Below are 144,179 nucleotides of genomic sequence, written 5' to 3'. Positions count from 1 at the left end.
AAAGTATTGCGTGATACAGACTGACAATCTTTGTTAGGGAAAAATCCACAGCTAAAGTAAATTATTTTAAATCCCTCCACTGAAGTGTGACAGAAATTGGCACCACATGTGATGTTTCTACTGCAGGGTGCTTTAGCCAAAGAATGGGCCCTGATGTGTTTCCATGTGGTGGAACAATAATAATACCTATGATCCAGCCATGTGGAATGAGTATGTCATGGGTAAATTGCACAAAAATGTCCTTCCCCAATCAAAAAATGTTATTCCATAAAATATATTTAAAATATAGTGACTTATTCATTTATATTAACAGGAGTGAACTGTACTTCTGGTGTTTGTAATAATGAAAAGAATTACGTTTTTAATCTTTTCACTTAAGTGTATTTCACTAATTGTCATTATGTTATAGTTTGTAATGTATTTGTGCTACAAGACAATTTGTCTTTCAGTATCAACTGCTATGAATTATGCAAAAGTCTCTAAGTATTTTTGTCTTCATTTTGATGTTAACCTTTCAGATTGTGATAGCATTAAAGACTGCTGAACCTGAAAGAAGAAAAACAATTTTGGCAATAATTTCTACAGCTGTACAAAGTATATTTTATACCCTCATTAGAGAGATAGTTTTTTGTAATTCAGATGGCACAGGCTAAACAGATAAGCTGTTCATTGTAATTGTTCAGCCCTTTTAATGGATTTGATGTCTAAAGACCTTAATTGCCAAGTATCTACTTAAAGTGGAGAGAGTCAGTCACATGATGTTATAAAAAGCAATTGAGAAAAAATTTTAATTAGGGCAGACAGCCTCAAAAATACATATTTTTGAGATCTCCTGAAAGATCAGGTGATCTGGGACCAGATGTCTATGCGCACAACATCTTGGATTGAAGTCACTGCTGCCTGTCCCCTTTTAGGCACTTGTATCTCTACTCCCTTACACACACATTTCCTCTCTTTTATATTATCTCCTTGGCCCTCTTGGCATTGATTTCTTGATATCTCGATGAAGAATTCCTATCTATATAAACAATGATAGTTTTGTCAACCAATCAAGTAGATCCAAACAAATTTTACTTTCAAAATTAATAGTGTTATTGAGTTAAAGTTTTTTTAAAGTGTTGGGGAGTTTAAAAAAAAATAGGATGACATCATGATAGGATTAAGTGAATTTTTGGCCAATATTATTTTGTATATGACAGTTTAGTTCAGTAAGAATTTATTGAGCATCTGTGTAGTCCTGAGGATACAGCCATCTTCCTTCAAGAAACTTATAGACCTTCTCTGCCCGTATCAATCACCTCTTAACAAACCAATAAGAGGACTGTGACTTTGGGGTAAAATATACTGTCACATTTTACATAAAACAGAATTAGAAGAATTCAAAAATTTTAAAGCTTTATATTTAGAACTGTGTTTCGTTTATGAATAGTGTTGACTTTTCATCAAAATTAAAAGAAATATAAATCCTTAAATGATATTCTTCATTAAAAACTCTGTTTTATAAGTAAGCATATTTTTTTTCTTGGAAAAAAAGAGCCCTTGAAAAGTAGGATTCACTTGTTCTCTCTCTGAGCTTGGTTATAGAAAGTAGGTCATTGCTTTCCTCACCAAATTAGCTAAATATGTTAGCCCTTGAACTTTACAAAAGGTTTTTTGTTTTTTTTTTTTACTTTGTTAATGCTAGAATGGACATGGTGTTCTTCAGCTACTTCATAGTTGAGAAAGAGCTGTTTACATGTTCTTTGTCCTGCTTTATTGCCTTCAGAATGCTTCAGTGTTTCTTCTGCTTTCAAGACAGAGGAGCACAGAGATTTCCCTATTCTTGGCACTGACTCTTGGTTATGGTCATTATGTGGCATTTGACTTTGGAACATCTCATTCAGTTCAGTTCAGTTCAGTCACTCAGTCGTGCCCGACTCTTTGCAACCCCATGAATTGCAGAACACCAGACCTCCCTGTTCATCACAAACTCCCAGAGTTTACTCAAACTCATGCCCATCGAGTCGGTGATGCCATCCAGCCATCTCATCCTCTATCATCCCCTTCTCTCCTGCCCCCAGTCCCTCCCAGCATCAGGGTCTTTTCCAACGAGTCAACTCTTCACATGAGGTGGCCAAAGTATTGGAGTTTCAGCCTCAGCATCAGTCCTTCCAATGAACACCCAGGACTGATCTCCTTTAGGATGGACTGGTTGGATCTCCTTGCTGTCCAAGGGACTCTCAAGAGACTTCTCCAACACCACAGTTCAAAAGCATCAATTTTTCAGCACTCAGCTTTCTTTACAGTCCAACTCTCACATCCATACATGACCATTGGAAAAACCATAGCCTTGACTAGAAGGATCTTTGTTGGCAAAGTAATGTCTCTGCTTTTTAATATGCTAGCTAGGTTGGTCATAACTTTCCTTCCAAGGAGTAAACATCTTTTAATTTCATGGCTGCACTCACCATCTGCAGTGACTTTGGAGCCCAAAAAAATAAAGTCTGACACTGTTTCCACTGTCTCCCCATCTATTTCCCATGAGGTGATGGGACCAGATGCCATGATCTTAGTTTTCTGCTGCTGCTGCTAAGTCATGTCAGTCATGTCCAACTCTCTGTGACCCCATAGACGGCAGCCCACCAGGCTCCCATCCCTGGGATTCTCCAGGCAAGAATACTGGAGTGGGCTGCCATTTCCTTCTCCAGTGCATGAAAGTGAAAAGTGAAAGTGAAGTCATTCAGTCGTGTCCGACTCTTTGCGACCCCATGGACTGTAGCCTACCAGGCTCCTCTGTCCATGGGATTTTCCAGGCAAGAGTACTGGAGTGGGGTGCCATTGCCTTCTCCATTAGTTTTCTGAATGTTAAGCTTTAAGCCAACTTTTCCACTCTCATCTTTCACTTTCAAGAGACTTTTTATTACTTTTATCTAATTTTTTACAATAATGACAATAATGGTAACAAAATACAGAATAAATAGGCAAAATTATAAATCATTTATCAAAGATGAAGCCTATCAATTTTTTTTTTTTTACTGCAAAATGTCTTCTTAATCTCCTTTGAATATCAGTTCTTACAACCAATACCTATTCTCTATAAGACAGTACTGGTCTCATAAGTAGCAATTTTATACTTACTATTATTTCTCTACAACCATGTTGACTTTCTTGATGCCTCTAACAAACTCTGCACACAGAAATTAGATTTTTACTCATGAAATAATTAACCCTAGCATAGAACCCAGTACTTTCTTTCGATTCAGTGAATCCTTAACTTTCTGAACAGTAGCACAACTTCTGCTTTCACCATACTACCAGTAGATCTGCTTTAGTTTTTAAGGAGATGCACGTTGACAAATTCAGTAGATTCTCCTCAGTCCTTTGGTTTTTTTTTTTTCTGCTTGATCTTGATCTTGCTTGTTGACCCTCTCTTTGAAACTTGTTACCTTGATTGACACTATAATCTCCTAGTTTCTCCTTCCCTTAGTAGTTGGTTTCACAGAATTTTCTTCCTCTATATATCCTTTAAATAAAATAAATCACATTTTATTTTTGGACCTTTCATGTATTCACCTCTTCCCTGAGTGATTTACTACATGCTTATAGCAAAAGACATATTTTTATGCCACTATTTCGCAAAGCTATGTCTTCAGTGTGGATTTTTGTTTCTTGCCCCACACTTTTCTGCCCAACCCTTGAATATACATACTCATTTATGGAGACTACAGTGCTTCAAATTTAACTTATAGTTTTGCACTTATGCCTGATCATCCTCTTTTATTTCTTATCCTGATAGAAAATACCATTATATATACAAAATCCCAAACTAAAATTTAAGACTAATCCTGATCTTCTTCTCAATCTTGAGTTCAGTCTTTACTCCAGGGATATGAAAAATAGTTTTAGAGACCACTAACATTCTGTTCCAGTGTCCTGCGTTCTATCACACCTGCTGCCATCTTGGAATAGGCTTTCCAGATCTTTCGCTTTGGCAATGTAATTATTCTTAGGATTTGACCCCAGACTTCTTTCACCTCCACTGAAGACCCTGTCATTGACTTTCTTAAAATGCAACACTGTCTCATTGCTCTCAAAACAAAACCAGGAAATACCTTTCACAGACTCATTGCCTGTAACAGAGGTTTTGAAACTTTTTTTTCATAAATGAAACTTAAGTGGAAGACTAAACAGATAAATAAGCTAGGAAACTTTTATTTCCCTGTAAAAATTCTATAATTTGAAAACCACTGGCCTACAATATAAAATCGAAATTCTTCCATATGGTAAACAAGGCCCTCCTTATTTTACTTCCCTCCTTAACCCACCATCTCTCATCCCATTTCAACCTGCTCTCCACCACATTAATCTACCTGCCTTTCCCTAAACTGGCCACTTTTGTTTTGGGCCTCTATACGGTTCCACATCATCCACTGACTGCCTGAATGTTCTTCCTTACATTGTATGACTTACAACATCTGGCTCATCTTTGAGACCCAGTTAAACTGTCCTCTCAGAGGACTATCTCAGTGCTCCCCTTTCCTGACTACACAGTGTTCTCCAAACAACATTTCTTATTCCTGCTTTTGAACACCATAGTATTTTTTTTTTCTCTTTTTTTTTTAAATTTTATTTTATTTATTTATTTTTTTTCCAGTGGGTTTTGTCATACATTGATATGAATCAGCCATGGATTTACATGTATTCCCAATCCCGATCCCCCCTCCCACCTCCCTCTCCACCCGATTCCTCTGGGTCTTCCCAGTGCACCAGGCCCAAGCACTTGTCTCATGCATCCCACCTGGGCTGGTGATCTGTTTCACCATAGATAGTATACATGCTGTTCTTTTGAAATATCCCACCCTCACATTCTCCCACAAAGTTCAAAAGTCTGTTCTGTATTTCTGTGTCTCTTTTTCTGTTTTGCATATAGGGTTATCGTTACCATCTTTCTAAATTCCATATATATGTGTTAGTATGCTGTAATGTTCTTTATCTTTCTGGCTTACTTCACTCTGTATAATGGGCTCTAGCTTCATCCATCTCATTAGGACTGGTTCAAATGAATTCTTTTTAATGGCTGAGTAATATTCCATGTGAACACCATAGTATTTTTATATGCATATATTTGTGTATGTTATAAATATACTTTTACTTTATACATACATTTATTCAGTTTGTTTATGAATTAATTTCTTCTATTATGTTGTGAACTTCTTAAAAGTCATTGCCATACTCATCTTTGTATTCCCAGCCTCTAGGAGAATGCTTTGATAAAGTTTAACATCTGGTACCTTTGACAATAATTTTAGGTAGTATTCCTTTATCTAAATATATTATTTATAATATCTACTTTTCTTCCTCAAAAACACAAATGCAACTATCTACTTTTGCATGTTTCTTCAGTATTCTACTATAGTTTCTTTAGTTATTATTACCAATAAGTACAAATCCACCTTCATAGATTCTTATCTTAAAATTTGGAAGTGTTCTTTTTTTTGATCATCTATTCATTTGTTAATTCATCCAACAAACATTTATTGAGAACATATACTGCACTAGGCATGGAGAAGTAGAAGTGAGGAGAGAGAGAGAAGCAGGGAGATTCATCAGTGTTTTGCTGTCCATGGTTATAACTCTGAAACTTATCACATTATGGGTCCTTTAGAAAGAAATTAAATTTGGTGTTTAATGCATTAATCCTTAGACTGGATCGTGAGATTCAAGAAAGGGAGAATAAAGGTCTGACAATTCTTCTTTTACTTCATTTAAATTGAAGTATAGTTTATTTACAATAGTATATTATTTTCAGGGGTACAGCATAGTGATTTAATATTTTTATAGATTATAAATTATTATAAAATAATGGCTACAATTCCCTGTAGTGTACAATATATCTTTGTTGCTTATCTATTTTATGCATAATAATTTGTATCTCTTAATACTAAGCCCCGAATTTGTCCCTCCCTCCCTTCCCTCTCCCCATTGGTAACATCTAGTTTATTTTCTATGTCTATAAATCTGTTTCTCTTTTGCATATTACATTCATTTGTATTTATTTTTACATTCATCATATAACTGATATCATAGTATTTGTCTTTCTCTATTTGACTTAACTCACTAAGCATAATATTCTCTAGTTCCATCCACATGTTTCATTTCTTTTTCTTGTCTGATTTCTGTGACTAAAACTTCTAGTACTATGTTAAATAGAAGTGGTGAGAGTGGACATCCTTTTCTTTGTTCTAGAATTTAGAAAGGTGTCAGCTTTTCACTCTCGAGAATGATGCTAGCTGTAGGTTTGTCATTTGTTCCTTCTACACCTAATTTGATCAGAATTTTTATCATGAAAGGAAACTGAATTTTATCAGTTGCTTTTTCTATATCTATTGAGGTGATCATGTAACTTTTATCCTTCTCTTTGTTAATATGGTGTATCATATTGATTTATTTGTGAATATTAAACCAATCTTGTGTCCCTGGAATAAATCCAACTTGATCATGGTTTATGATTCTTTTTATATATTGTTGAGTTTGATTTAATAATATTTTTGTTGAAGATTTTTGCATCTATTATTCATCGTAGATATTGATGTATAATTTTCTTTCTTTGTAGTATCTTTGTTTGGTTTTGTTTCTTAGGGTAATGATGGCCTTATAGAACGAAGGGAGTGTTCTGGGAGTGTTCCCTCCTCTTCAGTTTTTTTAAGAATAGTTTGAGAAAGACAGGTTTTAGGTTTTCCTTAATTGTTTGGTAGAATTCCCCTGCGAAATCTTAAAGTCCTGGACTTGTTTGATGGGAGTTTTTTTTTTTTTAATTACAAATTCAATTTCACTACTAGTGATTGTCCTCTTCAAATTTTTTCTGTTTCTTCTTGATTCAGTTTTAGTAAGTTATATTTTTCTAGAAACTTGTCTATTTCTTCTAGGTTGTCTAATTCATTTTCATATAACTATTCATAGTATTCTCTTAGAATTTTTTTGTATTTCTTTGGTGTTGATTGTTTTTTCTCCTCTTTCATTTCTTATTTTGTTTATTTGAGTCCTCTCTCTTTTTTCTTCATGAGCCTGGCTAAGGTTTATTAATATTTTTGTCTTTTCAAAAAAACAGCTCTTGGTAGCATTGATCTTTTTTGTTGATTTTTCTTTGTGTCTGTATTTTATTTATTTTCCCTCTGATTTTTACTATTTCCTCTCTTCTGCCAACTTTGTGTTTTTTTTGTTCTTCTGCTTTAAATCCTTTAAGTGGTAGGTTAGGTTGCTTATTTGAAATTTTTCTTGTTTCTTGAGGAAGGCCCATATCTCTATAAACTTCCCTCTTAAAACTGCTTTTGGTACATCCTATAGATTTTGGAGTATTCCAATTTTTACTTGCCTCGAGATATTTGCTGACTTCCTCTTTGATTTCTTCATTGACCATTGGTGTTTCAGTAGCATGTTTTGTACTTTTTGTTTTTGTATTTTTCTTTCTATAGTTGATTTCCTGTACATATCAATTAAGCTTAAGTGGCCTGTTGTGTCATTTAAGACCACGTTGCCTTATTGATTTTCTGTCTTTCTTAACTGAATTTCTGGGTTCAAACTTGTGGCAAGGTGGTTGCAGGGGACCCATCAGCTTCTAGGACAGATCGCTCTCCATCCTGCTGCATGCACTCTCCAGGACCAGAATCCAGGCTTTTCCAGCCTTTCTACCTTACTCAGCAGTCCTCCAGCCAGACAATGGGAATTCCGTCTACCAATTCCAGGACTGGGACATCCAGTATGTGGCTTGACCCCCTCCCTCCTCAGGGTGGGTGTTCAATTGTATAATCTCGATTTCCTCTGAGTCCCCTCCCAGGGGCCCAAGTCCCGACCCTACTGCTTCCCTTCCCTTCCTACTCAACTCTGTGTGTATCTCTCTTACCACTTCACTTTGGTTGTATAGGAGTCCTTCTGCCAGTTTCCAGTTAATTTTCAGTGAGAACTGTTCCACATGTAGATGCATTTTTGATGTGTTAGCAGAGAGAGATGAGCTCTGCATCCTCTTACTCTGCCACACTGATACTTGTCCTGCTTTTACTTTTTAATGTGTCTACTATGTTGAAGTCCATAACACTTCAGAAGACTATACTCACATGATGCAAAACTAAAGCCAGAATTCATCTTATGTTTAAAAATTCTATTGTGTCTTCCTTATATTAAGGTAACTGTGAGGGTTCCTTGAGATTTCAGTATGTTGTATATGTTAGTTATGTATATGAACAAAATCATTATTTTTTTGGTGGGGTCATTGATGTGGCTGAATGTCGTTAAACTAGGAATTAAAAAGTAATTACTGTTGTTATGTCCATAAAAATTGCTGAGTTAATTATTTTTTAAACCCTCTGATTAAAATCATTCATGGGTGCCAAACTCAAGCTATTTATTGCTTGTAAAGTTCAACATTTTATTCAGTAATCATGGAAAACACTTGACTTCCCTTGGACAGCTCTTTATTTTTAGAAAAGGAAAAAGGGAAACTAATATTTGTTGAATGTCAATTATGTACTAGGATGGTGCCAGATATTTTGCCTTTAATCCTCCTACCAAACCTTGAAGCAAGAGGTATTACTTCTACTTTTGCTAATGTGTAAAATAGATCTCAAGGGAAGTGAAATACTCTGTCCCAGATTCCTTACTAGAAATTAGCAGAGTCTAATTTAGGAGTCAACACTCCAGTGTTCATCCATATTCTTGCTTTTTGGAATGCTGCCTCAGTCAACTACTCAAGGCCAGCAATGAATATATATTAACCAAGAAAATGGACTGAAATATATCATTTCAAGATGATATCACTTCAGGACTAACCTTCCTGTTGTGATTTGTCTCATTGGCACACACTATCTGTATATAACTGTGATTCACTTTCCACTATCTCTAGTTCCTTTTGAATTCTTTCCTAAGGCTATAAAGCTTGTTAGAATTGTTTTCATAATGTAAAGTACAGGAACTATAGGTCTAAAAATTAGAAGTCACAATTTAAAAATTAATAGCCATAAAAAGGAACATTTGAGTCAGTTCTAATGAGGTGGAGCCAGTCTGTTGTTCCATGTCCAGATCTAACGATTGCTTCCTGACCTGCAAACAGATTTCTCAGGAGGCAGGTCAGGTGGTCTGGTGTTCCCATCTCTTTCAGAATTTTCCAAAATTTGTTGTGATCCACACAGTCAAAGGCTTTGGCATAGTCAAAAAAGCAGAAGCAGATGTTTTTCTGGAACTCTCTTGCTTTTTTGATGATCCAACGGATATTGGCAATTTGATCTCTGGCTCCTCTGCCTTTTCTAAATCCAGCTTGAATATCTGGAAGTTCACGGTTGATGTATTGCTGAAGCCTGCCTTGGAGAATTTTGAGCATTACTTTGCTAGCGTGTGAGATGAGTACAATTGTGTGGTAGTTTGAGCTTTCTTTTGCATTGCCTTTCTTTGGGATTGAAATGAAAACTGACCTTTTCCAGCCCTGTGGCCACTGCTGAGTTTTCCAAATTTGCTGGCATGTTGAGTGCAGCATTTTCACAGCATCATCTTTCAGGATTTGAAATAGCTTAACTGGAATTCCATCACCTCCACTAGCTTTGTTCATAGTGATGCTTCCTAAGGCCTACTTGACTTCACATTCCAGGACGTCTGGCTCTAGGTGAGTGATCATACCATCTTGGTTATCTGGGTCGTGAAGTTTTTTTGTATAGTTCTGCGTATTCTTGCCACCTCTTCTTAGTATCTTCTGCTTCTGTTAGGTCCATACCATTTCTGTCCTTTATTGAGCCCATCTTTGCATGAAATGTTCCCTTGATGTCTCTAATTTTCTTGAGGAGATCTCTAGTCTTTCCCATTCTATTGTTTTCCTCCATTTCTTTGCATTGATCACTGAGGAAGGCTTTCTTATTTCTGCTTGCTCTTCTTTGAAACTCTGCATTCAAATGGGTATATCTTTACTTTTCTCCTTTGCCTTTTGCTTCTCTTCTTTTCACAGCTATTTGTAAGGCCTCCTCAGACAACCATTTTGTCTTTTTGCATTTCGTTTTCTTAGGGATGGTCTTGATCCTTGCCTCTTGTACAATGTCATGAATCTCTGTCCATAGTTCTTCAGGCACTCTATCAGATCTAATCCCTTGAATCTATTTCTCACTGCCACTGTATAATAATAAGGTATTTTATTTAGATCCTACCTGAATGGTCTAGTGATTTTACCTACTTTCTTCAATTTAAGTCTGAATTTGGCAATAAGGAGTTCATGATAGAGCTTCTCCATCTTTGGTTGCAAAGAATATAATCAATCTGATTTTGGTATTGACCATCTATGTTGTCCATGTGTAAAGTCTTCCCTTGTGTTGTTGGAAGAGGGTGTTTGCCATGACCAGCTGCAGTCAAGATTGCTGGGAGAAGTATCAATAACCTCAGATATGCAGATGACACCACCTTTATGGCAGAAAATGAAGAACTAAAGAGCCTCTTGATGAAGTGAAAGAGGAGACTGAAAGAGTTGGTTTAACATTCAACATTCAGAAAACTAAGATCATGGCATCCATTCCCATCACTTCATGGAAAATAGATGGGGAAGCAATGGAAACAGTGACAGACTTTATTTTTGGGGGCTCCCACATCACTGCAGATGGTGACTGCAGCCAAGAATTTTAAAGATGCTAGCTCCTTGGAAGGAAAGTTATGACCAACCTAGACAGCATATTAAAAGGCAGAGACATTAATTTACCAACAAAGGTCCATCTAGTGAAAGCTATGGTTTTTCCAGTGGTCATGTATGGATGTGATACTTGGACTATAAAGAAAGCTGAGCGCCAAAGAATTTATGCTTTTGACCTGTGGTATTGGAGAAGACCCTTGAGTCCCTTGAACTGCAAGGAGATCCAACCTGTCCATCCTAAAGGAAATCAGTCCTGAATGTTCATTGGTAGGACTGAGGCTGAAGCTGAAACTCCAGTACTTTGGCCACCTGATGTGAAGAACTGACTCATTGGAAAAGACCCTGATGCTGGGAAAGATTGAAGGCAGGAGGAGAAGGGGACAACAGAGGATGAGATGGTTGTATGGCATCACTGACTCAATGGACATGAGTTTGAGTAGACTCTGGGAGTTGGCGATGGACAAGGAGGCCTGGCATGCTGCAGTCCATTGGGTTGCAAAGAGTCAGACACAACTGAACAACTGAACTGAACTGAACTCAATGAGGTGGGTGAACCTAGAGCCTATTATACAGAGTGAAGTAAGTCAGAAAGAGAAAGATAAATATTGTATCCTAACATATATTATATGGAATCTAGAAAGATGGTACTGATGAATTTATTTGCAGGGCTGCAATGGAGAAACAGACATAGAGAACAGACTTATGGGCATGGGGAGAGTGGAGGAGAGGGTGAGATGTATGGAGAGAGTAACATGGGGCCTTACATTACCACATTTAAAATAGATAGCCAGTGGGAATTTTCTCTATGTCTCAGGGAACTCATACAGGGGCTCTGTATCAACCTAGAGGGGTGGGATGGGGAGGGAGATGGGAGAGAGGTTCAGAAGGGAGGGGACATATTGTACATCTATGGCTGATTCATGTTGATGTTTGACAGAAAACAACAAAATTCTATAAAGCAATTACCCTTCAATTAAAAAGTAAATAAATTTAAAAAATTAGTTTGGACGTAATTACAACAAACATGTGCTCTTGTTATTGTATAGAAGGGAGTGTAGAATGAATGATCCCTTTTTCTGCTTTAATTGACCCTGATACAAATTTATTCTTCTGATTTTTTGTTCTTTTAAATTATTGTAAGTTTTGTGGTTACTGCAGCTTTCAGAAGTCTCACATTTTTTGGTGCTGATAAAGTACACTGCAATCCAGTTTATATATATTGGAAAGAGATTTACTGTCCAAGTAAGAGACTGCTATAAGGGAAGGCAGTCCTAGAGCAGAATATAGAATGTGTTAAGGTTTGAACTAATGTCAGCTTTAGTACTTTTTCATTGAATTGGGAACTTTATATTATAATTTTATTTTAAAGAATTAAAATACATTGTATTTGGCATTTCAGTAGTGGAATACTGGATAAAAATTGTAAAAACTGTGTCTCTTACTCTGACTCCCTTTGTATCTCTCTGGATCATATAAAATTACCTCAGTACACATCCTGTTCTCTCTGCTACTCACCAGTAACTTGCTTAATGTAAAGACTTGTCTAAAACACTGACTGTCTCCCCTACTATCCATTGCCTTCCCATGCTGCTGTAATCCAAGCCCCCAGTATAAACTATCTGTTTATAAACTATGAACTGTCTGTTCATAGGCATTAATAAAATATACTTGTTGGTGAACTGAACCAAGCACAGCAGAGAAGAGGTTTCCCTTCTCATCTGTGTCATTCAGCAAATATGAAAACCTGAATTCTCACATTTGGTGGCAGAACCAAGTCTAAAAATCTAGATTTCCAGGCTAATATTTATACCACACACCACTGTTGCTTATACTGAGTTCAACCAGTGATTTGTCTAGAGTCTGTGGTATACATACATAAATATATTGCCTCAATATTTTACAGATTTTAAGAGATACTAATTCTGTCCACAGATATAAATTGAGCAATTATTACGTGCTAGAGATATAGCTATGAATGAAATAGACAAACCCCATGCCTTCCTCAGGGCTTAAATTCTAGTGAGGGAGATAGGCAATAAATAAACTGATAGATCTATTATATAATAATAGATATTCAAATCAGGGTACGAAGATGGAGTACCAAAATACTTCATATATGTATAACTTCATGAATGCATTATGAGGCTGTATTATTTTTTCAAGTGGAGATGGAGTTGAGACATTTGCAGGGGGGGATATTAACAGAAAGTATGCTTTTATCCATCTTGGCTTTGGACTTTATTATATCACATATTCATGAAAATATACATATATGCCCAAACTGTGCATTAGTAAGATTCACACAACAATGACTTCTCTGACAAATTGTTTAAATGCTACTTTATATTCAGATTTATTTCTTTTTATTGTGTTGTCATTGTCTTTTACTCCCCTTTATTTCAATGAAATTGTCATCTAACAGTGTTAACACATTTATAAATGTGGTGTAATATTTGCAAGAACAAAAGAGAGAGTAAAAATACAATAGAATGACTCACAAAACAGAAAACACACTGGGTTGTCCTCAGTACTTCTATGAAAAAGCTTTTCCCATTCCTGGAAAATTCCAGTATATTGTTGCAAAGAAAGGTCTTAGACTCTATGTTATCCTATTTTATCAGGCAAGAGTAATTATGGTATTTATAGCTCTTGAATGGTCATGAGGCAAGTGGCAAATTTGTTTCCCCTCTCTACTTTTTGCAAACACTTTTCCTCTATAGTTGAAGAACAGATATCAGGTTGATAAAGAGAATAGCTAATATCCAGCTCAAATCTAACCCTTACTATTTTCCAGGCACTAGAAAGTATTAGTCACTAATAACTTCCTGGTACAGTATATATACAAAGCTCCTCCATCCATGGAATTTTCTAGGCAAGACTACTAGAGTGGGTTGCCATTTCCTTCTCCAGGGATCTTCCCAACCCGGAGATCAAACCCAGGTCTCCTGCATTGCGGACAGACGCTTAACCCTCTGAGCCACCAGGGAATCCCTATATATACACAAAGCACTTTACATGAGCTATTTCATTATTGAAAAGAAACACCCATTGAATTAAACATTATTAAGTTCATGTTTTGGGTAGGAGTCCACAGAGGTCGAACATCTTCCTCAAGGTCACACATGTTATTAAGGGAGTCAGACAGGGACCCCAGCAATTGGACTTATGACCTCAACTCTTAAACACAAGGCATCTCTGTGAGTCTTTTTATCTGATAAATAAACACATGGATCAGGTTCTAAGTGAAAAGTGGGAAAAAAATGAACTACGTGACCTGAGGCACAACATGTCTGAGGTGGCCATTGGTCACAATCAGAAAGAAAGTAATCCAGTGTGGTGAAAGATCATGGTTTTTCTAAGTATCTGTCTCCTCTTCCTGAGGGTGATCCCCATAAGCACAACAGGGAAGTTGTTGAACATAATAGTGCATGTTGATACAAACAGAAACCTTGGAGAAAATTAGATAATTTTTTCACTGTAGGAGTTTTTTAGCCAAGTACTCTTGGTGAGGCATTTGTAAGGTGTGTTTGGAAAGACCAGGGAAAAGCCTTGCAAATATCAACCAAAATCAAAAGGGTACTTGTGGTTGGTGGCTACACAGGCTGAATAGCATGACTCTCTGGTCCCTGCTTCTTCTTCTGTCTCCTATGGTTGCTAAGAGTGAAATTATTCACATTTGCAGACACTTCTCTGAGCATCAGTGTTCACTTAACTAGTATTTGTGGAACACCTATTCTATGTCAAGTATGGAGTTATGAGGTTGAGATTTGTGGAAACTAAAGAGAGACTCCCTGCTTTAAAAGAACTTATGGAATGTTCCTTCTTTTTTCCTATAGTCATTTAATACATATTATGAGAGTAAACTGTATGCAATATAATGCTTGGTCCTGACTTATAACCCAAAACAAGGAAGAATATACACCTGAGCTTAAGCATTAGGCATTCTAAAAAAAGAGACAGAAGATAATCAAGTAAACAAATACAGACAAATTATGTTTACTGCTATGAAGGGATTAAACAGGGTGTTGTGAGAGAGAATAACAGAATGTCCCACTTTATGGAAGGGAGATTAAGAAAACCTCTGCAAAGAGGTGACATAAATTGGGAGGGAAATTTGAGGTGGAGACAATCATGGAAAAAGTCAGTCAGAAAGAAGTCCAGACAAAGGAAATGAAAGACTTAATATGGGAAGTGGGAGAAATTGGAGGAGGGGGATTTAGTGACTTAATATAGATTTTTAAAAAAACTTGTTACTTGCAGAGCCAAGGAAACCAGTTTTTCAGAGACTGATTCTTCTGATTTCTGTTATACTTTCCTATTTCCAAGACAGTGAGATGAGCATTAAATGGACTAAAGAGCCATGAGAAGGCCAGAGGAAAAATTCTACTCAAATTTTAGCAGGTCTTCAAGATACTAAGGGACAAATTATATTTCCAGAGAATTAATAACTCTCCATGGAATGATATTTCAAGGTAAAATCTTAGGATATAAATTCTATATTTGCAAAAATATGTTATTTTTTCTAATAGTAAATTGAGACAATGAGGATGGTAGATTTATTATAAAAAAGCATTTTAAAACATTAATTAAAAGGCTTTATTGAAACTATTTGTCATGACAGTACCCCACTTGATGTTTAGTCATTGCTGAGGTCAGTAGCTATGGAAAAAATAACAATTTTTGTTTGAGGTCAAAAGCTGAAGACATACAATTTCACTAATGATTACTTCCTTATTTTAATGAGGTACTTTTTAGCATTGTCACCCCAAAGTACTGACACCTCATTACTTGGCAAGTTTATATGTTTCTCAGATGTCTGAGTTACAGAAAGAATACATTATGAAGCCCTAATTCACTCAGTTTCATTATGTATATGACTGATTAAAATTTAAGTCAGGAAGGAACCACTAACAGTGTGACTGAAACTCTGTGGTCAGCGGCTAGTTTGTCAAAAGAATCCAGCGCACACACACTGTACACACACATGCCCACATGCGCATGCAGACTCACACACTCACAAAAGCCATGTTTTATAGAACACAGGCATAGGAAGAACAAGAAGGTAGCAGACTTGACTTTCCTGCTTCATTCTTAACACTAGAGGAGCTTCTGGTCAGAATATTCTTCAAGTATTCTTCAAAGATCATTGGATTGTCCCAGATTACTCCACAATACTGCCTAGAGCCTCTCTGCTGAGAAATGGCTTAATATAGGGGGCCCAAGAGGAGCACTGTCTGGGACTCTCTAGTTTTCATCTTTGCTTTTTTCCCACACCTTTTACCTCATTCTTTTCCTCATGCCTAACTCTCTGTATTTTTGCTTCTCAAGGTGAAGTCCACAAACCTGCAGCATCACCTGGGAGCTTGTTTGAAATGCAGAATTTCAAACCTCACCCCCAGACCTGTTGAATCAGATTCTGCATTCTTAACAGCAAGCCTTATATATACATTAAAGTTTGAAGCTCTCTTCTGCATTCAAATATGCATAGGTTTTCCCTATCTGGAAAAACTATCAGCAGATCTCTGTTATAGTTACATTTTTCATCTCTGTCATGGCCAGACTTCCAGTGCTGCTTCATGTATTCCAGTTCCTTCTTGCTTTCCGCTCCATAACTGCCTGGAACCTGGCTTCGTGTCGATCTGTAGTATACATCCTCTCACCTTATCTCACCAAGTGTCCTCCACTTCTCCCTCCTCAGACTGTGGGGCTCACACCCCTCCCGCAGGGTGCAGCATATAACCAGATTAAGTTAAATAGTCAACCACATTCCTCCTGGCTAAGGTGATTTTTGTCCACAATGAGTGGATGGGGAGGAAAACTTCTTAATTTTATTTCTGTAGGGTTTCAAGATGACAAGATAAAAATTCTGGAGTTCCTCCTGCAACCCATCCTGCCTTTAGACTCAGGTAGAAGTGTCCTCTGCTCTCAACACCTTGTTCTGGTCCTCTTCAAGCCAGGCTTCATCCTACTGTCCATAGAATCTCCAAGGCCATAGGGATGGACCAGGTAAAACCCATGACACCCCCTTATCCAGAAACTGAGGACTCTGGAATTCATTGTCCAGTTGACCCCTGATCCTGCTTCTAAGTCTTGTGCAAAAAGGAAAGTTTCATGCATTCTTGAACTGTCTCATGAATTGCATTTTGCTGCTGCTGGTATGTGTACTTGGTGTGAAGGATGAATAGGGGAATATTTATTTGAAGGGTGTGGACAAAGCTTTCTCCTATGGGCTGTGTGTTCACACAAGTGCGAGAGAATCCCCTGGTGGTGCTATGTGGAGCTGGAGGTGAAAAGAGAAGCAACCACCAACAGTCTGCTACCTGCCTCCTTTGTTGAGGCTGCTTTGACTGCTATCTCCTTGCCAAGCAGATGGAGGTGCTCTCTCCTCATACTCTCCTTTTCTTGCTTGAATTTCTACTGTGATAACGCTGTTACGGTATTGAGATTCACTTAACAGCAGAGACATGTTTTATCACCTTCTTTTTCCTGCATCTGTTAACACACTAAATAAATATCTAAATGGATGAAGGAAACTTTCTTTTGAAAATCTCTCATCTCTTCAAATCCCCATGCCACTCACTTCTAATTGTTTTCAAATTGTTTCTGTGAGTTCCTTTTCTTCTTGGTGGGCTTTTCTTTCTCTTTTTACTTCCCATCAAATCTTTAGGCTTTTTTAGGGCTGAAGACTCACAGCTTTCTAGTCCAGAGATCCCTTAAATTTTCTGAAATTCAACAACCATTGCTTTGATTTAAAAATTTTTATTTTCAATAAGATGCTAATGTTTTCTTTAAAAATTATTTATTCATATTCATTCAGTTGACATTCAGTTCCATGTCATTAAGATTTTAAATATTATTGAGAGAGGAAAAATACTGAGATAGCATACGTAAAAATCAGTGTATTTTCAAGGAATCCCTGATATTTATATGTATGACCAATTGTCAGATAGCTTTGAGTCAGACATGCTAAGTGCTTTACAGTTATTAGTCATTTAACCTTCACAAAGGTCTTATAAAGTAGGGAATTTTATTACCTCCATTTTACAGATGGGTCATACAAGACTTAGAGAGGTTGTACATTTGCTCTCAGCTACCATCAGAGCTGAAGTCTGGATTCCAAATCATATATATCTGATTCAACATTCAAACAGTAGGCTGGAAGGACACACAGGACATATAAACCACACATGTGGCTTAAACATTAAGAATTTTATGAAAATTCTGTGCCTCTTCAATAGATCATTCTGTGGCTGTCTTTCAAGGAAAGCCAGGAATGCAATAGGCTTTTAATTTATGCAGTCATTTAGTGACTGGGATTTGTTTCTAGCCTTTTACTATCTTGTTTTGTTTCATAAACAAGCAACTATACATATATATTCGAATATATGAATATATTCGAATATATATGAATATATTCACAACACTTGTGCTTCTTGCATACACTAAAACATTTGTACTACTGGAAAGGGCAAGATTAGGACTCAGTCACTTGGCATATTTTTTACTATATAATTTAAGGGGAGAAATTGGAATTAACTTAGTCTCCTCAGAGAGGTACATTCTATAAATCAAACAAAGCTGTAATCAGGTTTCAGATACACCACATGGCTTCTTCTCGACAATGTTTTGAGATTAAAGATGCTTCCCCTAAAATGTGACAGCAATCAGATTCCTTGGCTGAGTAAATACTTAGAGAGAAGCATAATACTTTCCTCCCCTGAAGATAGGTCAGGGGCTTAGGTGAGAGCATCACAGAGGCTGCCCTGTGAGGAGAAAGGCAGCTAGGCAATACTTGATCACTCTAGGAATTATGAGACAAACCAACCCACAAGTAGAGTACGTTCTACCCTCTATCTGAGGAAGAGGTAAACAGCCAATTTTGACCTCAACAGCAAATCACCCCACAGATACTGCAACAGTTTAGATTTCTGAAGAAGTAGTTTTCACCAGTTGTTTGTCCCCTCTGAATCTGAGAGTGAAGAATAGTTGAACCCTGTAGTGGTGAACTCTTATGACTATAAATGTCACAGCACGTAGGCACCACATGGATCTGAGGGTGATTGTGAAGCTCTGCATTGTTGCAGGTATTTTGGAGGAGGTTGCTGGGGGTAATTGTGCATTTTTTAAATAAATAATAATGCAAGCTATGCTCTTCTTCCACTTTAGTTCTGCCTTTCTTATTCAGAACAGACTTGCACACTGATTAGGGGATATTTGAGGAAGCCATGTAGCACATTTAGGAAAGCTGAGACTCTGGAGTTAGGCTACCTACGATAGAATCTTGAGTCTATAACTTACTAGTTGCATGACCTTGGGTGAGAAATTCACTGGCTCAGTTTCTTCACCTATAAAATAAATGTAAGAAATACCTGTCTTATAGGATATTGGGAGGATCAAAATAATAGATTTATATGAAGAAGGTGAAGGGCTTCGTGTTGTCTTCAGCACTTAGTGGTACCCAATACGGGTAACTGCCTTGCAGCTGTACTCTCGTGTGAGATGTAAGACAGCTGGCTTTGCCTCAGGTTACATTTGATAATGATGAAGCTGATGACCAAGCTATGCCCCATATAGGAAACACATTACACATTAACCGTGCTATGCACCAAGGAGAATTACACTAGACCCAGTTTTTATGTCCCCACCACTTGACTTTGCTTGGCATCATCTGTCTTTTTATGGCTTACATCTTTACTAGAGTCATCAAAGCCATTATAGGCATCACCTCATTTCTGACCAACATGAGTTATTGCTGCCCTCTTGAGATGACACAAGACCTGGACTGAAGGGAACTATTATAGCTCATCTCCAGTACCTACATCCAGGGTTACTGGTCCTACAGAGGCACAGGCTTGTCTAGTGGCTGCCCAAAGGGCTGGGCAACACATTTTGGAGATATGGGAATTAATTCCCTGTGGGGTGACACTTGGCTAGTCAAAGAGAGAAGGGAAGAATAAATGGGATAAGTTACTTGCCTTTCTTTTCTAGATAGCCTGATCTGAGATACTGTGGTTCCAAGTGGTCGGGTCAGCAGCAATCATCTAACATTTGCTTCACTCTTTTCTTACATCACTTCACTTTCTTTTCCACTCTTACTTTCCTGGGATTATATTCTCCAATAAAATGTTAGTAGGTAAGCACTGCCTTAGGTAGTGTTTTATAGGGATCTAGGGACTAGAAACAAGAAAACCATTTTTCCATAGTAAGCTGATAACTTAGCTTAATAAACATAAATATTTTAACAGCAACTTTAAAACAATGTAGTAATGCTTTTTATTGCCATGGAAACACAGAAGATCCAGGAACGTATTCCTTAAAAAAAAAAAAAAAAAAAAAGGGAAGGAAATGTCAGGCAGGCTTCCCTGAGGAGATTTTTTTGAAGGATGAATAGAGTTTTTGAAGGATATTTAAAGATGGGTAAGATGGGGATATATGTATACCTATGGTTGATTCATGTTGAGGTTTGACAGAAAACAACAAAATTCTGTAAAGCAATTATCCTTCGATTAAAAAATAAATTAATTAAAAAAATAAAGATGGGTAAGGAAGGCAGAAAGAACAAATTAAGAGAAAGCAAAGTTATATGGACAAATGGAAACTTGAATGCAAAGAACAAAGGGTCCCGTGTGACTGGAGTGGAGAGTGCATGGAGGGGTGGTATAGATGAGATGGAAGTATGTGCTGATTCAGACTGTGAAGGGCCCTGGATGCTATGCTAAGAAGGAACTTTGGCATTATACCCTAGGATGAAGGGAGTTTCCAAAGGTTTTGAATAGGGAGGTGGTATAATCAGATGGTAGGATGATGGAGGCAGGTAGCTGGCTAGGCGAGTAATTGCAACAATCCACATGTGGCCATAAGAACCTAATATGAGAAAGAGAGGGGCTGGAAAACAAAGGTTTCCCTGGTGGCTCAGACGGTAAAGAATCCACCTGCAATGTGGGAGACCAGGGTTTGATCCCTAGGTTGGGAAGATCCCCTAGAGGAGGGCATGGCAACTCTCTCCAGTATTCTTGCTTGGATAATTCCATGGACAGAGGAGCCTGGCAGGCTATAGTCCATGAGGTTGCAAAGAGCTGGACACAATTGAGCAACTAAGCACAGGAAAGCAAAGGATAAATGCTAGATTTATTTTGGGGACAAAATCAAGAGGATTTGAAAAACTTTGCATGTAGAGTGAGAAAAAAGGTGTCAGTGTTGATGCTTGGGTGGTAGCCACACAGCAGAATGAGTAATGATAGCATTTACCAAGACAGAAGACAGAAAGGAGGGTACGTTTTTGAGGAAAAAGTTAATTTTACAATAATGTTTCTACATTTCCCAATAAACATCTAGGTAAAGTTCCTAGGAGTATTTAGGAATACAAATCCAGACCTAAAATATATTGTTACTCTACAGATAAAGTTGAATGCTGACATTCTCAATGATATTGGAAAAGTTGGCCAGGAGAGAGACCAATAGGTAAATCAATATTAGGAGCATGAATATGAAAGGAAGTTGTGTGGTGTCACCACAAATTATTCTCCTAAGGCTATTAAACTGGCCAAAAACATTCTTTTGTGTTATGTGGTTTACCTTTTGGAAATACAGGCAAATGTACCCAAATGAGTCCCAGAGCTTTTCTCATATTTTAGAACTTTTACTTTCAGCTACTCATCAGTGAATACGAAAGGGACTTTTCTCTGTTTAATTTCTTCTTTGGAATCCTAAAGCATTTCCCTAAAATGTTTCAATCCTCAAATACTTTTTTTCCCTTTCATGAAATGGTTACTTTCAACCACTTACACAAAATATTATTTTAAAATATGCAATATGATGGTTTCCAGAGTGTTGAAACATTGATGATTCCAGAAAAAAGATTTTCTGAAATGTCATCTTGGTAAAGTGAAAGCAACACTGAATAAGAGCTCAGGCACCCAGGGTCCATTCTGGTTTATCCACTAAGAAGATTTGTTTAAACCCGTTGATTCTCACTTCGTTGCAGTGCCTGATACATTGTTATGTGTTGTATGAATAAATAATGTTGTATGAATTTTCAAAATAAAACTAGTCTTGAACTTGAGAAATTCTAAATAACTCTTCAATGGTAAGAATGTCTTTTTAGCCTTTACCCTCATGTCTTTCTAATAACCTTCACTAAAATCTTGTTCAGCAGGCCTTTCCTGAATAATTAGTAAACTGTTATTCTCTGCAAAGATAAATAGAATAGAAACAAATCTATCTTATAAATTTAGATAGCATCTATTTTATAGGTATACAAAATAGAAGCAGATAATTTTCTTACAGCAGCACCAAAATTCACTAATTAGGTATCTCTAAGAAACTAATGCTCTACATGCTAACGTAAGTTCCGAATACTTTCAACGTGCCCAGTAACTAATGTAAATAATAGCCCTCTGATCTTAGTCTCAAACATATTTGGTATTTGTCTTTCTTACATATACTGACTGATATTCTTTAAATCATGTCCATTTTAAATGTCTCTTGATTACACATGGACTTTAGACATATATTTCAATCTTAAAAATGTAAAATTTCTGGTGCCTAGTCCATTACTGAGAAATTCATTACTGTATTTCAAATGCAAATTATAACCTTTAGGTGAGAAGAAACCTATTTATTGGACAGCATTTAAAATTGCACCAGAGGAACCTTTGTAGCTTAAGAGCAATAGTATTTGTCCAAATTGAGACAAAGTTTTTCCTGCTTATTGACAGCATTAGTACTTAAGATAGCTATCTAAAATTATCAGTGTGGAATTTAAGGTGACATGTTGCCTTAATCACTTGATGGGGCTAATTTCATTTCCCGGAAATGTAGTGAAATCTGTAGACCTGTATTTGTTTAATATGGCATCCAGAATTTTAAACTCTAGCTTTGGAAATTCATAAATTTCTTATGCAATGAAAGTAGGGGAAATCACTGTAACAATGTTACAGTTAATTGTTCTTTTTTATCAATGCCATCTGGATATGTAGGTAGTCTCTACCCTAAGTATCATATTAGGAGTATGTCCTAAGATTTAACTGGGAAAAGATGAGCAACTGTGCTTCTTCTGTAATAAGGTTATCACTAATAATCTCATAAACAAGTACATAATAGCAAAATCCTCATCACACTTAAAAAAGTATTTCTTTGTAAGTTTCCCTAGTGATAAGGACCTAACTCACTCTTTTTTTTTTGGAGCAACTTTAAACAAACATACAAATTTTGTTTCCTCTAAAATCAAAAAGGAATATGAAATACATACTTTCAAACTATGTTTAGCAAGCATCTTCTATACCCCAGACAACATGCTAGCAGCTGGGAAATAAAAGTGAAGAAACAAAAATATAGGCCTTGACCTCATGGAGCTTATCTGAACAATGAACATGAATTATTTACAAAAATTATCATGGAATTTAAATTTTTCTATAGATACTCAAATGAAGGTTTTCCTTTGAATAGCCCAGATCTAAACGGAAAGAAAGAGGAGAGTATTCCAGGTGGAAGAACTGTGGAAGACTCTTTGATGGAAGAAAACTTGGTAAATCTAGAAATTAGAAGAAATCTCCTCCAGAACAGAACTAATCATTAAGAGTAATATATTATTAAAGTAGGCAGATAAGAAAGGACACAGAGACCATGGAGGACCTTACTGGCCAAATGGGGATTTCAGCTTTACCCTGAGAGGAAGGGAAAGCTATTTAATTTGAAGGCTGGAGCATTGTATTCACATTCTGGAAAAACCATTCTGTTTTCTTTCATTTTTAATAAAAAAGAATTGACTGAAGAACATCAAACATGGATAAAAGAAGAGGCCACTTAAGCTGCTGTTGTATTCGAGGCAAGGGCAGTGGGTTGTTCAAGGAGAGTCATGACAGTGACCCTGGAAAGAGGGATATGGGATGAATTATATTTAGGAGCTATGCCTGGCAAGGGCTAGTGATGAATTAGGTATGGAATGAATGAAGTAGGTGATTTGGGGATGTTGGCCTTCAAAATTGGACTGCTCGTGGTGCCACTTCCTGAGGTGGGAAATACAGGCAGGAAACCATTTGGGGACAAGTTGATGATTTTGTTTTGGATTGAATTGCATGGGCAGAAGGATTTCCCTGGTGGATCAGCCGTAAAGAATCTGCCAGCAATGCAGGAGACCTGGGTTTGATCCTTGGCTTGGGAAGATACCCTGGAGGAGGGCTTGGCAACCCACTCCAGCTTTCTTGCGTGGAGAATCCCCATGGACAGAGGAGCCTGGCCGGGTGGAGTCCATAGGGTCGTACAGGGTCAGACACGACTGAAGTGAGAAAGCAGCAGCAGCAGTAGCAGCATGAGTCGAAATGAAGAAGAGGGAAGAGCTTGAGAGCTAGTTATCTGGGTTTAGTGCTCAGAGGAGAGTTCTGATATAAACTTAAAACCATTAATGAATAGCAGATAATATGAAGAGTGGCAAAGATGAGGTTGCCTGGGGAAAGAGATGAACTGCTAGGACAAACAGTAGAGGAGAATGAGTCAGCAAAGACAGAAGAAGAGCAGCTGGAGACAGAGGAAAAGCATCAAAAGAGTCTCATAGGTGCCAAGGGAGGGTAAGTACCAAGAAGGGATCAGAGAACCTCACGGTAGGAATTGCGTCCCACTCCTCAGAATTTTCCAGCTCTCTGTCTACAGGCACATCATAGATGGCTCTCCTCCCTGGCTTGTGGTGGATGGGTGTGGCCGTGCATTTAGTTCTGGCTAAAGAGTTATACGCAAACAGATTGTGTGTTGATTCTGGGCATAGTCTATAATTGCCTGTATGAAGTTCACCAGAGGTCTCCCTCTACCAGAATAACAAGCAATGTTCAGTTTAGAGGCTGTTCTGAAGGTCCAAGTTCCTGAGTGATTGAGTTAAACAAAGGCCTCCAGCTAACCCTCAATGGACCTACAGAGTGAGCAAGAAGGAGACCTTTGTTATGGTGAGCCTAAGGGATTGGAGTTGTTTTTTACTTCAGTATCATATAGACCCTTCTGAAAGACATGAGTGTTGAAATCTGCTGAAAGATCAAGAAAATTAAAGTTAAAAAATTTCCATTGGATTTAGAAAAGTGGTCATAAGGGAAGTTTAATGGAAGTAGAAGTCAGAAAGAGTTGAGGCCTGAGAAGATAAGCAAACTGACTTCAAGTTTTATAGAGAGATTGTTAAAAACATCAGTGATGAGGAGGAAAGGTTATCATGGGTGCTTAAGAGAGGTATAAAAGTTTGTTGTTTTTATAAAATGGGGGAGATTTGAGAAACATGTGCATAGAAAGAATTCTGATGGGAAATGAGGTAGAATATGAAAGAAAATATAAAAGAAAATAAGAGATGATTGATATTGACAGTTTCTTGAAAAGGTAGGAGGGAAATGTCCTGAGAACTGCTAACAGAGGCAAATTTTGACTAAGTAATTCTTGGCTCTTTACAAAAGGAATCATTTATTGGAACAAAAATGAATGAATGAATGACTAGATAAATAAATAATTCTGTAATGAGTAAAGAATAAACAAAGATAAAACCTTTATCTTTAATTTTCCTCTCTCTCTTTTTTTTTTGTCCCAATGTTATATGTCAGAAGAGACAGTTCTTACCTCACCCCTTTAGAATGAGACCTGTGTATGTTTAGAACCAGTTCTGAGCAAAACTCTTAAGTAATTAACTTTTAATTTAGGCCACTCTTTCATGTTGCAAGAAATTCAATGAAGAAGGTGTGTTGAAAGGAGAGAGAATAAAATTAAGAAGCACAGGAAGTCACTATGACATTTAAACAATCAGGAAGAACTCAAATATAGTTTAAGATGTAACTCAGTACACATCCACTAGAATGTAGGGGTTGTGAAAGCATGGATTTATTTTTATTTTCTTCTCTCAGTAGACCTTATCAGTATCACCAGGTCTTAGACTAGTCCATGGTGCATAGTAAGCACTCAGGAAGTATTTGTTGAATGTGAGAATGACTAATAGCTTGCCTTGCCCTTATAAATGTCTAATACTTCCAAACTCTGATTCTGCCACTCCTGCCTTTATCTTACTCTGCTTCTTTCTCTGTTTCTACTGTCACTGCCAATCACCAACACTCCACCCTGCTCCTCTCTCACTCCCACGGTTTCTGTATATTACTCAAGCTTTTGACTACTTTGTGGTTTCTATTTTCCGTCTTGTCAAGGTATTTATCTTAGTTTTGCAATACTCCTGAGACTAACACTATTTGAAGTTTTTCATTTTCATGCCATAATAGAGATGATATGATTGTTTAGTTAGTTATTTACTACTCTCTCTCTCATATATATGTGCATATATCTTATCTTATATATAAGATATGTAAGATATATATATATATGATATATGACATATATATGATATATAGATATAGATATGTAAGATATATATATAAGATATATAAGATAGGGCATAGCTCTCATTTCAGAATACCTCATAAAACCACTATATAAGTCTGTAGCTTTCAGATTTGTCCACATCAAGGAAAACATTTTCCATTTGACCCAACACTCGCACATACACATTGTTAACATAGTTAACAAACACACATACCCACTGAAATAATACTTCATGAAACAGAACTGATCCTTTTTCGCTCAGTATACTCTGTTTACATTGTAGTCTAGTCTAGTATATTTTCTTTTATTCATTCCATTTATTCTGTTCTGTTCCATCTCCATTTATTCTGTTTCACTTAAAAATGTTATGAATTGATTCATGGCCCACAAACAGGTCAAATATACAGTATGAAAAATCTTGGTCTAAGTTGCATATGGCCAACTTTGGTTTATACATCAATTTTTAACCTGGTCATCTGGGATCAACCATTTGTGGTCAGTCAGGGTAGTGGAGTCATATGTTACAAGCTATGAAAGATTATATCTTTGGCTAGGTTCTTTCATGAGAAGGAAGAGGTTCAGTTCAGTTCAGTTCAGTTGCTCAGTCATGTCAGACTCTTTGCAACCCCATGAATTGCAGCACGCCAGGCCTCCCTGTCCATCACCAACTCCCAGAGTTTACCCAAACCCATGTCCATCAAGTCAGTGACGCCATCCAACTATCTCATCCTCCGTGGTCCCCTTTTCCTTCTCCCTCAGTCTTTCCCAGCATCAGGGTCTTTTCAAACAAGTCAGCTCTTCTCATCAGGTGGCCAAAGTACTGGAGTTTCAGCTTCAACATAAGTCCTTCCAATGAACACCCAGGACTGATCTCCTTTAGGATGGACTGGTTGGATCTCCTTGCAGTCCAAGGGAGGATTCCATCTATTATTGCTGACCTTGAAGATAAGGAAGGGGCCTGAGCTAAGGAAGGGGATGGCCTCTAAAGTTGAAAAGTGCAAGAAAATGGACTCTCCCCAGAGTACCCCAAAAGGCATGTGCTTCTGCTAACTCCTTGATTTTAGCCCAGTGAGACCCATGTCAGCCTCCTGACTTTCAGAACTGTATGATAATAAACTTTTGTGGTTTAAACCACTATATTTGTGGGTACATTGTTACAGCAGCAATGGAAAACAAATGCGTTCAGAATGAATTTGCCAGCACCAGGAGAATGTGTGGAAATAAAAGCAGAACCCCATGTAGATTCTGACATCTCAAACAGGTTGTTTAAGGTAGTGGATAGGTGACTTAAGGCATTCCTTTTCTTCTATGCAAGAGAGCACTGAGAGTTCAGATTTTGTAAGAAACCTATCTCTATGAAGTTTATTCTCTTAACCCCCAAGGTAGAGATAGAACTTGCTGTGCTTGAAAATTTGTCAGGAATATGCACACTAAGAGACAGAATATGAAATATACTGCTACTTTCTTTAGAGATTCAAATTGACAGAAAAATTACTTCTGAAAAATCCCAGTAACGGTGCCCACAGCACATGGCAGTATGTGAATGGAAGTGAAAGAAGAAAGAAAGTGAAATTGCTCAGTCGTGTCTGACTCTTTGAGACGCCATGGACTATAGCCTATCAGGGTTCTCTGTCCTTGCGATTTTCCAGGCAAGAGTACTGCAGTAGGTTGCCATTTCCTTCTCCAATGTTAACATTAAAAAATGTTCTGTGTCTTCTTGTGCAGAATGTTTAAATATTCTAGAAACATAAACACACACACACACACACACACACACATGCAGACATGTGTGCATGCTCAGTTGCATCAACTCTTTGTCACCCCGTGGACTATAGCCTGCCAGGCTCCTCTGTCCATGGAGTTCTCCAGGGAGGAATACTGGAGTGGGTTGCCATTTCCTTCTCCAGGGAATCTTTCTGACTCAGGGATTGAACTTACGTCTCCTGCATTGGCAGATGGATTCTTTACCACTGTGCCACCTGGGAACCCCATGTATAGATATAGGTATATAGATAAATATAGATAGCAAAACATGTATGTAAACTATATTGGCAGATGAATTAGGAATATTTGCCATTCCCCTTTTTCTTGACTTACAGATTGTGGACTTTATGGAGTACAATTAAAAGTTGATATTTTATTCTCAAATAATTTGCAATATGGTATATCAGGGACTCAGAATAAACTCTTATTTCCCCTGAAAGTGAGTGAGGTAATCTGTATGTTTGTACACACACACACACACACACACACACACACACACAAAGACATAAGGATATAAAGACATCTGTCAATGGAGTGCAAAAAATAAATCACCATTTTAATCAAGGGACACAAAATTCAACACTCTTCTAGGACTTAATGACAAATATATACTTTGGAAGATTTCTGGAAAATCATAAAAGTTCCAGGAAAATTGATTTAAAGACAGCTGAAGATTTTTCCAGAGTGATCTTGGTATGACGATGGCAGTTATACCAATAAAAATACAGAGGAGTCAACAAATGGACTATTATTTAGGTTACTGTTATGAGGCAAGTAATCCATAGACATTCCAGCAAAAACTGCACAGGGGATTCTCTGTTGTTGATTAGTAGCAAAAGAGCAGCATGGAAACATCTTATGACCATGTGAACAGTTGGCATATATTCCATTATGTGCTATCCTGAAAGCAACAAGTGAAAGAAAACAGCAGTGAATTTCTAAACTACAGCTTGGCAGGGGTCAATTTATGGATGATTCATCTTATGCTTGAGTAAAGAGCCAGAAAGATGTAATGAAGGAAACTATGAAATTGTAAGAACAACTTGGCTCACTTTCTTAATCTAGAGAAATTAGGATCAATGTGACCTAAATTAACTTTGGCCCTAACATTTAAGGGCTTCCCTGGTGTGGCTCAATCGGTAGAGTCTGCCTGCAATGCGGGAGAACCGTGTTTGATCCCTGAGTTGGGAAGATACCCTGGAGAAGGAAATGGCAACCCACTCCAGTATTCTTGCCTGAAGAATTCCAGGGACAGAGGAGTCTGGTGGTCTACAGTCAATGGGGTCACAAAGAGTCAGACATGAGTGACTGACTGACTAACTTAACATTTTTCTATGATTTGAGATACTCACTGAAATTAACTGGTAAATGGCACAGTGTTAGCTGTTTTGGGAAAGTTGCAGTATGATCATGACTCAGGGACAAAGTGATCCAGAAAACAGATGTCATAGGCAGCCCAGGGATATAAGAGTCAATGGCATACCGAAACAGGACAGAGAAAAACTCCAGGGGGATCTTTCTTATAAATTTGCAAAAGTGGCCTTTCCCTTTCCAAGACAGCCTCATATGGGGAAGAATCTGATCATGGGGGGTTGGGGAGGGATATGGCTTTGGCCTATCACTCTTTTTAGTATATTTGTTCCAAACATAGGGATGAAACATGAGTGATATTTAATATGGGTCATTAAAGGACACCAAGAAAATCCCCTTTTGATTATTAAGTAACACCGTGGACATATTCAAACCACTTTTTGTGTTTGATTTCCCCCTATGGGTGCCAGGAGTCCCTAGCTCTGCTCCCTACCAGATACAGAGAGGGACTAAAGTCTAAATTCTCTATCAGATGTGGTATTACGAGAAAAAAGTTACCTCTGCATTAATGAGCAATTGACAGCTTCCATGTGGTCAGAAAATTTTTAAGTTAGAAAAACTTTAAGCAAGCCTTCCTCATTTTACAGGTCGGTTCATTTAGCTCAATGAATATCTACCATTTCCAGATACTGTGGAGCTCTTGGATATTTAGGGATTAAATAAGACCCAGTCCTTGATCAGATGGAGTCTTAATAAAGTTGGGTAAGCAGAGGTAATACCTGTTATGGTGAGGTAAGAACTACATTAAATGTATGTATCGGTCAATGTTCTTAGTTCCAAGCAATAGAAATTTAATTTGGCTGATGTAAATTGAAGGAGGATGCATCAAATTCTCGTCCCACAATTGCTGAAGGCTAGAGAATCAGGCACATGGCTTGTGAAGACAAAGCAACAGCCAAGGTTATGTTATTGAATAAGTTAGTTTTTTTCTGCTAAGCCCTAGAAACCACAGTTTGGAGAACCATTACTGAGAGTTCTGGGTTCTACACTCCATGGCTCTGACAGACACATCCAGACAGAACATTGTTTTCTCAGCTGCCTCTGTTCACCTCAGGAGTGGATTCTCCTCTGTCTACTTCTTTGTGTCTCCAGTTCCTAATTCCAGGTGCCGGAGAACTGTGTCTGATTAGCCACCCTCAGTGCTTTCTCTAATCCCTAACCTCCCAGGCTAGCTGGGGCAGTGAGTCACTGGCATTTTGGCTTCCATGTTGTTGTCACCATTAAAGTATGGATGGAGTGTAGCAGATTTTAAACTCACAGTTTAATACTTCACTGTCTCTTTTAGCTTAAATAATCTTTTGGATAATTCCTTTTTTGCTGTCAGCTTTTTAGTTTCTCCTCCTCCATCTTCAGTTTTAAGATGGTCCCTAAGTGTATATAGGAAGACAGACATAACGTTATGGTATGGGGAAAGAAGGGGATCTGAAGCCATGTCATATTGTCTGGGTCCTGGCTAGTCACCTGCTAGAGAGGAGTTTGCTTTGACTCTAGTGCTTGACCAACAGGCCTTTTTGAAGTGTTGTGCAAGCATAACACCCATTATATGATCCTTACCATTTTTCTTGGGTCACAAAGCATAATATAGCCTCTTTGTCCTAACCCCCTAGTATCTGCATGTCCACTTGCCCACTTGGCACCTTCATGTTCCCATAATGAAGAATATGGTGTCAGGTCCTGGATAGCTCTCCTAGCCTGGCAAAGAATACAATGGTGTCAGCTGTGTGATTGAACACGGAGGCCCTGCACCTGATATATTTCACTTCTCAGTACCTAGGGTGCATGTGTGTGCATGCTCAGTCGCTTCAGTTGTGTCCAACTCTCTGGAACGCCATGGGCTGTAGCATGCCCAGGCTCCTGTGTTCATGGGATTCTCCAGGCAAGAATATTGGAGTGGGTTGCCATGCCCTTCTCCGGGGGATTGTCCCAACCCAAGGGTCGAAACTGTCTCCTGCATCTCCTGCACTGCAGGCGATTCTTTATCTACTGAGCCACTGTTTCAACTGAAGCCCTCTTAGAGTTCCTCTCACCCTCTGGCTTTCTTCTTTCCACACACTGGGGTGGAAAGGGCTGGCTTTCTATACTTTTATACTATCTGTCAGGAAATAACAGCTATCCATATTCTACTTAATTTTTAGGTGCAAAAAATCTTGTGGCTGCAAGTGATCATGATTTCAGGGTAGAAATGAAAACAACTTGGTTTAGCATTAACAAAATATCAACTCAGCCAGACATTTGTATAAATTAGTACAAGAAACATGTAAGGGGTTAAGACTGGGGTAAATGGGTCAGAAAAGACATGCTTAAGGAAGCAACTCTGAACTGTGTTGAGGATGAATTCCCTGCCCAATTTTGGATAGCTTGTATGCACACAGGCAGGATGAGGGGCTAGAAGTCCTTAACATATATTAGAGGACAGTTGGGAAGACTCAGTGACCAACAGTCACCTTCACTAGCGTGCCTTTGTGTCTGATGATCCATAGATATCTCACTCTGTGTCAGCAGAATCCAGAAGGTTCACTTCCTCCACAGTGGCTGACAGCTAGACTACATAGCAGAGTGCGTGAAGACTGGGAGAATTCTGTAGAAGTAGACATGTAAGGAACTAACAACTACTGAAAGAATTCCCTTCCTGGGTGGGAGAGATCAGTGATTAAGAATTATTTAAAGTCTAAAGGGCAGAGTTTTCACTTCAGAGCCATGAGATTAGATTGTAGGGGAAGGGAACCAGAAACACTGGAGCTGATCAAAAACTGTAGATGGTGGCAGGTCCATGTCTCCAACCAAGATGCAGTTATGGGACTGAGGGCCAGTCTTTGGGAAGCTGTTAGCAAGCCAAGTGCCCAGCACAGAGCAGAACTGGTAAAACAATTAGTTCTGATCCAGTAAAGTGTTCATTTCAGGTACTGACAGGGGTTAAATTGATAGACTTAGTACCATACCATTCTGCAAATAGAGAGTGTGAAAGCTGCACCAGACTAGACCACAGGAGCATTCTGAGATCAGTATTCCTCCTAGGTATTTAAAGGGTTCTTTAAATGCAAATATTTCCTGGGAGAGATAAAGATGGTATTATCCAGCTTGGAGTAAATACCTCAGTTATTTCATTCATTGGTTGTTTTATCAGAAACGTTTACATGTAAATCACTGAGTTAGTGAGTGGGAATAAAATAAGATCTTATCTTCAAATTGGAAGATAAGACCACATATATATATATATATATATATATCATATATACACACACACACACGCCAATGAAATAAGGTATAAAATCTGTTATGAGAGGGCTAGATAATATGTGAAATTTGTTAGGATAGAGAAAATAATTCAGATTAGGACAGACTGGCAAGGGCTTCTTAGAAAAGAATGTTTTTTTTTTTCACTGAGCTTTGAAAGAAAGGAAGGGTCTGAACATTTAAATTTGGGAAAATAACATTTCAGAGAGAAGAAACAGCATGGAGAAAAAAATCTGTAGGGTTTAGGGAAACAGAAAACTGTTTGTTTTGGAAATAATATAAATGACATAAGGGCAAGTTAGGTTCTGGTCAGGAGATTGGGAGATCTGTGGCAAAGGAAAGAGAATGACTCAGTTTGAATTGTGGAATGACCCAAGGGGAAGCTTCAAAAGAGCTCTGGGTGGATCAAGTAGGTTTGGCCACATGAAACCCATTTCCTTAGTGGGGAGGCAGGGAGAGAGAAAGTGCAGAAAATGGAAAAAAAAAATTATTTTGTCACCATTCTGCCATCTGCTTACTTTAGCTGAATCCTTCCATTAGGTTTTTGGGTTGAGACCAGGACTTGTCTATAACCATTTTATGGTTTATTTCTTTTTTTTTTTTTTTAATTTTTTTATTAGTTGGAGGCTAATTGCTTCACAACATTTCAGTGGGTTTTGTCATACATTGATATGAATCAGCCATAGATTTACACTTATTCCCCATCCCGATCCCCCCTCCCACCTCCCTCTCCACCCGATTCCTCTGGGTCTTCCCAGTGCACCAGGCCGGAGCACTTGTCTCATGCATCCCACGAAAATGCTAGAGTCAGATGCTGTATGAATAAATGGTGAAAATACATTTTTTAGGTTTTGTTTGTTTGTTTCTAACACCTTCCCAGTGTTGCAAAGAAGTGAAACAATTATTGCACCTTTAATTTTACCCAAGTTTTAAAATTTCTTTTTTTCTATTTTTCCTTCCAATTTTCTTATTTTTGAGTTTTGAGCAATCAGAGGTAATGCTGGAATGCACAGAAGGAAAACACAAAATCAAGGAATGGAAAGGAAAATGATAGACAATATCAACAAGTTTCATCTTGTTCACATTTTAAAATCACATTTAAAGTAATCTAGGGCATTTGGAAATTGAAGGGTAAAATGTTTCTATTATATCCTTTAGCACCTGTGAATGACAATCACAATACCGATGCAGGACTAACTAGAGGCTTTCAGGATTTACCTGGGAAGTTCTCATTCACCTGTTGCACAAGGTAATGAGGCCTCCTCTGCCCTGAATCACTGAAAGAGAATCTGGTGTGGCAGGTTGCACAGCTGAGAGAGGATTTGTTTGCATAAAGTCTTTTTAGCTCGTTCCAACAGTGAGGGCACCTTCTTACTTGTTGGCAAGCATCAAACCTTTTTTTTGTTTCCTTTTATAGAAATAATTTCATATTTACAAGTTGTTCTTAGATATACCCACCCAGTACATACATGTTTACTTTTTGCTTTGCTTTTCCACCTTCCCAGAGCAAGCTGCACCCTCTTCTCCCGGTTTCAGGTGAGAAATTTGAATTGTGGGTATTGTAGTTCTTCTCCCTTTTAGGGTTTCCGGTTGAGCAGCCTGGAGCCATACCAGGACTCCTAGTCCCAGGTGGCTCAGTAAGTAAGAGTTCAGGCGCCACATACAGAGCAAGGCACGTTTGTAAGGAGTCCTTGGTTTTGGGTAGAAAGACTTCCATTCGCTCTACCAAATAATGTTCCTGAACTGAAGAGACTGGGGTTCATTTCTGCAATTGTAAGTGCTGCTTTTAAAAATTAATTCTTTTCACTATTGATATATGGTGCAAATAGGAAATTGTGTCATTTCCAGAGCAATTGAATAAAGTAAATGTTTCTTCCTTCCCAAGGCCTTCTTGGGAAAGAAAAAGAGAAGGTAATTGATGCTCTGTGGGTTTGTGGGACATGGTTTAGAATAAATTTTAACACATAAAATAAACTAATACCTGAGACATGGCATAGGATGAAATAATTTATGAAAAGAACAATAAGACATGCTACATTCAAAGTCAGGTATAAACAACAACAACAATAGAACCCCACTTTGACTTACTTCAAATATGTGGATGGTTGAAATCCTTTGAAACTTTTAAATATTTCAAAAGGCAACAGCTGTGTTGAAAAGACTGTGGATGTTAAAGTCAGATAAAGTTAGATTCAGTGGCCCCACTTCTTATTAGATGTGTGAACTTTGGCACAATATGGAGGTAGGTATAAAACCTACCTCACTGGATTAATAGTATAAATGAGTTTTGTGCATTATACTGAATAGATGCATAGACAATAGCTACTGGAGGGTGGACTTTCTTCATAATGAAGTTTCAATTCAGCTTCAAAAACAGATTAAAGGGATAATTTATTGTAGGATTCCACTTATATGAGGTATTAAGAGTAGTCATATTCATAGAAACAGAAAGTAGAATAGTGGTTGCCAGGGACTAGGGAAAGGGGGAAATAGGAAATATTTAGTAGGTAACGAGTTTCAGTTTTGCAATTTGAAAATGTTCTAAAGATTGATTGCACAATAATGTAAATATACTTAACAGTACTCTACACTTGCTCTACACTTACAAATGATTAAGATGGTAAATTTTACATTATGTGTTTTTAGCACAATTAAAAAAAACCAGATCAAGGAGTGTGTAGTGAGAATTCTGGTGCCTCTTATTTATGAAAGTATCTCTGATTCCTTAAAACATGTCTAAATCCATTTTCAGTGGGTCTAATTTTAGGGTTGATATTGGATCACCTGTGTTAATCTCTGGTTTTTACATAATAATAATTAGCAGAGAGGATAATGCAATTTTGCTGTATTCTTAAAGTCATCACTACTTTTATGGAGATCCTTTTACATCCTCCATAACTTAATTATGTGATTAATTCATAATAGTGAGATTTCATCATTACTGTACAGAATGTAGGAATTGTGAAGTCATAGTTTGATTACAACTTAGTTGAAAACTTTAGAAACAGCTTATATGTTTTATTTATTTTTGTGTTCTTACCTTCCCTGGAGCTAATTTATAAACAGATAATTTTATGTGTCTGTCTTAGAGATAATAAAGACTATTAAGACAGGATCTGTTAAACACCATCCTGTCTTAAAATGTATTAGCTAATTTGGAGGACAAAAGACAATTTGAAATTAAACTAATTTTAAATTTAATGGCATACAATGAAAGTATGTCCTGGTTGAATTTTTGGAAAATCTTCTCTTGAAAGACTACACCAATGCCTAGCTGTCTGTTAAAACTATGTGTCTTCTTTGGTATTTGGTGATAATTGAAGGTGATGGTAACTGCTATTTGTGACAAGTGTGTGAAGTTTTGCATAGGATATATCATTTAAATGTAAACTCTCTCAGGAACTATGTCAGGAAGTCCAGAGTGAAAACAAAGGAGAAGGAAAGCTGCAGAATCAGTTGATAAATATAATATACTATCTAAAAGGGCATTACTTTTGCTGTTGAATGTCATCTGTAGTCTCCTGTCTCTAGGACATGTCATTTATTCACTTAACAGTTACTTCTAGCAGTCCTACAATGTGCTCCCACTGGGCTGGGCTTTGGGGTTAGACTGACTGAGGCGTAGCCCTTGAGGGGATCCTATTCCACTAGAGGAGGTATGTACTCATAAATAGCCAAAGGCAGAAAGTGCTAATTCATCAGTCACTCAAGTCATTCCTGGCCTCACTGTTGGTTCATTCCCACTGATTAGACACTCAGGATCATGAGATTAAAGAAGTTTCCGTAAATCTTTGCTTGAACTGTAATAATTAGAGGACAGAAAAAAATAAATTTGAAAACTTGAATGTGAGTCAAAAACAAAGTGGAATGACTTCCCTGAACATAGAAGAAATACATACCCAGAATCTCGGAGGAAGGGGAGTTCATAGCGGCTGGAATAAATAACAGGTGCTGGGAATGAAAATGGAAGAGGGGGATGGGAATTCAGTAACAAAACAACAACAATAATAATTTAATAATAATAAATGATAACAGTCAAATGCTTTTGAGTTTTTAAGCTTGGGCCTGAGAGAATAACAGTAATACTGAAGCAAAAGAGAGGGAGCTAGTTCTTGTGGGGGAAATGTGTCTCAGGCAACTTGAAATTGGAGCTAAGCTGACCTTTCAGTGGAAAGGTAAACTATGTTGTTAATCATGTGGAATTGGAATTCTAGAGAGTCATCAGAATTGGCCAGAGAAATAGAGACAGCAGGCAAGCACCTCCTTCAGTAAAATGAAACTTAGTTCTGTTCTTCCTCCTGCCTCACTCATAGAGGCATGCTGAAGAAAGAGAATCTCCAGGTATCTAGGGATGGAAAGGGGAAAGAAGATTAGATTGACTGCTTCAACAGCTTTATTTTGTCTTAGGGTTTCTCTGTTGATTACTATAGTCACCACCTTGCTCAGCGATCACGCTTCTTTGTAGGAGCCTTCCTGGGAAAAAACAGAAACATCATATGTAGCCAGGAGAACGACCACTAGGTTTACTTTCCAGGAATGGTAGAAGGGAGTTTTTGTGTCTTCTGTTTCCATTTGGAAGAGCACTTAATTTGGAACTTTTCTGAAAAAATACAATACATAGTAGATTTCCATTTAAAGATAGACAGATACCATAAACCCTTGCACACTCACCTCCCAGCCTAGAAAAAAAAAATTTTTTTAGAAATTAAAAAAAAAATCAACTGCTCTACCTGGTTCTGTTTCTCACTTTCCTACCTCAGCAGTCACTGCTTTTCGGACTTTGTAGATTCTCTCTCTATTGTATGTTTTATTCTTTTATCTGCCCTTATTTTTATATTTTACTATTTCTACTGCCATGTGAACATATCCATAAATATTATATAAACTTGTTTTAAAGTTGAAAGATTTTATATGAACCCTAGAGTATACAGTGTTCATCTGCAACTTGCTCGGTTCCTTTAACCTCGTGCTTTTAAGGATAATCCATATTGATTTTTGTAGCACAACTTATTAGTTTTCATAGCAGCATGGTATTTTGCTATCATAAATAGAATTATAAATAATATTCTTATACATGCCAGTTGTATACAAATGTAAGATTTATCCTAGTGAATATTTTGTAGATTTGCTGAACCATAGTCATGTATATCTTCAAATTTATGAGATGCTGATGAGTTGCCTTATAAAATATTTACCCCATATTTTTTTCATAGACAATGAAGGAGAATTCCTGTTTCTCCCTAAGCTCAAGACACTTGTTTATCTTAAATGCTCTAAATAAATAATCTCCAGATGTAACTGAAAGCCAGATACTTGTGGCATCGTGGAGACTCAGATATGTTTGTAGCATTGTAATCTCTAAAATATAGTGCAAAATTTGATCTTAAATCAACTTCTTTGTTTCTCAACCTATGGTGTGAAAGAGCAACTGAATTTTCTATTTATTAGACATTGTTGTTGTTCAGTCACTAAGTTGTGCCCGACTCTTTGTGACTCCATGCACAGCGGGCTTCCCTGGCCTTCACTATTTCCCGCAATTTGCTCTAATTCATGTCCTTTGAATCACTGATGCTATCTAACCATCTCTTCCTCTGCTACCCACTTCTCTTTGTGCCTTCAATCTTTATCAGCATCGGGGTCTTTTCCAGTGAGTCAGTTCTTTGAAACAGGTGGCCGAAGTATTGAAGTTTCAGCTTCAGCATCAGTCCTTCCAATGAATATTCAGGGTTGATTTCCTTTAGGATTGACTGGTTTGATATCCTTGCTGTCCAAGGGACTCTCCAAGAGTCTTCTCCAGCACCACAATTTGAAAGCATCAATTCTTTGGTGCTCAGCCTTCTTCTTTCTTTTTTTTTAATCAGCCTTCTTTATGGTCCAACTCTCACATCTGTACATGACTGTTAGACCTTTGTTGGCCAAGTGATGTATCTACTTTTTAATACTCTGTCTAGGTTTGTCATAACTTTCCTTCCAAGGAGCAAGTCTTAATTTCATGGCTGTAGTCACTGTTCACAGTGATTTTCAAGCCCAAGAAAATAAAGTCTGCCACTGTTTCCACTTTTTCCCCATCTATTTGCAATGAAGATGGGACTGGATGCCATCATCTTCGTTTTTTGAATGTTGAATTTTAAGCCAGCCTTTTCACTTTTGTATTAATATTAATAATGATACCATGTACCAAATACTGTCTTAAGCCCCTTAACTAAAATATATTACTTAATTAATTTGAGGGTTAAGATAATGATGTTCTGCCAGTTTTAGAGATAAAGAAACTGATTCACAGAAATACCATGTCGATAGTAAGAGGTGGCGGAATTTGTATCTACTCAGACTGTTCCAGCTAAGAAAAGTGATAAAAGGTAGGTGGGAACAGACTGGAAAAAGAGGCATGAGAGTATCATAGTCTTAAACTTCCAAAACTTTAAAATCTAGCCACTATTTAATAAGATCAAAAGAGCATAAAGAAGTGTTGAGAAGTGTCAAATAAGTCTATATTTGTATGGAGAGAATTTAATTTTGCCTAGGAAACCTGGAAATGTTTCTCATAAGTGATCAAACTTTACTGAGCCTTGGAAATTAGAGAAAGGAAGTTAAAGAGGCAAAAATAAAGGGAGTAGCTACTTATAAAATGTAAGGAAATGGAAAATACAAAATATATTTGGTAAAGTTAATTCATTCGGCCATTAACTCAACAAATAATTTCTGAACATCTGTTGTGTGTGAGGCACTGACCTAAACTGTGGGACACAGCAGTGAACAAAAAAGACCCCATCTCTCCCCTTAGGTAAGTGTGCTTGGTGATGTAGTATTTGGGGCACTGGGGGCAAAAGATGAAGGGAATAAGATTGGAAAGATAGATTGCTTGTAATTATGAAGCATTTTCAAATATCAGCCTAAGAATCGTGCACTTTATTCTGAAGGCGGTGAGGGATCAGTGTGAGTCACTGTGGGGCGAGTGGCATCATTCACTTATTTATTCAGTAAACATTATTTCAGTGGGCTTCCCAGGTGGCTCTAGCGGTAAAACCCTGTCTGCCAATGCAGGAAACATAAGGACAGGGTTCAGTCCCTGGGTCGGAAGATCCCCTGGAGGAGGGCATGGCAACCCACTGCAGTATTCTTGCCTGGAGAATCCCATGGACAGAGGAGCCTGGCAGGTGACGGCCTGTAGGGTCATACAGAGTTGGACATGACTGAAGCGACTGAGCACGCAAATACTAATTCAACCTGAGCTTTACTCAGTCCTGGGGATACAGAGATTGAGGGAGTGATAAGCATGTGTATACAGTTGATAATGCTATGTGAGAAGTAAGGTGGGGGTTGCAAAGGATAGGAAAGCCTAACAGAGGCTGGAGTGTGTGGTGAGAAGAGGGGGGACCTTGGTAGGAGATATGAGAAAGTAGCCAGTTTTGACCTTATGAAAATTTATCAGAGTAAAACTTTAGGTAGGTCTCCTTTCCAGTTTTTTAATGTTCAAAAGAAAATAAATTTTATTAGTTGACATATCATTTCATATATCAAACTCTTTGATTTTCTGAAAATTTCTCCTCAATACCTATACATAAATATAATTCTCAATCCTCAAACTAGAGTGCCAGGAGAAGCCTCTTTATCCTTTGCTACTTGAAAAATAGCAAGTCTCAAGCAAAGTGAACAATCTCTGCTTACTAAACCATTCTCTTTTTGGGTGGTTTTAATAAACTGAAAATTCAATAAAAACATTGTTTTTGAATATCAATAATTGAACATTGTTTTCTAGTTATAAAGGTTAATTCCTCAGTGTTTACATGTAGATTGCAAGCATACAGTATGGATATATTTTTATGTTCTGCCTGTAATCCAGCCTGTTTTTCTGTATTATCATGTGTTAAAAAAAAAAAGTATGTTATAGCTCACCTATTTATGGAAAAATATAGACTCATTTATTCAGTCCATGGTGTTTCATTCAAGTTTCCAAATCTTATTTAGAAATGACTTGGTCAGTTATTTGGGAAGGGCATTTCACTTGGATGTAGACACAGTTGTGTCAGAATATGTCAGGGCTGAAAAAGTCTCCAGACTTTGTGCCAAATAGAAAAACTTTAAAAAATTAAGCAATGAATAGAGGCCTTACTATGTATGTAAATATATTTACAAAGATATTAAAGAAAAAATGTAAAGTAATTCTTGCCACAATAAAAAAAATGCAAATAAAATGTTAGCATATAGAACGTGAAGTAAGCTGAAACTCCAGGTTTCAGATTTTTCATTTGCGAATTCTCTCCTCATAAGTATGGCATGGCAGCTGTCAGTTTTTTCCAACTCTTTCCAGTAAGAAATATTGTAAACTTATGGAATGTCTAGTGCCTTTCCTTTTTTTACTTAATATATTTCAGTGATTGACCCATATCATTGCATATGAAAAGACTGCATTATTTTTTCCCACAATGGCTATGGATATGCCAAAGATGTTTATTGGTCTCATATTAATGATTTTTATGTAATTTCTAGTCTTTGGCTACAGTTAACAGAGCAACAGTGGCCAAGGAGGTTAAATTGGAAAAGTTGGCCAAGATTCTAAGATAACTGTTTTCTGACTAAAATCCCAAGTTGGGGATATTTTCACAATTGTTGACTCCTCACCCACCTCCAGGTTATAAAGAAAAATAAAGGAAGAATAGAACACTGAGAGGATTTTATGAGAATGATTTTTGAAGAGCTAACCCAGTGTGGAGAGGTAGAAGTGAGGGATGGCCTTTTTTATCTCAAACTTAGAGGAAGTGGCTTTGCTATATACTCCTGGAAAGCTTAATGTGTTTTCCTCTAGAAAACCAGAGCTGAGGGGGACATCTCTAACAGAAGAATTAGATGTGTTGCTCAGTTCACAGGTGGTGCAGTCACAAGCTTCTGAGGATTCCCCAAAGCTCACGCCTATACGTGTGCACACACTCACCCCCATACACAGTGTCAGTAATAAACGCTGCAGAGGTGAAGCCAACTTTCAATCACACTAATAGAGTAAAAATGTTCTGTTTTATTTCTCCTTTTTCTTCCCTGTTCCCCAATTTTGGAGGCTTCAGTAACAAGAGCTTGCAAGCTGGGTGATGGAGGAAGTGAGGTAGAAAAAGAGAAGGTGCGCACAGCACTCTGTCCCCAGAAGCCTGTAGACTTGTAGGGCGCGAGAGCAGGGAGATCGGTCATACACCAAAATGTTAGTATGCTGATGGAAATATTGGATGGGGCATTCTAATTCATGAATCAAAACTGTATTTTGCAACTTTAAATAACCACAGAATTTTCTTTAAATCTCAGAGTAACCAAAAGATACATGGGGCCAACTGGGGAATTTTCGTCAGTGGTATTGGGAAAAACTCCCCCCAGTGAATACATTTTTAAAAGGAAAGCAGTGGACAAAAATACAACTGCATTCTGATTCATCTCACAAATTGTTTAAAATGGTTACATATATATCTTTGCCTATATGTAAGGGAAACTCTCATTCTTAAACAAAGACAATATATCTATGAATTTCCAGAACAGAGTAATTAACTTGAAGTAAGAATAACTGAAACTAAAACTACTATAGACAGAGTATAGAGAGTATTTCTAGTATGGTAATTCAGTATGGTAATGTGTCTTTTAAAATTAATTAAACTAGTTAAAATTTAGGTTAATTAAAATTAGCTAAAATGAAAAATTTAGTTTCTCATTTGCATTATCCGTATTTCAAATGTTCAGTAGCTACAAGTAACTATTGATTATGTGATTTGATAAAGCAGATATAGAATATTCCCCAAATCACAGAATTTTTGGTCCCTATCACAGATATTAAACCATTTAATTCTCACAAAACATAGGGGGAAAGTTATAGTTATTGTTCCCACTTAATAAATATGAAAATCTAGAATCAAAGAGGTTTAGATTGGCTCCTTGGATTCCAGGTCCCCTGTTGTTTCCTCTAAATCACACTGGTTGACCCTCAAGGCAAGAAGATAGAAAAATCAGCTTCACTCTACTTTCAAAATACAATGGGGGATATCCTAAAATCTAGAAATCCCTAAGAGAAGGGAGATTTGCTCATCTCATGTTACTGGATTGGTGGGGATGAGTCTTATTTCTAGTTTCTCAGTCAGTTCAGTTGCTCAATCGTCAGACTCTTTGTGACCCCAATGGACTGCAGCACACCAGGCTTCCCTGTCCATCACCAACTCCTGGAGTTACTCAAACTTGTGTCCATTGAGTCAGTGATATCATCCAACCACCTCATCATCTGTCATCCCCTTCTCCTCGTGCCTTCAATCTTTCCCAGCATCAGGGTCTTTTCCAGTGAGTCAGTTCTTTGCATGAGGTGGCCAAAGTATTGGAGTTTTAGCTTCAGCATCAGTCCTTCCAATGAATATTCAGGACTGATTTCCTTTAGCATGGACTGGTTGGATCTCCTTGCAATCCAAGGGACTCTCAAGAGTCTTTTCCACCACCACAGGTCAAAAGCATAAATTCTTTGGCACTCAGCTTTCTTTATAGTCCCACTCTCATGTCCATACATGACTACTGGAAAAACCATAGCTTTGACTAGACAGACCTTTGTTGGTAAAGTAATGTCTCTGCTTTTTAATATGCTGTTTAGCTTTCCTTTAAAGGAGCAAGCGTCCTTTAATTTCATGACTTCAGTCACCATCTGCAGTGATTTTGGAGCCCCCAAAGTAAAGTCACTCACTATTTCCATTGTTTCCCCATCTCTTTGCCATGAAGTGAAAGGACTGGATACCATGATCTTCATTTTCTAAATGTTGAGTTTTAAGCCAACTTTTTCACTCTCCTCTTTCACTTTCATCAAGAGGCTCTTTAGTTCTTCACTTTCTGCCATAAGGGTGGTGTCATCTGCATATCTGAGGTTATTGATATTTCTCCCAGCAATCTTGATTCCAGCTGTGCTTCATCCAGCCCAGAGTTTCTCATGATGTCCTTTGCATATAAGTTAAATAAGCAGGGTGACAATATACAGCCTTGACATACTCCTTTCTTGATTTGGAACCAGTCTGTTGTTCCATGTCTAGTTCTAACTGTTGCTTCCTGACCTGCATACAGATTTCTCAGGAGGCAGGTCAGGTGGTCTGGTATTCCCATCTCTTTCAGAATTTTCCACAGTTCATTGTGATCCACACAAAGACTTTGGCATAGTCAATAAAGCAGATAGTAGGTGTTTTTCTGGAACTCTCTTGCTTTTCCGATGATCCACCAGATGTTGGCAATTTGATCTCTGGTTCTTCTGCCTTTTATAAATCTAGCTTGAACATCTGGAAGTTCATGGTTCATGTACTGTTGAAGCCTGGCTTGGAGAATCTTGAGCATTACTTTGCTAGCGTGTGAGATGAGTGCAATTGTGCAGTAGTTTTAGCATTCTTTGGCATTGCCTTTCTTAGGGATTGGAATGAAAACTGACCTTTTCCAGTCTTGTGGCCACTGCTGAGTTTTCCAAATTTGCTGGCATTTGTAGTTTCTAATACAGCCTATTTTACAATCTATAATATTTATTCATATATATGTAGTTTCAACTAAAAGACTGTTTTAATGAATGGGGAATATTTTAGTAGCAATGTTGTTGTGTTGTGTTAGCTGCTCAGTCGTGTCTGACTCCTTGCAACCCCACCCCATGGACTGTAGTCCACCAGGCTCCTCTGTCCGTGGGATTCTCCAGGCAAGAATACTGTAGTGGGTTGCCATTTACTTCCCCATTAGTAGCAATAGTGAAGTACTAAATAACTACTCTTAACTAATATTTCCCCTTCACTTTTATATGGTTCTCTAAGAAACTACTCAGTGACTTGGTTATGTATAGATTGTTTTAAGATGAGGTTTACTTTCTATTGTTTTTACAAAATAAATATACACAATTCACATTGTGAACCGTTGCTTCACATTAAACATATAATGGTGTGAGCACATAACTGTTTTATTGGAGAAAATATGAACCCAGATGGCTCAGCCTTGAGTCCATTTCATAAACACTTCATGACACAATGGGGCTCACATTGTATCACACTGTTTCTCACGTATCTCCTACTCTTGTATCTCCTGACCCCAGCTATTCCTTTCATTCCTGTCTGTTGTTACTGCTACAGACTGTGTCCCCCTTCCTCTGGGTCTAACCTGTCGTGTCCAGCTCTTTGCAATCCCATGGACTATACAGTCCATGGAATTCTCCAGGCCAGAATACTGGAGTGGGTAGTCTTTTCCTTCTCCAGGGGATCTTCCCAACCCAGGGATCGAACCCAGGTCTCCCGTATTGCAGGTGGATTCTTTACTAGCTGAGTCACAAGGGAAATCCTACCAGCACCAGTTCAAGTCATCTTTATATTTGATCCTTAAATTCAGATGATATAGTGTCACTTCTTTCCCTTTACAATATATGCCTTTAAATAAAGAAACATGAAAACAGAAATTTATCCTGACAAATAATAACCAGTTATTTGAAGACTTGAAAAAAGAAGGATGAACATCTATCTGGGTTGGTTTAGGTTGACACTTTCCTGGGTACTGAGTAATATGAAAAACACTCAGCAATGGCTATGCCACGGACGCTGACTTATCAGAATGGATGCTGGTCAGCATATAGTTCCCGGTGTTCTCACTGAGTATCCACTCTGCCTAGAAGCCATGAAAAGATTTCCTGGCTTTTATAAACTTCCAGTATTAGATAACACTCATGTTTCCAGTCTTGGGTGGCACGGGATGTCTTGGGAGCCTAACTATGAGGATATTTCTCTTGATTCAAGCAAAGAATAAATGAGGTACTGATGGTTGAGAGGATTGCCTTGGCTTCCCTTTTATCTGATTACATTGCTTGATCTCTCATGTCTTGAGTTGAGTTTGGCTGTTTACTGAAGTTGAAATTCCCTGTTCTTAAACTATGCTCTCTTGCTTGTTGAGGTTTGACAGCAATTTACTTTCTCTTTTAGGATTTGTTGTTATGATCAATAAGTTGGTTGAAAATGTTGATACCAGAAGTCTCTCAGTGACCTGTTTTTTTTTCATGGGTGTCGTGATTTTCTTCAGTTTTTATTCTTATTATTTTGAAATATAACTTAGTAGAGGTTGTTTCTGAGAGAGACAATTTTATGTTCATCTGTAGCTCTCTGTTTCTAGTAATCTTTTAAGTGAGTGTGTGTGTGTGTGTGTGAGAGAGAGAGAGAGAGAGAGAGTATGCATATAAAATGCTATAGCCACTTGTTTTTCTTTATTCTCTTTCTAATAATTGTAGAATAATAAGGGTTTCCAAGGTGGTGCAAGTGGTAAAGAATCTCCCTGCCAATGCAGGAGGTGCAAGAGATGCAGGTTTGATTGCGGGTCCCGGATGATCCCCTGGAGTAGGAAACGGCAACCCACTCCAGTATTATTGTCTGGAAAATTCCATGAAGCGATGAGCCTGGTGGGCTACAGTTCATGTGATCCCAAAGAATCAGACATGACTGAGCAAACGTACACATAATTTACTTGGGCTTCCCTGGTGGCACAGTGGTGAAGAATTCACCTGCAATGCTGGAGATACGGGTTCGATCCCTGAGTCAGGAAGATCCCCTGAAGAAGAAAATGGCAACCCACTCCAGTATTCTTTCCTGGGAAATTCCAAGGACAGAGGAACTTGCCATGAGTTGCAAAGGAGTTGGACATGACTTAGGGACTAAACAACAACAGCAGTAGTTAACTCACCATTGCTTTAAAACTGTTCAAAAGACCTTTTTCTTTTATGAAAATATGTTTAATTCATAAATTTCTTATTGATTAACTTTATAGAACATTAATTTTATTCATTTTAAAATCTAAGCCTTTCAGTATAAACAAAATTATTTTGAAATACAATCTATTTTTTATTAAAAGCAAGTGATAAGAATTGCAAGCGGATTCTTATCCCCTCGTTCTAATCCTATTTTAGAGCATGGTTCTAAGTGATTATTTCTTCATGTTTGTGCAGTGATCTTCACGTTGTTGGAGGGTGTGGTGGGGAGGATAGTACTAGAGCATAGGTCAGGAGGGTGCCAGGGTGTCCACTGTGCCGGGCAAGGCAGGCCAAGGCAGGCCACGCCTTTACCTGTAACTTCAGTGCTATGTCCTGGGTTGAGCTGCTGCCACATTCTCTGCCATATACTCTCAAGTCCCTTATGTGTATAAATCCCCTTTGCCCTGATAGCTTTGGCTGGGATGGTGCCTTTTTTTTTTTTTTTAATGTGCCTAAGCAGGAGAAGGTCAAATCTACCAACTCTTTATCTGTGGACCACATTCCCACCTTTGTAGCTAACGATTTTCTCATCTACTTCCAGCTTCTTTGTGCGAGTATTGTATAAACCACATAATCTGTCTGTGTCTCAATTTCTTATCTGCAAAAGGAGCTAGTACTCTGGCTACTTTTTCTGCTAAGATAGTCCTGAGGATTAATGAACTGACTTTCAAAAGCACAAGTGTCTGAGATGATAGGCCCTCCATAAATTCCAATTACAATTATTACTATCCTCCATTTTACTGCCAGGAGAATAGTAACTCAAATGGGATCTAGTATTTATAAACAAGTTTGCATTTTTAAAAGTATTTTGTTATCTTTAATAACTTAGAAAAGCCTCTCCCAGCACAGTCTCAGCATCATGCTTCTATTGATAAAGGATTCATATAGATCTTTTTCATGAACTCTTCATTGTTTTGCTGATTCAGATTATTATTTTTCAATCCTGTTTTGTCTCATCCTTGAAGGATTTGTTCTCTATCAAGGCTGCTTGGGGGGTATGGGGTTTATTCTTCTAATTGAATTATTGGGATAATATAAATATAATTTGACTTATAAATTGTTAACACTTATAAAGATATTGCTTCGTTAGAATGGAAATGAAGAGATTAAAATTGAGGCTGAGATCTGTATTGAGAACTCCAGAGGGAGGCTTGGACCAGGGGCAGACTTCAGGAGCTTATCAAATCATGATTGAATTATCAAAAGGTAGAGCCTGGGCAGAATGTTCACTTGTCCAAATAAGCTTTCAGCATTTACCTTGGGCAGGTGATTTCTTTTCATCCCCTCCGCCCACTAGGAGACCAGCATACATTAAACTGATTCCTTGGCTGTACTGCTTTGTTCATTGTTTACAACCTGAAACTGTTTGGATACACTTGGCTCTTTATCCCTCTTGATCTCCCATGTTGCGTTTGGATCCAATGCTTAATTCTGGTTCAGAAAAGTCCCTGGGACTTTACCCAGGCACTAGTTTAATTAGTGCCAGGTTTTTCCCATCACTCATGAAAGGGGATCAGGCATTGCTTTGATCTAATATCTTTTTGGCAACAGTTTGCTTCTCTTCCCACCAGTTTCCTTCATGCCCTGGGTATCCCGTGTTCTCTGGGACATCCAGATGTATGTAGTCTTCGTGAGGTTTCTTTGCGAATACCCAGATTTCAGAACTTCCTCTTCTTTCTTTCTCTACCTGGATGAGTCAGTCTAGTAACTGGAAGGCAGTCTGCCTCATGACTTTGGTGTCTCAGGATTTCATCACTAGAGAGTGCTATGTTCTTATGATCCATGAAATCATTTATGTTGAAATGGTTTTTACTAAATAAATATTTCTATAAATGAAATCACATATATATTCTAGTGGACAAAGGAAGCCTATATATTATAAGGATGAAAGTAAACAATAAATGATAGCTTTGGAAGAATTTCTCCTAAAAACAAAAATGTTAAGTCTACTATTAGTTGATCAAAATTTGTTTTAAATTTTTCTGTTTCATCTGAAGTTGAATGTGAAGAATAATGACTTTAAACTTCATTTTTCACACATGGATTTTTAAAACTTTACAGGATAAAGTTTGTCTGAAATCTTTGTACATCATATAATTACATTCTACTTTCTTAGTTTTTGTCTAGAGGCATTTGTGAAATAAACCATGCTCTCAAGTTTTCTCAGTCCTCAGAATTTATTGATAGTGGGAACACAAGGACATGTACAGATTTACTAGCAGACAAAAGAATTTGATATATATTATGTGAAAAATCAGTCAGCTCAACATTTTAAAATGTCCAAGAAAGAAAAATAAGTTGTCATTAAGATTCCACAGAATCTTTATCTTAGCTCTGCTTATTTAATACACAAAAAATGCAGAGTCACATGATTTTTACTCAAGAGGGTCAAAAAGTTTACATCTGTTAGTTTCACATAGGAAACAGGCAAGGCGCAGAACCAATTGAAAGGAAACCTGAAAAGAAGATATTGCCTGTCTTCCCCCTGGGAGGGCCTGGGAGGAGCAAAAAGAAAATAATGATTGCTGTCTTGTTAAGAAAACCTTAGATTCTCTTTAATTTTTAACAAAATTAAAAATTATTCAGTCCTTTTCAAATACCACAATTTTAATGTAAAGCTCATATTGGGATTAACCTTTCTGTTGTAACAAACATAAACATCTGGCATTCACGGAACCTGAGAACTGATGTGGACCTTATCACCACCTCTGTAAGTGTTTTTAGATAAACCACAGCAGTTTCCGTATTTATAGAAGATGACAACTGAATTTGATTGGTACTTATCAGATATGTATCATGGGAACTAGAGGTTCTGTGGAGTGATTTCAGAGCTCCCACTGCAGTGAAAGTGGTGGCTAGCAAGGTGACAGTTGTGGGCTATTCTCCCCTTACCTGTCGACCAGATGAGTTTTTCTTTTATTACTTTCCAAAATTTATTTCTTTAAGTTTTGCACAATATTTCATTTTCAGGAATTGTTCTTCTACGCATGAGAGAATTATGTTTGAAAACATTCACTTATTGCTAAGGTCCTTTCATTTCTAAAGATAAGTTTTCTGTATATGTATACCAACATACATTGTTATATATTTATACACTACCTTTCCCCAATGTGACTTAAAGTACCAAATCTCGAAATATACATACATAATAAAATTGAAAACCATTAACAATAAAAGTTAAGCCTCATAAAATAATGGCAAGGTATAGTAGGTTGGGTGAAGAGATTAATTATATTAAACAAAAAAATCAGGGATATGAGAAGCTATTTTAGTGTACAAAATCTCAGTCTAATCTTCCCTAGCTAAGGTAAAACCCAAAGCATGAGGCAATACTAATCTTTTTTAAAATTTTTAATTGGAGGATAATTACTTTACAATGTTGTGTTGGTTTCTGCCATATATCAACATAAATCAGCCCTAGGTATACATATATCCCCTCCCTCCCACCTTCCACCCCATCTCACCCCTCTAGGTTGTCGCAGATCACCAGGTTGAGCTCTCTGTGTTACACAAAACTTCCCATTAGCTAGCTATTTTGCATATGGTGATGTATATATTTCACTGCTGCTCTCTCAATTCATCCCACCCTCTCTTTCCCCCACTGGGTCCATAAGTCTGTTCTCTATGTTTAAATCTCTATTTCTGCCCTGCAAATAGGTTGATCAGTACTGTTTTTCTAGATTCCATATATATATGCATTAATATACGATATTTGTTTTTCTCTTTCTGACTTCACTCTGTATAACAGGCTCTAGATTCACAAGGTAGATGAAACTAGTCTTTTAATAAGAGAAAAGATTAAAATTCGGAGGAAGAAACATTTTCTCTCCCCCAAATTGGAGAATAATTTGTCATACATGGCTTTATATGAAACATAATGGGCAAGTTTCCTGATTACAGATTTACAGAAATATAGGGAAATTACATGTATGGTCATATCTTATCTTTACCAGGAGTAAAAACCAAGGAAGTAGTGCTAAGCCTTCACTCTGTAAAGACCATTTTGATAACAGGCTAGAACAACATGCTTTACTTTTAAAGCTGCCCACTTATTGGAATTGATTTAGAGATAAGGCTAGAATTGGATGCTGTGAATGGTTCATATACCCTCTTCTAGGATTGGCATGGCTTTTAATGGAAACGACGTGATGGGCAATTTTAAATTGACATTGTGAGAACATATCTAAAAGGCAGATTTTCTTTGTTGTTTGTGAACATAGCAAAATGATATTTTGTGTGGAAATAAAATTCCTGACATGGTCTTGTTTTCATAGTTTTCTGCTGGACCTCAGCCAGCAGAGCCCAGACGTTGAGCTGGCTTTCAGCCAGCACCTGAGTGACTCAGGTGTAGTTTTTAAGGATACAGTAAAAGGAATGAGGCCTACTAAGAGGCTCTTTATTCCTTTGCCATGGGACCAGATTAAAATGCTTCCCCTTGTGTTTATATCCAAGGAAAACTAAAAAGAAAGAACATAGAAGGGAGCATCACTTGGTTGTACTATTTTCTAAGTTTGGAGAAGAGAAAAAAAGTTGGGTTTCTTGCCTCTGCCACCATTGTCAAAACTTGGCTTCCTTTTCAGTTCTATCACCTAAAATTTTATTATCTAAAATTCTATGATCTAAGGTTATTATATAAAAGAAAGATAAACCCCTTAGAGCACCATGAATTCCTAAGTTCCCTGGTTTTAAAATGGATTCCATGTCATTTGTGAACAGTCAGATGATGGTGACAGGAGATGAGATCTTGATGGTCACATCATGAAGATCCTCTCATTTTACAGATGGAGACATGAGACTCTCAGCAAGCAATGAGTCACTGTGGGTCATATAACCAGCTGGTCACAAACCCAGAACTAGCCTCCAGGTCTCATTCTCATTCATTCACCACTCCACAGTGTCTAAAGAAATGATTACATTACAATAGTCAATGTTCTATTTAAATATATCTACTTGAAACTGTGTGTGTGTGAGTGTGTATTTGTGTGTGCAGACACATCCCTATTGTATAAAGATGGTAGATACAGGGATGGAGAATAGTGTTGGCCTTTTGGTCTCTGGCTCCTGATGGTTTTACTTTGCTGTTCATGAGACAAAAAGGGAATAGAAAGAAGTCAAACTTCCCCAAGAGTCTGAGTTTACCTTCTTAATGACACGTTTATTTTTCCACGTCATATTTTGCAAAGAAGTGAGAAGTAGGCCTCCACAACCTGGCCTGCTTTCCCTAGTTTTTGACATTATAGTAACTTCCTTAGTTTAGCTGCATCTTTTACAAGATAGCTCATAAAACCTCAGAAGCTGATTTCTTAGAGAACTTGCATCAATGACTGTAATGGGATGCAACTTAGAGAAGAAATGGCAATAAAAAAAATTGAAGACAAAGTTGCACCTTATAACTATCACCTTGATGTATCTTTTTTTCCCTTCTCCAAATTTATTTTCAGTTTTTATCTGTAATATGTACATTTTTATGCTTTCAATCATAGTTTATATAAACTTTCAAGATTAGCCTTTTCACTTAGACATACTATTTCTTATGTTAGAGGTTCTGCAACTATTTTGCTAAAAGAGGACATTATGCTCTAAGTTCATAGCTTATAATATACTTAATTATTCATCTATTAAAGAACATTTGGGTCATTTTCAGTTTATTTTTCTATTACATATAATGCTATGATAGAGAATTTTATAAACATAGCTATCCCTCTTACTTTTGAATTACTTTCTTAGGGAAAATAAAAATTATTTAGAAGGATTAAAGTAATTATTTTAATCACTGATGTGTATTCCTCAAGGTGGGCTTCCCCGGTAGTGCTAGTGGTAAAGGATCCTCCTGCCAATGCAGGAGGCATAAGAGATGTGGGTTCACATCCCTGGGTCGGGAAGATCCCCTGGAGGAAGGCATGGCAACCCGCTCCGGTATTCTTGCCTGGAGCATTCCATGGACGGAGGAGCCTGACGGACTACAGTCCATAGGGTCGCAAAGAGTAGGATATAACTGAAGCAGCTCACCATGCACACTCATGTACACTCCCCAAGGACAGGCTCTATTCTGTGAGGCATGAAATTTATATAACTTGGGGAAAGGGGATCTTTGAGAAAAAGAATATAAAACTACAAATATAAATTGTTAGGATTCCTCTCAGTGCCATGAAGGCTCATCACAGTGAGGGGCCATAAGCTCAACTTGTAACAGGCTCAAATTGTCAAAGTGGTAAATGCTCAAATACTGTAATAATTGCAATTTCATCAGTAAGATATGAAATACTTCATCTCTGAAACCTCATGAGTACTGTGACTTAATTACTTTAGTACTATAATAACCTGACTACATTTAACATGGATAATTTGCTTTAGTGTACTTGTTCTACTTATTAGAAAGACCTTGTTTCATCTTCTCTTGCTATATAGCAAACTACCCCAAACCTTGGCCTATATAGTACAGATTGTGGCTCTAAGGTTGCAGGTGGACTGGTCTAGAGGGCTCACGATGGCTTCATATTCTCACCTGGTATTTTGCAAATGTGACTAGAAGTTGGGACTCAGCTGGGCTTGTTGACCAGAGTACCTGTATGTAGGCTATCCAGCACGATGGCCTCGGAGCAGTCAGACTCATGACATGGCAGCTGACTACACTCAGAGCAAGTTTTCAAAGAGAATTGGACAGAGCCTCCAAGACTTTCTATGATGGAGACTTGTAAATCTCAAAACATTGCTTTTCCCACACTCTATTAGTCAAGCAAATCACTAAGGCCCATTTGGATTCAAGTGGAATTTCAGTGAGAGGACAACACAGTTGAATTGGAAATCATTTTTAATCTACCACAGGGTAATACATTTTTCTTGCTTGTGTACTTCTTGTATAAATTACCTGTTAAATAACATCATATATTGTCAACATAATTATGAAGGTTTAAATAGAATATTAAATGATTTTATGATAGTAAGGAAAGAGACATTTTGTAACCTGCATAAATCTATTAAATGTGCCTTTAATAGAGTTGAAAAGTCAGAAGTACTTCAATAGCCAACTTAAATAAGGTCACTAGTTTACAGTTATATGTTACATATTATATATATTATATCCTTGTCTTTCATTTCTTTCTTTCATATTTATTTATTTTATTCCTTTAGTAAGATGATAAAGATGAGATGCCAAATTGTCATTAGCAAACTTAGGTATAGTCATGTCAAATAAATGGGGCTTCCCAAGTGGCTCAGTGCTAAAGAATCTGCCTGATAAGCAGGGGATTTGATCCCTGGGTCAGGAAGATCCTCTAGAGAAAGAAATGGAAACCCACTCAGGTATTCTTGGCTGGGAAGTTCCATGGACAGCGAGCCTGGCAGACTAGAGTCCATGGGGTCACAAAGAGTCAGATACAGTTTAGCAAGTAAACAGCAGCAGCAGCATGTTAAATAAACACTAAGGAAAATCAGCATAGAAGAAAGGACATGTGAGCCCTTTGCCTGTTTGCCCTTAGCCTCCATTTCTGTCCTTCTCTTCTCCTCTGTATATTGTAGGTTTGTGATACCCCACAGATTGCCTTTCTAGGTTTTTATTGCCAGCAAGATTCTAGTTAGGTCTTGCCAATGGGAAGTCCTGCCAAGAGACTGAGAAATGAAGGAGGGGGAAAGTGACTCACTTCCTGCTTTCAGCTTCTGGGCCTCCATCTGCAGCAGCAAAAAGTTATGAACTCCAAGCATCCTCTGACCATTTCAATAACACAGTACAGAATTCCTCCCTAATTCGCACACCCGCCTTTTGGTGTACTCTGGCTATACCAACACTAGAACCTGCAGTAGAGATCTTCAGTAACCTCAGCTCCAGCTGAGTGGTACCTCCCCAGCAGTTGAGCACCAGTTATACAAGGCCCAGTTATATTTCCAGCCACCAAGCTCTCTCCAGCACCTTATTTGTAGTCCAAGTACTGACACAGGACCCCTACTTGGTGTTTCCAGGGTCTCTTGAAGGACCACACGAATCCACTAACAAGTGGGCAACTGGGTTCTACAACCGTATCCTCCCTTTTGTTTCCTTGGTCTGGGAATAATAGCTCCTTCCTGCAGGTGTCAACATCTAGGTTAGTTCACTCTCTGAATTTTTACTCTTTCAGACTTCTATGCTTGAAAGACCTCATTTATTTATTTTTTTTTAAACTGGACCCTGAGTGATACACTAGGAGCTGTGTTACTGCTAGTCATTTGCAGATGTGGATAAAATGTCTACTAAGGGAGAATATTCAGATCAGAGCAGCTGGTGCAAGAGAAAGGTGAGCAAGCCATTCATAAAATATTGGTGCTTTGTTATCTGAGTTTTTAATACCACCCTTGTTTATGGGTTTTCTGTCACAGTACCAGTTGTGTTTTGCGGGAAAATACTGTCTTTCACAAAACAGAAAGCAAACATTATTGGGGGTAGTACTCATTTTTCTTGTCATTGTCAAATTGAATTTTGTAACAGCATAAGTCACAGGAATAGGTGCAGTGATTATTCTGTCATTGACAGTTCATAGGAACCTCTCAAAAATGAAAGAGTGGGTTATTATAGGGGAAAAAAAGCTTGCATTGAAAATCTTTCAATTTTTATTGGTTTGACAAAAACTAACAGATTTTGGCTTTGTTGCTGTTTTGAAGCCATGAACTGTTCCAGATTTTTCATGTTTAGAATTATCTGTGCAGGCTGTGGGAATGGATAAAGGCACTGCCGTTTCCTTTTTGAAAAAAAGAGGGATGTTTGTTTATTATGCCTTGACTCTTAAATTCATTTGTCAGTTCTGAAAAATTTGTATTGAGAAAAAAAATTTTCTTTAATATCAAGATCCAGTAACAATTTATTAGTTAATGTATGGCCTTAATTATTATACAAATATTAAATAATAAAGTAGTACAATCAAAATGTTTCAAATAAAGAAAGCCAAGCAGAAAACTGCTCACAATTAAGCATTTAATTTAGCAGGAATGTAATTATCTTTAATATTCAGAAGACAAAATGATATTGTATACATATATTTGGACAAACATATAAAATAGTCCCAATTTATTTTTTAACACCTTAAGCTTGGTACTGTGGTTATTATACAGTGGACGTGACAAATAGATTCAAGGGATTAGATTTGATAGACAGAGTACCTGAAGAACTATGGATGGAGATTCATGACATTGTACAGGAGGCAGTGATCAAGACAGTTCCCAAGAAAAAGACATGCAAAAAGCAAAATGGTTGTCTGATGAGGCCTCACAAATAGCTGTGAAAAGAAGGGAAGCTAAAGGCAAAGAAGAAAATGAAAGATACACCCATTTGTATGCCAAGTTCCAAAGAATAGCAAGAAGAGATAAGAAAGCCTTCCTCAGCGATCAGAGCAAAGGAATAGAGGAAAACGATAGAATGGGAAAGACTAGAGATGTCTTCAAGAAAATCAGAGATACCAAGGGTACATTTCATGCAAAGATGAGCACAATAAACAACAGAAATGGTACGGACCTAACAGAACCAGAAGATATTAAGATGAGGTGGCAAGAATACTCAGAACTATACGAAAAAGATCTTCATGACCCAGATAACTATAATGGTGTAATCACTCACTTAGAGCCAGACATCCTGGAATGCAAAGTCAAGTGGGCCTTAGGAAGCATCACTATGAACAAAGTTAGTGGAGGTGATGGAATTCTAGTTGAGCTATTTCAAATCCTAAAAGAGGAAGCTGTTAAAGTGCTGCACTTACTATGCCAGCAAATCTGGAAAACTCAGCAGTGGCCACAAGACAAAGGTCAGTTTTCATTCCAATCCCAAAGAAAGGCAATACCAAAGAGTGCTCAAACTACCGCACAATTGTACTCATCTCTAGCAAACTGTATGCTAGCAAACTAATGCTCAAAATTCTCTAACCAGACTTCAACAGTATGTGAACCATGAACTTCCAGATGTCCAAACTGGACTTATAAAAGGCAGAGGAACCAGAGATCAAATTGCCAACATCTGTTGGATCATCAAAAAAGCAAGAGGATTCCATAAAAACATCTACTTTTGCTTTATTGACTATGCCAAAGCCTTAGACTGTGTGGTTCAAACAAACTGGAAAATTCTTAAAGACATGGGAATACCAGACCACCTGACCTGCCTCCTGAGAAATCTGAATGCAGGTCAGGAAGCAACCGTTAGAACTGGACATGGAACAACAGACTGGTTCCAAATCAAGAAAGGAGTACGCCAAGGCTGCATTTTGTCACCCTGCTTATTTAACTTATATGCAGAATACATCATGAGAAATGCTGGGCTGGATGAAGCACAGGCTGGAATCAAGATTGCTGGGAAAAATATCAATAACTTCAGATATGCAGATGACACCACCATTATGGCAGAAAGTGAAGAAGAACTAAAGAGCCTCTTGATGAAAGTGAAAGAGGAGAGTGAAAAAGTTGCCTTAAAACTCAACATTAGAAAATGAAGATTATGGCATCTGGTCCCTTCACTTCATGGCAATGAGATGGGGAAACAATGGAAACAGTGAGCAACTTTATTTTTTGGGGCTCCAAAATCACTGCAGATGGTGACCAAAGTCATGAAATGAAAGGACGCTTGCTCATTGGAAGGAAAGCTATGACCAACCTAGACAGCATATTAAAAAGCAGAGACATTACTTTACCAACAAAGGTCCATCTAGTCAAAGCTATGCCACATTTGCAAACCACCTAGAAAATCTTCACAATTCCATTGATTTGTTACATTTAATTTTTGGTCTGTTAATCCAGCTCTTTACTTTCTCAGCTCTCAAGTGGAAGTTCATTCTTTCATTTTGCTGCATATTTTGCTGAGTACCTCCTCTACACTAGAAACTTACCTAGATCCTAGGGATATAGCAGTGAACAAAATAGACAAATAAATGTCTTTAGTCTATGGTGCTTATATTCTAGTGTAGGAAATATAGGACATAAAATAAATCAGTCATTTATATTGCGTGTTAGAAGTTATTGGTGGCATGGAGAAAAAGAAGATAGACAAATGCAATGAAGGATGTGTATTAATAATTTTAGTCAAGGGACCAAGGAAGGTGTCATTTATGAGGTGATATTTTGGTAAGTATATAAAGATGCTGATGAATCTTTATTGGGAGAATAAAGATTTCCCCAGATATCCCCAGATATCTGGGGAAAGAGATTTTTAGGCAGAGAAAGCAACAAGCATAAAGCCCATGAGGCAGGAATGTGCCTATTGTATTTGAAGAACAGTAAGGCCTGATGCTGGGAGGGATTGGGGGCACGAGGAGAAGGGGATGACAGGGGATGAGATGGCTGGATGGCATCACCGACTTGATGGGCATGAGTTTGAGTAAACTCCGGGAGTTGGTGATGGACAGGGAGGCCTGGCGTGCTGCAATTCATGGGGTCGCAAAGAGTTGGACATGACTGAGCGACTGAACTGAACTGAACTGAAGGCCAGTGTGATGAGAGTCACTTGATGAAGGAGAGGGTATAGAAGATGACCTCAGACAGGTTATGGGGTCAGGTGTTTTGGACTAAGTTCATATAGATCATATGACTTTGGCTTTTACTTGGTTGAGAAAGGAAGCCATTGCAAGCTTTTGAATAAATGAATGATATGATCTGAGTGATCTGACTGTTCAAGGAGGAGAGAGTAATAAGCTACATTGCATGATGTTGGTGGATTAAAGACACTGAATGATAAATTACCATTGAAACTGGCAACGGGAGATCATAGGTGACCTTGACAAGAGCATTTCTGATGGAGTGGAGAGTAGGTAAAAATGATGGGAGGGCTCTGAGAGTAAGGAAAAAATAATTATGCATGAGCAGAGAAGGTATGTTTGTGTGTCTGTTTTTGCTATAAAAGGAAGATGGGAAATGGGTGGAACCTAGAAGATATACTAGGGTCAAGATGGTTTGGTTGACCTTTTAAAAAGATGTCCAAAGTATCAGTGTGTTTTTGTGTATATGGGAAAGATGCAGCAGAAGAGAATACACTTGTGATGAAAGAGAGTTTTTGATGCATTTCTTTGAATAGGTTACTAGGAATGGAACCTGCCTATCTGTGGAGCCAGGGATGCTTGACTGGCAGTACCAACAGTTCATCCTCAGTAACAGAGGATGAGATGGCTGGATGACATCACCGACTTGATGGACATGAGTTTGAGTAAACTTCGGGATTTGGTGATGGACAGGGAGGCCTGGCGTGCTGCAATTCATGGTGTCGCAAAGAGTCAGACACGACTGAGTGACTGAACTGAACAGGAAAGAAACCCAAATGCATGATCCATATAGGTAGTTCAAAAGATGTGTTGGTAAGAACAGGTGGAAGTTCTCTCTGAATGCTTTTTTTTCCCTCAGTAAAATACGAAGCAAAATTATCAGCTCAAAATGAAAACGAAGGAGGGTGTTAGAGATTCAATGAGAAAGAAGGGGCACATGTATGTGCCTGGGACTTTTAAGTAAGATTGCCTGGCAACACTAAGAACTCACCACCTGGGGTTAGTCTGTGTGCTTTTCTCCATCTATGAGCACTTTCTGGATTATGGTTAATAGGTTCAGTGTGGGGTTTCACCAAGGTATGGTTGCACTGGTTAGTATTGATAGAACTTGTAGGAACATTTGGAGAGTTAAGGAGGAAGGCAGGAAGGTGGTTGTAGTGACCATTCTTGTCATTGAAACTGAATGGAGGAAGAACTATTTGAAGAGGAAACAGGTGAGAGGCAGTGAAACAGTGATAGAATCAGTAGGCTGCTGATCCTATAGGGTAAGGGAATCAAGGAATTGCCATGAAATATTAATTCATACTAGAGTTCATATCAATTTTAAGAATTTTTCTTTGTTCTCATTGTGGTTTCCCCTTCATCCTGTTTTTCCTTTAAACACATCCATCTTTAGACATTAGGTATGATTTAATCACTACTGTCCTCTCTATGTGAAATAATATTTTCATAATCAAATAATATACACTCATTGAAATTTAAAAAATATAGAAAAGGAAAATGAAAATCACTAAGAGTCTTACCACTTAAACAAATGTACTGGTAGTATTATTGTGTATGTCAGTCTTTGAATATTCCTGTCCTGTTTCTCTTCATGACTTTTCATGATTTTCTACCATGTTTAAGTTTTTTCATTTCAAAATAGTCTTATAAAAATAATAACTGTTATTCCTATATACTAACAATGAAAAATAAGAAAGAGAAATTAAGGAATAAATCCCATTCACCATTGCAACAAAAAGAATAAAATATCCAGGAGTAAATCTACATAAGGAGACAAAAGAACTGAACACAGAAAATTATAAGACACTGATGAAAGAAATCAAAGATGACATAAACAGATGGAGAGATAGTCCATGATCCTGGGTAGGAAGAATCAATATTGTGAAAAGGACTATACTACCAAATGCAATCTACAGATTCAATGCCATCTCTATCAAATTACCAATGGCATTTTTCACATAACTAGAACAAGAATTTCACAATTCATATGGAAACACAAAAGACCCTGAATAGCTAAAGCAGTCTTGAGAAAGAATGGAACTGGAGGAATCAACCTTCCTGACTTGAGAGTATACCACAAAACTACAGTCATCAAGGCAGCATGGCACTGACACAAAAACAAAAATACAGACCAATGGAACAAGATAGAGAGCCCAGAGAACACACATGCAACTATGGGCACCTTATTTTTGACAAAGGAGGCAAGAATATACAATGGGGCAAAGATAGCCTCTTCAATAAATGGTGCTGGAAAAACTGGACAGCTACATGGAAAAGAATGGAATTAGAACTCTTCCTAATGCCATACAAAAAGATAAAGTCAAAATGGATTAAATACGTAAATGTAAGACCAGAAACTATAAAACTCTTAGAGGAAAACATAGGCAGAACACTCTGATGTAAATCAAAGCAAGGTCTTCCATGACCCACCTCCTAGAGTAAAGGAAATAAAAACAAAAATAAACAAGTGGGACCTATTTAAGCTTAAAATCTTTTGCACAGCAAAGAAAACTACAAACAAAGTGAAAGGACAACCCTCAGAATGGGAGAAAAAAATAGCAAAAGAAACAAACAACTGACAAAGAATTAATTTCCAAAATATGCAAGCAGCTCATACAACTCAATTCCAGAAAAACAAACAACCCAATCAAAAAGTGGGAGAAGACCTAAAAAGTCATTTCTCCAGAGAAGACATACAGATGGCTAACAAACACATGAAAAGATGCTCAACATCTCCATTGTTAAAGAAATCCAAATCAAAACTACAATGAGATACCACCTCACACCAGTCAGAATAGCCATCTACTGTAGGATTTTCAGGGACATTGCCTACAGATTACTCTGGCTGTACTCTTGGACAATGTGGACCGCAGAGTAATATTTTTGCACTTTGGCTCTTGACTCTTTTACTTCTTTGCTGTATGACATTAGGTAAGTAAACTAATCTCTACATACCTCAGTTTCCCTCACTGCAAAATGGAGATAATAATATCACTTACCTACTATGCAGGTTAGAGGAGATAACAGATGTAAAGTACTTAGAACACTACCTAGCACATGGTATACCTAGTAATCTTTAGCTGTTATTAGTTACTGCAAGTTTAAGTTAACCTATATTAGACAAACTCTTTCTTACTTCTGTCAAATTTCCCTTATTTTCAGTCTATTTTGTATTATTTTATTCTCAATGATTTTTAAATATTAATAGTAATATTTACTGTATTCTCCGTGTTTACCCTTTTCCCTTTGTAACTAAGCGGATTAGGTATTCTTTTAAAAATTATCTTCATAGATTAAAATCTACTTAAATGTTCCATATGTTTTCTAAGTGCCATCTCATTTTTAGCTTGGACATCCAACCTTATCCAAAGAAACCTCCTTATATTCTTGTCTTTCTTCCATGATTACATGTCATTTTCAGTCAATTTGTCTCTTTGGTTAAGTTGGAATGTTCATTTTGGTTATTGTTTGACTATCAGAATATATATTTTAGAATAATACATGTTTTTATATAGTCTTATAAAAGCTTGTAATAGATATTGTAGGATATATATTGTAATAATGATAATATAATAAGGTAAAATAGATATTACAGTCTTATAAGAACTTACAACAGATATTGTAGATAGATAGTGGTGTAATTTTAAAGAACAATTTTTCAGTCTCTTATTAATTCTTAAAACAGCAAATTGTAAACCTCTGTACAAATAACACTTTCTTAGTAACTCGGGTTCAGCATTTTACTTCTTAAGAGATGACTGAGACTCCTTCTCCATAGTGTCACCAGGAGGCTAAAGAGACACATGATATATGTTTAGAAACTTGGAGTAGGGAATGAAAGGAATATTGAAAATTTTATCAAACCAATAAAAGAAAGAAAAATAAGTAAAAATACGATATGAGGTGGTAGAAATAAGTAAAAATCATGACATTTAATGACTTTTAAATGATTATAAAATGATAGAATTCAACTATTTAAAGACAGAGATTAACAATCAATGTGAATTCTTAAAAATCCAGCTGTTAGCTGTTTATGGTAGCATATCTAATAACCAACCAGAAGTGCTGAAATAAAGAGAAAAAGATGTCACACAAATACTGAATTTCCCTGAGTTTCAGGCACCATTCCATTTTAAAACACAACCTGAAATACCAGAAAACAGAAAGTCACCTCAACTCTGACACTAATTGTTTATGCATTTTGATTTCTAAGATTTTAAACTGTGTAAAAAATGTGCCTTAAAATTGTGAAATACAATAATGAAAAGTATGTTGGTATGGAAGTATTAATACCACATAAAATAAGATTTAGGTCAAAAAAACATAGTGATAAAGAGAAATGCTAGAGAAAAATAAAGAGAAAATCCGTTAAAGAAACATAACTACTGCTTCCCTGGTGACTCAGTGGTAAACAATCTGCCTGCGATAAAAGAGTCACGGCTTCAGTTCCTGGGTTGGGAAGATCCCCTGGAGAAGGAAATGGCAACCCACTCCAGTATTCTTGCCTGGGAAATCACATGGACAGAGGAGCGTGGCGGGCTACAGTCCATGGGGTCGCAGAGTCGGACATGACTTAGCAAGTAAACAGCAGCAGCAGAAATGTGTGTAGTCTTTTTTTTTTTTTTTATTAGTTGGAGGCTAATTACTTCACAACATTTCAGTGGGTTTTGTCATACATTGATATGAGTCAGCCATAGAGTTACACGTATTCCCCATCCCGATCCCCCCTCCCACCTCCCTCTCTACCAGATCCCTCTGGGTCTTCCCAGTGCACCAGGCCCGAGCACTTGTCTCATGCATCCCACCTGGGCTGGTGATCTGTTTCACCATAGATACTATACATGCTGTTCTTTCGAAACATCCCACCCTCACCTTCTCCCACAGAGTTCAAAAGTCTGTTCTGTACTTCTGTGTCTCTTTTTCTGTTTTGCATATAGGGTTATCATTACCATCTTTCTAAATTCCATATATATGTGTTAGTATGCTGTAATGTTCTTTATCTTTCCGGCTTACTTCACTCTGTATAGTAAAGCCTTTAGCCTTATGAAGAAAAAAACTGACAAAATTACAAGAAAATTTGACAATTTAAAAATGTGGTTGGCAATTTTATGACATCTCCAGCAGAAATTTATAAATCAAACAGGTGTAAAATTAACTGTAAGGACAGAGTAAGCTTGAACAATGTAGCTTAAAATTTTCATCTAGTAAGTACAACTGGATAGAACAATTTCATACATAATGTTAGTAATTTGTCCTTTAATTTCAAATATTCTGTTTGTGTTTTTCCAAATTTTAAAATGAGAAAAATGAAAATGTATTGTATATCACACAAAACCCTGAACTTCTTTCCTACAAATGTAACAGAAAACTACTAAAACACATGTGCATGAAATACTATATAGTTAATATAGATGTATAAAAAATATTGCTTAGTTCCAGTAGCTTAGAAATTCATAACCCCTTTATTTATACTATCTTTATTTTGCAGTGGCTGCTTATGATTCTGATGTTCTATTGGTTGAATTTGAAATGGAACTTTGCTGTTGTTGTTCAGTCACTAACTCATGTCCGATTCTTTCCAACCCCATGGACTGCAGCACACCAAGCTTTCCTGTCCTTCATTACCTCCCGGAATTTGCTCAACTTCATGTCCATTGAATCAATGATGCTATAATGATCTCATGCTCTGCTGCTCCCTTCTCCTCCTGCCCTCAATCTTTCCCAGCATCAGGGTCTTTTCCAATGAGTTGACTCTTCGCATTAGGTGGCCAAAGTGTTGGAGCTTCAGCGTCAGCACCAGTCCTTCCAATGAATATTCAGGGTTTATTTCCTTCAGGATCCACCAGTTTGATCTCCTTGCTGTCCAGGAGGCTCTCAAGAGTATTCTCCAGCTCCAGAGTTTGAAAACATCAATTCTTCAGCACTCAGCCTTCTTTATGGTCCAACTCTCACATCTGTACATGACTACTTGAAAAACCATAGCTTGACTATGGATTTTTGTTGGCAGAGTGATGTCTCTGCTTTTTATTATGTTGTCTAGGTTGGGCATGGCTTTCCTTCCAAGGAGCAAGATCTTTAATTTCATAGCTGCAGTCACTGTCTGCAGTGGCTTTGGAGCCCGAGACAATAAAGTCCGTCACTGCTTCCACTTTTTCTCCTTCTATTTGCCATGAAGTGATGGGACCAGATTCCATGATTTTAGTTTCTTTAATGTTGAGTTTTAAGCCAACTTTATTACTCTACTCTTTCATCTTCATCAAGAGACTCTATAATTCCTCTTCACTTTCTGCCATTAGAGTGGTATCATCTCCATATCTGAGGTTGTTGATATTTCTCCCAGCAATCTTGATTCCAGTTGTGATTCATCCAGCCCGCATTTCACATACTGTACTCTGCATAGAAGTTAAAGAAACAGGATGACAATAGCCTTGCTGTACTCCTTTTCCAATTTTGAATCTGTCTGTTGTTCCCCGTCTGGTTCTAACTATTGCTTCTTGACCCATATACAGGTTTCTCAGGAGACAGGGAAGGTCGTCTGGTACTCCCATCCCTTTAAGAATTTTCCACAGTTTGATGTAATCCACACAGTCAAAGGCTTTGGCATAGGCAATGAAGCAGAAGTAGGTGCTTTTCTGGAATTCTCTTGATTTTTCTACGATCTGAGGAATGTTGGCAATTTGATCTCTGGTTTCTCTTGCTTTTCTAAATCCAACTTGTATATCTGGAAGTTCTAGTTCATGTGCTACCAAAGCCTTACTTGAAGAATTTTGAGCATAAATTTAATAGCATGTAAAATGAGCACAATTGTATGGTAATTTGAGGATTCTTTGTCATTGCCCTTCTTTGAAATTGGAATGAAAATCGACCTTTTCCAGTCCTGTGGCCACTTCTTAGTTTTCCAAATTTGCTGGCATATTCAGTGCAGCACTTTCACAGCATCATCTTTTTAGGATTTCAAATAGCTCACCTGGAATTCCATCACCTCCACTAGATTTGTTTGTAATAATGCTTCCTAAGGCCCACTTGAATTTACACTCTAGGATGTCTGGCTCTAGGTGAGTAATCACACCATCATGGTTATCCTGGTAATCAAGGACTTTTTTGTATAGTTCTTCTATGTATTCTTGCTACCGCTTCTTAATCTTTTCTGCTTCTGTTAGATCCTTACCATTTCTGTCCTTTATCAAGCCCATCCTTGTAGGAAATACTCCCTTGATCTCTCCAATTTTCTTGAAGAGATCTCTAGTCTTTCCCATGCTATTGTTTTTCTCTATTTCTTTGTATTGCTCATTTAAGAAGCCCTTCTTATCTATCTCTCCTTCCTATTCCCTGGAACTCTGTGTTCAGTTGGGTATATCTTTCCCTTTGTCCCTTGCCTTTCACTTCTCTTCTTCCCTCAGCTATTTGTAAAGCCTCCTCAGACAACGATGTTGCCTTCTTGCATTTCTTTTTCTTGGGTATGGTTCTGGTCACTGCCTCCTGTAAGCAATTTGACTTAGGTCATACCTTAATGGCTTAGTGGTTTTCCCTAGTTTCTTCAGTTTGAGCGTGAATTTGCAATAAAGAGCTGATGATCTGAGCCACAATCAGCTCCAGGTCTTGTTTTTGCTGACTTTATAGAGTTTCTTCATATTTGGCTGCAAAGAATATAATCAGTCTTATTTTGGTATTGACTATTCAGTGATATCCCTGTGTAGAGTTGTCTCTTATGTTGTTGGAAATGGGTGTTTGCTGTGACCAGTGCGTTCTCTTGACAAACTTTGTTAACCTTTGCTCTGTTCATTTTGTACTCCAAGGGCAAACTTGCCTATTACTCCAGGTATCTCTTGACTTCTTACTTTTCTATTCCATTCCCCTGTGATGAAAAAGGACACTTTTTCGGTTTTAGTTCTTGAAGGTCTTGTGATAGAACTGGTAAACTTCAGCTTCTTCAGCATTAGTGGTTGGGGCGTAGACTTGGATTACTGGGATGCTGAATGGTTTGCATTGGAAACAAACTAAAATTATTCTGTCATTTTTGAGATTGTACCCAAGTACTGCATTTCAGACTCTTTTACTGACTTTGGGGCCTACTCCATTTCTTCTAAGGGATTCTTGCCCACAGCTGTTGATATAGTGGTCATCTAATTAAATTCACCCATTTCTGTCCATTTTAGTTCACTGATTCCTAAGATGTCAGTGTTCACTCTTGCCATCTCCTTGACCACATCCAATTTACCTTGATTCATGGACCTAACATTCCAGATTCCTATTCGATATCGTTCTTTCCAGCGTCAAACTTTACTTTCACCACCAGACACATCCACAATTGGCCGTCATTTTCATTTTGGCCCAGCTTATTCATTCTTTCTGGGGCTGTTTCTCCACTCTTCCCTAGTAGCATATTGGGCACCTTCCAACTAATGGGGGCTCATCTTCTGGTGTCATATCTTTTTGCCTTTTCATATTTTTCATGGGGTTCTTGTGGCATGAATGCTGGAGTGGTTTACCATTCTCTCCTCTAGTAGACCATGTTTTTGAGAACTCTTCATGATGACCTGTCCATCTTGGTTTTCCCCACATGGCATGGCTCATAGCTTTCTTGAGTTATGCAAACCGCTTTGCCACAATAAGTCTGTGGTCAATGAAGGGGACCATGTTTTGTCAGAACTCTTCACTATGACCCATGTGTCTTGGATAGCTCTGCAGGGCATGTCTTATAGCTTTATTGAGTTATGCAAACCCCTTTGCCACAACAAGTCTGTGGTCAATGAAGGGGACCATGTTTTGTCAGAACTCTTCACTATGACCCATGTGTCTTGGATAGCTCTGCAGGGCATGTCTTATAGCTTTATTGAGTTATGCAAACCCCTTTGCCACAACAAGTCTGTGGTCAATGAAGGGGACCATGTTTTGTCAGAACTCTTCACTATGACCCATCTGTCTTGGATAGCTCTGTAGGGCATGTCTTATAGCTTCACGGAGTTATGCAAGCCCCTTTGCCACGACATGGCTTTGATCCATGAAACTTTAGGTTTTTAGCTAAAAATATTCCTTTGAATTTAGGGAAAATAAACGTATTGTTTTCCCAGAGAGACTGCCAATAGGTCCTAATGAGAGGTTCACATGTTATGTAAAATTTGTGTATTAAAAGCTGGAAAGCTTTTACTGGGAAATGTTAACTAGGGGGGTGTTCTTTGGGGATATATCTATATGTATGTTTGTTTGTAAGTGATAAGCTAGAAAATGCTACCCTGAACATAAGGAAACTCTTTTGGCCTAACATAACCAAGGTTTATGCTAAAAACAGGCTTTTGTATTACTTTAGTATCCAAAAGTGTCTGCATCTTGATCTTATAATACTAAGAGAAAGAAAAGAGGAATACATAAACCCCAACAAAGTATGCTAAGGGAGAGAGTATTTGCCCTTAAAGCCTAAAGTAGCACTGGTCTTCGAAATGATCCCTGGGCTATACCAGGAAGGGCCATGCCACTTACAGGAAAGAGAGAATCCTACATGTTTCCTTTATCACCTTGAAATCCCATGCCTCTTACAATGTCCCAATAATTGTTTTTGCCCCAGAAGGTTTGCCTTGTAAAGATGGACATCTTGAACTGCTTATATTTTATGATGTACATTTTATGCTTGTCTAAAACCAAGCAAAATGAAACAAATATATTCAACATATATATTCTCATACATATGAGAATATTCTAATATTCAGCAATATATTCTTATCACCTTTAAGTATGACTCAGTGGCTCTCAATGTTTGTTGTGCATCAGAATCTTCTGGGACATTTTTATGAAAAATAATGATACTTGGTTCTACTCCAGGCTCTTGTGACAGGTTCTGGACATCAGTGTTTTTTTTTTGTTTTTAAGTTCCATGGTTGATGATGCAGAAGAATGGCTGCAAATCTCTATTTTACATTAAACTAGTTAAGGCAATTGGAGAAGGCAATGGTAACCCATTCCAGTACTCTTGCCTGGAAAATCCCATGGACGGAGGAGCTTGGTAAGCTGCAGTCCATGGGGTCGCTAAGAGTCGGACTCAACTGAGCAACTTCACTTTCCCTTTTCACTTTCATGCATTGGAGAAGGAAATGGCAACCCACTCCAGTGTTCATGCCTGGAGAACCCCAGGGATGGGGGAGCCTGGTGGGCTGCCGTCTATGGGGTCGCACAGAGTCGGACGCGACTGAAGTGACTTAGCAGCAGCAGCAGCAGTTAGGGCGATCAGTCAGGGGGCTGGAAGCAAGACCATCACAAAGCTCCAAAGCAGCAGTACAGGAGGACCCCGACTTGGCACCAGATGGTGCTGTGGGCACAACTCTGAGCCTCCTCCTGGTTTCCTCAGCTGAACACATGGAGTTCACCAACTCTCACAGAGCAGTGAGGGTCTCAGCAGAACGAGGCGCAGCCCTCTACCTTGAGTGTTTCACCTGCTTTGAATGAAAGGCGAGAGGTGGAGGAAGGGGAAGGAAGAGTTCCTTCTGGAAATGTTCAAATTTCTTTTGGGGGAAGTGAAAGAGTTCAATTTTTCAGTCTGATTTAATGAAATAAAAAGGACAGTGATGGACAAGTCTATTCATCCCATTCTGGATGGTTTCCTTTGTATTTAATTTGCTATTTCTATTAGAATTTAACACATGAAAATAGAACCAACAAAGTCTAATTTAAACATTAAAATTTGCCATTCCTGATGGCTCAGTTATGGGTATGTTTACTTTTTTCCTCATGATGATTTTAAGTATTTAAAAATATTTACAGATAGAAGGAATGTATATTGACTATTTCACATCCTCTATGTGGGACCATAGAAGTTTGTACTATGTTTGTACTCTAATATAGTGCAATTACTGGAGAAGGAAATGGCAACTCACTCCAACATTCTTGCCTGGAGAATCCCATGAACAGAGGAGCCTGTCAGGCTACGGTCCATGGGGTCACAAAAGTTGGACACAACTTAGCGACTAAACAGCATAGTGTAATTACAGTGACAACCATCCTGGTTTCCCTGGACTGAGAGGTTTTAGTTTCAAAACAGGACAGTCCTGGGCAAACCCTCATAAATAGTGTGTCTCCCTACTTGTAACCCATATATTCATTTGGGCAGCTGTGTTTTCCTGTTCTTCATGCCTTTGAGTAGGACTCAGCATCTCTTATTAGTGATCCACTATAAGCCTTTTTTACATCAGTGTTCATGCTGTTATCATTTAATAGTAGCTGAACATTTGTACTGTCTCTCTGTCAAGAAGGTAGACTTTATATATGTAAATGATTTACACCAGCATTTTAAGTTCAAACCTAGGAAGACTGAGTATACACAAAATATTTGTCAGAGGGTGTTCTTTCCTGGCAAAGAATTTGGGGAATCTTATAATTAATTCAATTCAGTAACAATGGGGCAAGTATTGGCTAAAAAGCATTAGATTTTGTTGCAAAATGACTGAGAAAAACTAGTTAGGAAAAAATACAGTAATTTTTCAATTACCCTTCTTAGAGAGGTAAAAAGATCATAGTTGAATAATCAATCATATTAAAAGAGCAATTAAACTTCCAAAGTACTTTTTCTGGTTCCTCTTTTCCAATATTTCTTAAGTATCTTTGTCAGTAGCTACTTGTTACTTATGCTAAAACCAACCTTGATGTGATTTTTTCACAGATATGAGAAAAATAAAACAAATAAGAGCTATCATTTTCAGCAGTGATTGGTATTAATTTGGGATTTATGGTATTCAGTTTAATCTTTACAACAACTTTTTAACCAAAAAATCTGCAGCTTTATTGATATATAATTCACATACCACTAAAACAACTTTTAAAATATCTTTATACTTTGTTGTCAAGAAAGTGATCCTCAGACCAGTGAATTCAGTTGTCAGCTTTGTTTTGAAGTTGTATCTATCTAATTTCAAAGTCTGCATTCTTTCTCTTGCACCCCAGTCCCTCTGTTGTCATGAGCCCACCACTGTTTTTGACAGGAGTAACGCAGATACCTGTTAAAATGTTCTATGAAGAATGCCATCATTCTTCAGAGATAGGAGATAGGGTCCCAAAAGACAACTGACTAGCAATTATTTATTTTCCCGTAGGGGCTGAGGTCAGGGTCTCAAATCATCTGAATAACAGGAGAAGCTTCTGGAATAGGCCTAGTTGGAGAAATTATTTCTATATGCACAGGAATAATAGGAAGGAGGGAGAATCAACTGGTCCTACCACTTTTTATATAGTACTTTGACTATTAAAGCAGCACGATCAATGTGGGCTCATTAATAGCAATAACAACAACAATACTTATTATTAGTCTTCATTTTTTACAGATGATAAACAGTCACAGGATGTTTAGTAACTTTCCTTAGTTTATACCCAGGGGTCCAAAACAAGAGAATTCTAACTTTAAAGCCTCAATTCTTTGTACTTTGCAGAAATGCATTTACACATAAAAACAGAAACAAACACTGCTAATTGGGGAAAATTACTGAGATCTCATAATGTTAAGTATTCTATAAAGTGGTGGAGTTTTGCAGGGTGTAAAACTTATAAGAAAACAAATACAGCATTAGTCTCAGGGTCCTGAAAAGGGCTATGCAAGTCAGAGACCTACAGGTTCAGCCCTCTTAATCACAATAAATTCGACTCTAGCTCACCCTTTCAGAATCAGCACTTCACCTCTGTACCTTTTGAAAAAATACAAGCTGAGAGACTTCTCTTGCACTGAACAATGCAAAAAAATTTTGCTTAAGTTCACTATTTAGACAGTCAAAGTCATACCTAGGAACTCATGCAACAGTTAAACTTGTTCAGTTATCTACCAGCTCTCTGAAAGTGTCACCTTAATTTATTCACTTGTTTTGTTTTCATTTTATTTTAACTGAACAACAATATATACTTACTTGTTTAAGTGCATTGTATTGTTTGAGTATTTGTAAACAGTCTCCAATTTTTTTTTAATCAAGAAAAATTGTGTGTGTGTGCATATGCACATTAAAAAAAGTTTTGTAGATAATTCATCTTCCAAGATTTGCTAGGAATATATATTTCTTAAATTTAAACTTAAGAGACATATTACTAGGGATATTACATGGCAGCAACAGACATTTGATAACACCTTCATTAAATGTTTTCCACAGTAAAAGTACTAACTTTGTTCTATGACTCAGAAGGTTAGTACCCATATGTTTCTATGTGGGAGCATTAACACAGCTGTGATCTCAGGAAGATTTCAGCCCATGTCATAACTGTAATATGCAGAGGTAGAGTGATCTGTTCAGGTCTGCGATTTAGCTACTCCTCTTAATTGCACAAGTGGGAGTGAATCCCATCTTTAGCTTAGCTGATTGTTTGGATCAAAAGATAATGCTTCTCTGGATCCTCATCAAGAACTGGAGCATATAAATCTGTGTGGGTTGAAATGTGTAAACAGAAACTCAGTTGAGAGAAACTAAGTAGAGTGGGCTTTACTGGACCCGAAGATCTGTGCTGCCCTTTTGTAACCTAACATTCTTCTATTAGGACGAGGAAGTAAATAGCTGCTTAGTTGGACCCCCTGCTCTCTATCCAATTTGACAGAATTGCCCTGGGAGAGATGCCATCAGCAGAGAGTAAGAGAGAATTCCCTGAGGGAGACTCACAGTGTTCAACATACAATAAAGGGTGGGCCAGAGATGTCCTTCCTAGCAATTACAAGCTCTCCCACACTCCCAGTGATGTTGATGCTTCCGGTAAGTGGTTTGTTTGTATCAAATGCTCACTGTGTAGCTGTAACCAGGAATGTTTTCCTTATTGTGGTCTCTATGAGAAAGTGGAGAGACAAATTTTTGGTCTATTGCTAATAATATACTGGAACTTACAGCATGATGTTGGTAAAATTATTTATTTTTATTTTCCTACCAACTCTCTGCAAGTATCACCCTAATTTATTTGCTATATGTTTTATTTTTTAGTGAAGAATAACACACACTTACTTGTTGGGTAACTGCATTGTGCTATTTGAGTATTTGTAAGCATTTTCAAATTCTTTTTTAAACCAAAATGTGTGCATGCATACACGCACACACACACACCTCCATCCGTAAATGAACATACTGAAAGGACTTCAAATTAATAAAACAAAATGTTTACTGATTATCAATTTTGTGCTTAGGTCAATGTTAAATATTGATGATTTATAATGAATATTTATAAGAAGTAAGAAGTATATAATACTCTCTGAAACACTTCTCTCTCCATGGATTAACCTCTGAACTTTTGAAAGGTTTCTTACCATTTTTTAAGTGTTGGTTACATAGTTCTGCTCTCTGAAGTAAAAGGCAGGGTGTTGCAAGAGTGAGATAAAGTCAGGATGAGTAGAACCAACTTTGCCAAGGAAATGATTTTTCTTTGCTTTGGCCAAATGTCCTACCTAAAAAGTCCTTGTTTGGTAGGAGGTACAATGTATGAGGCTGGAGACCACTTTATTTTACTCTCATTGAATTAAATTTTTTATTATTTTTGGTTCAAAGTCTTAAAATTTAAGCCATTGTTACTTTTGACCTCATATAGCATCAGAATTTTAAAAGATCTCATGTGTTGTTCTTATAGAACTCATGGAAATGGCTAGAATTATTCTCATACTCTTCTCATAGAGTTCAAATCAGGAGGTGAGAGTTTGATTCTTGCACCTACCAGTGATGATTCTGGTATCTTGGGCAACTCATTTAACCTCTCTTCAGCTCAGTTGTACCATCTGCAAAATGAGCATTCTTTGTCTAAAATAATGCTGTTCTCTTTTCTTCATGGTCCCTTGTACCTGCAGTCACTTCCATTAGTTCTGAAGGCTAAAAATTGCCAACTGCCTGAGCCAAGACCACGCCATAGTTTGCAATGCCCAGTGCAAAATGAAAATACGGAACCCGTTGTTCAAACATAGTACTACAAGATGGCAACAGCAGAGTATTAGAGCAAGCATGAGTCCCTGCTGAGAATGGGACCCTGGTTCTTACATTCTTCTCGTGGGTCCTGCTAACTTGGTGACAATCTCTTGGGATCAAGATTGTGACTTGATGATACTCTCCAGCAACAAGCCTGGGCGTAGCCTCTCATCTTACTTCCTTGTTCTGACCAATGGATAGGAAGCATACTGTAGGGTTCAAAAGCTTGTTCTCTAGAATCATTTATCCCTAAGTTCAAACAATGGCTTTGCTCTTTAGTACCTACGTAATTTTGGGCAAATAAACTCCCAAAGCCCGATTTCATTATCTTTAGAACCAACTTTCTAGAGTTGTTGCAAGTTATAAATGAGAAAATTCATGCATGGCACTGGGAATAATAATAATAATAGCTCTTATTATGAATTGTTGTTGTTGTTTAGTCTCCATAAGTCGTGTCTGACACTTGTGATCCCATGGACTGTAGCCTGCCAGGCTCCTCTATCCATGATATTTTCCAGGCAAGGATATTTAAGTGGGTTACTATTTCCTTTTCCACTTATTATGGATATGTTTTATTATCTTTCAGGTCTGAAGTATTCCGTTTGTGTATTTTTTTAGAGTCCTTTACACTTTATATTTCAGACTACGGTTCCTGGGGAAGTTTCTTGGCTACATCATGAAGCTGAACATAAAACAATTTCCACCGTACTGTTTCTTTGTTTCTGATTTGTACTTGCTAATATGATGTTATCCTGCATAATTATTGTAATTTTCCAAAACTTCAGCTCTGCCAGTGATGGAAGGGTGGTAAGATAAAAAGGACATGATAGAAATCTTGACATGGTTATATTAACACTATGATATATTGATAGAATGTTTTGAGTCACAACAATTGGAGGCATCATAGAGATGATTGTCCGTTACTAACATTGCCTAATGCACCAGGGTCCCTGCTGCCCTCCCTGGAGAAGAGCATAAAGCTGTTTTTCTTGGGACATGTGACTCCTGGTATTTTCCCTGTCAAGTCTTTTAAATCTTTGATCATAATTACCAGAGGTAACACTCAAATGGTTTAATGACTAATGGTAAGGATATATGCAATACCAATCAAAGGTTGCCAGTATACAATCAAAAGGTGCCCTGGGGTTAATATCCAGTGAGGCCATACACATGATGAAAACATCCAATGAAGTCACAGCAGGTAAGCATCATCACATTGATTACATTTCTTTTGTGTTCCGTTGAGACTTTTTGTACCAGTTGCATTTTCAAGAAAGTGCAGTTATTTAGGTAGGTTTGGCCTTTTGGGAGTGAAGTCAATTAATCCAATAATTGCTCTTCTGACATTTTAGCATGTACTGTCACCTAGAAGAGTTATAACCTAGATGGAAGTATTTTTAATATCACATAGGTCAAGAATTAAATGCAGTACAGGTCATAGAAATATAAAGAAGATCTGAGATATTCAAGGACAAGTTGGAAAATACTTTGAACCTGCTGCTGCTGCTAAGTCACTTCAGTCGTGTCCAACTCTGTGCGACCCCATAGACGGCAGCCCACCAGGCTCCCCCGTCCTTGGGATTCTCCAGGCAAGAACACTGGAGTGGGTTGCCATTTCCTTCTCCACTTTAAACCTACTTGGTGGCTAAAAATAGCAATCTTTCCTGTATAATGACTAGCATAAACATAATGACTTGAAATGAATGCATTTTAAAGGAGTAATTCTGTTAAATGGTATTGCTTCTCAGGTTACTCTTGGAAACACTGCCCCCCTTCTGAAAAAAAAAAAAAAACCTGCAATCTTTTACTGAGTTATACACTTGGTAAATTTTCTGTCACTTAAGCTCTAATTTAAACATTAAAATAAATGAAGATCAAAACTTTACTGATTGGTTCTTTAAGAAAAAAAAAGTAGATCATGTAGAATCAGAATAATTGTGTTGTAAAAGCATACTGGCAAGAGCATGTCCCCAGTTAAGTTAGTAAGGTAGTAGACTGCTCTTTTCCTACTTACTCATTCCAACAAAGACTGACTCATGCTTCTTTAGATGAAGTTTAAAATTTCCCGTTTCAGACAGCAGTTTCAGCTGAGTATAAAGTTTAACTAGAAGAAAACACAAGGAAATGATAAATGTACCTAGTGCTATGTGCACCTGTGTAAACATGCACTACCCTCTGCATGCCAGCACCGTGTTCCTTCCACTCAAGAGCTTTTCCCTTATACTGCCTGTCCCTATATTTATAGGAAAAGAATTCCAGATTTAGGAGAAAGTCCAGTGAGGTATGTGTGCATGTGTATGTGTGTGTGTGTGTGTGTGTTTATACAGAAAAAAAATTACAAGAAGAAAGATCTGTTGGGGGGTAGTGGGTACAGCCCAAAGATAGGATAAATCTATTGGGAAAGAAATTAGCAGGGTGGTTTTTAGAATGTGATTCTTGAAATGTGTCCTACCCCAGAACCACTGCATCCTATCATTTGGCCACTTCCTTAGAAAAGCAAATTCTCAAGTGCAACTCCAGCCCTTCTGTTAATAGATTAGAAGGGCTGATGGGGGTGGCTCCAGCAAACTGTTTTGTTTGGTGTTTGTTCAAACCTTTCGTGTCATTCTAGTAGGGTTGCATTTTACAACTACTGGCTTAAATGATAGTGCAGATCTTCTTAGGTGACTGGAGAAGAGGGCTGCTCCACAAAGAATTCCAGCACAACCACCTTGTCCCTTTGTTTCTGAGGAGTTATGGTCCTACAGGAGCATAATGTCATAAGGCATCACTCCTGGTTCTTACATGTTTGAGAGAGTCTCACTATATCCCATTGGGACATCAAGGGTTATTTGCTGCTAAATAATCCTTGGTATAAATTATTTCTTTCTGTACTTTTTCTATAAGAAATTAAAGAGTTTAGGTAGATTTCTGTCTAAATTGGTTTTCCACTTAAAATGTACTTTATCTTTTTGAAAAGTACTTTTTTTATTTAAGTATTTTTCCTCAATTTAATTTGCTTAATTTTGCTGAAGGAGGTGAACTTAGTTTTCCTGTTTTAAAGTTTTGGCTACACTATTTCAAAGTGTTCTAAGGATTTTAGTACTGGGCATTACATTTGGTAAAATCAACCAGAGAATTTTGAGAATCTGCCAGGAAATGAGGTTCAGTATAAAAAGCACATATAATTCTGCTTTTCACCGAAACTTTCCATGTAGCTTCACCTGTTAGACAAAAAACCTGCTATTGAGCCATTTTTTAATGAGCTAATTTTTTAATTTGCTTATACACCATGTTTGGGTAAAGTGCCTGCCCGCAGTGCAGGAGACCTGGGTTCGATTCCTGGGTCGGGAAGATCCCCCGGAGAAGGAAATGGCAACCCACTCCAGTACCCTTGCCTGGAAAATCCCATGAACGGAGGAGCCTGGTAGGCTACAGTCCATGGGGTCACAAAGAGTTGGACACAACTGAGCGACTTCACCTCACTTTCGTGTTTGGAAAATATGACCGCTTTTTCCTTTTCTTTCTCCACCTTCCTTTTCTTTGGCTGTGCCACACAATATGTGGGGTCGTAACTGCCCAGGCAGGGATTGGACCTGCTTCCCCTCCGTTGGGAGCATGGAGGGAGTCTTAACCAGTGGACTGGCAGGGAAGGTCCTTCTTTTTATTTTCTTTTCCTTCCTCCCCTATTCTTTTTCCTCTTTAATTTTTTTTTCTTTTTTTATCAGAAAAGGCTTTTTATTTCTTAAAAAAAAAAAGTTTTTGAAATAAAATGTCAAGAACTTGAAAGTAATGTACGGCAAAAAAGACAAGTGAGAGGTGAAGGAGGTGTGGTTAACAGATGGACGACAGGAAGTAAGGTTAAGCAACAGTGGAAACTGTAACTGGAAGGTAGGATAGTCTCAGAATGGAATGTTAGGAACCTTGAGTCTGAGAAGGGATAAATGGCAGCTTGCATTATGGAGTGTATGGGTTAGCTGTAATGTGCATGAATAATTATGACTGGTCAGCCACTCACCAGCTATTCGATCTTGTAGGTTACTTATGTCCCATGGCTAAGATTCATTTTTGGACTCTATGAAATCTGATTTAATATACCTGTTTTTCAGTGTTGTCATAGGTCTCAGAGAAAACATATATGTAAAGAAAGCCGAAGCTCATCAATGCCGTGTCTACAGTTAGTACATACTGATACTTCTACTTGTAATTCATTTGTTTTCATAGTTGCCTGTTACTCCATTGTACTATAACACCACAGTTTATTAATTTATATAGCAAAGGATATTTTGATTGATTCTAGTTTTTTGGTAAATATATAAAGAACATTCTTATGTATTTCTTCTAATGCACATATGCAAGGTTTACTAGAAACAAATAACTGGAATTAAAATTGCTAGGTACCACCATCCCGGGTGGTGCTACTGGTAAAGAATGCACCTGCAATCCAAAAGGCCCGGGTGGGGAAGATCCCTGGGATAGAAAATGGTACCCCATTTTTGTCTGGGAAATCCCGTGGGCAGAGGAGCCTGGCAGACTATCGTCTATGGGGCCACAAAGAGTCAGACAGGACTGAGCACGCACACACACACACACACACAGACCATAAGCATCTCTCCTAGATAATACTAGATCGATTTCTAAGTGGCTGTGCTTATTGACACTTCCACTAGGAGTGTATAAAAGTTTGCTGTGCTCCTCATATTTTCCAATAATTGGTATTTCCAGATTTTAAAACTTTTCTAAATTTCATGGTTGATAATGGTATCTCATATGGCATCATTTAGCATTTCCCTGATTACTGATAAATTGAGCATATTTTAATATATTTGTTTGATATTAACAAGAGGTGGCAAGAATACACAGAAGAACTACACAAAAAAGATCATAATGACCCAGATAACCATGATGGTGTGATCACTCACTTAGAGCCAGACATACTAGCGTGCGAAGTCAAGTAGGCCTTAGGAACAATCACTATAAACAAAGTTAGTGAAGGTGATGGAATTCCAGCTGAGCTGTTTCAAGTGCTAAAAGATGATGCTATTAAAGTGCTGCACTGAATATGCCAGAAAATTTGGAAAACTCAGAAGTGGCCACAGGACTGGAAAAGGTCAGTTTTCATTTTAATCCCTAAGAAAGACAGTGCCAAAGAATGTTCAAGTTACTGCACAATTGCACTCATCTCACACACTAGCAAAATAATGCTCAAAATTCTCCAAGCTAGGCTTAACCAGTTCTTGAACTGAGAATTTCCAGATGTTCAACCTAGATTTAGAAAAGGTAGAAGAACCAGAGATCAAATTGCCAACATCCATTGGGTCATAGAAAAAGCAAGAGAATTCCAGAAAAAACATCTACTTCTGCTTCATTGACTACGCTAAAGCCTTTGACTCTGTGGGTCACAACAAACTGTGAAAAGTTCTTCAAGAGATGGGAATACCAGACCATCTTATCTGCCTCCTGTGAAACCTGCATGCAGGTCAAGAAGCAACAGTTAGAAAAGAAGGTGGCAGAGGAATAGGTGGACGTGCAGTACATCTTTTTCCACAGATACAAATAGGAATACACCTTCAGACACAGAAGTGCATGGAGAACACCAGGTGAGAGTGGACAGGAGTACCTGACAAGTGGAAAAGAATATATAGAACCATGCGAAACTTGGTAGGATGAAGGAACTAGGGGGAAAAACAGGAGTGTTAATAGGACTGAACCTGCCCTTGGTGGGTGGGGGAACTGAAGCAGGGGTCCAATCCCCATATTGGGGCAATTGTCTGAGTCAGACAACTTAAGGCTGAGAGTGAAACAGCTGATCTGTGTCAGCCTAAATGGAATGAGAATCAGAGAGTCCTTACTACAGCCATATGTACCCTGGACAGGAACGCTGGTCCCCTGGAAGGCACAGTGGCTGGGAGCTGGAGTTAAGGGATTGTGGGGCAATCCCAGGGCGAGGGCTGCTGTTGACTCCAGAGAGATGGATTGAGGGGATGTGAGGGAGGAGATCATGGTGGGAAATGCCTGTGGAGGAAAGCCAGGTAGCCATGGAAGCAAGACAATGCTGCTGAGTCGTGTGTAGCGGGTAGAACCATCACCATAGCCTCTCTCCCCACACGCCAGCACCGGCAGCTGAACAGTAGAGAGGCTGGCCCATCAAACACCTGACACACTGAACTAAAGAGTAGGACCCCACCCAGGGTGCTCCTTTAAGTGACTGATGCGCCGATCTACAGAGTAGCACCCCAGTCAGGGGGCACCCTCTGTGTGCCTGAACGGGCAGAGCTATGGAGACAGACTGGCCAAAGAGGCCTTCTGATTGCCAGCTACAAGAGGCTTGAAAAAAGACTCTGATAGGGCCATCACTCCTGCGGCAGAGGCAGTCAATGTCCCTGCACACTTGGCTTCACCAGGATCCCTGCAAGCCAAGCAGCTGCTCCACCTTCACACTCAACTCTCATTGGGGCAGAGCTGCCGCAGGCAAAAAAAGTCTTGTGTCTATGCACACAGGGTCTCTTCGGTCGTGTCTGACTCTTTGCAACCCTGTGGATTGTGGCCTGCCAGGCTTCTCTTTCAGAGAGGGGGTTGTCCAGGCAAGAATACTGAAGTGTATTGGCCAATATTGATTGCCATACTCTTCTAGAGCACTATATTTCCTGCTGTCCTAGCCACCAACCCCCCTGAGTACCTGGTGCTGCCAGAACCCCTGTGACCCAAGCAGCTGCACCACCTCTGCACCTGGCCCTCACAGGGGCAAACCCAAGTCCTCCAGGGCAGCCTCAGGAGCAAACCCCAGTGGGTGACCCACATGCAAAGGTGGAAATAAAACCACAGTTGAAACCCAGGGGCAGTGTGGCTAAGGAAGAAGACCCCAAACCTTCCCACCAGCGGTATGAGCTGCAGATTAAATCCACAGGATCAACTAGGCAGACGTTTTGTCTATGGAATATGTAAAAGGCCATTGAGAGCTCCCACAAAAGAAAACACACTAGCTCTGATAGCCGTGGACATTGAAGGCAAGACACACAGGAGGAGGACCAGATTAGACTCTGAGCGGCCCCCACAGCAGGTCCAGAGATCAGCACGGTGTGGGAGGGCATCCCAGGGAGGTGAGGGGGACGGTGACTCCCAGCACGGGAAAGGACTCTGACAGCAGTGACTCAAGAAAAGCATTTACTATTCTTATTTTTTGAATTGTTCTGTAGATTCTTTTTGATATTTTTTTCTTTTCTGTTTTTTCCCCCCTCTATTGTAATTGTTGATTTTATTGGCACTAAGAAATCCAATTAAGCCTTTGAAAAAAAATTTTTAAGTCACATTTTTATTGTTATAAACCTCTGCCTGTACATTGGGCTTTTGCAGCTGTGGTTTCCCTTTTTAGTTTTCTTTTCTCTTTTAAATTTAAATTTTTAAATCTATTATTATTTTTTCTGCGTTTATTCCTTTGTTTGCTTTCTCTACTGTTCTTTTCCTCTTGCAGTTAATCTTTAATATGTATAAATCTTCTTTATCTACCTCTATTTAACTTTGCATATCTATTCTTTCTTTCCTGCTCTCCTTTCCTCTCAATAGATTTGTTAGTTTTATTTTTATTGCTTTATTCCCCAATTGGCACCTTGCTTTAGTTTTCTAGTTTGTGCTTTAGTTTTTATCCTGGTAGATATAATTTTTGATTTCCTTTGTTCGCTGGGTCAATCTATTTGTACTTTATTTTTATTGCACTGTTTTGATTTTACTTATGGGTGTATATGTATATGTGTATATTCAGTCACACTGTTTATTGTTATTATAAATCTCTGGCTCTTCCTTTGGCTTTTGCAGTTCTGTGGTGTTTTCCTTTTTTTTTTTTCTCTCTTTTTCTTTCTTCTGATTTTTCTTCTTTTCTCTTTTTTATAATTTTAATTTTTTAAAACCTATTATATTTTTTCTACATTTATTCCTTTATTTGCCTTTCATACTGTTCTTTTCCCCTTGCAGTTAATCTTTAATGTATACAAATCTACCTCTATTTAACTTTGCACATCTATTCTTTCTTTCTTTTCTTTCTTCTCCTTTTCTCTCAACATGTTTGTTAGCTTTGTTTTCATTTCTTTATTCTCCACTTGGCACCTTGCTTTAGTTTTGTTTTCCAGTTTGTGTTTTATTTAGTTTTGTTCTTAACTGGTAAATATAATTTTTTATTTCCTTTGTTCACTGGATCAATCTACTGTACTTTATTTTTGTTGAGCTGTTTTGACTTTGCTCATGGGTGTATATGTATATCCCAGTATTTTAATTGTTATTTGCCTGATTTAGTAACTGCCACTTATCTGGAGTTCATCATTGGTTTCTCATTTTTGGATATTTGTTTTAATCTCACTTCATGCCATAACAAACCTCTTGTGGAATCTTTGTTCCTGAGCAGATATCAAGCCCTGAGCCTTTGGAGTGGGAGCACTAACTCCAAGACCCTAGACTACCAGAGAACTAACCCTAGGGAGTATCAAATAATGAGAACTCACACAAAGGAAACCACTTGAATACAAGACCTGGTATCACCCAACCACCAGTAGCAGCCTGTGCAGGATGCCTCATCTGAATAACAAACAAAACAAAAATACAAACCCAATCATCAGCAGACAGGAGAACCACCTCACTCAGCCTTGCCCATCAGAGGAAAAACAAACAAACAATCAAACAAAATCTCAGCACAAATCTCACCCTATACAAATCTTACACAAACCACTGGACCAACCTTAGGAGGGCAGAAACCAAAAAGAAGAAAGAATTCAACCTTCTTCAAGGAAAGAATTCAACTTTCTTTGAAGCCTAGGAATAGGAGACCTCAAACAAATAACTTAAAAAAAATAAATAATGAAAAGGCAGAGAAATACTGCACAAATGAAGGAATAAACTGGAAACACAGGAGTCCAAATAAAAGAAGAGGAAACGGGCAAACCGCCTGAAAAACAATTCAGAATAATGACAGTAAAGATGATCAGACACCATGAAAACAAAACGGAGAAAATGCAAGTATCAATTAACAAAGAAGAATTAAAGAATAAACACACAAACAGCACAATTACTGAAATGAAAAATACTCTAGAAGGAATCAATAGCAGATTGTCTGAAGCAGAAGAACCAATCAGTGAGGTGGAAGATAAAATGGTGGAAATAACTTCTGAAGAGCTGAATAAAGCAAAAAGAATGAAAAGAACTGAGAACAGTCTCAGAGAACTCTGGGACAATATCAAACACACCAACATTCAAATTATAGGGGCCCCAGAAGAAGAAGAGAAAAAGAAAGAGTATGAGAAAATTTTTAAGAGCTATAGTTAAAATATTCACAACATGGGAAAGAAAATAGTCAATCAAGTCCAAGAGGCACAGAGTCCCATACAGGATAAACCCAAGGAGAAATATGCCAAGACACATACTAATCGAACTAACAAATATTAAACACAAAGAAAGAATATGAAAAGCAGCAAGGGGAAAGCAACAAGTAACACATAAGGGAAACCTCATATGCTTAACAGCTGATCTTTCAGCAGAAACTCTGCAAACCAGAAAGAAATGACAGGATATATTTAAAGTATTGAAAGGGAAAAATCCACCCAGGAAGGAAAAATGTGCTTGGCAAGGATCTCATTCAAAATTGATGGAGAAATAAAAAGCTTTTCAGACAAGCAAAAGTTAAGAGAATTCAGTACCACCAAACCAGCTTTACAGCAAATGTTAGGGACTTAGATAGTCAAGAAATACAAGAGAAGAAAAGATTTACAAAATCCCCAAACAAATGAGAAAATGGAAATAGGAATATATATATATATATATATATATATATATATAGTATATATATATATATATATAATCACTTTAAATGTAAATGCATTAAATGCTCCAACCAAAAGACACAGGTTGGCTGAATAGATACAAAAACAAGACCCATATATATGCCATCTACAAGAAACCCACTTCAGACCTCAAGACACATATAGACTGAAAGTGAGAGGATGGAAAAATACTTTCCATGCAAATGGGAAGGAAAAGAAAGCTGGAGTAGCAATCTTCATAGCAGACAAAATAGACCTTAAAATAAAGATTACAAGAGAAAAGGAAGGACACTACATGATGATCAAGGGATCAACCCAAGAGGAAGACATAACAATTGTAAATATCTACACAATCAACAGGAGCACCTCAATACAAAAGAAAAGCATAACAGGCATAAAAGGAGAAATTGACAGTAACACAATAATAGTGGGAGACCTTAACACCCCACTCACACCAATAGACAGATCATCAAAACAGAAAATTAATAAGGAAATGCAAGTCTTAAGTGATACATCAGATGAGGTGGATCTCACTGATATCTTCAGGACATTCCATCCAAATGCAGAAGAATACGCTTTCTTTTCAAGTCCACATGGAACATTCTCCAGGATAGACCACATCTTGGGTCACAAATCAAACCTCAGTAAACTTAAGAAAATTGAAATCATATCAAGCATCTTCTCAGACCATAATGCTATGGGACTTGATATCAATTACAAGAAAAAAACTGTATGAAACAAAAACACATGGAGATTAAACAACACATTTATAAATAACCCAGCAGGTCACTGAAGAAATCAAAAGGGAAATCAAAAAATTTCTAGAAACAAATGACAATGAAAACACAACAACTCAAACCTATGGGATGTAGCAAAAGCACTTCTAAGAGGGAAGTTTATAACAAAACAACACTACCTCAAGAGAAAAGAAAAACATCGAGTAGACAGCTTAACTTTACACCTAAAACAACTGGAAAAAGAAGAACAGAAAGAAAAAACAAAATTAGTAGAAGGATAGAAATCATAAAGATCGAAGGAAAAATAAATGAAAAAGAAAGGAAAGAAACAATAGTAAAGATTAATAAAACTAAAAGCTGGTTCTTTGAGAAGATAAACAAAGTTGACAAATCGTTAGCCAGACTCATCAAGAAAAAAAGAAGAATCAAATCAACAACACTAGAAATGAGAAATGAGAGGTTACAAAAGACAACGCAGAAATACAAAAAATTATAACAGACCATTATGAACAACCATATGGTAATAAAATAGATAAACTGTAGGAAATGGACAGATTCTTAGAAAAGTTCAATCTTCCAAGATTGAACCAAGAAGAAATAGAAATTATGAACAACCCTATTACAAGCACTGAAATTGAAGCTGTGATCAAAAATCTCCCAAAAACAAAAGCCCAGGACTGGATGGCTTCACAGAATTCTATCAAACATTTAGAGATGAGCTAATGCCTATCCTTCTAAAATTCTTTCAAAAAATTGCAGAGGAAGGAACACTGCCAAGCCATTTCTACAAGTCCAGCCTCACCTCAATACCAAAACCGGATGAAAACAACACACACAGAAAAAGAGACACAGTTGTACAGAACAGAATTTTGGACTCTGTGGGAGAAGGCGAGGGTGGGATGTTTCGAGAGAACAGCATCGAAACATGTATATTATCTAGGGTGAAACAGATCACCAGCCCAGGCTGGATTCATGAGACAAGTGCTCGGGCCTGGTGCACTGGGAAGACCCAGAGGAACTGGGTGGAGAGGAAGGTGGGAGGGGGGATCGGGATGGGGAATACATGTAAATCCATGGCTGATTCATGTCAATGTATGACAAAAACCACTACAATATTGTAATTAGCCTCCAACTAATAAAAATAAATGGAAAAAAAAAAAAGCAACACACAAAAAAGAAAACTACAGGTGAATGTCACTGATGAATATAGATGCAAAAATCCTCAACAAAATTTTAGCAAACAGAATTCAGCAACACTTCAGAAAGCTCGTACACCATGATCAAGGTGGGTTTATTCCAGGAATGCAAGGATTCTTCAATATATGCAAATCAATCAATGTGATACACTGTATTAACAAGTTGGAAGATAAAAACCATATGATCATCTCAATAGATGCAGGAAAAGCCTTGACAAAATTCAGGACCCATTTATGATTGCTGCTAAGTCACTTCAGTTGTGTCCAACTCTGTGTGACCCCATGGACGTCAGCCCACCAGGCTGCCCCATCCCTGGGATTCTCCAGGCAAGAATACTGGAGTGGGTTGCCATTTCCGCCTCCAATGCATGAAAGTGGAAAGTGAAAGTGAAGTTGCTCAGTCGTGTCCGACTCTTAGCAACCCCATGGACCACAGCCCACCAGGCTCCTCCATCCATGGAATTTTCCAGGCAAGAGTACTAGAGTGGGGTGCCATTGCCTTCTCCCCATTTATGATTAAAACTCTTCAAAAAATGGGCATAGAAGGAACCTACCTCAACATAGTAAAGACCATATATGATAAGCCTACAGCAAACATTATTCTCAATGTTGAAAAAATGAAAGCATTCCCCTTAAGATCAGGAATAAGACTAGGGTGTCCACTTTTGCCATTATTATTCAACATAGTTCTGGAAGGCCTAGCTACAGCAAACAGTGGTGAAAAATAAATAAAAGGAATCCAGATCAGAAAAAAAGAAATAAAGTTCTCACTGTTTGCAGATGATATGATACTGTACATAGAAAACCCTAAAGATAGTATCAGAAAATTACTAGAGCTAATCAATTAATTTAGCAAAGTTGAAGGGTACAAAATCAATAAGAAATTACTTGCATTTCTATATACTAACAATGAAAAATCAGAAAGAGAAATCAAGGAATCAATCCCATTCACCATTGCAACAAAAAGAATTAAATATCTAGGAATAAACCTACCTAAGGAGACAAAAGAACTGGACACAGAAAAGTATAAGTCACTAATGAAAGAAATCAAAGATGACATAAACAGATGGAGAGATATTCCATTTCCCTGGGTAGGAAAAATCAATATTGTGAAAATGACTATACTACCAAACACAATCTACAGATTCAATGTGCTCCTTATCAAATTATCATTGGCATTTTTCACAGAACTAGATCAAAAAAGTTCACAATTCATATGGAAATACAAAAGACCCCAAATCACCAAAGCAGTCTTCAGAAAGAAGAATGGAGCTGGAGGAATCAGCCTTCCTGACTGCAGATTTTACTACAAAGCTACAGTCATCAAGACAGTACTGGCAAAAAACAGAATTATAGGCCAATGGACAAGATAGAAAGCCAGGAAATAAACCCATGCACCTGTGGGTGCCTTATTTTTGACAAAGGAGTCAAGAATATACAATGGGGCAAAGACAGCCTCTTCAATAAATGGTGCTGGGAAAACTGGACAGCTACATGTAAAAGAATGAAATTAGAACACTTCCTAACACCATACACAAAGATAAACTCAGAATGGATTAAAGACCTAAATGTAAGGCCAAAAACTATAAAACTCTTAGAGGAAAACATAGGCAGAACACCTGATGATGTAAATCAAAGCAAGATCCTCTATGACCCACTTCCTAGAGTAATGGAAATAAAAACAAAAGTAAACAAGTGGGAACTGATTAAACTTTAAAACCTTTTGGACAGCAAAGGAAACTATAAGCAAGGTGAAAAGACAACCCTCAGAATGGGAGGAAATAATAGCACATGAAACAACTAACAAAGGATTAATTTCCAAAATATACAAGCAGCTCATACAACTCGTAACAGAAAAACAAACAACCCAATCAAAAAGTGGGGAAAAGACCCAAACAGGCATTTCTCCAAAGCATACATACAAATGGCTAACAAACAAATGAAAAGATGCTCAACATTGCTCATTGTTAGAGAAATGCAAATCAAAATTACAGTGAGATATCACCTCACTCCAGTCAGAATGACCATGATCAAAAAGTCTAAAAACAATAAATCTGGAGAAGGTATGGAGAAAAGGGAACACTCTTGCACTATTGGTGGGAATGTAAATTGATAGAGCCACTATGGTGGACGGTATAGCGATTCCTTTAAAAACTAACAATAAAACCACCATATGACCCATCAATTCCACTCTTAGGCATACACCCTGAGGAAAGCAAAATTGAAAAAGACACATTATCCTATTGTTTACTGCAGCATTATCTACAATAGCTCCCCCTCTACCTGATCCCTCTGGGTCTTCCCAGTTTTTTTGTAACATTGTCTTATTTTGCTGATTTGTAGAAGTCTTCAATATATTTTGGAATCCAATCCTTTTTTCTTCTTCAGTCATATAAAATTAAAATATCTTCTCCAAGTTTTTGGCTTGTGTTTTTACTTTTTGTGAACAATGTCCTTTGATATATAGGATATCTCATTTTTTTTTAAGTTTGCATTTTGTGTTTGTGCTTTGCTTAAAAATTGTTTCTGAACACCATCAAGATAAGTCTTTAGACTCTACTTTTAAAGTTTTGCTTTTCAGTCTTTAAATCTCTTAGAATAAATTTTTGAATATTATCAATGTAATTTTTTTCAGCATGAACCACCGATTGTCCCATCACTGTTAATTGAATTATCTATTTCCACACTGCTCTGCCTGGCCATCTCTATTGTATTTAAATATTAAGTTTTCATTTGAGGGTGATACTACTTCTGGGGATATTGTGTGTCCTTCAGTTCAGTTCAGTTCAGTCGCTCAGTCGTGTCCGACTCTTTGCAACCCCATGAATCGCAGCATGCCAGGCCTCCCTGTCCATCACCAACTCCCAGAGTTTATCCAAACTTACGTCCATCAAGTCGGTGATGCCATCCAGCCATCTCATCCTCTGTCGTCCCCTTCTCCTCCTGTTCCCAATCCTTCCCAGCATCAGGGTCTTTTCCAATGAGTCAGCTCTTCGCATGAGGTGGCCAAAGTATTGGAGTTTCAGCTTCAGCATCAGTCCTTCCAATGAACACCCAGGACTTATCTCCTTTAGGATGGACTGGTTGGATCTCCTTGCAGTCCAAGGGACTCTCAAGAGTCTTCTCTGACACCATAGTTCAAAAGCATCAATTCTCCGGCGCTCTGCTTTCTTCACAGTCCAACTCTCACATCCATACATGACCACTGGAAAAACCATAGCCTTGACTAGATGGACCTTTGTTGACAAAGTAATGTCTCTGCTTTTTAATATGCTATCTCGGTTGGTCATAACTTTCCTTCCAAGGAGTAAGCATCTTTTAATTTCATGGCTGCAATCACCATCTGCAGCGATTTTGGAGCCCAAAAAAATAAAGTCTGACAGTTTCCACTGTTTCCCCATCTATTTCCCATTAGGTGATGGGACCAGATGCCATGATCTTAGTGTGTCCTTAGTATATTTCTATTCCAAATCCACATTGTCTTACTTAGCACCTATTTCTAATAAATGATGATATCTGGTATCACACATCACTTCTATCATATCCTTCTGGATTGTCTTGAATAGCCCTTTGCTTTTCTTCGTAATTTTTAAAACAGCCTAAATTACAAACAATCATGTACCTAATATGTGATTTTTCTTGAACTGCATTGAATTTATAGAAGGATTTAGAAAGAATATCCAGTTTAATGATTTTTTTAGTTTTTCAATCATCAAACAAGAAATGCCTATTTAGTGGAGTGTCAAAGTACTATTCTTTTTGTTATCCTTGGGTTTTTCATTATTATGTTTTTTATAGTATAGTATCCTTAATGCATTTCTAGGTTTGTTTGTTGCTATTAATCCAGAATCTGAGTGTTTTTCAGTGGAGTATTAATATCTACATCAGGATATCTAGTCAAGCATCACACCAGAAGTAGAGGATCTATGCAGAGTATTTTTATAGGTAGTTTTCTATTTAAATCTGTGGATTTCTTTGAGTTTGGTGTCTATGCCAACCTGTTTATATTATCTTGTAAGAAATATACATATATATATAGCATATATATATGCATATATATTGTTTACTTTGTAGGTGGAATAATGTTAACTAGTGAAAAAGCCCATCTTTGGTCAGGAGGAATTTCACGAAGTAGGTCTGAAGGAAATCTGTTTGACATGGAAGCCCAAAAATCCTCAAGAAATTGTGATATTACAGGTACAGCAATTTATATTTATTGAAATTTTTTTTATCCATCGTGACTAATTATTGGGGGACTACTTCTGAAAAGTGTTACAAACAATTAAGAGAATTGTAAAATCACAACTTTATCATTGAAATACTTACACTATCATTAAAAAGATGAGAAAAATAAAATAATCAAAATAAAATAAAACAGGTAATAATAAGTATTACAAGGAGACAAAGTTCTTTATTAAATGAGCAGTATATGCAGTAAATACAGTGAATTTTGAGGTCAAAGAGATATCTGTAGGTTGCAGTGGGCCAATAAATCCAGTATAAAAGAATTGAATAGATTCTCAGAGGAAATGTAGGTTTTAAGAGAGTTTGAAGGTCCTGGATTTGAAGAAAAGTGTAAAAATAAAAGAAATGCAGCAATTGTTTTTGAAAATATATCTTAACATTTTTAATATATGACACTTAAAACTAATTTCAATCAATATATAGTTCTATATATAACAAACCAAAACATCTGAAAGCTTACTTGAATTCATTTTTCTATTTTAGCTTTCATTTTCTCTAAAGCAGCCACAGTTTTACAAAGTCCACAGATTCATTATCAATATTTATTGAAAAAGTGATCAAATATAATTTGCTCTAAACATAAATAGTCGGTATATTTTTGAGATATATAGAAATTCATTATAGTTGATATAGAAGTATTTGAATGTGTTGCTGATTCTTAAAATGCCAACTTTCCAAAGTAACAGTGTATTTCCCTTTTGTGGTGGCAATAAGCCTGTTCTTTGCCATTTTAAACTTTAAAAAGCTCAATGAATTCCTTCAAGTAGTAAATCTAATGGTGGTCTATTTTTTCAGTGCTTATTTTCATGAAATGTTCATTTTTCATGAAAAAAATCAACCTATTAAAATTTATCAATATGAAATTTTCAGAAAATATTCTAAGGAATCCATGCGTGTCTAGTTTGTTATTTTTTTTAACATTTTAGCTGTTTATAGATATATTTGATATTTTTCACATGTTGAATATTATCAGGAAAGAAAATGTTTAATCTAGATGTAATGAGACCAACCACTGTATATTTAGAAAAATCTGGATAATAGGCTATTCTGTTAATTCACAGGTACTCATTATGAAAATGACATATTAAACAAGAAATAAATGTATGTAGTCTTGAGTAATTTTCACAAATATGTGTTAAATGATTATTATTGAAATTTCTAAATGTTTTTGTTTATAAATCATTGTGTCTTAAGATAAAATAATGTTTCATAGAGTTAAAATAACCTGGCTGAACAATTTCTCTTTCCTCTCAACATGGAAATTTGACCAAACTTAACATTAATTTTGTAGTACTTAGACTGGAGATCAAAGACAAATAAAAATTCTTCAATTTTTAAGCTATAATAAAAATTAATCTTGGTTGTATCTCAGAATGCCATTTCATCTTCGTTTTGCTTTATTTTGGTTTAAACAACAAGAATGTCCAGATCCTGGTTTGCCTCTTGATTGGCCAGAGGATTTCACACTTCATGACAATAATGCTTCCAATGCTACAAATCCATTCTGGAATGAACTGTCTGCATCTAACCCATTTTTGGATGATATAACTCAGCTAAGAAATAACCAGAAGAGAAATAATATTTCTATCTTGAAAGAAGATCCTTTTCTTTTTTATAGAGAAATAGAAACTGGAAACTCTTTTGATTCATCTGGTGATGAACTTGATGTGCATCAGTTGCTTAGGCAGTCTTCTTCAAGGAAATGTGGAAGATCTAAAAGTGTGTCAGAACTTTTGGACATTTTGGGTGACACTGCGCATGCCCATCAGAACATACATAACTCTGACCAGATCTTAGAACAAGACTTAGAATGGCTTCGAAACGATCGAGAGGCTTATAAAATGGCTTGGTTAAGTCAGCGCCACCTTGCCCGTTCCTGCCTAGATTTGAGTACAATTAATCAGAGTCCTGGATGGGCTCAAACACAAGTTGCAGAGACTACAGTGGTTTGCAAATTAGACCACCAAGGAGGGTCAGTACAATTACCTGAATCAGATATCACTGTTCATGTGCCCCAAGGCCATGTAGCTGTGGGGGAATTCCAAGAGGTATCTCTAAGGGTTTTTCTAGATCCTCCACAAAAGCTTAATCATGATTTTTCATGCACCATAAGCCCACTGTTGGAAATCATGTTAGGTAACCTTAACACAATGGAAGCCATTTTGCTGGAGATGAAAATTGGGGCTGAAGTGAAAAAGGATCCTTTCAGCCAATTCATGGCAGAAATAGTGTGTTTACACAGTCTGGATAAAGAAGGCCCTTTCAAGGTATTAAACAACTGCTACATTTATAAAGACACCATCCAAGTCAAGCTAGTAGACTTAAGTCAAGTGATGTATCTAGTGGTTGCCGCACAAACTAAAGATACTCAATCACCAGCTGCCACCATCTGGGATTATATCCACAAAACCATTTCAGTTGGAATTTATGGACCCAAATATATCCACCCCAGTTTCACTGCTGTTTTCACAGTTTGTGGACATAGTTATTTGCCAAGAAAACTTACTATCTCTGATATTAAAAAAGGTGGGAACCCCAACACACCTCCAGTGGTATTTCAGCTCTGGGGGAAGCATTCCTTCTTACTTGAAAAGCCGCAAGATTTAAGTATATCTGTCTTATCATGTGATCCTGATTTTGAAGTAAAAGCAGAAAGAAAAAGGAAAGAAGTTAAGCAAAAGCACTTGCAATCAGGTCAAGTAGTTCATGAACAATTTTTCTTCTCTTTAGCTGGCTCCAGAGAAATGCACTTGTTTGTTTTCTGTGTTCAGGTGGAGCCTCGCAGTGGTAGTCCAGTGACACAGTTCTTTATAACTTCACCCGATCCGGCTCCAAACCTAAAAAGCTGTCAAATCTGCCAAGTGATTTGCAGAAAAAGAAGGAAATCAAATCTTCTCCTTTATTACCAACAGTGCATGTTAAATATCCTACATTTCAAGACAAAAAATTGAACTTTACCAGTTATGGAATAACCCAGAAGACAGTGATAAGACAAAATAAGATTGAATACTTACTTGAATATTTCAAAGGGGACACAGTAGCTCTTCTTGGAGAAGTCAAAGTAAAAGCCATTGGACAGTCCAAAGTGAAAGAATGGTATGTGGGAGTCCTGAGAGGTAAGATTGGACTTTTACATTGCAAAAACATCAGAGTGATTGCAAAGGAACAAGTAATGTCTATGTCAGATAATGTCTTCACAACCTGGAATCTTCTTGAACAAATTACCCTGCCTCTTAAAAAACTGACTTACATCTACTCAGTTGTCTTGACCTTGGTGTCAGAAAAAGTGTATGATTGGAAAGCTTTAGCTTATGTCCTAGGCTATTCACATCTGGCACTGGAAGACTTTGATCAACTACAAGCAGACAAAGAATCAGAAAAAGTTGCTTATGTTGTAAAGAAGTTAAAGGAAGATTGCCATGCAGATAGAAATACCAGGAAGTTTCTTTATGAACTTACTGTGGTGAGTATTGCTTGATCACAGGAATTTACTTACCATAGAGAACTCTATTAACTTGGCAATATTTATAAGTAAACATATGAAAGTAGTTTAAAAATCTCTCAGCAGTCTCAAATAAATTGAAGTTCACTTCAGAGCTTTGCGTACAAGATCATATAACTAGTTTCTTAGATTTGACATTCAATTGTGATTTTCCCAGAAACTAGGCCCCCAAGGATCATCCTTTAATGGAAGATTAAAGATTCTGTTTGTGCAAAAACATAACAATTAAGAGATCCCTTTTTTTTTCCTCTCTCAAATATTTAGATAGCTCTTAAAATATCAGAGGAGCTCCAATTACATGAAAGTAAATAAGACAAAACTGAAACAAAACTACGTAACTTGGGCATTGCTGTAGATTCACTTTTTAGTGTTTTTTAGATGTATCACCGATGTCCTTACCTTTAGCAATTTAACATTTGTCTTCTATATGCAGTGCATCACAATCCAAAAATGATATTGCTAATTCTCTTCTTAATCTTTATGTTTGAATAGGACTCTAAGAATCATGATTTTTTCAACATAGCATTCACCCCAGTGTAAGGCTCAGCAGAGAACTATAAAAAACATAAAGAACTGTTTTGTCTTAAATTTGGACATTCAGTAATTTATAAAAGTAAAAAAAAATTAAGAGCATATTTCTAAAAATGGCTAAAATGTGACTGTGTAAATAACAATAATGATGTATACCACTTTCCTAAGGATTTCTATATATTTGGCACTGTGCCCAGCACTCTATACATACTCTCTCATTTGGCCATTTTAACCACAATATAGGATGAGTCTAGTTAGTATCTCCATCTTCAAATAGAGGAAAGTGAGTCATGGGAGGTTGGGCAACTTGTCCAAGATCTGCCAGTTGGTTAGTATCAGAGATGGGATTTGAAATCTTTTTGGTTCCAAAGCCACACATAAAACTACTACTTTCCCTGAAACAAATTTTTTAACAATGTACATATGTATATAAAGATATTTAAGTATGTGTGTTGGTGTGTAGTAAATATCATTATAACTGTGCAAAACTGGTGCCCTATAAGAGATGAGTGGTTCATGTAAGATGAGGCAGATTCATGTAGAGGAGTCAAGTTTTAATCAAAGTGCAAAATGGGAGAAAAAATTTTTGGCAAGGAGTTTGTGATGTTAACAATAGCTAACATGATGTAGTATATATATGCATATGGGCTTATGGGCTTCCCGGATAGCTCAAATGGTAAAGAATCTGCCCGCGGTGTGGGAGACCCGGGTTCAATCCCTGAGTCAGGAAGATCCCCTGGAGAAGGGAATGGCAACCCACTCCAGTATTCTTGCCTGGAGAATTCCAAGGACAGAGGAGTCTTGTGGGCTATATTTCATGGGGTTGCAAAAAGTCAGGCACGACTGAGTGACTAACACACATACACACAGATACTCTTCAATTGTGTACCTTTTTCTTGGGTTGTATATTTGGGATTCTAGCTTGGAGTAGCTGGAAATGAACTTACAGAGATTGTGAGTTACAATCTCCTTAATCATCTCTAGACATTAAGACTGTCTTTATATATTTTGGAATTTGATACTCTAAGCACTTCAGCATCTAATTCAACTTTCATAATTATTATAGGGGGTTAGATGGGGTAGTATTACTATCATATCCACTTTAAAGGTCATTAAATAGAGACATTTTGTGATTTATCTAAATTCCTATTCTTTGTGGAGTTGGATTTTAAACTTGGGTTTTATAACTTTAAGTGCAAATTTATTTTCCTTAAAACAAGGAACTGGTATAAGCTAAACCCACTCCACAGTTTACTAAAAGCACCCTCAGGGGCCTGCTGTCTCAGCACTGCTTCTCTCTGAGGTCACAACTCCTCTCCATAAATTTGTGGATAAATATAGTCTATGTATACAGACCATGGGTAGTTCTCCTAATGCATCCATAAGAATGGACATTCTTTCGACTTTAATAGTTGCTTCGCTCAGTCATTCACTTTTACTTATTGTTTCATAATGATAGATAAAGCTTTTAAGTGCCATTAAATGATGAGGGACTACTGAACATTTTTATTTAAACAGAAAAGAAATATAGATAAATCTCATCTTGTACTTTAAAAATACATTCAAGACAAAAGAGACACTTGTAGACCTGTTTGAAACATGCATGGTGACTGACAAAGCTCAGATGCTTAATTAAGGAAGAAAAAAGAGTCTGAAGGTTTTCTTTTTTGCATTGTTGAAACCCAGGTGTTTTGTATTTGATACCTTGTGATTTAAATTTAGCATTAACTACATTGATGGTAAAGGGAGAGAGCTAATTTTTTAAGTTATTAATAGCAATAGCTTTGTTCAAGGTTGTCTAAGTTTCTCATTTTTATGAAATACACATAATTCTGGGGAGTTTTAAATCATATTTTGATTAAAAAATTAAATAATATTTACCAACAGCTGTGTGCTCACTCTAGAAATCCTATAGCCAGTCCTCTGGAAGGAAAGTAATTACTGTTTGTATAGTGAATAATCATGGGTTAATAAATTATTAACTGCTAAAACCTCAGGGTATCTTTGGAAGTGGCTAATTCAACTTCCTCCTTTGGTAATTAAGGCTATTAAGAGACATATTAGTTAAGTGGTTTATTTAAGGACCTATAATTAGTTACTGAGTTAGCCCTAAAACTCCCCTTAATTCTGGTCTAGTTTGTATCCTCTGTACTTTGCTTGTTGGATTTGCTTAAAAGTAAATCAACTCTTTGAATTTTAGAAAATTCAAATATATGTGTGGTGAATAAAAGGATGCCAGTTTCCAGAATATGTAATAACAGATTTAATTTCTAGATAAAAGTTCAAATTAGTTGCTTTACATTATGACATGCAGTTGTTGCTGCAGGCTCTGCTGAAGATGGATTGCCAAGGGTTAGTAGTGCATCTTGTCCAGGAGGCTGCTATTCTGACTTCAGCCGTCAAGCTTGGGAAAGGCTGGAGGGAACTAGCTGAAAAGCTAGTGCGACTCACAAAGCGACAGATGGAGGTGTATGAAATTCCTCACCAAGGAAAATCTGGAGATGTGGCTGCAGAGGTAAGCTTTCTGTTCATCTAAGTAGTAAAAAACTGCAGATAAAGTAAATCAAATGCAGTCAAGAGTCCACTGCATATACTAACTGATTGAGGGAGTGTCCTAAAGGATCCACTCACTGAAATCACTGCACCTATAACCATTGATGTTATCTGAAATATACACATGTCATTCTTTGATGGCATTAAGAGCCTTTAAGATATATTGATGTTTCCCCTACTGGATTGCATATGGTCTTTTATCAAATTGACCAAATCAGATAGGCAGTTGTTATGGAGGGCTATAAGGACTTGAGGCGGAGAAAAGATAAACTTTGAAGGAAAGAGTTGGGACCCGGTCAGGACAAGGAAAAGGGACACAATAGTAAGTATTTATCAGCTTCAAAAATAGAATTAGTCATTGGTGATAAATAATGTTTGGTGACAAAAAAAACATTTAAGAGAGGAAATGATGTGAGGTTGTTGGTAACAATAGCTAGAGATATCTGTGTGCGTTATCTATCTCCTTCACAATTTTGCATACAATAACTATAGACATCAAATACAGAATGATTTCAACTTAAAATATAGTCACAAACTAGAAGTTGAGAGTTATGTTTTATTTGGAAATTTGGGGGAGTTAAGCCTGGGAGGCAGCATCTCAAGCAGCCCGGAAAGAACTGCTCTGAGGAAGTGGGGGGAGGAGTCAGGTCATATAGAAGTTTGCAACAAAGGGCAGGTCGTCTGAACATCAGAAGTTTCTGGTAAATTACAGAAAACCAGATATCTCAAGTTAAGAAATGTAGCACTTTTCTATGTATGCGAACATACAAGAGTCTGGGCTTACTGAAATCATTCCTTTCATATGCATCTCAGCCATCTGGGCCCAGCATCCTGCATTTTTCACATCCGGAATTCCTCCATGCTCACTGTAGGGAGCGACTGGCCCAATGGGCCAGAGAGCTCAGTTACTCTTCCTGGGTACCCTTAGAAGTCAGGAATTCACATTTGGAGGGTTGGAATCACTGATGACTGTGATCCTTGTTTGCTGGCATGGCAGGAAATACTCCATTTCTCACAGCATGTAAAACAAAGCAAATACATAAAATGCAAAATTTTTATTAATATTAAAACAAAGTATACTATTCAGTGTAAGTTATATAAATATTTTTTCTATTTACCACAAAGACATATGAGTCATTTTTTTAATTGACTAAATCAAATCCCTTACAATTATATAGTAGAAATGACAAATAGATTAAAGGGATTAGATCTGATAGAGACAGTGCCTGAAGAACTATGGAAGAGGTTCATAACACTGTACAGGAGGCTGTGATCAAAACCATCCCCAAGAAAAAGAAATGCAAAAAGGCAAAATGGTTGTCTAAGGAGGCCTTACAAATAGCTGAGAAAAAAAGAGAAGCAAAAGGCAAGGAGAAAAGGAAAGATATACCCATTTGAATGCAGAGTTCCAAAGAATAGCGAGGAGAGATAAGAGAGCCTTCCTAAGTGATTGATACAGAGAAATAGAGGAAAACAACAGAATGGGAAAGACTAGAAATTTGAAGTACCAAGGGAACAAAACATTTAGAAATACCAAAAAATTAGAAATACCAAGGGAACATATGATGCAAAGATGGGCTCAATAAAAGAAACAGTATGAACCTAACAGAAGCAGAAGATATTAAGAGGTAGAAAGAATACACAGAAGGACTATACAAAAAAGATCTTAATGACCCAGATAACCATGATGGTGTGATCACTGACCTAGTGCCAGACCACCTGGAGTGTGTGGTCAAGTGGGCCTTAGGAAGCATCACTATGAACAAAGCTAGTGGAGGTGATGGAATTCCAACTGAGCTATTTCAAATCCTAAAAATAATGCTGTTAAATTGCTGCTCTCAACATGCCAGCAAATTTGGGAAACTCACAAGTGGCCACAGGACTGGAAAAGGTCAGCTTTCGTTCCAATCCCAAAGAAAGGCAATGCCAAAGAGTGTTCAAACTACTGCACAATTCCACTCATCTCATACGCTAGCAAAGTAATGCTCAAAATTCTCCAATCTAGTCTTCAACAGTACATGAACCTAGAACTTCCAGATGTTCAAACTGGATTTAGAAAAGACAGAAGAACCAGAGATCAAATTGTCAACGTCCTTTGGATCACAGAAAAATCAAGAGAATTCCAGAAAAATATCTATTTCTGCTTCATTGACTCCATTAAAGCCTTTGACTGTGTGGATCACAACAGACTCTGGAAAATTCTTAAAAAGATGGGAATATCAGACTACCTGACCTGCCTCCTGTGAAATCTGTATGCAAGTCAAGAAGCAACAGTTAGAACTGGACATGAAACAATAGACTGGTTCCAAATTGGGAAAGAAGTACATCAAGGCTGTATGTTATCACCCTGCTTATTTAACAGGGTGCAGAGTGCATCATGTGAAATGCCAGGCTGGATGAAGCACAAGCTGGAATCAAGATTGCTGGGAGAAATATCAAAAACCTCAGATACACACATTAAACCACCCTTATGGCAGAAAGCCAAGAAGAACTAAAGAGCCTCTTGATGAAAGTGAAAGAGGAGAGTGAAAAAGCTAATTTAAAACTCAACATTCAAAAAATGAAGGTCATGGCATCCAGTCCCATCACTTCATGGCAAATACATGGGGAAACAATAGAAACACTGACAGACTTTATTTTCTTGGGCTCCAGAGTCACTTCAGATGATGACTGCAGCCATGAAATTAGATACCTGCTCCTTGGAGAAAGGCTATGAGAAATCTAGACAGCATATTAAAAAGCAGAGACATTACTTGTCAACAAAGGTCCATCTAGTCAAAGCTAGGTTTTTCCAGTAATCATGTATGGATGTGAGGTTTGGACCATAGAGAAAGCTGGGCACTGAAGAATTGATGCTTTTGAACTGTGGTATTGTAGAAGACTCTTGAGAGTCCCCTGAAGACAAGAAGATCAAACCAGTCAATCCTAAAGGAAATTAGTCCTGAATATTCATTGGAAGGACTGATGTTGAAGATAAAGCTCCAATACCTTGGCCACCTGATGTGAACTGACTTATTGGAAAAGGCTTTGATGCTGGGCAAGACTGAAGGCAAGAGGAGAAGGGGACAACAGATGATTAATGCTTGGATGGCATCACCGACTCTATGGACAAGAGTTTGAGAAGCTCCAGGAGTTGGTGATGGACAGGGAAGCCTGATGTGCTGCAGTCCATGGGCTCGCAAATGAGCGACTTAACTGAACTGAACTGAAATAAAAATATTCCAGTGATGAGCACATATAAAATGGTCTGCATCTCCATTTCATATGAGTGGAAACATTTTCAAGATATTTCAGTTAAGGAAAAATTATCTCTCTAGTTAGATAATGACTTGATAGGCAAAATCTATATTCTCTGCTTCCTTTTTGAGCATAGAACTGGGTATTGATTTCTTGAGAAAATTTTCTTACTTTGAAGTGACTATGTCACCTGTGTGTACAGTGTGTGTCTGTAGACTAGAGCCTGGCAGCCTACAGTCCATGGGGTCTCAAAGAGTCGGATACAACTGAGCATAAGCACACACTCACACACCTATTAGAGTAGCCAAAATCCAGAACACTGACTGCACCAAATGCTATTGAGAATATGAGTAACAGGAACCCTCATTCACTGCGCGTGGAAATACACAGTCACTTTGGAGTGTCTTGGCTGTTTCCAGCAAATGAAACATACTCTTGGTATATGATCCATCAGTCCTGCTCTTTGGTATTTACTAAAGGGCATTGAAAACTTTTGTCCACACAAAAACCTGTCCATGAATGTTTACAGCTTCTGTATTCATAATTAGTAAAACCTGGAAGTAACCAAGATGTCCTTCAGTAGGTGAATGTGAATGGGTAAGTACACTGTGGTATAATAGAATATTACATGACAATGAAGTTTTATTCAGCACATAAAAAAATGAGTTATCAAGCCATGAAAAGACGTGGGAGATCCTTCAAATCACATTACTAAAGAAAAGAACCCAATCTGAAAAGGCTATATACTGTATAATTTCCAGATATATGATGTTCTGAAAAAGTCAAAACTATGGCGACAGATCAGTGGTTGCCAGAGGTTGGAAGAGAGGAATAAATAGGCAGAACACAAAGGATTTTTATGACAGTGAAAAACCCCGATATGATACCGTAGTGATGAATACATATCATTTTATATTTGTCCAGACCAATTGAATGTGCAAAGCTAGGTGTTAACCCTACACTATGGACTTTGAGTGATTATGATATATCAGTGTAGATTCATCAGTTGTATCCAATATACCTCTATGGCGAAGGATGTTGATAATGGGGAAGGCTATGCATGTGTGGAGGCAGGAGATAAATGGGAAATCTTTGTATCTTCCTCTCAATTTTGCTGTGAACCTAAAACAGTTGTAAAATATATATATATATATTTCCAAAAAAAGTTGTCCAGTTGAAATCAGGACTTGTTTTTTTTTCTCATTAAGCTCTGTTTTTAAAAAGATTTTACTTAGAGTCGTTTATCAAGGAATTTTGTTAAATATCCAACTTCTCTCAAATCATGGTTGTTTTCAGTTTGTCCTCCCCCCAAATCTTCATAGAGGCCAGCTAACAGCCTACTTTTCCTTTATTTACTTTAGCACAGCCCAACTCACGAATGACTCAGTCTATGCCTGAGGCTGATAAATACTCAGAAGCAGAAAAGAAACACTCTGTGAGTCTTTCAGGCCTATTGTTCAATTTATTGTGATGAACACTAACACTCTTCACTTTGGTGCTGGCCTGGCTAAGTCGCTTCAGTCATGTCTGACCCTTCGCAGCTCTTTGGACTGTAGCCCGCCAGACTCCTCTGTCCATGGGATTCTCCAGGCGAGAATACTGGAGGGGGTTGCCATGCCCTCCTTGAAGGGATCTTCCCGACCCAGCAATCGAACCCATGTCTCCTGCGGCTCCTGCATTGCAAGTGTCTTCTTTACTGCTGAGCTTTACCCGGGAAGCCCTCATCACTTTGGTGCATATGGTTAAATGTTTAGAAACTAATTCATAGTATATTGGCTTGAAGCTATTCCAAATAATCTATGAGAATCTTTACCTTTTAGACTATGTACTGTAAAGGGTAAATGTATGCTGATGTCCATGTCTCTGGAAAAAAAGAGAAAAAAACTTGTACAGTATTTTTCTCCTAGGGAGGAGATGATTCTTCAATAAGATTAATTTACAGGTTAAGCAGTTGATTTCAAAACATACTTTTATTAGTTCTGGGTAGGGTATGTATGCAGAGGGAGGGAATTGAAATTGGGGCAAGGAGATAACAAGTTCTCGTGGTTCCCATGCTACTTTTTATTTCCTTTATCTCACTTCCTCAGTGGACACACATTTAGAGAATTTCCTCCTATGTGTGCCAATGCCTACAATCAGCTTCTTTTCACTCACTTTCCTTGCTGTTCAACTTCTCCCTTTTTCCTTTGTTCTATTTTTATTTTATCTAACAGTTATCTGGCACTTACTCTGTGCCAGTCACTATTCCAGTAACAGTTCAAAAATTAACTTATTTAATCCTTTCAACGAAAAACTTGTGGGGTGGATACTAATGTTGTCTAAGCTGTAGGGAGGCTAAGTAACTTGCTCAGACGTGCATAGCTAGAAACTCACAGAACCAAGTTTGGAGCATAGGCCTTTGACTTTGGAGTCCTTATACTTTAAACCCTACACATTGACCAGCAATCCAAATACAGTATAGTGGCTGAGTGGCAGAGCTGGGAGTTATGGTTGGGACGGGGAATTTAAAAAGCTTATTTCTTTTTTTTCTTTTTTTCAAGCCATGTCATGATTCTATCAACATTTGCCTCAACATCTTCATCAAGCCCCAGTCAATTTAAGAGTGGATTATTAAAAGAGTGTCTGTCACATTTTTCTTTTGGCCACTTTTTATTCTTTTATAAGATGAAAAAAGCTGCTCTCTGGAGATTTCTGTGAACACCAATTTTAAATTACCCATCTCCCCAAGTTAAATTTTAAGAAAAGTTATTCAATTTTTCTAATGATGTCACAATTCCTACATAAAAAGCAAAATTACACAACCTGGAATATGATTATAAGCAAAATGTGTTTTTCAGAGTATTTCTTTTGGGAAAAATGTATATTTATACTATACAAAGAAAAATCATGTTAGTAAAAATTCATTGGAGTTTTTCTGAGCTTTTAATTTAAAAAAAAACAGGTATCAATAAAATATTTAAAAAATAAGTCCATATTAAAAGCAGTTGTATTTTACAAGTAGAATGCTGGGGATTTCGGGGTCAAGACACTCACTGGCCTAAACTAGGTATTCTTTATTTAACCTTCTGGAGATTATTACCATTTATGACAGAAGTGATTTCCTTAGCAACTGTTTCACATTGGTCCCCTGCCTAACAATAAAGGCTGTGCTCTTTCCATCTTATTCAGTATGAACATTTATTCACCAAGGACACTAAAGGTTCACTTCCCTTTTTAAACTACCTCTGGCAGCGCCCACTGGGCTCCACCTCCACCTCGACAGGCGCCAATAAACCCGCGGAGGCTGATCTCTTATCTGATTTACCAACATGGGCCATCCTCCCATAGAAAAGCCCAGTGAAGTCAACTTTCCTAATGGTAATATTTTTTAACCTCAGAAACCACTCACCTATAGAGAGTTGTAACAGGCAATATTTATATGGTCTGCCATCTGCACTTAATCAGTAAGAAGATAATTCTCTGTCTTATCTTTCAGTTACAATCTTTTCCCTCCTCATTCTCCAACTGGCTGCTGTTGTGTTCAGAGCACTTTATTCTAAGTCTAGCTTTAAAATGGTAAAGTAGGAATTCTTAAACAGGTAATTTTATTAATGTTTTTATAGCTGAGTGAAAGTTCTATATGGAATTCTTCCTACTTTTTTAGACTCTCACTGCTGTAACCTTGCTCAGTATTTAAATCATCCATACAATTAACATGTTTTCTGCGATTATCAGTTCTCAACATTGGAACATAGGAACTACAACAAACACAGAATGAAAGATATGATTTTTTTCTCTCTGAAGTCATATTTCATTTGGCGTGGGACTTGGGATAAACTGTTAATGTTTGAATTGTTATATTTCAAAGACATATATGATTAGATGCTAAAATCAGTTCAGTTCAGTTGCTCAGTCGTGTCCGACTCTTTGTGATCCCATGAATCACAGCACGCCAGGCCTCCCTGTCCATCACCAACTCCCAGAGTCCACCCAAACCCATGTCCATCAAGTCGGTGATCTCATCCTCTGTTGTCCCCTTCTCCTCCTGCCCCCAATCCTTCCCAGCATTAGGGTCTTTTCCAATGAGTCAACTCTTCACATGAGGTAGCCAAAGTATTGGAGTTTCAGCTTCAACATCAGTCCTTCCAATGAACACTCAGGACTGATCTCCTTTAGGATGGACTGGTTGGATCTCCTTGCTGTCCAAGGGACTCTCAAGAGTCTTCTCCAACACCACAGTTCAAAAGCATCAATTCTTCAGCATTCAGCTTTCTTCACAGTCCAACTCTCACATCCATACATGACAACTGGAAAAACCATAGCCTTGACGAGACAGACCAGTGAATATAAATAATAGTGAGAATAATAGTTGTTGCATGTTTACTGTGTGTCATCTAATCATTATGAGCATTTTCTTTACAATATCTCCTTTACTTCAACAAACTTTTCAAGGCAGACATTAAACCATTCTCTTTTTACAGATATGCAAACTGAGTGAATACATTTGTGTCAGCTATCCAGAATTACGTGGCAGATAAGTGGCAGAACTGGGATTTAAATCTAGGTTTGTTTTACACACAGTTCTATTCACTGTGCTCTACTGATGATAACTTTTTTCAGAGTTAACTAAATAAAAGAAAATCAAAGAATCAGGAGCTTTCAGAGGGCATATCTTAGTCCTGAAGGACAGGTAACATGTTAATAACTGGTGAGGACTAGAAGGGGATTTCAGGGCTCTGGATACAGTGACTTCTAGAGACCACTGAGGAGAATATGAGTGTTTGAGGAGAGAGGTCATTTTAATAATTATGGGGAGATGTGGCTGGACATATATATTTTGGAGAGTCTTGAATGACTGCCAGAGCATTGGTTAAAATTCCTGGTCTGGATTTCTGTTCCAGCGCTACCAGCTATTAGCCCTAAGACCTTGGACACGTTACTTGACTTTTTTTAGGGATCATTTTTTTCTTGTCTAATGAAGCAAATAATACTCTCCTATTCTTCAGGTGTTTGAAGAATTGAAATATGTGAAATATTTGGGACAATGCTTTGCACACTGTAATAGCTAAATACATGTTATTTATTATTTTGTCTAAGAGGAATAAGTGAATTTGACTACTGTGTGACAATGCGTGATTTTGAAAAAGGGAATGACGTATACTAATTTTTAAGTAATATAGCCAAGAGTAACTATAGAAAGAATATAGATAAGGGAAAAATCCACAATGATTTTAAACCTTCTCTTCTGAGAGACTGGCAGACTGGTAATGCATGGAAAAAATGAGGGGGGGAGGGACTGGCTGATCAGCTTTTTCTTACTGGCTTAACAGCATTTAATTTTCTTTCGAAAATATCTCTTACAAAAAGTAAAAGGAACATCCTTGCACTCTTATGGTTTTCTGGCTCACGCTGCATCGTATGGACTCTGCTTACAGGATGTGGTATTGTCTGGTTTTATATCTGGGCCTGGCTCAGGTCTAGCCTTGGTGCTTATGTCTATGGTTTGCTGCTGTTTTACAGTAAGAAATATATTAATAGTTTCTTTAAAAAGAGAAAATATTATATGAAAATTTATCTACCAATGGTAAAGTGTATAGAATAATTTCTCAGATCTTCATTGTTTGTACTAGGGATCTGGCACAGTGACATAACATTTAGACTATCATGGTTTATTTTGTAGAGTACTATAATGCTTGGTGCTATAATCTGTAATTCTAAAAATATACTCCTTCTTTTTTGAGATGATGGAATAAAGAAAAAAAGACATCACTGTGTAATATATGGGGTAACACACTGTATTCCTACGATATTTGGTTTAATTCTGCATTATATATCTGATTGGGTTCCCGGGTGGCTCAGTGGTAAAGAACCCACCTGCCAATGCAGGAGATGCGGATTTGACCCATGGGACAAGAAGATCCCTTGGTATAAGAAATGGCAACTCACTCCAGTATTCCTGCCTGGGAAATTCCACAGACAGATGAGCCTGGAGGGCTACAATCCATGGGGTCACAAAGAGTTGGATACAACTGAGTGACTAAACAACAACAACAATGTATCTGATTACTACACTAAAAATCAAATAGAAGTAATAGTCATATTAGGTTAAATATTACAAAGATATTTTAAAATGTATTTATAAACACTAATATTTGTATTAGAATTTAGATTTTTCTCTATCAAGTTTTATTATTAATGATCACAAAAAAAAATCAGAAAACCAAAGCCTAGCTTAAATTAGTATTTAAGACTTAAATTAGTATTTATTAAAAATCTAATACTGAAATGAATTTGTGGTAATACTTTAGTGAAATGGCCTCATATTCATAGCCAGGTGACCTGGACTCTTTTCCTACCTAGGGATTGGTGAGAATAGCTTGACCAACAGGTTTTCCTAAGATGTTAGACTATTTTGATGCAGTAGCAAGGAATGGGTCTTCTGTCTCCCTCTGACGCATGCTTAGTCCCTGAAGTTTCAAGAGGTTATTTCTAGAGCAAACGCAGCTGTCTCTGCCCAAAGAGACTTTTCCAAAAGAATCTTAGGTCAAATTTTATCCAAGTCCAAGTGCTGTCTCCTTTCTAAGGAAATAGGGACCCCTGATATGTTAGTCTCCCTTCTTTTCTGAAGATAATGGCAACCTCATCTTCAGCAATACTTATCTACTAACCAACTACAGGTGATGGGAGGACCACCTGGATATTGTAAATGGTGCACTGAAGATAGAATGCATTTAATAATCACTAATGAGGCAAATTTGCCTTGATACATCAGATAATTGTACTTAAAATGAAACATTGCTTCTATAGTTTTATGAGGAAAGTAGGTGGATTATTAATTCTTTAATGTGGCAAAATGTAATTATCTCAAGGTAGTTAAAACCACTTGCATTCTTTATACTATTCATATTTTATGAGCTAAAATAAGATGAAGAATGCTTTGCTCAATCTGAGCTGGTTCATATTGCATTTCATTATCTAGTGCATTATCTAATAAGTCTGATTGGCTTTTAGGAACAAGCACTCTGAATTTGGAAAACTCGATCCTGTTTCATTTCTTCTGGCATTGCACGTTAATGTTTCACTGATCCTTTACCTTTTTATTTGTCTGCTAGTATCTGAAAGATAAATCAAAGGCATATTCCTACTATAAAAATTCTGAGGATTTGGAAACTGCTCAGACTTCATAGGTTAAACGCTTGCTGATGCTGCTGCCCTTTATACAAAGAGATCATAGCATAGAGATGAGAAATTAACAACTCTCTGCTTTCATCAGCCTCATGCTTCCTATTCAAAGATAAACATAAACACCATGAAGTTAACATGAAAAAATCTAAGAGTAAAGAGATGAGAATGATGCCTCTGTGTCAAGTATTTATGATAAAGATGAGAAGGCTGATGGAAATTGTTTTGTCGTTAGGAAAAAAATTCGACAAAAACAAACTTTCAAGAGCATGCTGTCCTTTTGATCAGTTAGAGCATTAGTGCAGAGTTCCCGAATATCTTTCCTTAAATCATAGCATTGAGCAAGACAGGAAGAACTATTTTTAATCCACTGAATAGATATAAGATAACATAAACCTGGAAGAGTTCTTGGCAGTCCACAACTCATTTCCAATTTTTTTAGTTTTAACTTAGATCACCCTAAAAAGAAAATTGTTTATTCTACTCATTTTATTCATTCAAACTTTTCCAGAGAAAATAATTTTGTTTTCTCTTTAATTTATTATAAAGTTTAGACTCCTTTGTTTTCTTAATGTGTATGTGTATTTGGATATAATTTCATAAAGTCCATCAGTTCAGTTCAATTCAGTTGCTCAGTTGTGTCTGATTCTTTGTGACCCCATGGAATGCAGCACGCCAGGCTTTCCTGTCCATCACCAACTCCCAGAGCTTGCTCAAACTCATGTCCCTCGAGTTGGTGATGGACATAAAGGCCATAGTTAATTAATTTATGCAAGTTATGTTTTTTGTCTTTGCCTATGATAACATATATTCACTTGTTAAGAAAACTAGAATGATTTTAGACAATAAAAAGTGCTGAAGAAAGAAAAATGTAAGTATTTAAGAATTTGAGCCCTATTGTCATATATTTATACCATATAGGACAACAAACAACTGATTAGACTATTGCATTGATGAAAGCTGGACTTCTATCATGCTTTGTTAAGGCAAATGTTAATGTAGAAAAAGTTATGTTTACTGTGCTTGGCAGAGGTTTGCTTTTTGAGGGAAAATATAGATCCCCAAATTTAATATTTCTCATCAGTGTATCAAGTACATAACTACAACATATGCTTTTGATCTAATCCCTTCTCAATTATTCTTGATACTTGCCCCCTTAATTACCTGCCCCAACTCCATAATTATTTTAATGTTTGTTTGTGTTTATGTCTTTTCTGCCTAAAGAAAGTTGACTTTTCTCCTTGAGTATGTTACATTTGCTACCTCTTTAATCCTCAGCAGCCCTAAATTCTCCATCTGGCTAAGTTAGGATTCAAACCAAATTCTCCTTTCAGTTATATAATATCACTTTTTACAGATTGTTTTCCTTTGAAACATAGTTTTATCTCCCGCTGCTTCTACCTCTTCCTTTAACTTCCAAATTCCAGATGCGACCCATTTGTTCTGTGGCTTCCAGTTCCTTGGCACCTACTTATACCTGCAGTCTGCCTTTCACCACCCTCTTGAAACTGCCTCCTCCAAAGTCACCAACGTCCTATTAGTTGCCAAAACCCTGAATTTTCTCCATTTTCTTTCATGTTTCCATATCACTTGATGTTCTAAGTAGCAGAAGTAACAGAAGAGAGACATCTTCAGTCAGAGAGTGCCATGCTGAAAGAAGTTTTACAAGTTTGTCCAGGGAGGAAAATTTATAGCTTTTATAGCTTTTGCCAGTTTCTTTGGTATAAATTCTTCCAACATGGATGACTTTAATCTTCCAGCGTGTCACTGAACGTGGAATTGGGAGGCTGCATGATCATAAACTTGTGTGAGCAAACCACCGAATGTCCTTTGGGGGATACTATCAGCCCTTAACTTTTGCTTCATGAAGCAATCTGCTTCATTTTTCTACTACTCTAACACCAACTTTTCTCCACCCTTTTATTGCTTCTGTTTCTTAACTGTGGTCCCCACTTGTAGACTTCATTATGGGTTAAATTTTTTATACCTTTATTTTCCTCCGTGGCGTTTTCCTCTACTCTCCTGCTTTTCACCATCACTTTAGCATGAGTTATGCTAAACCCCCGCCTGCTCCCTAGAGGTCATCTCTCTCTTTCAGTTTCTTATTGGGAATAACAGATAGCCCCTCCTTTACTTCAAACTCCGTAAGGCTAAAACCCTACTGCTTCTCTTTCCCTCACCAAAAAGTACAATCATATCCTATTGAAAAGTATTAAATGCATCCTATATGCCAGACACTTCATGAGGTGTTTTGGACACAGACACAGAGATTATTATCAATGTTTTATATAATAAAACTTCAAAGCTCTGATAATTTGATAAGTTTACTGCAACTATCCCATGTCTTGCCATATGGTGCTAAGTTGCTTTAGTCATGTCCTACTCTTTGAGACCCTACGGACTATAGCCCATCAGGCTCCTCTCTCCATGGGATTCTCCAGGCAAGGATGCTCCAAAAGAAAAAGGAAATTGGATATGAACCCAGGATTCTGAAATCAATGCTCCTCTTTCTTTCTATTACAGCATAGTGCTTCTCAGTTGATGGAACTGCCATTTTTTGGTCTTACATTGAATTACAATATGCAAGTAGTTTTTGAATTTTTCTTAATTATTATTTACTACCAAATCTTGTCTATTCATACATTAGGCCACTGTTTCCACAAGACTCGATCTCCCTTCCATGCTATAAAACTTCTAAAAACAAGAGCTCTGCTATATTCATTTTATTCCTTTTTGTAACAAAATTCCTTATAGCAGTAGCTCAATAATTTTGATTTAATAAGTGAAATAACTAACAACAATGTATTTCAAACATTTTCATTGAATGTGTACCACAGTGGTATTTCTCTGTCATCTGCATTGAGAGCCACCAATGATATTATTTATAGCAGAACATTTTTCCACTGAAGGAATATCCAGGTTTAGTTTGCAGCAAATAGGAGCAAAAATGGGATGCAAAATGTGCTCATGTTTTAGTACAAATCATGAAGTTTACCATGTGTTTATACTCCAAAACCACTATATCTATTTCTAGGTAGCTTATAGTTTAGACTCCAGGGTATTTCTAATGAGTGTAGCGGCAATATGCCTCCTTGTATTTCTGACAAATACAGAAGACTCCTGGGAAGTCATTTCACACTTCAGAGGTCCTAATTAGGGTCTGGGACTCAGCAATCTACCCACATTTCTCTGAATTGCAAAAACTGTCTATACTGTTATGCTATCAGTACAAATTACCAAACTTGAGGGGATTATATGGCCCTCTGCCTTAGTAAGTGGGTAAATATACCATTGGACTTCTGAATCTGTAGTTTCTAATTCTCATATCACCTTGGTGTATTACGTGCTTCTGACAGCACCAAGGGGCTGCTTTGTGACTGAGTATGCCTCAGGCCTTTTCTATACATAGCAATCTGCTGTGCTGTGACAAGGTACTTGAAACAGAGCTTTTCTACCCAGGAAAGTTAGTAAAGGTATATACTTTGAATCTGCATCGTAGTGCACAACCTGAAAATTACCCATTTGCTGTCCTTAAGAGACATCTGTTCTCTGTGATACTGTGTCATTATCTTGGTACTGATGCTCTCAGTTGCTGTTTATCATATCATCAAATACATCTTTTTATCAGACTCAGTCACTGGGGAGCTTAAAATAAAATCTTAGATGTCTTTAGCTATAAACATTAGCATTTTAAACAATATATAAAAAGTTGAAAAATAATGCACCAGTTAGTTGAACATCAGGGAATTTTAAATGAATTCAACATAGATTACAAGTTTAAAGCTTTTACAGAGGTTTAGGATATAGGTTTGGATATGGATTTAGAAAAGGCAGAAGAATCAGAGATCAAATTGCCAACAAGTGCTGGATCATTGAAAAAGCAAAAGTTCCAGAAAAACATCTACTTCTGCTTTATTGACTACGCTGAAGCCTTTGACTGTGTGGATCACAACAAACTGTGGAAAATTCTTAAAGAGATGGGAATACCAGACCACCTGACCTGCCTCTTGACAAATCTGTATGCAGATTTGTCAAGAGGCAACAGTTAGAACTGGACATGGAACAACAGACTGGTTCCAAATAGGAAAAAGAGTACTTTAAGGCTGTATATTGTCACCCTGCTTATTAACTTTTATGCAGAGTACATCATGAGAAACGCTGGGCTGGAGGAAGCACAGGCTGGAATCAAGATTGCTGGGAGAAATATCAGTAACCTCAGATACGCAGATGATACCACCCTTAATGCAGAAAGTGAAGAAGAACTAAAGAGCCTCTTGATGAGAGTGAAAGAGGAGAGTGAAAAATATGACTTAACACTCAACATTCAGAAAACTAAGATCATGGCATCTGGTCCCATCACTTCATGGCAAATAGATGGGGAAACAATGGAAACAGTGAGAGACTTTAATTTCTGGGGCTCCACAATCATTGCAGATGGTGACTACAGCTGTGAAATTAAAAGATGCTTGCTCCTTGGAAGAGAAGCTATGATCAACCTAGACAGCATATTAAAAAGCAGAGACGTTACTTGACCAACAAAGGTCCATCTAGTCAAAGCTATGGTTTTTCCAATAGTCATGTATGAATGTGAGAGTTGTACTGTAAAGAAAGTTGAGTGCCGAAGAATTGATGCTTTTGAACTGTGGTGTTGGACAAGACTCCTGAGAGTTCCTTGGACTGCAAGAAGATCCAACCTGTCCATCCTAAAGGAAATCACTCCTGAATATTCATTGGAACGGCTGATGCTGAAGCTGAAATTCCAATACTTTGGCCACCTGATGTGAAGAACTGACTCATTTCAAAGACCCTGATGCTGGGAATGATTGAAGGCAGCAGGAGAAGGGGACAACAGAGGATGAGATGGTTGGATGACATCACCAAGGTGAAGGACATGAGTCTGAGCAAGCTCCAGGGGTTGGTGATGGACAGGGAGGTCTGGCGTGCTGCAGTCCATGGAGTCACAAAGAGTCGGACACGATTGAGTGACTGAACAGAACTGAACTGAGATATACCCACTACAGAATAAACTATTCGTGCATCTTAGCAGTGATAGGCAAGACTGAATCTGACAGTAAGGCTCTATTACTGTGTCTCAACTCATCTTGCATGGCAGAGTATTAGTGGGACCTACACTTTGGGAAGTTTGGTTTCAGTGTGAGTGTTCAAGAAAATAGATGAGAGACCCCTCATTCACAGTTTACCAGTGATGGAAGATACAGTTCTTTATAAATCAGCTTGATGAGGGTAAATCTTATATACAGAAATATGGTATGATTTCTGTGGCTGCATCAAGACCACATCAATATGGTTTAACTGATAATTATCTTCCATTCAGTATCCTGAAGAATCAAGCTTTGCCTGGAGAGGTGAAAATACAGGAGTTCATGGCTCCCCAGGAATGCCAGTTGAATAAAAAACACCAAATTATACTTTGGTCTTGATGCCTACTCTTTTATTAATATATAGATTGAAATGAAACATAGCAGAACTCCTTAGTTAGGTCTTTAATTCTGTTAGCTTCAATTGTAGAGTATATGGGGATATCAGTGGAGGGTGACAATTAGATCTCAAGGCCCTGCTTCACATGATATTACTGTTAATGGAGGCTCTATTTTATTTTATTTTTATTTATTTATTTTTTGGGGAGGTGGTGGTTTATGCATGTTGTTTGTTGAACTATACAAGTTAAAAGAACACTACCACACCTTACATATTTTAATTTTGTTTTGAATATCCTGGTTTGTCTACTCTTGGTAAAGGATTTTATTTTTTTAATATAAATTTATTTTAATTGAGGCTAATTACTTTACAATATTATATTGGTTTTGCCATACATTGACATGAATCCACCACAGGTGTACATGGGGCAGCTCTGCATAATATGTCACTCACAGTCTGTCTTCCTGCACTTTGAAAGTAATAAAATCACAAATGAATTAGTTTAGCGAACCCAAGAAAGTAGCAAGTAACAAAGTTTATATTCCAAATATTCTGACTACAAGTCCAGGGTTTATTTTGTTATTATCCTAGAAAAAATGTATTTTAACCTGGCTATGTGTCTGTGTGTGTGTTTTCTACAGTTTGTCTTATTTGGTCAGCCTTTGTCTCTATTCTCTCTGAGGCTGGTTGCCTTGGTTACCATTACATACACCCTCTTTTGTGAGGTTCCTCTTTGACGTACATTTATTTCTATGGAAACAATGAGGTCATTGGTATGGGTAGGTGCTTTAGAGAAAGCACAATGAAGTATTGAATATCTATCCTTCTTTTGGTTATTAAAATGTGTTATTAAATTATTTTTTAATTAGAGAAGTATATTTCTGTGTTCCTTTTGACTTGATTATGAAGCTACATTTTTACTTATTTATAGACTTGCTCATGGCAAATAGATGGGGAAACAAAGGAAACAGTGAGAGAATTTATTTTGGGGGGCTCCAAAATCACTGCAGATGGTGACTGCAGCCATGAAATTAAAAGATGCTTGAAAAAATAAAATAAAAGATGCTTGCTCCTTGGAAGAAAAGCTATGATCAACCTAGACAGCTTATTAAAAAACAGAGACATTACTTTGCCAACAAAGGTATGTCTACTCAAAATTATGGTTTCTCCAGTAGTCATGTATGGATGTAAGAGTTGGACTATAAAGAAAGCTGAGTGCTGAAGAATTGATGCTTTTGAACTGTGGTGTTGGAGAAGACTATTGAGAGTCCCTTGGATTGCAAGGAGTTATAGCCAGTCCATCCTAAAGGAGATCAGTCCTGAATATTTATTGGAAGGACTGATGCTGAAGCTGAAGCACCAATACTTGGGCCACCTGATGCGAAGAACTGACTGATTAGAAAAGACCCTGATGCTGGGAGAGTTTGAAGGCAGGAGGAGAAGGGGACGACAGAGGATGAGATGGTTGGATGATGTCACTGACTCTATGGACATGAGTTTGAATAAGCTCCGGGAGTTGGTGATGGACAGGAAAGCATGGCATGCTGCAGTCCACGGGGTCACTAAGGGTCGGACACGACTGAGTGACTAAACTGAACTGAGACTTGCTCAAATACAATGACTTAAAGCATTAGGTATACTGTTTAGCTCCTCCTTGTTTTATGTGGTGTGATAAAGATCACCACAGATATATATAACAATAAAATATATATAGATAGATATGTAACAATAAAAGGGTTATGACTTAAACCTTAAAAGTCTGTCAGAGAGTGAAAAGTTTATCTCAGTAATATTTGTTATAATAAAAAAATTGCACAAGGAATTCACATGAAGAAAACGAGAAATATTTAGATGAATCTAGAAAAAAAAAGCCCTATTTATGGTCACTGTTTTTAAAATCTAGAGTTTTAGAAACACAGGGATATAACAGAGGAGTGATAGTTATTAAAACATATTTACTATGATATTGGGCTTGCCAGGTGGCACTAGGGGTAAGGAACCCATCTGCCAATGCAGGAGACATAGCAGACACGGGTTTGATCCCTGGGTTGGGAAAATCCCCTGGATGAGGAAATGGCAGCCCACTCCAATATTCTTGCCTGGAAATTCCATGGACAGAGTAGCCTTGCAGGCTAAATAGTCCACGGGGTCACAAAGAGATGGACCTGACTGTGCGACTGAGCATCATCTGTGACATTAAATAAGTGTGTGTAAATATGCATATATATACATATATATATATAATTAGTATTCTGTTTTCAAGTTTTAAGAGCCTTTTAAACTCTTTTTTAAAGCATCTGTTTTCCTCCCTGACTTATTTACAAACTAGTCTAATTTTTTTTCTTTATAGATGATGTGGAAACCTGCCTATGATTTTCTTTATACTTGGAGTGCTCACTATGGAAACAGCTACAGAGATGTGTTACAAGACCTACAATCAGCTTTGGACAGAATGAAAAGCCCCGTGACCAAACAGTGGCGAGACTTAACTGGCGCTTTAATACTAGTGAATTCTTTAGAGGTTTTGAGAGCAACTGCATTCTCCACTTCTGAGGAAGTATAGCAATGAAGGATACATTTTTAAGAGGAAGGAGTAGAGGGAGAAAGGGGTGTGTGTGAGAGAGAGAGAGAGAGGAAAAGAGTCTCAGAAAAGTATTGCTTTTAAGAAAAAAAAAAAGTGTTTCCTGGTGAAAACATATCCTAGCACAAAATCCAAGGATGGGTTTTATAATCAAATATGTATTTTTGTGTCTCCCTTTCAAATGCAAATATTAAGCTGCTTTATTGTTGAGAAAGGAAAGAAAAAACTCTTTCTCCCTTTCAAAGTTACTTTTAATTTCTTTTAGTTAAAACAAATGACTGCCAGCATAATTACATCACACAGAAACCCAGATAATCCAGAGGCTCTCAGTATAAATACTGGGATTTTTCCAGCAGACAGGTAGAGGAAGAGAAGGAAGCAATGCTCTGTGGCCAGGCACCAGACTACATACTTTCTCTACCTGCTCTGTTTTATTTCCAGTGGCATTTGCTAGGATTATTCCCATTTTTCATGTGAAGAAACTAAGGACTGGAGAGGACAGTCAGGGCTGTGCAGCCAGTGTGAAGCAGGTTTTCTGTTTGCAAAATCTGGCTCTGTTTTTTTTAAGAAAATATAGCACATGGAAATATAGTTTTAAAAAAAAAAACAAAATGCATATTAAAACTTATAGGTAATTATTTCCTTTTAATTAAGCTCTCTGCGCTATTCTACCATCTCATGAAAGTGCCAGAAGGAAGATACAACTGGAAATCTGTTGTCTGCATCCACCAACTGGAATTTTTACCACCTTCCTCCATCATCTTGAAGTCTAGCTAATCCTTCAACTTTTTCTTCAGTATCATAATGCTGAGTAATTCTTTTAACTCTCAAAGGTTTTTTAAAAACAAGGGTTACTTTTTAAAAGCCTGATTTATCACTGCTGAACGCAGCCATCTTATCTACCAGAAACACTGATGCCTGTGTGTGTGCATGCTCAGGTGTTTATGTAATTATGTGTATGTGTGTATATTTCAGAATGTTTTATACATCTTTTGGAATACAAAGATTGTATAGAAATTTAGGCAAGTATAAATGCTAACTGTTAGAGAGTTGATAAGGGATGGTCTGTGCTTACTCCAGTGTTCAATCCTTTGGCTGCCTGCCTCTGTTGATGTGTTTTAGACAGTCATTCATTTATTGTCATTCAGTTGACAGAGTGTGTGTACCCACTCTGTGGCAGATGCATAGATGTTTGAGGTTAATAATGGGAGAAAAACAGCATGATCCCCCTGACTTCAGTACTGCTGAAGTGATAGAGGCAATGATAAAGAATTATACAATTAAATTTAAAATGGCATCTGCAATACCAGCTACAGAGGAAAGGCTGGAATGCCAAGAGATATAGATTTTGAGGGGGGTGGAAATCATGCGGATCAGGGAGATCACATAAGTTTTCCCTGGTAAAGAAATGATGAGCCTGAAGGAGGATCAGACATTGCTTCTTGTCTGGAGAGGGTGGAGGAGGCAATTCCTCAATGACCTGAAGACCTCAGGCAGGAAGGGAGCTCAGGAGATACAGGTATCCAAGGTGAAGGGCTGGAAAGGGTGAAGGAGTGAAGGAAAGAAAGAGAAGTCTTCAAAGGTAATGCGGATGAGCTGAATAAGGATTTTATTTAGGGATCCTGAATAAAACATGTCCATTTGGCTAAAAAGTAAAAGCAGAATCATTTTAGAGCTTTTAATACACCCACCCTGAGGTATTTGGTATGCTGGCAAAGGTAATTTGAATTAGGATTTAAGATCTTTAAGGCTTTTAATATTTATATTTGATGATAAGTGAATACACCCTGCCCAAGGAGTTATGTACATACATTCAAGGACAGAATTTATTTCAGTTGAAAATGAATTCAGGGAGAAGGGAGAAAAAAAGAAACAATCTGTAAGTTCGGAACACAATCATTTTTAGTGGTGATTTTGCTTTTGCTTTCTTTAGAACATTCTTGGAATCTTATTAGCATGTCAGCAAACCAGAGAATTTCGGGAAAGGATAATAAGGAATTAATAACTGGGTTTTTCCAGGCTCTAAGATCTGAGACAACAGAGATCTTGTGAGTTGATTAGGGCAGTAAGATTAAATAAATCACTCAGGTTTATCACATCATGTGTTGTGATTGTGGTTGGAAAGTTTAAGAAGAGTTTTAAAAATGAACAGCATTATCTCTGTAATTTAAGGATGAAACAACAGTTTAAATATTAATATATACAAAGATATCTTACAATCTCATAACAAATCCTTTCAGAGGAATTTTAAACCCATGTCCAAACATTCTGTTCTTTTAAATATATTCTAACATTTTTATAAATCATTTCCACTTTTCTGAATTTTATATTTTTCTTCCTATAATGGATTTTCATAATCAGAAAAGATTAGCTCAGTAATCACAAATTGCCTTTAACATTTGGCAGCAAATCAAGAGAATTAATAAGGCAATTAAATCCCATCCTTGACATCATTAAAAGCACCAAAAGCCATTAATGTAAAACTTCTTCAAGCATTTGGAAACTGGAAAAAGCATAGCTGATTCTTTCAGTTCCTCAGGCTTTTCGTCTAATGATGAATTAGGATGAGATTCTTGTTCAGTGCTCAGCTTGCAATGTAGTAATTTTTCTATGTAAGCCACAGATCCTCTACTTCCTCCTGTTAAAGCCTTAATGTGAAAGTCAATTAAGGAGGTGCAAGTAACAGTGTGTCATTAGCTGTTCATGCCAGTCATGCATACAACACACTTTCATGTTCTGTAATGTAGAAAATACCACATGAAGTTTTGAAACTGGGGATAACTAGGTCTCTGGAAGGAGCAGAATGCACTACATTAATGCGTGGTGTTTGTCAAAGAAATTTTGCTATTGCTAAATAGCTTTGAATATGTTATATGTAAATACAATGAAGAAAATACATTCAAAATCGTACAATACTATACATAATTGGACATTTCAAAATGAATTTTCATACTGTGCTGTTGTAAATTATATTTCCTATAATTTTTTCATGTCTAAGGAATATTTGAAGCACTATAAAGGAAAGGGAGATAATAAAAATTATGTCTCTGAAGGCTTTTCTAGTTAAAATAGATTTTTTTCTTTTTATATATACAAACTTCTTCCCCTTACTTCTGTATGAAGTTTCCTTCATGTGCTGCTGTATAGTTTAGTGAATTCCAAAGTTCTAAAGAGGTGGGGTTAACCCAAAGACTTTCTTCAGAACAACATAATTGTTGAAAGTTGGTTTCTTGCATGCTTATTTTCTAGTCCACAACATGAAATATAAAGTGACTATGGATACACTACAGTATTTCAGTATTTCACTAACTGTTGTAGAAATCTGTGGCTTTTGCATACATATTTTACCTTTTCTTTTTATACATTTCTAGGCCTATGTAGGCCAGAAACCTTTAAATCTAATAGCTTTGCAATTCTGAATAATAGTGTCAGTTCATACATGAAGGGGGGCTTCCCTGGTGGCTCAGATGGTAAAGAACCTGCAATGCAGGAGACCCAGGTTCTATCCCTGGGTCGGGAAGATCTCCTGGAGAAGGGTATGGCAACCCACTCCAGAATTCTTGCCTGGAGAATTCCATGGACAGAGGAGCCTGGCAGGCTACAGTCCATAGGGTCACAAAGAGTCAGACATGACTGAGCAACTAACACACACACACACACACATTCATGAAGGAGTGATGGAGAGATTAGTACTGGGTAATAATTAGTAATGGCAAACGAGAAAGTTCCAGAGCAAGCAGTGCTATTGTGGTAGTGAGTACAACATGAAAGGCTTCTTCTATAAGATACTAGTCCAGGAATTGCAGCTGTGCCTTCTAATTTTTTCCTATCACATCGTAAGAGACTTTTGACCTGTCATTCAGCCTCCCCAGGCTTCAGTTTTCTCATCTATAAAATGAGGGGCTCGAACTGGGTAGTCTCTAAACTCCTCTTAGGCTTAAATATTTATGAGTGTATAATGAATGGGATATTTTATGGGTTTTATAGATTTATTTTGCTATGAGGGAAAAATGTAAACTAAAACTTATAGCCTGAATATCAATTATTTACATTAACATAAAGTCCTGTATGTGTGAGGCATAGCATACGTAAGCTCACTAAGCACTGTGCAGATACTATCTCATTTATTACTCACATAGCCTAATGAAACTGGTTACACAATATGCACTATTTTGAATAGTTGAAAACCATCAACTACTCAGAACAAACTAGACTAGAGGTATTAATAGGTCAGCAATGGTTTTGCTTGGAGCTACTGAAAGCACACTGTCAAATATGCTCCCTTCCCATTGCAAAGGCCTTAGACCAAGCAACCTCTGTGCAGAGGTTCTTCAGCTTTAGCAACTGCAGGATCACCTGGAGGGCTTATTGGAACATAGACTTCTGGGCTCCACCCCACAATTCTGATTCAGCAGGTCTGGGGTGCTGCTTGAAAACCTGCATTTCTGTTAAGTTCTCAGGTGATAGAGATGCTGCTGGTCCAAAGACTCTCCTTTGAGAACCATAGTGTTACACATCCTTCATCTCTAAGAATAAAGGAGTCTTTGTAAAACCAGAAAACCTGACTTCTGGGTAACAAATTTTTATGTCACTCAATCAAGAAAAATAGTTTTTGAAATAAAAAAAACAAATCAGATTATATAATGGCTCCATTTTTATATGTAAAGTGAACTCTTACATGAATTCATAAAAGCCTCAAAATGAATTTTATTAGAAAACTAATTAAAGATCTCTGTGTCTCATCTAAAATGTAATCACATTTGAATAAAAAGATTAATAATTTGAGAAATTTATTGTGTGTTAAGATGATTTTGCAAAATATATGTACTTGTTTCTATAAAATACCTTGGGAGTAAGCCCTGTTTTTACTGCCCCATCACTTGTTAAATGTCTTGCTGAATTAATTTTTCCCCATTTGGGAAAAAATAAACGTTTCTCACTAATGTGATCAATACACCCATCTCCATGCCCCACTTTCTTTGTAGAATTACAAAGTGACCACAAACATTGTTGATAAGGTAAGATAGATGTTCTCTTTCCAATGAGTTTCACATTTAAAGGGATGGTGGCTCTGATAATAGGTGATGAGTTGAGCAACCTCACTTTGACATTAATGTATCATATCTTTTGCTAAAAGTTTCTTTCTAATTACTTTTTTTTTTAATTCTTAGAGACATTTGAGACTCTCTTTTGGCACTTGGAAGCAGATTTTAAGTGTTCCTCATATGTAAGTTGACATTTAAACCCTTGGAATGTGCTGAGACATTTAACATATTTATATAAATATGATTAGTAGTTGAAAGTCAAACTTAGCCATGATGATATTACTGGTTTTACTTAAGCTGATTCTGCAAAAGTCAGTCATTTAAACAGAATTTGGGATTGACAAGTTTGGTATGATGTTGACCTTACATTTATTAGGTTAATGGCACAATAAAATTATCTACTTTTTTTTTTTTTTTTGTATAGTAGAAAAATTCATTTGACAGGAGGAAAATATACTGTTTTATTCCAGAAAATGTGTATTCAATGTTCACCCAGTCCCCTTTATCTCATGGTGGAAAGCAAGGAAAGTGTGAAGGGGAGATAGGAAACAGTTTGATTATGGTCTAATGAAAGGAGACTATTCAGGGACAATGGAAACTTCTTTTTACTGGTCTTTTTAAAAATGGAAAATATATGTCATTGATTCTCTTTATCTGATCAGTAATAATGTACAAATTAACTATTGCTTGGTTTCCTCTGGATGAATTTAATGCTACTTAAAACTGTTCCTTGAAACTATTAAGAAACTTCACTAGAGCAAACACAGTGGCTCTATGTTAAGGTTGTCATTTAGCAGTCTTTCAGGAGCTGGTGTCAGAAAACCTATTGAACAGGTTTGAGCACAAAGGATTTATTGTCTCTCACAATTGAAAACCTCAAGGGCAGTTTCAGACATTCCAGGATTCTGGGCTCTAAGGGTGTGATCAAATTGCCTGTTTGTTTTTCACCCTCCTCTGACTTTGATGATCTTAGTTTCATCCTTGGGCTCCACAAAGCAGCCCAGCAACTCTGGGCTGTCCCTTCCTGGGACCTGATAACTGTGGCAGCTCCAGCCTCACATTTCTCCACGTTCTAGTTTCAGGCTATGGTGACTTCGTAATGTGTCATCTGGGCTAAACTAAACGATGTTTCCCCGAGTCTTTCTCACTGACTGTTTCCCGTTAGGGTTAGTAACAAGAGTCATCTGTGGGCAATTTGGAAGGTCACTGTGGAGCAGTAGCCACTGTGATTCTTGGAAGGTGAATGTAAGGTAAGTCTCCATGGCAGCTCCTAACTCAGCTTTTTGTTGAGGGGCAAGTGACTGGCCTGCCATTCTGCAGCCAGAGCACCACTTGTCCTGCAGATTATCCACAGCAGCAAGGTTGCAGGCTTGGAGTCAGAGAGGGACCAACAAGGGTGCCAATAACAGACAAACGAGATTCTAGTTGTCCCTGCTCTACCTCAGTCAAGTGTTTATCTTTTCTTTCCCTTAGCCTGACCTTAAACTTCAAGCTCAGTGCCATAGAAGAAAGAGCCAGGCCAAGACTCTGACCAGGTCTCACATATGCATCAAATCAAATCACTGCAGTAAATCCTTATTATATATCAATGCTGATGGTTCTGCTTTCCTTATTGAACATTGATAGGACTGCTGCTGCTGCTGCTAAGTCGCTTCAGTCGTGTCTGACTCTGTGCGACCCCATAGACGGCAGCCCACCAGGCTCCGCCGTCCCTGGGATTCTCCAGGCAAGAACACTGGAGTGGGCTGCCATTTCCTTCTCCAGATAGGTAGGGCAATAGTAAGTATTTCCTGATAACCCCAGTGGAAGAGTCCTTCTGATGAGACCAGTCTAGGTGTTGTGCTCATCTTTCAGCCAGTCACTAAGGGCTGTAACCAGGGATCCTTTGGTCAGACCTGGGTCTTTTGCGCCTTCCTTCACCCCCACCACCACCCTGTTCAAACCACTGGATTTGGGAGTCTTTGGTCAACAGGTAGAACTGAGTTTTGTTCCTGGAATTGGGAGGAGGTGGATGTTGGGGATGTCAACAGCAATTTTCTGTTAAAAATGTGATATTACATAACCTCAGCACTATTTCCTATACCAGGAAAAACTTTTTCCCTCGAGTGTAATTCAAGACTCTAGTCATCTGAGTCCTTCTCACGAGACTGGGCAGTGGGCCCACTTCTATAAACTTCTGCACTAAATCAAATGCTAAGTAAGTGAAACCTCACCAGCATTCCGCCCTTCACATACCACTTTATAAAATATGGATGACACGGCTGAGCCATCTAAAACCCCATCAAGATTCTGAGTTCACCTGACCTGGGAGGTCCGGGGCAGTTCTCCTATTACTCCTAATTGTTCTCTTTTAAGCAGTACCTGTAACTTAGTCAATGCACCTCAACTGCTGCCAGAAAGAAGCTGACTGGGAGAGAGAGAGAGGAGGTATTCCCAGAATGACTGAGAGAAAATTGTAGTTCAGATTGAGTGGCAGGCATCACTTGCCTGTGAAAAAAAAAAATGATGGCAAAATCCTTTGAACAGTCTTTGAAAATTATGAAAGCAAGTCCAAGGTCAGGAGTATTTCTATCTTTCTCAACCATCTGACTTTTCATTGGAGACCTTTATCTCTACTTCTGAATCAGTAATAACCTCTAAATGCTGCCCAAGGGAAAAGTAGAACAGCAGTGTGAACAAAGTAAATCAGATGATTCTAAGACAGCAGTGAAAAATAGGACAAAGTGATACAAAAGGGATACACGGACAAAGGTGGTGTATTTCTTTGCTTGTTTTGTATACAGAACAACTTTATAAAGATAAAACTCACAATTTGTCTGGTCCATTTTTAAGAGCCTATAAACATTATCTTAATACATGTTTCTGTTTAATATGTGTGTGTTTAATATATGTTCACTTATAGTCATCAATTACCCTGAGTCAAGAAATGTTCTTCAGGAGGGAATATCATATTGTTATGTTTTTCAGGGTGAAATTAAATGCTGTGGGTTGTGGAGAAATAAGAGATTAGTGAGCAAGGTTATTCAGGAGAAGATGAGAGAGCACTTGATGTTACATTCCCAAAGCTATTTTCAAGAGGTTTCACTGATAGGTTGGAAGAAAAAGTATCTTAAGTCCTACTTTCATATTCTTAGAGAATGTTTCTATTTATTTCCATTTGGACTGCTGAGACGCTTACTATATTCCTAGGGATAACAGTCCAAGTTCTAATGTGAGAGCTGAAAACTCCTATAAGTAATTAATCCAATGCCCTGGGTTCTTGCCTTGAGCAAGGTTCTAAATCTTTTTTTAATGAAAGCTCATTTTGACCACTTAGTATGTTCTGTATTTATCTACTAGAAAATTTTATTAGTTTGCTAGTTACTCCCATAACAAAGTATCATAAAATGGGTGGCTTAAAGACAAAAATTTCTTTTCTCCCAGTTCTAGAGGCTAGAAATCCAAGATCAAAGCTTTGGCAGGGGTGGTTTCCTGTGAGGGCTGTGAGGGAAGGATGTGTTCTAGCCTGTCTCCTGTCTTGTGTAGATGGCTGTCTTCTCTGTGTCTTTACATGGTTTTGTCTTGGTGCAAGTGTCTGTGTCCTAATAGCGTCCAGTATTGGAGTAAGGCTGATCCTAGTAACTTCATTTTATCTTAATTACCCTTTAAAGTACCCTATCATCAAATCCAATCACATTCTTAAGCCCTTGGGGGTTAGGAGTTCAACATATGAATTTGGAGGAGACACTATTCAGCCTATAACAAAAATGATTCTTTTTTTTTTTTTAATTTAGTGAAATCAGCTACCTTGTTTGAATGCATTTTATATAATCCTATACTGAGTCTTTTAAAAATGTTGCATCCTTGATTCTCTATCATAGGCAAATCATAGATGCCTGAGAAATGATGGATGTCCACAGAATGAGCAGATTGTAGTGAGGTGGCACACCTAGACAGCTGGACCTTTTCACTACATTGTCCTTTTATTTCAGGCAAGATGTAGCATCAGGTTCTGCTTGTTAGAGCTAATGAAAAATATCGGTGTAGATAAACATACTCATAGATAATTTCTCCTGGCTCTTCTTTCTTGTTATTTTAGGATCTGAGTGCTGCAAAAAAAAAAAAAAAGAATGCTCTTTCTACAGGTGGGGAACATGAAGACAGTCTAAGAACAGTGTTGTGAGTAAGGATTATGACATGATTCTGGACTTTTTGGTGTGAACACGAATATGCCTGGGAAAACAAATATAATTTATTGAGCAAAATAAAATAATGGGAGGCTTAGATCACCCAGAAAGCAAAATGAGCAAATCTGGGAAATTTGTCCTGATGAGTGTGGTGGGTGGGGAGGGAAGGAGAGGTATGCTGGACTCCCTAGGGAGTCGAGTACATCATCCTGGGCAGAGATTTGAGAGAAATGGCAGAAAAATCTCTAGCTGGGAATAGCACTTGAGAGTGAAGGGTAAAAAATCTTCCCCACCGTTGTTTCTCACAGGCCTTTCAGGGACATCAGGGTAAACAAGCCTGGAACTGAGGGGTTTCCTGAGACTTGGAATTTTCTTTGCTGAAACCAGGAAAGTCCCAGGCATACTGAAACAGTTGGTCACTCTAGGTATAAAACGCTGAAAGATACTGCTGAAAATAAGAGTGGCAACTGGGAAGAATAACACTTTCAATCATTATCAGGCATTTGCACCATAGGTCAAATAATCACAATACTTAAAGCTGTGTTAGAAAAAGACACGGGATATTTTTGTAGATGAAGGGAGACATGGAAAGTACCAAGAATGTGTCACTGACTTGGAAACAGATTGTCTTGAGAAATGGGCAAAACTGAAAGTAAGTACAAGGTGCAGAAGTTGACAGGGAGAGATAATGAATGCAAACTTTGCTAACTACAGTTGTGGCTGAGGACCAGAACTGATAAAACTCTTGCCACTCTGATGTGGATAATCTTTGGAATGATACCTGTAAGTGTGTTACTTAGTTTCTTTGACCACAAAGCACTGAATTATTAACTCAGTTCAGTCAAAAAATAAATACAGTGATCTTAAAAAGTGCAAATTTACTGAGCAGTATATGGGAACGATATTTGTCAAAGTGGTTATTTTTGTTTATAAAGACCAGTATTAAGTGTAACCATTTGCACATTCAATTAATTCATTGAACTATAGTCACTAAACTGTCTCTGACTCTTTTGCAACCCCATGGACTGTAGCCAGCCAGTCCATGGGATTTCCCAGGCGAGAATACTGGAGTGGATTGACACTTCTTTCTCCAGGGGATCTTCCCAACCGAGGGATCAAACTCTTGTCTCCTGTATTGGCAGGAGGATTCTTTACCAGTGAGCTGCTTGGGAGGCCACTTAGTTGATTTACAGTATTATGTTAGTTTCAGGTGTGTAGCATAGTGATTCCATATTTCTAAAGATTATAATTCATTTAAAGTTATTACAAAACAATGGCTATAATTCCATATGGAATTGTGGCTATAAGCAACAATATATCCTTGTTGCTTACCTATTTCGTACATAGTAGTTTCTGTCTCTTAATCCCATACCCCTGTCTTGCCTGTCCTGGCTTTTCTCTCCCCATTGACATCTACTTGTTTGTTTTCTGTATCTGTGAATCTGCTTCTGTTTTGGTATATGCATTCATTTGTTTTATTTCCACATTAAGTGATGACATACAGTATTGTCTTTCTCTGCCTGACATATCTCACTAAGCATAATACTCTAAAGGTCCATCCATGCAGAATTTCATCCTTTTAAGGCTGAATAATATTCCATAATATACAAATACCCCATCTTCTTTATCTGTTTGTCTGTTGACATACACTTGGATTGTTTCCATATTGTGGCTATTGTAATTAATGCTGCTATGAACATTGGAGTGCATGTGTCTTTCTGAATTACTGTTTTCATTTTCAGCTATGTACACAGTGGAATTACTGGATTATAAGGTAGCACTATTTTTAATCTTTTGAGGAACCTTCATACTGTTTTCCATACTGTCTGTGCCAGTTTACATTTCCATCAACTGTATACCAGAGTTCCCTTTCTTTATTCTCACCAACTTTTGTACTTGTAGACACTTTGTTGATAGCCATTCTGAACGGTGTGAGTTGATATGGTTATTTTGATTTACATTTCTCTAATAATTAGTAATGTTGAGCATATTTTCATGGATGTTGAATTTACAACACTTTATTGCATGTTTTCTGGTTGTTTTTGTAGTTCTTCTCTGTAAGTTTTGTTTCTTCACTTGTGGTGTGATGATTTTCTTTAGTAGTATGCTTGTGTTCATTTCTTTTTAGTTTTTGTGCATCTATTTTAGCTTTTTGATTAGTAGTTACCATGAAATTCACATATGTTGACCTATAACTATATCTACTTGTGTTTTATACTGGTAGTCATTTAAGTTCAAACATATTCTAAAAGATCTACATCATTTACTCTGCTTCCTTATGTTTTGTCTTTGACATCATATTGTACATCTTCATGTTTATCCCTTGACTGTTTATTATAATCACAATTACTTTTACAACTTTTTGTGCTTTCATCTTCATACTAGCTTATTTAAGTGGTTGATGCGCAGTCCTTACTCTATACTTGCCATTCCCAGTGGGATTTTCCCTTTCTTATAGATTCTTACTTCTTTTCTACTTAGAAAAGATTTTTTAACCTTTCTTTTAGAGTAGGTTTAGTATTGATGAGCTCTTAGTTTTGGCTTGTCTGAGAAATTCTTTCTCTTTCCTTCTATTCTAAATATTAGTCCTGCTGTGCAGATTATCCAGTTTTTCCCTCTCAGCACTTTGAATGTGTCATATCACTCCCTTCTGGTTCGTAAATCTTCTACAGAAAAATCAGCTGATATACTTACGGGGGTTCCCTTTTTTATGACACTTTGTTTTTCTCTTGATGCCTTTAAAATTCACTGTTGAACTTTGGTATTTTAATTATGATATATATTGGTAAGGGTCTGTGTGGTTCATTTTACTTGGGACCCTCTATGCTTCCTGACCTAAATACCTGTTCCCTTCTTCAGGTTTGGGAATTTGAACCCGTAATTTCACCAAATACATTTTCGATCACCAAGTTTCTCTCTTCTTCTGGGATCCCTATAATGCAAATATTGCTTTGCTTGATATTATCCCCCAAATTTCTTAAACTGTTTTTATATTTATTTTCTCTTTTTGCTGTTCTGATGGGTGGTTTCCATTATTCTAACTTTCAGATCACTTGTGATCTTCTGTATCATTTAGTCTGTTGTTCATTCCTGCCAGTATGTTTTTCGTTTTAGTTACTGAATGCCCCATTTCTGATTGGGTCTTCTTTTGTATTTTCTAATTCCTTATTAAATTCTTACTTTGTTCATTTATTCTTTTCCCTAATTCAGTTAGCATTCTTATTATTAGATGTGGTTTGAATTATTTATCTGTTAAATTTTTATTAGTTTTATTACTTCTTTTTTTTCAACAGTTTTCTGTTTCAATTGAGACCAGTCCCTCTGCCTTATCATTGCCTAACTCTCTCTGCCTCTACGAATTTAGGTAGAACAGTTCCTCACTGCAGACATGAAGGGGTGTCCTCATCTCAGCGGGTCCTTATGGAGCCTGCTGTGCCCAGAACCTTTGGCTGAAGGGCTGGACATGCTGTGAGTGCGTGTCAGTCTCCTCAGGTCACGCGTGTCCCATCGCCGTGACAGGCAGTGGGCTTGGAGGTGGAGTGGCTAGATCCAGAGCTGAGTTTGAGGCAGGGCTTCTCATCTGCTGGGTGTCTGTTTAACCACATTTTGTGGAGCTCTTCCCACAGAGGAGAGCAGTGCTGGAGGCTGAGGGGCCGAGGCAGGCGCTCCTGTGGGTGTGGGTGTGTCAGCCACAGGGGTCCAGGCTGCCTGCGGCGTGCCGTGTGGGTGTGGGTCGGCACCGGCAGTTGTGGCCCTCACCTGCTTTCCGTCCAGCCTTCTGTCTGCGCCTTCTTTATCCTCACAGCTGGGCCTCCCTCCAGTCTGCCCTGTCCCCGCCCCGTTGTGGAGTCTCGCCACAATGCAGGCGGGCGCACGGGGTCTCTCAGTATTTATGAGGGGCGGATTGTGGCGGACCGGCCACCGGCAGTGTTCTGGTTGCTTCTGATGCACTGCCTAAGTCTGTGCCAATGATTACGAGCCCCATTCCACCTACACGCCGCTCAAGGTCCAAGTTGCCTCTGTGTCCCACAGCCGAGTGCTCTTTCTCTTGTGCTGGCAGCCCAGGTATAGTATAGAGCTGGTCCATTAGTAAACGGGGAGGGAGCCTTCAGTCTGCGCTCTCCAACCTGCCTCAGGCACAAGAGGGCATGCACACGTGCTCCTCGCCAGCAAAGTCCAGGCTTCTGATAGTCCTCCGTTAGTCCCAGCCAACCAACCTAGCTGCCTCATCCTCCCTGGTTTGGACCCAGGACTGGGGGACCCAATAAGTGGCTCAAAACACTCCCTCCTGAGGGAGCATCTCTGCCCATGTAATCTCCCTTTTCCCCTGAGTCCCCTCCTAGGGCACCGGTCCCAGCCTGATCAATTTGCTCCCCTTCCTCCCTCCTGATTCTATGTGTATCTTTCTCACAGTCTTGGTTGTGCAGAAGTCTTTCTACTCTCTTTAGTTAGTTTTCAGTGATGATTATACCACATGTAGATGCATTTTTGATGTGTTCACAGGGAGAGTTGAGTTCCACGTTTTCCTACTCTGCCATCTTGGCTGATCTCTTCTGTACATTAAATTTAAAACATGAAGAGGGTTTGGAAAGCTTTTGTGTCTAATTTTGTGATATTTGTGAAAGGTTTCCCGGAAATGCTTTTAAGATTAATTAGAACATGACTGTGACTTCATGTGGATGCAGTTATCAACCAAGCTATCAATTAGCAGGCAAGGAGCACTAATCTGTGTTAAGTCATGCACCCTATGTATGAGAAATGATCCAAATAGATTTAAATAGGGATTTATTGTTTTGATTATGACAGTCTTGTCAATGTGGGCTCCTCTGCTTATTTTTCTTTCTCTTCCTCTTCATCCTTATCTTTCTCCTCCTCCTTCTCCTCCTCCTCTTTTCCCTCCTATTTGTTTTCTCTCATTGTCAAAAAGAATAGAAGTTGGCCTATTATTCTTACAAGTATCTACTTCTACAAAAACAATGTTTATCACTTGTCTATCATGTCTAAAGCACTATGCAGGGCATGGGATACAAATAAGGAAGATCTTTCCATCCTGACATTTTCTATCTAGTGAAGCACTAGACATGCAGATAGATAATTATAGATATTATAACAGAAAAAAATTGGTCATCAGTTGAATTTACATGTAGAAAGGCCATGACTGAATGTTTACTATCATCATGTATTTACACAACATACTAACATGATAAGTAGTGAGGCCAGTTGCCCTCATTACTTCTCCTGTGGTTTGTGGCATAACAACAGATATACTTGTGTTAACCATAAGTTGTTCTATTTAGCTAGATTCAAAGCTCTTATGGCAGCTAATTTCAACTGTTTTACATAGTGAAAGCAGTTGAACTTGAAGACTTTTCCTCTCTAGACTACCGACCACTTAAATACCATTTTTCTATGTGCTAGGAATCGCAATAAGTACAATCGACCAGCTTTCCTGCCTTCTCAGTCCCATTTGTATATTGATAGTGTTTGTATTATTTAGAAGCAAAAATCACTTTCAAATGGAAAGTTTTTAAAATCTTACAAAAGGTTCCTTATTAAGTATTACAGTGACAACTACATTAATGCACTCCTTGATTCCTTGAGGGCAAAGGGCACTTGGAACACAACATTTAACGCTCTGAATAAATTCAGGAATCCATCAGTAAGTCCTGACTCAACAGAATTAACTCAAGTTTACGGGCAGGGCTCTTATATTAATAAGGGAGATTGTATTTCCAAAACATTCCAGTGTTTAAAAATGTCTTAGATAAACTACAACACTGACTAAACAGTGCTCCAGTAGAAATAATTCTGCAACTGAGTACTTCATACAGGAAAAGACCTTGAGAGAGGCCCAGTTATAATTAACTGTGAAGGTGTAACTTTGACAATTTTATCTCTCTTTAGAAGAAAAATAAACATTTTAATGATTGGGATATAAAAAAAAAAATGGTTTCTAGGACATTGGATAAGGTGTTGGAAAGAATCTCTGGAGCAAGGAGGGTCAATGTAATGTGTCTTCCCAAAACTCTCTAACAAATAAAATTGTAGACTATAAAAGCACATCTTTGAACTGATTATCTAAAATTATACATTATATAGGATTATAGTATAGGACAGCCCATTCAAATTATCTATATACTATAGCAGTTTTCAATGATATTCTGTAATGTAATAGATTTTTGATGTTTTTAATAGGCTACTTAGATAAATAATTTTATTTTCCATATAAACACATACTTATTGTCTGTAGCACTTTATGAAAAAAGTACCTACTTCGAAGTCTTGTTATTGTCATTGTGTTTTCCTTTGGGTAGGAATAATAGATTGGGATTTATCTCTTTATGCTTCTTGTCTAGTGCTGGATCAATGCCATGATTTCCAAGATGGTTGGATAAATTCACTGGTAAAGCAATTTGTGTTTATATCAGATACATTCATATTGTGCAGAATTATTAGACTCCCTTGACCCAGAAAATATATCATAACTCACTGGAAATGCAAATCAGAAAACTTAAAATTGATCATCAGATTTTATTTCAACAGTCTAAGTATTGTTTCTATACTCAATAGCTCATTATCCAGAAAGATAGGTCATTCCTGAAGAATAAAGTGTTTTGAGGAGTTTTCTCAGACTAAAAGCATGAATAATGCAATATGTAACAAGTGCAAAGTAATTCATCATCAAAGGGAGGATGTTTGCAAGAGAACTCTTGAGGCAAGTAGGAGACTTGTTAGGAGGTTTTGTTGACTGGCAAGGTTTCAAGGGAAAGAAAGAGAAGGGGGTTCCACTGTCATCTTCTACCAGTGCTAAAACTCAGGACTGTGCCAAGGGAAGGTAAAGAGCCTTTGGAAACTCAGGAAATGAAGGCAGGTGGGGACAGGAGTAGTATGGATAGCCACAGGCAATGAATGAGTCCAAAGCCTAAGGGCTGAGCAACACTGGGATCTGAGAGCACTCAGAATTTTCTACACTTCTTGGTGGTTCCCCCTTATCCTAGAGGTTCTTATGATGTTTTACAGCTTGATTCTCTGCATAATGTTACATCTCCACTCCCATTTTATGATGTTAATTTCTCATCTTTATTTTAGAAGCATACCACCTGCATTAAAGATTTAATTCAGTTCAGTTCAGTCGCTCAGTCTTGTCTGACTCTTTGCGACCCCGTGAACTGCAGCATGCCAGGCCTCCCTGTCCATCACCAACACCGGAGTCCACCCAAACCCATGTCCATTGAGTCAGTGATGCCATCCAACCATCTCATTCTCTGTCGTCCCCTTCTCCTCCTGCCCTCAATCTTTCCCAGCATCAGGGTCTTTTCAAATGAGTCAGCTCTTCGCATGAGGTGGCCATAGTATTGGAGTTTCAGCTTCAACATCAGTCCTTCCAATGAACACCCAGGACTTATCTCCTTCAGGATGGACTGGTTGGATCTCCTTGCAGTCCAAGGGACTCTCAAGAGTCTTCTCCGACACCACAGTTCAAAAGCATCAATTCTCCGGGGCTCAGCTTTCTTCACAGTCCAAGTCTCACATCCATACATGACCACTGGAAAAACCATAGCCTTGACTAGATGGACCTTTGTTGACAAAGTAATGTCTCTGCTTTTTAATGTGCTGTCTAGATTGGTCATTCCTTCCAAGGAGTAAGCGTCTTTTAATTTCATGGGTGCAGTCACCATCTGCAGTGATTTGGGAGCCCAAAAAAAAAATAAAGTCTGACACTGTTTCCACTGTTTCCCCATCTATTTGCCATGAAGTGATGGGACCAGATGCCATGATCTTAGTTTTCTGAATGTTGAGCTTTAAGCCAAATTTTTCACTCTCCTCTTTCACTTTCATCAAGAGGCTCTTTAGTTCTCTTCTCTTTCTTCCATAAGGGTGGTGTTATCTGCATATCTGAGGTTATTGATATATCTCCTGGCAATCTTGATTCCAGCTTGTGCTTCTTCCAGCCCAGTGTTTTTCATGATGTACTCTGCATATTAGTTAAATAAGCAGGGTGACAATACACAGCCTTGACGTACTCCTTTTCCTATTTGGAACCAGTCTGTTGTTCCATGTCCAGTTCTAACTGTTACTTCCTGAGCTGCATATAGATTTCTCAGGAGGCAGGTCAGGTGGTCTGGTATGACCATGTCTTTCAGAATTTTCCACAGTTTATTGTGATCCACACAGTCAAAGGCTTTGGCATAGTCAACAAAGCAGAAATATATGTTTTTCTGGAACTCTCTTGCTTTTTCAATGATCCAGTGGATGTTGGCATTAAAGATTACAAAATACATAATTTAAGATATACAATAGCTCTTTCCTTATGAGGATCTGATATTTAAATATGTTTTTATAAATTTGTAATCATATCTTATGCCCTCCCTTCTCATCGTCCTGAACACCTAAGGATGTAATTTATATACCTAAAGAAAATGCTTTCTTTGGTTAGATAGCATCACCAACTCAGTGGACTTAAATTTGAGCGAACTCCTAGAAACAGTGGAGGACAGAGGAGCCTGATAATTCTGCAATCCTTGGTGTCGCAAAGAATCGGACACGAGTTAGTGATTAAACAACAACCATGCTTTCTAACTAAAAGCTAAAATTAAAATGTAATGTTGAATGAGAAAAGAAAGCAAAAAAGGATTCATAAAGTATGTAGGCCTTCATATATAATGCATTCTAAATATGTAAAGTTATTATATATTATTTATGGTTACATGCATACATATAAAAGTATAAAGGACATGCACGGGGAAATGTGTGGCACTTTTAGAGGACTGATCACATTTAGAGAGGAAGAAACAGATGAATATTTGGGCACTGGCTGTTTCTATTACATTTTAATTTTTTCTAAATGGAGCTTTGAACCATATGTAGCAACATATTACAATGTGCTTAATCTAGTTATTTTTGCATATGGATGCTTGCATGAGCAGTATATTCTGTACTTTATGTCAGAAATACTTGATAAGTAAAAATACATTTAAAATTAAAACAAAGAAAAGCCTAAACCCCTATTTTTCTGTTAGAAAAATCCTAACAGAATTCCTCATCAAGCAGAATCTTGCTTAAAATGCTTCATTAAGCAGAATCTCAAATCACTTACCACTCTCAGTTACCCTCCCTATTTCATTGAAAAATGTGCTTTGATTTTACATAAAGTGGTAAGGATGCTACCTTTAAAACAATTGTTTTTTATGTCTTACTGTTTTATAAAGGATAACTCATAAGGCATAGACTGAGTATACCAGGAACTGAGAAACTTTAAGAACATTATACACCTCCTGGAAAACATTAAAATTGCATATAAAGTACATAGCGTATGATTTTCTTTCCATACAGGGAGGTATGTTGTAGTGAAAGAAGTCTGAGCTTAGGCTCAGAATACAGGTTCTACCTCAGTCCTCCTATTTAATAGTAGTTTAACTGTAAGCAAGACAGTTACCTTCTCCAGGTCTTTGTCTCTTCATCTGAAAAACTGAAGACTTGAAATTCTTCCTAGCTCTAGGGCCTGTCAATAGGAGGCAGAGTTGGGGAATGTTAAGGAAGTAGGTTCTGAGGTCAAATTAGGGCAGACTCTTATCCCTTCCTTATAGGCTATTGTGAGGATTGAATAAAATAATACAAGCATAGCCCTTAAAACAGTGCTTTGCTAGAGTGAGAAGCTTCAGCTTTTTTTTTTTTTTTTTTACTGTGATAAAATGCTGTGATTCAATTTGCCCAGAACCACAGTAGCCTTGTGAAATATTATGATACTAAATGCTTTATTTTAGTTTATCACAAATAAAGTACTTTCACACTATTTCATTGCATCCCAAATTTGAAAAGACCTTGGCTCTTGGTCCTGGCCCTTGAGGAGTTAAGAATGCACCTGAGGTATTAAAACAAAGTACATGAGATAATAACTAATTCATATAAGAATCTGTTCAATGAAGAGCTAGGTGGTGAGGTTCATAACAAATTCAGGAGATGGGGGATGAGACATAGCAGCCTTGGAGCCTGAGCTGGAACCAAATGATTCAACGAACAACATGGGAATTTAGCTAGGTCTCAGTGTTCACTGTTATCTCTCCCAACCATTGTCAGTGCTAGTTAACAGATTGGAATAGCAAAGTCCTGAGTGCTTTCATCACTGACAAGGAACGCTCTGGGTTCTGGGAAGAATCTGGCTTAATTTATTTACAACTTGGGGCGTGGATTGATAACTTCTTTCTTAAGCAAGAAGACTATGTGCCAAAATTTACATTCTTCCACTCAAAAGTATGAATTCCATTCTGTTCTAAAGTTCAAATACTCTTTCCAAACATGCTATTTACTTTTTAATCCTCTCTGCCAAGAATCTTTCTGCCTGCTCATTACTGATCTTCCACTCAGTGAGGCAAAGGTCCTCAGTTTCATAGGTTGAACCAGAAGAACCATTTAGCTCTTATGAAAGGAGGAAGTAAGCCTGGCACAGAGGCTTACTGCCCACCATTGTTGTCTAGAATGGTCAATGTCATCCCCTCTAGGAGGAAGGCGGCATCTCTTGGAGGGCTAGCCATTAGGTCCTTATAGGAAGGAGACCTTGGAGGACTTTATCCAGGGTCCTTCCAGCTGGCTGTGTGATGTGGTAAACTGCAATAAGAAAGGTTCACAGGTAAATGACTCGGCCTCTGACTCCTACAAATTGCTGAGTTTATTTTGGCAAATTACTTAACTTCTCTGAGACCATTTTCTTATTTGTAAAATAGGGGGGAAAAAAGATCTACTTTAGTGAATTATTGTAAGCAATAAGATAATTTATGCAAAGTACTTAGCAAAATAGTTAAATAAGTGTCATCTCTGTGTGTGGCACAAATAATTAAAAATATACATATTCCTATCACCTTGCCCTTTCCTCTCTTTTGATAAAGGAAACAACATCATTTCAAAATAGTGATATTTAACATTTTACTATTATTCTCTAGAAAATATAAAGAGGAAATTCATATCTCAAATAATTGAAATAAAAATCCAAGACTTTAGCTGGTTGAGAGGCCTGCTCTGAGCAGAACAAAGTAACACACAGTTCTTTGATGCAGCCCAGCCAATTTAAAGACATATGGTGTTTGTTTCTTTAGCCCACACATATTAACATTTTGCTTGTGTGAGCAAACTTCCCTTTGCTAACACTTTTGAACATATCCTTCCAACATCTAAGTTTTGGTTTTGTTTTATAGTTCCTCATATTTGTCATGTTATTTTGTATAAAAGGATTTTGAATCAGGAGGGTTTTCATTGAGCCAAGTCAGGTGATTTCAGAAATCTGATTTAGAATCCAAACTGAGTTAGTGTTTCCTTTTTAGTCCCACGTCAATAATTTCATTCACTTCAGCAGGCTCACTAATATACAAAACTAATCAAATCTTTGAAACTCTTCCATCCTCTCTTTTGTACTGCCTTTTACAAGGAAGAACAAACAAATAGCACTCTTCTTGACTGAAAGGAACAATACAGAACTGATAACTGACTTCTGTATTTACATCATGGTTCTCTCTATATTCTTAGTGTGGCATTGGTCTTAGGAGAGTAATGGCTAGAAAGTGGCCCAAGCATCTCATAGCCTTCCATTAGTGACAACATTTCTGGAACTCAAATATTTTCTTTGTTATCTTTGGCTTTAAAAAGTACAAAAGATATCCAGACCCCTTTCTGAAATGGCTCTGATGAAACCATATATGGCTAAGGAGAGGAAGGATATAATTGTGTACTCTCTAAGGTTATCAGATGGGCTTCCCTGGTAGCTCAGCTGCAATTCAGGAGACCCGAGTTTGATTCCTGGGTCGGGAAGATCCCCTGGAAAAGGGGTAGTCTACACATTCCAGTATTCTTGGGCTTTCCTGGTGGCTCAGACAGTGAAGAATCTTCCTGCAATGCGAGAAACCTGGGTTCGAACCCTGGGTTGGGAAGATCCCCTGGAGGAGGGCATGGCAACCCACTCCAGTATTCTTGCCTAGAGAATCCACATGGACAGAGGAGCCTGACAGGTTACAGTCCATAGGGTCAGAAAGATTCAGACACAACTGAGTGACTAAGCACACACACTCAAGGTTATCAGCTAACAGTAATGCAATGGATTCCACAAAGTATTGTCAACTTTATCAATGCCTTTTTTTTTTTTTTTAATCTTAGTGATAGAAGTAACAAAAGTTTATCAAGCAGTAACTGTCTGCCAGGCATTTCTACTAAGTGAAGTGCCTTAATGTGCATAGTAGCTACCAATAAGGTGTAGGTGATATTTTAAGTCCTTTACTAATGAGGACACTGAGACGGAGAAGTAAATACCTTGTGGTCACACAGCTTGTAAAGTTAAGTGGTAGGCCTTGGAATCATACTCGAGTCTTTGGATTCTTATTCCAGCAGAACCACATCTGGAGAGCCTTCTTAAAAAAGGCTGGAATTTGTTTAAGGATGTTGTTGCTCCCAGATGTCATTTGGATTATGCAAACGAGATAGTTTCGAAAAGGCGACTCCCCACCCAGATTCAGGCTCCATTTTGAACAGCCTTGCCTCAACTACACTTGCTTCAGTGTTTCTCATATGTAACATAAGATTGTTGTAGGGATTGGTAGGAAAGACACAGATGATATTAAGTTATTGATCAAAGACCTATTTTAAGATTATTTTCTGGGCTTATTATAAATTCTCTAGTCATGTACTCGATATGTTTACTATGTTAATGCTCAATTAATTGTTTTAAATATTCATTATTTTAGGAAGAGAAACAGTAAGTTTCCATAAAGAATACGTATTTCACTTTCTTACAATGTATATATTTCATCATATAGATAAGTGAAAGTGAAAGTCACTCAGTCGTCTGACTCTTTGCGACCCCATGGGCTATAAAGTCCATGGAATTCTCCAGGCCAGAATACTGGAGTGGGTAGCCTTTCCCTTCTCCAGGGGATCTTCCCAACCCAAGGATCGAACCCAGGTCTCCTGCATTGCAGGTGGATTCTTTACCAGCTGAGCCAAAAGGGAAGCCCAAGAATACTAGAGTGGGTAGCCTATCCCTTCAGATCTTCCCAACCCAGGAATCAAACTGGGATTTCCTGCATTGCAGGCAGCTTCTTTAGCAACTGAACTTGAGGGAAGCCCCCTCATATAGATAAAAGGTAGACAAAATGGTGTTTTGGGGGAAAATGCTAAAAAAAGAACTAAAGAAGCTTAAGCCATAGAAATGTGTTATATGTAAGCAGGTCACAATGGAGAGATCAAAAAGTATGAATCAGAAATATTTAGAAGAAACTTACTTTTCCCCCCTAGTAGGTAATAAGCAGTGAAATGAAAGAGCCTTTCCAGTAATAGGTAGGAAGGAAATGAGTAGTGGTATCATAGTTAATGCTAAAAGAGAAAGTGACCCTTCATTACTGAGAACATTTTCTTCTTGTGACATAATGCAAGATATTCTGTGGATCCTTTTTTAACAGAAATGTGCATTAATGAAAACAAATGCCCTTTTACTCAAATCTCATATGGGAAGTATGACAGGGCATGGACTGTTCTGAACCACTATCTCCTTCAATCAGCTTAATTATCATTCATTCTTAAAACTGCATGGATTCCAATTTACAAGAACACCTAGAAAGTCACTATTTTCCTGATTTTCTTGACTTTATAGACTTACAGGCATTTAAAGATTTTAGAATATATTGATAGCTTAAGTAAACCAGAATTGCTATCATATACAGATACCAACTCTTATTTATTGTTGTTCAGTCACAAAGTCATGTCCAACTCTTTGCAACCAACCTCTATGCCACTCTTTAAATACAAATATCATGAATAGGTATAGCTGAGGATAGAACTTAATGTCATATAGATACTTATTTTTCATTTGAAAAGATATTGTTAAAATTCAATACAATTAAGAAAGAAACATATGGTCATTGATTTGGAATCTTCTACTAAGATCTTCCACCACAGATCAACTTAATTTTTTATGTCAGGACTTCCAAATATAGTAATATCATACTTATCTAGAATTATAATTCTACAATTCCATATAAGTTTAATCTGATTAGATAGCAAAATCTTATTCTTTATAAACCATTCCATTCATGGTTTTTAAACATCTTATCACATTCCTTCTAAAATATTTTATAACATTTCCTGCCAGTGTGTACTAAGTAAACTCTAAACATAATTTAACTGTTTCTGAATGATGTAGGTGGTTCTATATTCTAACTTTCTGTAAAAGTTTTAAAATTCTTCTGTTCTCTTCCTTTTCTGTTGCCCAGCTTTTCATACTTCAGCTCTTGCTAATAACCAGGGCTTATCTGTCAGCTTACTTCTTTTTTTCAGAGTTGCTATTTCTAATCTGTTATAACCATAGAAACCAGATAATAATTCTTGTCTGAACTTAGAGTTAACAGGCTGATCTCTCTTTGGTCTTCTTAACATTGATTTTAGCTTATTTGGGGACCTATTATATTTCATCCCATAGTCTAGTCAGTATTCTGGATGGTTGACATTTCCAGACCCGAAACCTCCGATTCAGTTAGGAAAGTAAAGAGGTGGAGGGTGGGGCATCCAGGCAGCCCAAGCAACATGGTTAGAGGCAAGAATGAATGTTGCAAGTATAGTGTGTTTTGAAAACTGAATTTAGGAAGGCTGCAGCCTCTACTGTGAGACAAAGAGAATGGATGTGGAATGTGGCAATAAGGGACAAGGAATGGAGCAATAAGCAGAGGTAGAATGACAAAGGTTCTTATATTTCACACTAAGGAGCTTTAACTTGAACATTGAAGTGTAAGATGCCCTTAAAGTGTTTTAGAGAAGGCAGCATCATGATCAGATTTGCATTTTAGAAAGATTACTTTCATGTCACTATGAAAATATTGGTATTAATGACTAGGGAAATCACATTTATATTAGGTATTAAATTAGCTTGCAGCATTTGATTCAGTAGCTGGAATAAGGGAAGAGGGTTGTGTTTAACCCTTCTTTATGACTTCTCATATTCATACCTAAAATATAGTAAAAACTATGAAAACCTGAGTTAAAACTCAAATATGACAATGATAGTTTACCTCCTTTAAGGAATACAAAGAAAAGAATCACTGCCAGTTTATACGGGCTCTTTGAAAAGTTCCAGAGTACTCTGGTGTTTTTTGGCATCTGGCATATAGCAGTAAAACCTGGAGAAAGGTCTAGAATGCCCTCTGTCATATAAAACATTCTAATTGAAAAAGAATCCCCAAAATGCCAAAAAGTTGAGCTGAAATATCATGAAATGCCAATTACCAATTATTAAAATTTTTCATCATCCTTATCATTATTATTATGCATATGTAACAATCATTATCTTACATTTTAAGTGATAAAAGAGGTGTTAAGAAAGTGGCTTGCTTGAGCTGTGAATGGCAAAGATAAATATACAAGAGTCTTCATCTGAAGCTATGTAAGGATTTGGTCATAAGAGTGAGTTTTATCCTTCGTACCGGTCAAAGATGGTAACCCCTATGTATACCAAATTGCCTGCACTAAGAAACTGAGAATGAAACTCAGAGAAATTTTCTACTGTGTTGTCATGAGCATTGTAACAATAACAATAACAATATGATAATGGGTGGTGGAGATAAGAATGATGATTATTTAGTTTCACTTACTGGTAGCTGTCTCCCTTTGTTTTCAGGTATGGAAAATTCCTTTAAAAACTGTAGGAGGACCTAAATATATGAAATTGTTTCCCATCTACTTTTTATTTAAGGAGCTAGAAGAAGTAATTGAATTTCATCCCGTAATTTTACTGATTAGAAAACTGAAGCTTAAAAGATATAAAAGGCTACTTAGTTGAGCCCAGTTTCAAAGCATCCTGTTTTTACATACTTCAGAATTCAATACATGTTTCTCATATATTTAATGTCCCTAAAATAGCTCATCTTTTGGGGCTCAGTCCTTAAATCAATAGGAATAGTGAGGGGCAATAAGATAGAAATGATTTAACACCATTGAAATCTGCTCCTCCACTGATTGTTTCCTTGAATTTACTTGGCAGCTATATGGACATCCTGAGGTAGGTATATGTTACTTCTCCGCAGAAGGGCAGGGAATAAGGAAATCTGCTAATCAGCAGAGGAATGAAAGGCACAGATAAAACACCCAGGACCTACAGGTCTGTGTGTCATATCTTTTTGCTTATGTGTTTCTTTAACTGACTTCAGAATTTTGCTAGTCAAATGTGTATGTTTGATCACCCAATGGCAAGAGTGTCTTGTGGCAATGTTCTAGGCTTAGATTTTGTGAACTTGGATTATAATTTGACACAGAAATACGTACTATTGCTGTTTGGATAGGTTTTTATTAGTCTGCTCATTTTCAATCTAGAATGAGAGTCTTGATTTATTATTAAACTATTAAACTTTTGGTTTATTATTAAACTATTCCAGTACAATAGAATCAGCTTGTTTTATTTCAATAAGCTTATAGTGGTCTCTTTGCCTACCTAGGAAAAATCCTGAGAAAATATTCAGGTAATCAAAAAGTATGACTAAAAATTATATGAATCTAAAAATTGTGTGAATAATTGTGTCTAGAATTCTGCTGGAAATGACTCATATGTGTGGTCATCTATTGTATGCATCTGAGAGCAGTTTTGATAGAAAATGTCCTCTTATTCAAGATGTAGTGTGCTTCATATTATAAGCTGTAAAATACAAATGTTAGAAATATTGTGAGTATGAAAGCTTGATAGATATTCTTAGCAGCATAGTTTCATAAAATGCATGAATGGTGTGTATCGAATCAGCCTGTCTAGATGAGACACGAAAAGCTGAATCAGCTTCATTCTAAACCATCAACATCTGTGACCTTGGAACAAATCAATAGAATCTTTTCAGCTTGTCTTTGGGAGATGGTGTTAATTCAACTTCTAATTCAAGACAATTAATATCTATGGATCTCTCACCATGTTCCAGGCCCAAGAGATACAAAAAAAAATAGTAAACTTTCTTGTCCTCCCAGAGCCCACTGTCTAATTGGGAGACAGATTTGTACACACGGATCCAAACTACTGATGTGGGTTATGATCATCACATAAGAAAAGCATTAAAAGACAGTAGATGATGCCTGAGGGTTGAAAAAAAAACTGAGGAAGGGGGAAGTTTCACAGAGGACTTGATGTTTAAAACAGATAGTTAAGGAAAAGTGCCTTTTCCCTTAATTTTTACAAAATGCTCAAAAATCCTGTGGAGTCACACATCTTTTCCTTCTGGCTAATCAGATATTTCCAGTTTTCTAGTATGTGAACTACTTCTATTGCCAGAGAATTGATGAACTAAATTGACTTTTAAAAATATAATCATCCTGTCTTGTATTTATTTGCAAAGACTAGAGTTAGGAGGAAATGGGAAATTTGGATCAGAAAAGATTCTCATTATCATTCACTGGAAAACTAGAAGAGAATTGGCACTTTCATCTATACAAAGAAAACACTGTTTTCCTTGGACATTTTCATTATCAAACCAAGACAAATAACAGTCACAACAGAGAGCAAGTATCTCATTTAGGTTTCTTAATGATTATATATTTGTATATAATTCATATGTAGAAGGGGTATTTAACAAATTGTTTGGTTTCAGATGTCAGATTAGGACCAGCGATTTGTTTCCTGGTTTTGGCTTCATAAAGGCAAACTTCTAATGGTAAGAGTGGCTCCAAATTCAAATGGAGTGCCTTGTAAAATAAAGAGCTATCAGTTTTCATATGGAAGGAAGATGACTACTCTTCCAAATAAACTTAGGCTCAGCGGTTATGGGCAAACATAAACATTTCCTCAAGAAACAATATTGGATTGACTCAAATAGTAAGAGTTCCATTCCACTGAGTAAGATGAAGATGACTGGCTCAAACATTAAAATGATTGGCTAAGGAGGAAAATGAGCTAAAAGTACCATTTTTCTGTTGTCTGAACCATTTAGAAATGTTATGTATCCACAAAATACAAAACATAAATATATAATATATATATATACATATTTATATATAAATAAATAATACAAAAAGATAGGTCAAAAAAAATCTGACAAAATTGTTCCCCCTTCCATTATAAATTAAGAACCATCTGAGCAAATACAAACTGTTCTATCATGTAGTGGATAAAGTGAGATGTATAGATGTATATGCAGATTTTTTTGACAAATATTTGCAAGATGTATTAAAATGTGCATTTAAACTTAAGTGGTAGGTGTGGAAAAACCTTTTTAGTGCTTTATTTATAATTTTGCTTGACACCACAAGACTAACAGTTGTTCAACTTAGAGACAGCAAAGAAGCAAAACTCAAATTTTAGCCAGATTGTTCTGGACATCATTTTTTCAAGCCAATGAAACTGCAGTGCTGAGTTGGATTTTTATATTAATAGGGATTGATTTGATATTAACTGAGATTGAGTGACTTCAATGTTTCTGCCTATCAGCCAAAAGGAAAAGAGGACTTGTATTACTTCTAAAACATTCTTTCCTGGTCAAAGGTTGACAAAAGGGCTTGTAACATTTGGAATATTATCTCCTGCTATGTCTGTTGACCCTGGAGATCAGACTCCTTTTATGTCCACACAGGGCACTGACAGCATTTATTGGCTATTACCTCTTATTTATTTTTTCTGAGCTTCAGTGATAATAGATTCTTGTTGAGGGCCGCCAGCACAGTTGCCCTAAACTTTCACTCTTTCCATTTGCAGTCTCTCTTCATAGAGAAATATGTCTTCATCTTGACATGGCTTTAGGCAGTAGTGATTTTCATATTTTTATCTTCCCTACTGAAGATTGTAATTGACTTTAGAATGGAGTTGTTTTCTACTTCTTGTTTAGTGTTGTTCCCTACACATAATTGTCACCAAATGAATAGGTGTGTTCTCAAAAAGCATGAGGTAAAGTTTGGTAGGAAATTGATGAGAACATTGTTTTTTTCAAGCTCACTTCATTTCTTTCTCTTTTTTGTGGATTACTGTACAGGTCAGAGGATGTCATAGACATAATACATCTGATTTTAATGAATTGTCATGTCATATCCTTAAATATAATAAAAGAAACATGAGCTCAGTGATAGTATAGTTAAGTAGATTTACAGCTCACTGAACCATTAGATTCTCAGTCTCTTGATCACTGGCTCAGTGGAAGACTCTTGTGGGAGATCATTCTGGAACACCATTCTGGAACTTCTCTATCGAAGTTACACAAATCAAAACAGCATTCCGGATGCCTGTTTGTATCATCATTTAAAAGCATAGAGTATACACTATTAAATAGAAAATTCTTTTATATCTTCTTGAGAAATAAAATAGATAATTTTATGAGATACTGTTTTTCTAAGTCAGTGTGATATCTTTCTTTCCTGAGTCACATGATGGTCAACCTATTTCACAGACACTAGTGGGAAAATAATTGAAGACATGAAGATAAGAGTGAAACTATTGATTCAATGTTTATTAATTTGGGACATCACAATAGCTAAATGGTAACCCAGGTTCAATTTAGGGTTCTTGGTATATAGAGGAGTGGCTAGTGAAAGAGGAAACCAGTCAGAAAGAACTAATATATGCTTTCCCTTCAATGTGACCCTTCGCTTTCATTTTCTCATTCTTGTTAGATAATTAAGTCAAACTGTAACATAGGAAACAGGTGGTGGTGGTGGCTGAGTTGCTGTCATGTCCAATTTCTCCAACTGCATGGACTGTAGCCTGCCAGACTTCTCTGCCTATGGAATTTTCCAGGCAAGAATACTGAAATGAGTTGCTATTTCCTTCTCCAAGGGATCTTCCTTACTCAAAGACCAAAACCACATCTGCATTTCAGGTGGTCTCCTGCACTGCAAGCAAATTCTTTACCACTGAGCCACCAGGGAAGCCCATATAGGAAACTTACTTATGGTAATACACATTAGAAAATAATTACCTCTGAGGATGGTGATAACTGGAAAGGCAGATGACATAGTCTTATGGGGTGTTGAAAATATTCTGTACCTTGGTATGGGTGGTGAGTACATGCACTTACATATATTAATAATAGATAAAAATTGAGTAGTTTGTGTACTGAACTGTATTTAGTTAATTCCTCATTTTTTAAAAACAAAAGAATACAATGATTAAAGGCCTTAGGCAGTGATAAGCAAATAAGCAGCCATTAATCTAGTTTGAGTAGATTGGATAGAATTATATAGTAGGCAAATAGAAGGAAGAGTTGAGAATATTCTTTCATGCTACAGTCTTAGAATCCTAAATGTCATGATGAGGAAACCAAACTTTATTCCTTATATCTGAGGTAGTTTTAATGGATTTAATTCTTGAATACTTAATCTTAACCTCATTTGGATAAACTGATGACTATGTAGTTGGTTTGGATCCTCTGGAAAGCAGACTGTTATTACTACAGAAGGACACCCTCCAATGGGCATGATTCCTGAGTAGAGGGTCAGAATCACTGACTTCTATCTTACCTTAGGCAAGAATGGGTCAAGATTCCTCCAAGAGATTTCTTGATCTTCCATAGCTGGTTTAATAATGAGCAAGTCTGGAGAATTAAAGGCCTAGAGGAGGAAATAAAAGGGAATGGAAAGAGATGGCTCCTGGGCAAATTCCTTGGCAGAGGAACATGGCAGAAGCAATCCAGGGCTCTCTGGGAGTAACGGCCGTTCTGCAAAAGATGGCTTTTTCTTCTTGCCCTCTCAGAACATAGGGACTTGTTTTTCTGAGATCGGTCAGCATCTAGTAGGCCTTTACTAAAGCTGCTTGAATGAATGAAGATTGAATAATCCCCTCCAAAATGATACAATTTTTGCAAAAGAATTATTTGTTGTTGTTGTTTTCTGTTTTTTTTTTTTTTTTTACTGGCAAGATTGTTTTAGAAAATTGTGATCACTCTAAGTTAATATATTGTATTTCCTTGCGAAAATATGTTTTCAGTGCCAGATGTAGCAAGAATTTAACAACAGATTTTATTGGCGGGGGAGTATGTGTGTAATAAATACTGCACTAGTAGTCATAAACTGCATCCCAATTTCAGAAGTATTGAAAAATAAAAATAAGAGAATGAACATGTGTAAGTTCCCATCCTCCACCCTTTTTTAAAGGCCTGTATCACACATTCAAGACACACTTGTATTTTTTTCCTTAACATCTTCCATGACCTTCAAGGTCAGCTGTAGATGTCTGTATTACTGAAGACTCCATGGGAATATCCAGTAGATCAATATCTGAGGGGGGGAAAAAGGTCACCACATACTTGCTTCACACAATTTACAGGAAATTGAATGCTGTTCCAGACCTTACACCTTAAGAAAAAAACCAAAAAACAAAAAATCAAACTACAATTGGGAAAGAAAGAAAAACTTGGGTTGGAAGTCCCCTCCTCTAAGATTTTATTCTTGGCAAGAAAATTATATGATTATTGTTATTTGCTTGAAAATTGTTTTTCTGCACATGCACTTCCAGTAAAACCTTCCAAAACAAAAACAATCAGTCTTGACTTTACCTTACTTATCCTTACGCAGTTTTCCCGCTGGGTAAGGGTAAATTTACCCTTTTGTGT

The 144,179-nt window shown here is 37.4% G+C and overlaps 1 protein-coding gene across 1 annotated transcript; it reads left to right on the top strand.

The window, feature by feature from the left end:
• Positions 1 to 34,001: 34,001 nt before the first annotated feature.
• On the top strand, positions 34,002 to 114,081 carry MACC1 (MET transcriptional regulator MACC1). The gene is given in 7 exon segments (XM_043462801.1): positions 34,002 to 34,108; positions 71,129 to 71,280; positions 88,258 to 88,380; positions 89,848 to 91,269; positions 91,272 to 91,891; positions 94,788 to 94,976; positions 113,202 to 114,081. Coding segments are annotated over 6 exon segments (2,703 nt in total). The 5' UTR covers positions 34,002 to 34,108; positions 71,129 to 71,144; the 3' UTR covers positions 113,415 to 114,081.
• The last annotated feature ends 30,098 nt before the right edge of the window (positions 114,082 to 144,179 follow it).

This window comes from Cervus canadensis, chromosome 3 (assembly GCF_019320065.1).
Source record: "Cervus canadensis isolate Bull #8, Minnesota chromosome 3, ASM1932006v1, whole genome shotgun sequence".
NCBI lineage: Eukaryota > Metazoa > Chordata > Mammalia > Artiodactyla > Cervidae > Cervus > Cervus canadensis.
This window is presented reverse-complemented; position numbering and strand designations above follow the sequence as displayed.